Source organism: Equus przewalskii, chromosome 16 (assembly GCF_037783145.1).
Source record: "Equus przewalskii isolate Varuska chromosome 16, EquPr2, whole genome shotgun sequence".
In the NCBI taxonomy this organism is placed as follows: Eukaryota; Metazoa; Chordata; class Mammalia; order Perissodactyla; family Equidae; genus Equus; species Equus przewalskii.
Genome location: NC_091846.1, coordinates 61130286 through 61274464, shown reverse-complemented (window position 1 = coordinate 61274464; position 144179 = coordinate 61130286). Strand labels below are relative to the sequence as shown.

The 144179-nt window shown below is 36.4% G+C and overlaps 1 long non-coding RNA gene across 2 annotated transcripts; it reads left to right on the top strand.

Moving 5' to 3' along the window:
* Positions 1 to 28436: 28436 nt before the first annotated feature.
* On the top strand, positions 28437 to 139930 carry LOC139076503 (uncharacterized). 2 transcript variants are annotated; one of them, XR_011528198.1, is made up of 7 exons: positions 28437 to 28575; positions 28968 to 29122; positions 54078 to 54146; positions 90234 to 90319; positions 120446 to 120546; positions 121880 to 121935; positions 139893 to 139930. It is a non-coding gene; the product is annotated as an uncharacterized lncRNA (long non-coding RNA). The 2 variants fall into 2 exon arrangements; XR_011528199.1 differs by lacking the exon at positions 28968 to 29122.
* The last annotated feature ends 4249 nt before the right edge of the window (positions 139931 to 144179 follow it).

The window sequence follows — 144179 nt, the reverse complement described above, 5'->3', positions numbered from 1 at the left end:
TAAGCAAATTACAATGAAAAGATTGAAAGACCTAAGACCTAAATATGAATCCTACTTTCAAGAGTCTGGGCTCTCTCCACAGGATAAGTCACTTAACATCTCCGGGATAATTATATCTACCTTGAAGCAAGGTTATGAAGATTGGCGATAATAAACATAAATAGACCAAACATGCTTGACTCACATTAGATGCAATAAATGGCAGATGTTATTAGACAGTCAAAAATATTCCTATATCTATCTCCTAAGAAAATATTTTCCATCTCAAGAACAGAAATATTTGATAGAACTGTGGAAGAACAGAGAATCTTCCTGAGATAGGAAAGTAAGGTAGTAGAAAGAAAGAAAGATAATTAGTATTTAAATAGTGCCAGTCTTGTGCTGGGTACTTTACATGTTCTGTATCATAGACTTCTTACAAAAATCCCATAAAGTAGATATTTTAAACTCCAGATCTTTCAAGAGGGTACTGTGGCTCCAGGATCTTAATGTACTTTTCTTGTTGACTCCAAAATCCATGTTCACATTGCCTCAGGTTGGGCTCTGGAATCACTGTAAATAGCGGCCATGATTCAGGAAAGGCATTCACCAGGAAAAGTCTAGACCTGCCTTCTAGTGAAGGGCAGAGGACAGGTCCCAGGCAGAAGAAATCTGAATCTAAAGGGCACAGCGGAGTTTGTGTACAAGTGCTTGGGAGCAGAGGTCACTGAGACTTCCTGTACAAATCTTTAATGAAGCACAAGATGGAAGATGGTGTTCTGATAATATTCGGATTCCTGATCTGGATGGTGGCTGTTACGCATGTGGTAATTTCCAGAAAATATACTGATATATATACCTTTCTGTATTTGATATATGTACTTATACACGTATATTTTTGTATTTATATATATGCTTATATGTATTTATATATATTTACTGGAATAATGTTTTACAAAACCAAAAATCAGTGTCCAGTGTGCACTTAAAACAAAGGAATCTGGATCTAGCCTGAAGGGGGTCAGATAGAGCTCACCCAATGAAATGGCTTTTAGGCTTTGACCTGAAAGATAAAAGAATCCAGCCAGAATCCAGCCAGAGTTACATGGCAACAGGAAAACTGAAATGTGTACAAAATGGTATAGAGGTCAAGGAAATGTTCACAAGTGGACAAGGACTTTGGGAGACCAGCCAGAGGACCACTGAGTGATTTGGACAGAACAAGTTGTTACTTACAGGCACAGTTTGCGATTGTAATGAGAACATTTACTAAAAATATACAAAGTCAATAATTTTTACAAGGAAGCAAATGTTAAAATCTCACATCTTAAGTTAATATTAATCATAACGCAACTTTTTGCAGGAATACAAGGTGGTCTTTATGATTAGAATTCTTAGAGGGAGGTCTTGCTGTGAGAAAAGTTTGCTAATTGGTTGTTTTTCTACATTATGTCAAATGCACCCTGAAGAACTTGCTCCTTAGCAGTGAATTGACATTTTGCAATGTGCGCGGAGCCTCTATTATAATGAGACATAGGGACTTTTTCAGGGATAGAGCAAACCTGCCTTTTGAAGATTTACATTCAGTTTTCTAAACACATAATTAGACAAAAACAGAATTTCTCAAGTGAACTCAAGATTTTCCTGTTGCCTCTGATTAAGAACTGGTTGGGAGAGAAAACAAGGAAATGTGATTAAAGTCTGGACTATTGTGATTATTTACAAGATCTGCTTTCATTTAGAGCAGTTATTCTCAAGTTGTCATCCACCAACCAGCAGCCTCAGCATCACCCTGGAACTTATGAGAAAAATTCTCGAGCCCTACCCAAGATCTACTGAATCAGAAGCTCTTGGAACGGACCCAGTACTCTGTGTATTAAAAGCCCTTCAGTTGATTGTGACAAACACTAAATTTTGAGAACCAATACTTAAAATTCCCACATCTACCTCCCTGTTGGTTGGAAACCACACAAAAGGAGGTAGTCATATGTATCCAAGGATCCGTCAAATGCACCTAGTCACATCTTAGTGTGGTTTTCATACATACTGTCAACATTCCGCAAAAATCTATATATTACATGCTTTCTCCTAACACATAACATGCAGCAATAATCCATGGTAATAATTCTTTATCCCAATCCAGCATCACCTCTTCTTCATTTTTCAATTCATGGCCAACTGGCATATGACCCAGAGAATCTACTTCACTCAGGCAATTCCACTGAGCTCCTCACTGGTAAGAGTAAAATCACTGTCTTGAATTGCATGACTGTTTCCTTATTTGGCATTTATCTCCTACTAGGATTTAATCTCTTTTAGCAAGGTGATTTTTCTCTGTGCTGGTCACTGTTATATTAACAGCAACTGGAAAAGTATCTGGCACAGACGAGTCGCTCAATAAAATTTTTGGAATGACTGAATGAAAATAACTTGTTCTCATTCCTCATCCTATGTATCTTTGAAGCACTTTGCAAAGTTAACAAACTTTATTAAAACCAACGTTCCAAACCATCAAATTACACCTTTGATTTCAAAGGTATTTTAGTCCTCTGGCTTTCTTCATATGCTTCTCAGTCTTCTTTTTCATTCTCCTTTACTGGAGACTCTGTTTCTGTTTCTGGGCAACCTTAGCCATTCATAGAGAGGCAGAAAATGGTAGTAATTAAAGAAGACAAATTTAAAATCAGGCCCTAGGCAAGTTACACTCTATAAGCCTCACTTTTCTCATCTATAAATTGGTGCTCTGATATTATTTTGAAAACTAGATGGAATAATAATATTTGTAAATTATAGCAACTGACTTTTACTACATTTTTGGTTCTTTGTTACCGTTCCTCTGCAAGTGATTGAAATCACTAACCTCTAACTTTAAACTGTTTTTCAGATCCACATTTCCAACTTCCTGATGGACACCAACACAAAGATATCATGTGAAAACTTTCTACTCAACTTGTCTGACACTACGCTCACTAGTTTTCTCCTAATTCAGATGATGTGGCATCCTTTGGCTCAATGCTCTTTTCTCATCTTCAATGTCCAATCAATAAGCTCTTAGCAATTCTTTTTAAATTACCTAATTATCTTTTCAGATCCAAAAATGTTTTCCCATTTCCACTGCTACTTCAATGGTACAAAATCTGTAAATGTGCCTATTTCAATAGCCTGCTAATGCCACGTGCATTCTCTCCTCCCTGAGTCAGTTCTTTCACCATTCTGCAGGCCAGAGTGCTTCGTTTGAAACACAAACATGATATTAAAACTATTTATTGCCTTCTCATTTTTCTTAGCAAAAATGAGGTGTTGGTGATCACTATTCCAGTCGAGGAGTCTCAAGCTTGTTTAGCGTCATCTCAGTCCTCTAAGGTACAGGGGACTTTCCTCCCTGAAGTATGCTAGTGATACTGGGTACAAAGGCATAAGGGGTAACTAGAGATAGTCACGCAAATCCCACAGCCTGGAGGAAAATCAGATGGCCCCATATTTGGTCCTGAATACTTCAGAAGGTCTCACACAAATATATTTTGCAAGTTCAACTCACTTATTTCCTTCTGGGTCCTCTTGTTTATCTGTTGTTTTCCTATTGTGTTTTTCAGGTTTCCCAGGTCTTACAATATAACATCCCCTCCTCCAGTCAATTCTAGAGTTCCTGGGTCCACACTTTCCTTATCTTTCCAATGGGTTGGAGGGAATGGGGAGGCAGGGACAAAAACAAAAAACGTTATCCTTTCATTTTTATTTGGCATTTCATTAAAATCAGAATATGAATTTGGTTTCCTTTTCTTTTTCTTCCCTGACCTGAAGGACAGAAAGTATTTTAACTTCAAATATTCCCAGGATGTGGAGAAAAAAATTTGCCCTATATCTTTCTCATACATTCAAGAAAAGAAAGTAAAAGCAATGCAAAGGTGGTTGAAAGTCCAAATCTTATTGTGTTGAAGGAGAGAGAAATTCTTCTTAATGTGGTCTACAATATCCTTCCTTCTCCAGTCCTTATCTGTCTTTTCAGTCTCATCGCACACCATGAAGCTTCTTGCTGTCTTCTGAAGTCACTACCGGACTTGCATGAGTTTCTCAAACTTGCCAGGTTCTATCCTGTCGCTGGAATTGCACATGATGTTAACCAGTTTGAAAAACCCTTACTTTTCTTCATCTCACAGTTAACCTCTACTGTTCCTTCTCAACTATAGTCATTTCTCTCATCTCCATCACTATATAAAAAAATTTAGTATTTTACTCTGTAATAACACTATATTCTTAGGTGCAAGATTTGTAGTAAGCACTCAGTAAGAGTTAATGAAACCAGAATTACTAAATAATAAATTATTTTCATAGGGCCTATGGTTTAAGTTTGCTTGATCTTTATGTTTTTGCTTTTTTCCCCCGCTATTACTGATGTGCTGCTAAGAATGAGGCTTTCATTCCTTTCTCTGCTACATAGCCCTTGACTCAAATTTCTTCTCTTAGACTGTTTATATTTTCTGCTGAATTCAATGGTAAATTCTCAAGTCTCAAATATAGTGAAGTTATTTTTCTGCTCAAAATCCTCCATTGGCTCTTTATGTGCGTCTGGAATAAATACAAATATCTTACCTTGGTAAGGTAGCTGCTAGTCTGAACTCTGTCATATTTGCCTGCTTATAGTATCTCCACAAAGTGTCTTCAGTGTTAAGTACATCAAAATATCTGCTTTACCATAGATATGGGCTCCACCTTCCTAAAGGTCGAAGAATAAGTAAATATGTACAATAGAAACGGAAAATCCACTGGACTTAGCATTGGGCAGAATGAACAAATTGCAGGGACTGAGAAGACCAGGTTTCCTTTCATGTCTCCATGAGAATTTCCCTCCCGGATGCACATATTTGACTTCTCCATGTTTGCCTCTTTATTTATTATTTTTTTTCTCTTAACAGCTGTTCTCTATTTACTTTATTTTTAAATAATGCAAATTTATTTGAAAAAATGTTGTAAATAAATACTGTTGGTTGTATTATTGATCATTATAGCAACATATAAACCAATCAGATAGAAGATTCCAATGAGAAAAGCAATAGTCTGTTGGGAAATTACTTTGATATGATTTGTAAAGTTGGTATTCATGTCCAGTGTACCTATAGGATACCATGCCATGGCAATATGGTAGTGGGTTTTTTTTTTTCTTTTTTGGTTTGGAAGACTGGCCCTGAGCTAACAAATGTCCAGTCTTCCTCTATTTTGTATGTGGGATGCTTCCTCAGCATGGCTTGATGAGCAGTGTGTAGGTCCATCCTGGGATCCACACCTTGCAACCCCAGGCCACTGAATCAGAGTGTGCAAACTTAACTACTACACCACCAGGCTGGCCCTAATGTGGTAGTTTTAACAGGGTCAAACTGCTAGGTAAAGGTTGTGTTCTACTTGAATTCAATATGACTAATAATTAATCCTGAGCCATAAAAGGATCAAGTAATAACAAAATGATACTCTTGTTGCTCTACATAAATGCCTTACTTTCTTTCTCTTAAAGAGTCCAATTACCCAAAATTGGTGTTCAGATAGGATATAAAGTCTCAGTGCAAGGTGGATGAAATTCATGCAATCCATAAGGGGTCTTAACTACTGGGATTGTTAGTTTGCATTAACTTGGTTTATTTGGGTTCCAAGCATATTACAGCTCTGCTTGAGACAGGGAGTGTTTGCCAGTTGATTGATTACACTCTGCTGTTCTGAATAGTCCTCCATATACAAAACTGGAGGCACTGTTAACTCAGAGAAGCTTAACTAGTTATGAAAATGTGAGAAATTATGGAAGGATAATTATAATAATTTATTTTTATTTTGGTTGACATTAAAACTTATCAACTACTAATACTAATATTTTTCTTAAAAACATTTTTATCATAAAGTTCCCCCCCTTAAGAAAAATTGCCCTACTATAAAATGTGCAATATCCCATTTGTGGTTTACTGTATTCTGGAGCTATCTGTCTTATGAAGCAATAAATTTCTGTTGTATACCCCATAAGCTCCTGTGCTAACATTTTATATTGCTTGTCTGCTGCCTGAAGGAGGCGGGTGAAATATTATTTCAAGATGCATTTTCCACCCAAGGATACTAGACCTATATATCGCATAGTCCCATTTTTACTCTAGGGCAATGGTTATCAGATATAAAAGAGAGAATGAGAAGGATTTCTCTTCCTCAAGAAAAGGCAAAGAGGTGGAAGAGGGAGAAACAGGAGGGCAAGGTAAACCAGTGGAATCTTGGCAGGTGGGGACTAAGTGGGTGATTGTCTGTTGAGGCAACCTGTCCCTTGGAGGTGGTTGGCTGAAATATCTTTTAAGAATTTCAGATAAGCAATCTTCAATTTTTGTTCTTTGATGAATGTTAAAATTCTAACCGTGTCACTCTCAGATCTTCACTATTGTTTATGGGGATAATTTTTGTTTTGTTCATGCAGTCCCTGACAAGGAGGTTAGGTGTCATTTTTGGTGTTTTGGGTTGAGTTGTGCCCCCTTGAAAATTCATATGCTGAAGTCCTAACCCCTAGTACATCAAAATGTAACCTTATTTGGAAATAGAGTCATCACAGGTATAATTAGTTAAGATGAGGTCATACTGGAGTAGAGTGAGCCTCTAATCCAATATGTCTAGTGTCCTTATTAAAAGAGTGCCATGTGAAGAGAGGGACATGTACAGAAGGAAGATGATGTGAAGACACAAGGAGAACACCATCTGTAGGAAACACACAAGATTGCCAGCAAATCAACAGAAACTAGAAGAGGGCAGGGAACAGATTTTCTCCCAGAGCCCACTAAAGGAAGCAAACCTGCAGACCTAGCTTGAGCCTAGACTTTCACTCTCTGGAACTGTGGCACAATAGATTCCTGTTGTTTAAGCTACCCAGTTTTTGGTACTTTGTTATGGGAGCCACAGCAAATTATTATATTTTAACCTGGTGAAGAAGAGAAAACTATGAAGAAAATTCATTTCTCAGAGGCAGAACCATTTGATGTGTTAGTTTGGGTCTTCTGAGAAAGAGATATCAAATGGGATCAGATGTCTAAGAGATTTTATTGGGGGAAATGCCTGTGAAATATAAAAGAAGGGAACAGGAGTCTTTTGACCACAATGCAAGTCTGACACCAGGGCAAAGAGAGGGGGAAGAAAGAAGGATGGGGTAGGAAGAGTCTCAGACTGCAGCATTTTTCTGAGGAAGGTTAAGCCAGGCTAATGAGGAATCCTTTACCCTAAGTCACCCATCATAGGAGTCCCATGTCTTGCAGGAAAAGCTTTCATGGTATCCCTACCATGCACACTTGTTGACTGAAAGCAGCCTGAGGGCAGTGTAGCCTCAGCACAAATGCAGTGATGGATAAAGAGGGGTGGCAGCTGGGCTATCAGTTAACTATGTTCCCTGCAGCATGAGATCTGTGCAGTGCATTTCCATGGCTACCACACTGGGGAATCTGAAGATGCCTCAGGAGAGTAAATAATTTACTTCTTGAGGGTGAGCTGAATCATAAGTTATCTGTTCAAGGTGCTCTCCAGACATTATGGTAGTAACAGAAAAAAATCTTGGTTGATAAATCATAAGTAAGACATCTGCCTTTTGATCAGAAGTTGGCAAACTACAGCAGATGGGCCAAATCTGTGGCCTATTTTTGTATGGCCTGTAGGATAAAAGTGGTTTTTAAATTTTTAAAGAGTAAAGCAGGAGGAGAGAATGGAGGAAGAGAGATGAAAAGGTGAAGGAGATTCAAGAAAGACTGTATGAGGCCTGTAGAGCCTAAGATATGTACTATCTGGTTCTTAACATCACCACCAAAAAGTTTGCTGACCACTGCTTTAGAAGATACCTAAAGCTGTCAGTATCGGGGTTCCACCCATGATGCTGGGGTAGCCTGTTTCAGAGGATTCATGGATGAGCCAGTTATCCCTAGACTTATGCCTATAAGAAGTAAGCCAAGCTGGACATGATACAGTGAGGTGGGGTGCTAGCTTGTGCATCCTCTAAAAGGAAGGGATATGGAATCATTAGGCACAAAATGTCTGCCTTTTCCTGGTAGTCACATACGATATTAGTTCAGGCTTCACTCCTCCTGTTTTCTCCTTTCCAGATGAGTGGGATGTTCATATTCTTTTGGTAGTTGTGGCTAGTTCACAGCCACTGATCTACTGAGAAGTAGGCGATGGCGGCCAGTGATCCATTATCTAACCCAATCCGTTGCACGTAAGCCTATATTATTCAAGCTAGCTCATCATTTGAGGTCTTTCTTAGACCTCATGGAAAATTAATCCATATATGCTAATTAAAATTTAAGAGTGGGCTGACAAAATAATCCTTGAAACTAATTTCAAAAGCAATAATACATTTTGAGATGGAGATTTAGCTACAAAAATTTTAAATTTATTATAAAATGAATCATTTTAAAGATAAGTTATTGGCAAAAGAATAGATGGATAGATATACGGCTTTTACTGTGAATGAAATGTAGGAGGAGGTTTTTGAGCAAAGGAATGACATTATATTTTAAAAGAATCAGTCAACCTTCTGGGATGGGAATAGACTGGATAGGATAAGTGAACAATATAGAAAGTCCAGAAATAGACCTAAGTGCATATACACAGCCTATGTATAATAAGTTGCTGGACTTAATCACTCATCATCAGCCATCACTGTCTCCCTCCACCAGCTCTAGGCTCAGTTCATTTTGCCTTCTCCTTATACAGCTTCTTCACTTGGCTTCCAGGATGGGGAAAGAATGAATTACTTAATAGATGATATGGAAATGGCTGACCATTACAAAAGATCTTACTCAATTTTTTATTTCAAAATAACCTCGAGATAAAACTTGATTAATATATAAACTAATATCCTTAGAAATTAAGAGAGTTCTAAATAAAAATTGGTAAGAAGGGAAAAAATATTACAAAGAAAACAAAACATATAGTTTGCAGATTAAAAAATGTATAGGTGCCCATTATTAATATTCAATCATTTGTCAAATGTTTATTTCATGTCTCTTATGTTGTAAGAAGTGAATTACAGGCTTGGGCTATATCACTGAATATAACAGACCACAAAGCAGAGTGATTGAGAAATTTCTGGGGAGATATCAAATAAGTGCAATTAGAAACAAGTAAATTATTTACTGTTTTAGATGATAAGTACACAGGAATTATAAATGCTGGGGTGAGATGGGGGGCTAGTTTGCAGAATCAGGAAACATGGTCTGAGTAAACCAGATGGAAAAGGTGAAATATAAGTAAAGATTGAAGGAGAGAGATTTAGGATCTGGGGAGGGAGCATCCCAGGTAGAGGGAATAGCAGAGTAAAGGCTGTATGGTGGCAGACCACGTGTGAAGTATTGCTAGAAAAGAAGGATGGTCCATGTGGCTGGAATGTAGTAAGTGGAGAAGGAGCCCTTGGAGAAAAGGTAAGTGGGCTGGAAAATGATGGAGCATGGTGGCCTTGCGGAGAACTGTAATTTTAATATGAGTGAAATGCAGAGCAGGCTTTTGCATATAGAAAAGACATCATCCAACTTGTGTTTTAAAAGAATTGCTCTGTAACTTTGACTATTTTAGATACCTCATATAAGAAGAATCATGCAGTGTTTGTCCTACTGACTTAATTCACTTAGCAGAATGTCTTCCAGGTCGGTCCATGTTATTGCACATGGCAGGATTCCCTTCTTTAACACCAAATATCATTCCATTGTATGTATACCCACATTTTCTTTATCCATTCTTCTACAGATGGACATTTGGATTGTTTCCATATCTTGTGGCTTTTGTGAATAATGCTTCAATGAACATGAGAGTGCAGATATCTCCTTGAGATTCTAATTACAATTCTTTTAGATATATACTCAGGAGTGGGATTGCTGGATCATATAGTAGTTCTATTTTTAATTTTTGAAAAATCTCCATACTGTTTTCCAAAGCAGCTGAACAATTTTACATTCCCATCACCTTGATTATGATGGTTATATCCTGGGTGTATGTGTATATCCAGACTCATCAAATTGTATACATTAAATATACACAGGTTTTAAAATATCAATTATAACTCAAAGCTGTAAGGAAAAAAAGAATTACACTAAGGGCATGGAAATAGATGGTATAGGACAAGGGCAGAGGCAGAGATTTTTTTTGGAGATTAAAAATTTGCAGCAATTCAGATGAGAAGTGAGGACATAATTTGACCCAAGAAGGTAGCAGTAGTCATAGTAAGAAATTTTTGAATTCTAGATACATTTTGGAGGTAAAGAAAACAGGATTTGATGATTTTTTTTTTTTTTTTTGAGGAAGATTAGCCCTGAGCTAACTACTGCCAGTCCTCCTCTTTTTTTTTTGCTGAGGAAGCCTAGCCCTGAACTAATATCCGTGCCCATCTTCCTCTACTTTATATGTTGGATGCCTACCACAGCATGGCATGCCAAGCAGTGCCATGTCCGCAACCGGGGTCCCAACCAGCGAACCCCAGGCCTCCGAGAAGGGGAACATGCACACTTAACTGCTGGCCACTGGGCCGCCCCTGATGACATGTTGAACTGAGATATGAGAGAATAACAGGAGTCAAAGATGACTCCAATATTTTTGACCTATACAGCTGGAAAGGTGGATATGCCGTCAACTGAGATGGGAAAGGAGAAGGAAGGAGTGAGTGGGTGTGAAAGGAGAACTCAGGTGACCGAGATCAATTACAGATATACTGAATTTGAGATGTTTATTAGGCATGGAATGGAAATGTTGAGTAGGCAATTATGTATTTAATCTGAGTTTATAGGAAAGTTAGAGGTAAATTTCTGGGAGTCATCAGCATATGGATAGTATATGAAAGTATGAAAATGAATATGGTCTCCAAGAAAGAGTGTAAATATTATATAACAAAACAAGAAGTTAGTTTTGATGCATTGCAACATTAAGTTCTAGAAGATAAAAGATGGAACCAGTAAAGGAGACTGCAAAGAAACAACTAATAAGGCAGGGGAAAAAAAAGAAATCGTGGTGTTCCAAAAGATAAATTAAGAAAATGGAGAGAGAGAAAGAGAGGGGGGTGGGGGGAATCAACTGGATCTAATGGTCTAATTCTTATGTATTAAGATGAGGATTGCAAATTGACTTAGATTAGCAACAGATGATCATTGGCCATTGGATAAGAGTTTCTGTGGCTTCCTCACCTAATGGGGTGAGTTAAGAGATCCTGGGAGGGGAGGGAGAGAGTAAGCATCACAAACTTTTTGAACAGTTTTGCTGCAAAGGGAGTGAAGAAATGAAGAGGCAGGAGAAGTTGGGTCCTCGTAAAGCTCATTTGGGATGGATTGAATAGCCCATTTGATGAAAACCATCCAGTAGAGAGTAAAACCAAAAAAAAAAAAGATATAGAAGAGACAGGAGAGCATCAGTGAAGTGATGTTCTTAAGCAGGTGTGACATGATGAGATCTAGTACTCCTGTAGAGGAGATGGATTTAGATAGAAGTTTGGTAAAATTGTCTCTGATAACAGATGGGAAAGAGAAGATGAGGAACTGATGCTGGCAGATGGGGTCATTTTGTTGGTAGGCATCTGTGAAGTTCTCTGCTAAGGGCTTTCATCCTCTCAGTGAAGTAAGAGGGATTGAATTAGGTCATACACGTAAAGCACACAGAACAGCTCCTAGGGCTTGTTGTAGTGGTATATTGACATAGATAATATTCATAATATATCAATAATTAAAGAAAGAGCGTTACAAATGGTATGTGGGGTATAATCCCATTTTCTGGATCTAAAAATTGTTTGAGGATGAACACTAACTTTTTAACAGGAAGGAATCTTGTACTGAGTCTGAGCCCAAGAATCAAAGTTGAAGAAAGCAAAGGACACTTTGAAAATTGAAATGCAAGATTACTTTGGGTGCAAATCAAAGGTCAGAAGAGGTGCCAAACTGGAACAAACCGGGTATAAATTTGGAAGCAATGTCAGGAGGGGATATTTGGAGGAACTCAATGAACTGTGTCTATGCCTGTTGGCCTTCCTGCTGCTTTTAAGATACAAGGTTGAGGGTGGGGTATTGTAGAGTGAAGGCTTTAAAAAGCAAACATAGACTCATTCCCCATAGAGGATCTGTATTGATTATTGTATTGGTTGTTGCAGACTAGAATGTCCAACTCTCGAGTTGATGGGCGTTTATTGTATATACTGAGACACTGCTGCCATCAGATGATTACTGGCAATGGTCCTAGAGAGCTCCTACTTAATGTTCTTTAATAAACCTTTCCAAATTTCTAATTGAGTTCATGACTTGTCCAGAGCTAAAGTACAAGGGTATTTTTTAAAGTTTGAAATAATTCCATAACTTGAAAGATGTGGTTTATTAAAAAAAATTATAATTAAAGTTAATTGGAATCAAAAGAGTTTTATGAGTTAGAATACCTTTAAAATCATTTAAAAGTAGTTTAAAAGAGAATATTTTTATGATATTTTTTCTTTGTAAAATGCATTTCTCTGCAAACATTTTATCGCTATGTTCTCTTTTGGCAGGTTCTTGACCCACATCTATTTAAAAATAATTTGCTCTTTAAAGTTTCAATTCTCCTCTATGAATGCATTTGAATATTTTATTTTATATGTTCTTTCGTGTCGATTAGCTATTGAAGGTTCCTAATTTTTTTTTAATATTCTAAATATAAATCAGTGTGACTTTGAAAAGTGGTGATTAATTTAGAGAGTTTTACTTTTAAATATACCTTTCAATCTCCCTTTGCATTTATTTATTTTGGTGAGGAAGATTGGCCCTGAGCTAACGTCCTCTTTTCGCTTGAGAAAGAGTGGCCCTGAGCTAACATCTGTGCCCATCTTCCACTGTTTTGTATGTGGGTCGCTGCCACAGCATGGCTTGATGAGTGCTGCAGGTCTGCACCCAGGATTCAAACTGGTGAACCTGGGCAGGCAAAGTGGAGGATATGAACTTAACCACTACACCACTGGTCCGGCCCCCTGCATTTATTTTTCATGTGTACTTTATGACCACAAGCAAGTCACTTTTCACCCCAGAGACTTCAATTCCTCATGTGAAAAAGGAATTTATCAGACTCCCCAATAGGTACCTTCCAACCTTAAAACATAACGATTCTATGTTTATTTCTTCATAAGTATTTCTGATCTTTTCCACACTTATGAAACTTAGCAAAGACTGGATATTTTCCAGTTCATGCTAAGTTTACTTTTTGCCAGATAACGTTTAAAAAACTAGGTAAGAACTCAGGCCTGATGCTAAGTTCCCAACAGGTGCTCGAGTATTAGTTCTTCAGGACTAAATATATTAACCATGTATTTTTGTTCTTTTCTCTTGAAATAATATCATTGAAGAATGTAATTACTAATTTCTTCAGTAAGATTATTAATTTACATATTTCCATACTTTTCTGGTAGATTAATAGGAACAGATTGTAAAGAACAAATTTTAATAAAAATGTGTTGAAACATTTTCAACCAATATGGTCCTTATAAATGTAAGTGAAACCCATCTAAGGGAGTGAAATCCAACCATATTGTCTTATTATATTATGTTGTGATCATGGAAGCTTTCTGTGTAGAGTTATTGACCCTATTTGTATCCAGATAATGTAGTTCACCCTTATAGAAACAAAAGAGTGAGTTGTGAAAAATGTAGGTTTTAGTGTCAGACTTTATTTTGAACCATCTGCCACTTAGTAACCCTGGAACTTTGGAGTATCAATTAACATGTTTGAATTTTTATTTCCTTATTTTAAGAAAGGAAATAATACCTACCACATAGAGTTGTGGTAAGGATTACGTAAGATAAGAATACAAATGGTTTATGACAAATAACTATTGTTTCGGAATGACCTAGATACATTTCTCTCTCTGATGGCAAATAAACTGCTCTTAAAAGTAGGTTTTCTTCCACAAAATGCAAAACCTTTATGCTTAATGAATGGGTAGATCTACCTTTGTTTACATTCCTTCTTTTTCTCTTAACTTTGTACTCTTTTAAAAAAATATTTCTCTTCTTTTCATCTCTTTATCTCTACCTTCTCTTCTTTCGGTTTGCCTTTTCCCATTCTTCATATTTGTTGTTTTGTTTTATAAAGTGCTTGGAGATACTCTCTGTATTAGTCAGGGTTCTCCAGTGAAGCAGAACCAACAGGATGTATGTAAGTGTAGATATGTACACACACCTCTTTCTCATATATATTTGTGTGTCTATATGTGAGTGTATATATGTAAATATGTGTGTGTGTGTGTATATATATATATGTACAGAGAGAGAGAGATTTATTTTAAGGAATGGGCTCACAATTATGGAGGCTGGCAACTCCAAAATTTGCAGGGTGGGCCAGCAGGCTGGAGGCCCAGGAAGAGCAGATGTTGCAGTTCAAGCCTCAAGGTCATTTACTGGCAGAATTCCTTCTTGCCTGGGGAAGAACAGTCTTTTGTTCTATTCAGGCCTTCAACTGATTGGTTGAGCCCCACCCACATTACAGAGGGTAATCTACTTTACTCAAAGTCCACCAATTTAAATGTTAATCTCTTCCAAAAACACTATCACAGAAACATACAGAATAATGTTTGACCACGTATCTGGGCACCAATTCTCAGCCAACTTGACATATAAAATTAACTGTTCCACTCTCTAAATTGGTATTCGTTGCAGAGCACTTCTGAACAACACTGAACTCACCTTTAAGACTGTGAGACACAAAAACACATGAGAAGGAACACAAGCATTAGCTTCCAGATGGTACTGAATCATATACGTTCAAATATAAAGTAAATTTGAGGGGTCAAGCTTTTCTGAATGTACAGATTTATGGAACTATGAAGACCCAGGATAATAATTTATGACAATCTTGTATTTCAGGATAGAAGGGTGATGTTATGAAATTTATGATAGAATGGCTTTAAAGTTCTGCATATCACTGAGAACATTTGTAAGAAGTAAGAAATTGTCATCTATTTGTTCATTATAGTTCATTATAAATGATTAACCAATGTAAATGATAATATAAGTCATATGTCTTGAAAAATCCATTTATATTTAATTTCACTGCACATATCATATAATGTAGAATTACTACTTAAAAAATTAGACCTTTAAGGTAGGTAATTTGTATATTAGCCTTTGTGGCTTGAGAAGCTCTTGATAATTGAAATTCAATTAGTTGCACCTATATTTCAAAAGAAATGCCTTCACACTCTTCTAACAAATAGAAATATGATTATTTTGTTAACAGAAAAGTATTTTGAAGAAATATTATTTTAGTGTCTAGCTCCAAAAATTGTAACTTCGGTTTATTTTCCTGGTAGGGATTTCACATTAAACTTCATTGATATGCTAACTCTGTGACCTTGCATAACACCCAAGCTGTTGGGCCTGCATCGATCACCCAATAACTGTGCTAAGCACTTACTGTGAATGCAGGCGCAATACAGGACCTGCTTTGATCCAATTAAACGGGAGAGTAGATTCCAGTTCCCAGATTTAGTTTGGATGGACTCCAAACAGGAAAGAACTTTAAAATTGCTCTCATCACTTCAGGCTAAAGAAAATGCCAACGCTGATGGAGGAAATTAGCAAGTGAAGGAAAGGAATGCAAAACAACATGGCACAATTTAAAGAAAGAACTGGCTTCCTCACCATCTCTGCATCTGTTCTCTAGAAAAACAGAAGTGAACATTCCAGGGTAGTCCAGAGGATGGGAGACAAGAGAGCTGTGGGACCCAGAGAAGAGACTGGGGAGCAGAGTTTATTATCTTAGCCACAATAATTAGGGGTTACTGGTATGGGCTGAACTGTGCCCCTCCCCCAAATTTATATGTTGAAGTCCTAACCTCCAGTACCTCAGAAAGTGACTGTATTTGGAGATAAGGCTGTTAAGAGGCAATGAAGGTAAAATGAGGTCTTATAGGTGATCCCAATCCAATATGACTGGCGTCCTTATAAGAGGAGGTTAGGACCCAGATGTGCTTACAGCATGTGAAAATCAGTAAACAGAAGCCTCACTTAAAATGGAGTTGGGAGGCCAGAGCAGGGGGCTCTTATGCACTACAGTGATAGCAGACCCCCACAGGAAGAAGAAAGACTTCCTCTTCTTTCTCCATAAGAAGCTCAGCCAATGAGAGACTATCGCATCTCAGTCAATGAAAAACCACTACACGTGAGCTCCTAGTCTCCTTCAATGACTCTGTTCAGTAGCTTTCCCAACTCACTCTTCTCCTGTATAAAACAGTCTCTCCTCCCCCTTGCTACAGGGGACTTGCGTGTGGCTCGCCATGGTTGCAGACCCCAAATTGCAATTCCTTGCTGATCCTGAATAAATACAATTTTGCTGGAGAAATAATGGCTGTCTATTTGTTTAAAGGTCAACATTTTGGTGGCCCATACAGGGATCCAGAAAGACCTCCAATGATTCCAAGGCTGGTGAACAAAAAGGTGTGGTACTCACAACAGATCCCATTGAGCTTGCTACTTTTTTCTCCCACCCCGAAGTTTGAGAGTCTTTGCTCCTGGCTCTGAGCTTTCACCCTCTTTGTGTTTGAGGCTCTCCAGGCTTTGTTCAAGATTTTAAGGCTTTGTCCTTTACTAGTTAAGGCCTTGCTTGTCTGTGAGGACTCAGTTGGCACTTCAGTCTCATTCTTTTGAAATCAGACTGTTTCTACCAGAACTGTGCTAAGTCTGATTCCCTTGGAACAACACTGTTTCTACTTGGAACTGAACTGGCACTTTGGCCTCACTCCCTTGGGAGCAGGCTGTTTCATTGGAACCGCTTTGATCAATCTTTGGTTCGATTCCCATTGGAACTGTATTGATTCAGCCTTCAGTCCACTTAACTGAAATCGAACAGTTCCTATCGGACCCAGCTGGTAGTAAGCCCGCAGACTGTTGGAGCTGTTCAAGCTGTCTGAGTTGCAAGCTGTTTGAAAATCATTCTTTTACTTTAGCAAAAAATCTCTGAGAAATAGGATCTCAGTTACATAATATTTTGAGGGTGTCCCCCGATAGGGACCCCAGCTGAATTTTTGTCTGAAAACTGCAGTCATTCCTCATGCACATTTTAAACTAATTGGACTGACTTAACCAAAAGCAATTTAGAACCATGGCCTTGGTGGGGAACTTTTGAACTCCCCAAATGTACTTTTCTTAAAACTGAATAGGACAACCATGGCCCTGTAATTTCCAGAACTGAATGCAATGCCTATTTTGATTGCTATTTTGAGGCTTCCAAACATTATGAGGAGTCCAAAATTGCCTCTTTGCAAAGTAAAATTTTAAGACTAACTGGGGCAAATAAAGATAAAAGATAAAATGGCTTCTGAGGCCTCATGTTCCTCTTCCCTGGCGTCTTTGTGTCAGGCTCCACCTCTGGTGCCATCATCTTCGTCTCCCCAGCTCATCATGCTCAGGCCCCACCTTCAGTGCCATTTTCCTTCCTCCTTTCTATATGTTCTACACCTCCTCTACACCCGCAGTTCCCCCATGCTAACTCACTTGCCAAATTTCCTCTCTTCCCTGAACCTCTCCCCACTCCCTCCTCCTTTGAACCTATCAGAACCTGTCTCTTCAAATTTAAGACTTTTGAGGATCCAAAGAGTCTAAACTTGAATTTCTTATACTCCTTGGACTAATGCTGAACTGTGGGCCACAGGCAAAGATTTTTCCAAAGTAGCTGAAGATCCTTATAGATTTGCTGAAGAATTTGATATAGTCATTCAAACTTTATCAACCTATTTTCTCTGACTTATATCAGCTAGTTCACATACTTCCCAGTGAATGCCAGGCCCAGCATTGGAGGAAAATTGCTAACTGGGAAAATCCTGAAGGGTCTCTAGAATTACACCTGGGAGACCAACCCACCCATCTATTGTATGATCAGGCATCGCGCACCACTAGATAACTTCACCAGACAATTCCTGGGGCTTTCTCAAAGCCTGTTGATTGGAACAAATTCAGGATTGTGCACAAAAACTTGATAAACCTGTTTATGACTACTACAACCAACTTCGGATTGTTTTTAAAGAAAATTCGGATTTTCCTTGAGATGTTGGTTCCACTTAGGTAGCTTTTAACTCTATGTTTAATGATGGGCTGAACTGAGATCTGTACCTTCTAGAAAAAGGACCAGGATGGAATGGGAAACTGTGTTCACTTCAGATTTAATGTGGAAAACCACCTCTCTCACACCCTGGAGGTGTGACCTAAAAGGAAGACCACCAAAATTCTTCTTCTTCAACTCCAGCAAACGAAGTCCCCTAAAGGAAACAAAATTCTCCTAGGTTCTGCTATTATTGCAAAGAGCTAGTACATTGGAAAAGAGATTGTCACAAATTTAAGTGCTTCAGGCACCTTCAGCCCTCCAACCAGCCTTTCCAATGTCCTCCAAATTCCCAATGACAGGGCTCCAATGAACTACAGGGGCTTGTCCCAATCCTCCCTGTTAATTGCCTGGGAGAGACATTTCTGCAGATTGGGGATGAGTCTCTTCCTGTCCTCACTGACACTAGAGCTTACTCTCGGGGCTCTACCCCACCTTCTACAAAGCTGTCCTTGCCTCAAAGTACTAAAATAGTTCAAACAGTGGGGATTTCTAATCAACCTCAGAAGGTTCCTGTCTCTGAACCTATTCTCTTTTGTTTAGGCCCTTTGAGAGACTCATACCCTTTTCTTTTTAGTTCCTCCACCCCTATTCATTTATTATTCCAAAAGTTTTTGGAAAAGTATCATTCCAGAATTTCTTTCCCCTGAAAGGAGGAAATAATTCTAGAATTAGACAGTTAACGATCAAAACAGCCAACCAGATGAATTTCCTGACCCTTTGACATCTTTTGTTTGCTCAATCTCTGATGGTACTAGAGCTGATTCTAGAAACAGTAATTATTTTGTCCCTATTGAGTAAGCTACTACCCCTCTTATGGGCAAAATCTTTGATATTGGTAAAATTCACAGTACACCCTCCATCAAGATTCAAAAATATCCCTCAAAACCTCTCCCCAGAATTAATCAATATCCTATAAGTAAAGGAGCCCTTCAAGGCATAAAGCCCATAATAGAAGATTATAAGGCTCGAGGCCTTATTATTCCTTGTACTAGTCCCTGTAATTCTCCTATTTTACCTATGATAAAACCCAAGAGCTGAGGATGGAGGTTTGTCCACAACCTTCAAGCAACACACAAAGTTATCCCTCAACACTCTGTTGTTCCTAACCCTCATACACTATTAACAGCCATTCCCAATGGAAGCAAATTCTTTACTGTAATTGATTTATGCTGTGCATTCTTTAGCATTCCAGTCGATGAAATTAGTAATAGTTTTTTGCCTTCACTTGGGAAGGAAAGCAATTCACCTGAACAGTAAAGCCTCAAGGTTTTAATGAGAGCCCTTGTTATTTTTCACAAATACTGAAGGCTGATCTGGGTGATATAAAGCTCCATAGGGGTTCCACTGTGTTGCAATATATGCGTGATTTGCTTCTTTACTCTCCTTCCCAAGCTTCCTCACAGGAAGACAGCATTCACTTACTAAAGCTTTTAGCCTTAAAGTGACATTAAGTTGCCAAGGAAAAATTGCATTTTGCCCAAACCCACATTCAATATTTGGGGCATCTTATGTCAGAAAAAGGGTCATCGCCTAGATGCAGATAGGCTTCAGAGTGTCTCAAGCTTCCCCAAACCCAAAACTAAGCACCACCTGTGAGGTTTTCTTGGGCTAGTTGGTTATTGCCAAAATTGTATTCCAAATTTCCCTCTTATGGCCAAACTTCTGTATGTTTTATTAAAGAACAAAAACCCTGACCCAATTTTGTGGGAATAATGGGGCAACACCATTGGACACCTCAATTATCATATTCCCTTTCTCTTTTTCGTATATGAAAAAGAAGAGAATGAGCTTGGAGTACTCACCCAAAGACAGATGGACCACCATCGACCCCTAGAATATTATAGTCAGCAACTGGACCCTGTAGCATGGGTACCCTCTTTGCCTTAGAGCCAATATTGCCACTGCCCTTTTGGTTAAGGCCACTAAGAAAATTATTGTGGGATCCCCTTTAACCATTTTTGTACCTCATGCTGTGGAAGCCCTTCCAAATGCTCATCAGACTCAACATTTTCCAGTCAGCCACCTCACCTCCTATGAAATCCTTTTGTTAACTGCTCCTCAACTAACTCTTTTATGTTATAATAACTTCAGTCCTGCTACTCTCCTCCCTTCCATTATTGATAAAGTCCCTCAAGACTTCCGAATGCTGACAGACCACCTCCTGACTCCTCTTGATGATGTGCAGGAAACTCCTTTAGGTAACTCCAACTTCTCATGGTTTCCTGATGGTTCTTGTTTAAAGGTGAAAATGGCAAGTACTGTGCTGGGTATGCTATTTAAAGCCCTTTTGATATTTGTGGCAGCACCTTTATCTATGGCTACTTCAACCCAACAGGCTGAATTATATATGCTCTTACATGAGCTTGTACCTTAGCCAAGGGCAAAACTACCTATATTTATACTAAAAGTAGATATTCTTTTGGAGTAGCTCACAATTTTGGAATGTAGTAGAAGTAATGTGGCTTCCTTACTTCCAGCAGAAATGAAAGGGAACATGGCCCCATGTTCAGGAATTATTGCATGTTATAATTTTACCTGCTGCAAAAAATGCAGCCCTTAAAGGGACCAACAGCAGCTAAGCCTCCCTCACGGTCCAAAGGAACATTACTGCAAATGATAGCTTAGAAAAACTGGCTAAAGAAGCCCAAAAATTTGCTTCAGAAAAGGAAAAACAAGATTGGAAATTCAATAATTGTTGGTTTGATAAAAAGAGAAAGGTCTGGTCAACCCAGTCCTACCAGAGACTCTAAAATTCCCACTCCTAACCACTGTACATGAATTAACCCATTGGTGTACTGACAAAATGATAGCCCTCATGAACCAATATTGGTGGGGAAATTAACAAGGCTGCAAAAAGTGCCTGCCTCACTTGTCCAAAATACAACTCAAGGAAGCCTGTTTGTACTGCTCCTGGACATTTTAAACTGTCTAATGGACCATTCAAATTTGGCAAATGGGTTTCATAAAACTTATGTTTTACAGATATAAATATACTTTAGTCATGGTATTTATGTTTTCTCACTGTACTGAAGCCTTCCCTTGCAGACAAACTAATGCCTATTCTGCGGCTAAAGTCATTTTGGACAGGATTATTTCTACCTGGGGAACTCTTCTCCAGCTTCATAGTGATTGAGGAACCCATTTTACTGGTCAGGTACTTCAATAAGTTTGCACTATTTGGCCAGTTTTACAACACTTGCACTGCACTTGTCACCCTTAATCCTCAGGTTTAGTTGAAGACACTAATGGGATTATTAAGGTTCAATTGGCAAAGTTTTTAGAGACCTTCCAAAACCTTGGCCAAAAGTGTTGCCGTTGTTCCGTCTAAGTCTCAGATCCACCTCCTTTGGAACTCAAACTCTCACCCTTTGAGACAGTCACAGGACACCCAATGCACTTGGCTCCTGCCTCCTGACTCATAGTTGATAAAAAGGAGCTATATTCCAATATTGCAAAGGTTTAATTACTTCTATAAGAAATAACCATGCTTTGATAGAGCAAACTTTTCACAGTGCACTCCGGGAAGACGAAGACCTTAAGCATCACAGCTTGCAACCTAGAGATTTCACCTACTGGAAAAGAGATCTCTAGAAGCACTCTCTGCAACCTCACTGGACAGGCCCCATCAGGTACTGTTAACTAACCCTTGTGCTACAAAACTCCAAGGAATAGACTCTAGGATTCATGTGACACACCTAAAGAAAGTGCCAAACCCTACCTGGACCTGCACATGATCTGGTGATCTGAAATTAAAAATTTCCCAGAATTAAAACAGACAACATCTGATGAGACAGCTTTCCCAACATGTCCAGACCAGGGCTGTTGGAAATTTGTCTGCCAAATCTTTGATGATGACAATGTTTCTGATGATTGCCAATGCCTATGATCTTCATAACATGTGGACTTTAGAAAAGAAAAATGCCTGAGAGTTCTGTCTTCTACCCCTTCTTGTTACTCAAGTGTGGCCACAACAAATTTCCAATCTGTGCACTTTCCTTACAACATGGGACACAGCACCAAAGGTCCTACCTGGCATCAAAGGACAAAAGGCTGCTGAACCCAGAAAAATCTGACTATTGATCAGCAATACCTTCAGAGAAAGATCCAAAGGGGACAATGTTAAATTAATAAACAGAAACCTCATTAAATTAGAGTGGAGAGGCCAAAAGGGGGAGCTCACACGCCCTAGGTCAATGGTAGAGCCCAACAGGAAGAAGACTTCCTCTTCTTGCCTGGCAAGAAGCTCAGCCAATGAGAGACTGTCACAATTCAGCCCATGAAAGGCCACTACGCTTTGAATTCCTAGTCTTCTCCAATGGACTCTCTGTTTATAATAGCCCTCCCAACCTCCTCCTCTTCTCTATAAAAGAATCTCTCCTCCCCTTGCTGCAGGAGACTTGCACGTGGTCTGCCATGATTGCAGACCTCGAATTGCAATTCTTTGCTGGTCTAGTATAAACCCATTTTTGCTGGTGAAATAACTGGATATCCATTTGTTTAAGGTCAACAAGAGAAAAGACCATGTGGAGACACAGTGAGAAACAAGGTGGCCACTTGCAAGCCAAGAAGAGAGGCCTTAAATAAAACCAAACATTCCAACACCTTGATCTTGGACTTCTAGCCTCTAGAACTGTGAAAAAACATTAAATTAAATTCTGTTGCTTAAGCCACCTAGTGTGTGGCACTTTGTCATGGCTGGCATGCCCTGGCAAATTAATACGTTTATACTATAGGCTACTTGGTGACAACTTCCTGGAGATGTGGCGCAAGAATCAAGTACTTTTGACTCATTTTCTGTAAGTGAGTATAGCTCATTTGAGATAGTTCTCATTACACAATGTGGGTTCTCATATGTCCATTTTATTGTCATTAAGGGCCTAGTTAAATAACAGGAGTTTTGCATATTTATAGATACTGAATTACATGGTCAATTGTAAGTATTACATCAAGATTCTGATGTTCTGAAGGAAATAAAGCAGGTGACATGAATCCTTTGAAGGTGCCTGTTTGGGTATGTCACTCCCAGTTCTTACGCATGTAATTTTTTAAATTTAAGAAGTACCCACATCAAATAATGAAATTTCATTAGAGAATAGATTAAATAAATATTCTAGAGAATTAATTTCCTTGATAAAATGATATATTTGTGAGGAAAATGAGTTGTTACCAGCTAAAAACATGTTATAGATAAGAGCAAAATATTTATTATCATCATGTCATTATGCCATTTTAGGCCTTGAACCCAGAGCCTGACTTCGGCATACATCTATCCACTCAATTTACTTGTACCTTCTAAACATTTCATTTGTATTTGGATTGTAAATAATAGGCAAAGAGCCTAATTCCAATATGACTATTTTGGTTTTCATCACAGATAAAGCAAGTGAATATATACATAGTGAAACATGGACCTAAACATTCAATTTTTCAATTGGGAATACATTTTAGAGGATGCCATTTAAAAGTACATTTCTACAAACAGCGAACTATTACTTTATCATTCCACATTCATTGCACTAATATTTGAGCAGCAAAGTACATGTAGTCACAAAAGCTAGACTTTCTCCTTGACCATTTTACAAGTCAAGAGAAAGTTCAACAGATCTTGACTTATATGAATCATATGAATCTTACTGAGCACCTATTATGTGACAGGTCTAAGGCTAGATTCTGGGGTATGGAGTTCTTAAGCCATTTTGTACTTTCTAACTTGTACAAGCATTCCTTACTAATTCAGAAATGTGTGCTTGGCAGGAATCTTGAAAGAAAACACTCTACTACCAGCGAGAGAGAGGCAGAACTCACGTGAAGGACTTTCAGTTCAGAAACAGAAACTGGATTAACACGCCTGTGTCAATGAAGCATGTCGGATCATGAAACAAAAATATGCACCTAAAACAGCCCCACTCTTGACCCCATCCTATGTGCCTTATTTATGTAAGAAAACAATTACCATTGACTCCCAAGCAGACTTTTTCATAAGGCTTGTCTCTTATAAATATGTCTATACTTTCTATTACTTACATTTTTCAGTGTGCGTGAATTATACTTTTTTTAACTGATCATGTGTAGAACTAGCACTTTTCTTTTCAAAAGATTCTTGAGTGTGTTGAGAAATTTTTTATCTCATGTGCTTTGATGATTCTTTCAGTACCATAGTCATAGCATGTATTTTGAACATACAGGGGAGCTTTAGTTAAATAATTTGAAAGTACTGGGTCACTGGAAGTATAGAAGATATGTTATATTGAAGCTGATCTCATTGCCTAGGAAACAGAAATGTGCCAAAGGAATTATTTCAGGATAATTTACCATTCTGGAGAGAATTTCTGAGTTACTAACCTGTCTATATATAAATCAAATGTAATTTTATTTACAGGTTTATGGAAATATTTCAAGATGTGTGTAGATAGAAAAATATAAGTATTTTAGCTTTATTTCTTCATCTAAAGTATTTATAAAATATAAACATTATCAAGCTAGAAATATTATATTAGTAGAGTACACCAAGGAGAGTCATGAATACAGTATTTTTAGCTTCAAAAATAAACAACTTAAGCCACAAAGCTTTTTGTAATAGATTACTTGTATTGCCCTTTATAACATAATTGTGCTACTTCAAACACAACCATATTTAAGCAATAGCATTTCTTTTATTGCTCTCATACATCAGCTTCCAAAATTTCTGTCCTTTGTAAAAGCCATTGGTAATTTTATATTGCAGAATTATATCCTTACAAAGAGTTTGAATTTTTTTTGTGTGAATTTTGATCAATAATCTAAATTCACATAAAGTCATTACTGAATGTTTGAGTGTAGAATTATCAGCCCGTGGATTAAACTTAATTTCTTTTTTACTGAAAGATCTGGGTTAAGAAATACATCTATCCCCTTTCCCAAAAGCATTATTAAAATAAAAGTTAATTAAAGTTAATTTGGTTAATTTTACCAAACATTTAAAGAATACGTCAAAGGATTCTTAAAAACAAACAAAACATTTAAACTAATCCTTCTCAAACTGTACCAAAAAACAGCAGACAGAACTCTTCCAAACTCATTTTGTAAAGTCAGCATTAACCCAAAATCAAAACCAGACAAGGACACCACAAGAAAAGAAAATATCAGGCCAATATCCCTGATGAACATAGATGCAAAAATCATCGAAATATTAACAAAATAAATCCAACAATACATTAAAAGGATCACATACTGCAATCAAGTGGGATTTATTCAAGGGATGCAAGGATGGTCCAACATCCACAAATCAATGTGATACACTACATTAACAAAGTGAAGGATAAAAAATCATATGTCAATAGATGCAGAAAAAGCATTTGACAAAGATCAACACCCATTTATAGTGAAAACGCTCAACAAAATGGGTACAGAGAGAACGTACCTCAACATAATAAAGACCATATATGACAAGCCCACAGCTAACATCATACACAACAGTGAAAAGCTGAAAGCTTTTCCTTTGAGATCAGGAAGAGGACAAGGATGCCCACCCTTGCCACTTTTATTCAACATAGTATTGATAATCCTCCTCAGAGCAATTAAACAAGAAAAAGAAATAAAAGTCATCTAAATCAGAAAGGAAAATGTAAAATTGTCTATATTTGCAGATGACGTGATACTATAGAAAACCCTAAAGACCCCACCAAAAGACTGTTAGGAAACAGAAATGTGCCAAAGGAAGTATTTCAGGATGTAAACAATAGGTTCAGTAAAGTTGTAGAATAAAAAAATCAATACACAGAGATATGTTGCATTTTATACACTAATAATGAACTAACAGAAAGAAAAATTAAGAAAACAATTCCATTTACAATTGCATCCAAAGGAATAAAATACCTAGGAATAAATTTAACCAAGGAGGTAGAAGACCTGTGCACTGAAAACTGTAAGACATTTATGAAAGAAATTGACGACATAAATAAATATAAAGATATTTTATGCTCATCGATTAGAAAAACATTGTTAAAATGTCCATACAACCAAAGCAATCTACTGATTCAATGAAATCCCTATCAAAATTCCAATGACATTTTTCACAGAAATAGAACAACCAATCTTAAAATTTGTATGGAGCCACAAAGACTTCAAATGGCCAAAGCAATCTCGAGAAAGAAGGACAAAGCAGGAGGCATCATGCTCTCTGATTTCAAACTATATTATGAAGCTATAGCAATCAAAATGTATGGTATTGACATCAAAAAAGACACATAGGTAAATGGAACAGAATAGAGAGCCCAGAAATACCACACATAGATCATCAATTTATGACAAAGGATGCAAGAATATACAATGGGGAAATGGCAGTCTTTTCAATAAATGGTGTTGGGAAAACTGGACAGCCACATGCAAAAGAATGAAACTGGATCACTATCTTACATCATACACAAAAATCAACTCAAAATGAAGACTGAAATGTAACGCCTGAAACCACAAAACTCCTCAAAGAAAATGATGGTACTCAGCTCCCTGACGTAGATCTTGGCAGTGATTTTTTGGATCTGACATCAGAAGCAAAGGCAACAAAAGCAAAAATAAACAAGTGGGATTACATTAAAATTAAAGGTTTCTGCACACAAAGAAAACCATCAACAAAATGAAAAAATAACATACTGAATGGGAGAAAATATTTGTAAATCATATATCTGATAAGGGGTAAATATCCAAAATATATAAAAAGCTCATGCAACTCAATAACAAAAAAAGAGAAAAATCCAGTTAAAAAATGGGCAGAGGATCTGAATAGACATTTTTCCAAAGAAGATATAGAGATGGCCAACAGATACATGAAAATGTGCTTGGCAGTATTAATCATCAGAAAAATGCAAATCAAAACCACAAGGAGATACCACCTCATGTCTGCTAGAATGGCTATTATCAAAAAGACAAGAAATAACATATGTTGGAGAGGATGTGGAGAAAAGGGAACCCTTGTTCACTGTTGGTCTGAATGCAAATTTGTGCGACCACTACGGAAAACAGAATGGAGGTTCAGAAAACTAAAAATAAGACTACAATAGGATCCAGAAATTCCACTTCTCAGTATTTATTTGAAGAAAAAGAAAGCACTAATTTAAAAAGATATATGCTCTCCATGTTCATTTCAGCATTATTTACAATTGCCAAGAAATGGAAACAGCTTAAGTGTCCACCAACAGACAAATGGATAAAGAAAATATGATACACACACACACACACAATGGAATGTTATTCAGCCATTAAAAAAAGGTAATTTTGCCGTTTGAGACAACATGGGTAGACCTTGAGGGCATTATGCTAAGTGAAACAAGTCAGAGAGAGAAAGACAAATACTGCATGATTTTATTTGTGGAATCTAAAAAAAAAAGCCCCAAAAAACTGAGCTCACAGATAAAGAAAACAAATTGATGGTTGCCAGAGGCAGTGGGGTGGTTGAAATGAGTGGGGGGGGCGGGGTCAAAAGACACAAATTTAACAAATAAAATAAAACATAAGGACTAATATAAAAGGAAAAACATACACAGAGAAGTAAAAGGAGATGATCTCCAATGCAAGAAACTTTGACAGATTTCTGGAATCAATAGAGAGTTTCTAGAAGCATGCGAAGGATGAAGTTGATTGCAATGATGTGGAGCTAGTTTGGTTTTCCCAGGAAGTAGACTGAGGCCAAGATGAGGCATGTTCAAAGTTTGTTAGGGAGTACTCTTGTTACTGGCTCTTAGTTAACATCAGCCTTGATATTGGTGCCCTTACAGTGAACCCAGCACATATGGGGTTAAAACTAGAAGCACACATTCCCAGTTCCCTCCGTCTTTAGTTACACTCATATGTAAAATGTTTGTTTCTTTAACCTCTGACTCCCTGAGCTTTACAACCAAATAGATGCTATGAATTGTTAAAGCCCAGATGGCCTCAAGCTGGGCTCCCAATAAAGTCGCAGTCTGGCTAATCACAGGATCTTGAAGTTCTTTTACAGAGCAACTAATGTCCAGAGAATATCAAGAAACTGAAGCTTCCCAGGCCCAACTCCTCAGCTTCCTAACATCAGAGTCTACCTTCCACCATGGAGGTAGACAGCCAAGGACACTCATCTGAGAAATCCTTTGTCTCCTTCACTGGATGCAGCCCCAGACACAGGCCTATGGGAAAACACTGGTCAAGAAGGCCACAGCCCTGCTCCACTACCTAAAACCCTAAATAAAAACCCCTGCCCATTTCTTAACGGGGAGCTAGCAATTCTTGAGGCACTAGTCCTTGCTTTCCTCCCTCTGCCTGGCAAAGTAAAGCCTTTCCTTTTTCACTGAAGAGTCTGTTCTCCTTATTTGGACTGGCATCAGGAACAGAGACCAAACTTTTGGTAACACTTGTAGGATCAACATCTGAAGGGGAAGGGAAGAAAGCAGGTTTGGGCAGAGAAATTGGGCTTGCAACAAAATACAAAGCCCTCAGCTAACTCCAAGTGAAGCTCTGAAGCCGTTGTGGACATTCATATTTGTTCCTGAGCGGGGCAAGAGGGTGAGCTTTTATAACTCTCAAGCAGTCATTGCATGTAGGCTGCCTGGGAAACGTCCTGACCTTGGGCAATGCAGCTCTCTCCAGCCTAGGGGAATTCCTAGAGAGGGCTGATAGCTGAGGGTTAACAGCTGGCAGTACTTCCAGCCACAGCCTGGGAAATTAATCCTTCAGTCCTAAAAGGCAATGCGGCAGTGTTCACTGTAGTGACCCCTTGCACCACTCAGATTCACTTAGTATAAGTTCTGGGAATAGCCCGCGATGCTGGGGGGCTTCTTTACCAAAGGAAAATTATAAGAGGAGGGCTAATGCAATTAATTACAGTTTCTATAGCCCTGCAGGCCTCCAGGGTACAACTAACACTTAGCTTCTGTTCCCTCTATTATCTATTTTAGATCCCCTTCCGTCTCAACTTGCACCTACTCTGATCTAAATGGCTTACTTGGCACAATGAAACAGACCCTCATCCCTAAAGGATTTGAGTCTCCTCACCATAACTTTCTCAAGACATAGTTGTTGCCCTTGTCCACTTACCATTAAGATAGAGCAAGTAAGTACCAAGAAATACCTAATTGAATCATTTGGTTCCAAACATATTTCTCTCTATGACCATCTGAAACAGCAGCTCTACCTGCTCTTGCTGATCAGGGTCAATTACCCCTGACAGGATGGTGATTCCTTTTCTTGCTTCCTATTTCCTTAGCACAAAGAGCTCAAAGTACCCAGGTGGCAGTTTAAAGCTCAATGGTAACCTTCCTGGTTCTCCTGGTAGAAGTGCTTCCCTTTGAGAAAGCAAGACCTCTAAACCTGCAGAGGGCAAAGTCCTGGGGAAAGGAAACAAATTCCCCAAGAGAGTTACTGAGAGTGATGTTAAGTGGAGCCTTTCCTGCTTTCACCCGTTGGTTCTTGGACCTGTGTAGTCTATCAATTGGAGATGTAACCTCATAAGTATTGTTGATTTAGGAAGTATACTGTTTCTTGGAGGAAGGTGCTTGACTTCACAGAGTATCCTCTCCAAACTGTCACCTAAGCTGTGCCATCAATGGTTCCATCGTTCCAGCAGGCCAGCACTTCTGGTTGGTGTGGTACATGACAGGACCAGTAGACACCATGGTCATAGAGTAATTGCTGTCATATGGGTTCCTTGTCTGATTACAGGTTATATGTGATCTGCTGGTAGTGAATCAAACAATCTATAAGCCCTCTAACAGTGGCATGTGCTGAGGGTTTGCAGGCAGGAAAATTAAGATGTATAAAAAAATTGGAACTTTTCTAATCATAGTTAATTCTAGATTAAAAGCAGTCCACTGTGTTGCCTTTCCACAAAGTGACCAGTGGATATACTCAAAAGATGATGCTGTAACAAGGACCCAGTGCTGGTTTCTCTTCCTGGCAGCCTAAACATTTGGCAAAAGCAGCAGATAGATCAGATTTGGTGAGTGGGAACCACCACAGTGACTCCATTCACATTCGTGTTGCACAATGACAGAGGCTTACTGACAGATATTTAGTGCCTCTTCCATGATGAGTGTTCTCTGGTAGGCATTAGCATGAAACACAATCATCTTCACACTGTGTTTCATCTCCCAAAGCTCCATCCAGATGCCTCTACCCAAAATCTTCTTGTCCCAATTTTCTAATCTTCCTGAGCAGGCCCCGGCCAAGCCATTGGTTTCTTTCCATTAGTATGTGTAAATTCTAACTAACTAACCCATTAGTATGTGCACAAAATGAAAGAGCAAGTACGCTGCCAAAAATTCTGCCCATTGGGAGAGTTTTCCATCACTGCTGCTTTTCAAGGATACCCTTAAGTGATACTGTACTATAGCTATATTTTGTTTCAATTTATTCCTATATACTGAGCCAACTCACATTTATTTTAAAACACATTTGAACCAAGAGTGCCCATATTCTTTCTCCTCCTGTTCAGCATAAGGGACCCTTCCCCATTAAGGGAAATGGATAGTCCCTATGTCACTGCTTGGCTCAGCCATTGCCCAGGGGCTACTGAAGAACAGTGTGACTTCAGCCACTATCTTCTTGTTTAATCATTGGCCAGGGGCCACTGTAAAAAACGTGACCTAAGATTAAGCGTGGAGGCAGATCCAGAAAGAAACAATAACTTGAAGCTGTCTGTGAAATATACTTTTTGCAACTGGGCAGCAAGTCCTTTTATGAAGAGCTTTCTGACCTACTCACCTCTGTGCTTTCCACACAATGTCAGTATATAAAATTTAATTTTATCTTTACATATAACCAATAAGCAACTAAAAATAAGATTTATATGTAAAGTTTTTCTAGTTCTGTTCATGACTTCCTCTACCTTCTTGAACATATGGAATATATTTACAATAGCTACTAATTTCATCATCTGTATCATTTCTGGGTATCTTTATGTTGATCCTTTGTTTAGCTAATGACCATATTTTTCTGATTTTTACATGCCTGGTAAATTTTGATAGGATGTTGTATATTTTGATTTTTACATTGTTGGGTATTGAACTTTGTTCTGGTATTCAGTTAAGTTACTTGAAACCAGTTTGATCTTTTGAATTTTATGCACCTTCTTAGTTATGGCAGGGCTTTGGCATCCTTTAGTTGTAGGGCTAATTTAGCCTCCTACTAAAATGATAACCTTCTTAGGATTCTGCCCAATATCTATGGCTTATGAGGTCTTTCCACTCTGGCTGGTAGGACACACATTCCTTTCAGCCCTGTGTGAGATGCAGGAATCGTTTGACCTAATTCTTTCCAATAGTTCTCTCTCTAGTCTCAGGCAATTTGTTCCTGTGCATACCAAGATCAGTACTTAGCCAAATATTCAAGGGGTTCCCTTTGGAAATCTCAGGACTCTCTCTCTATACCACTCCTTACTCTCTGGTATTCTGCCCTCCAAATTCTGGCTAACCTGGCCTCCTTGAATTCTTATCTCAGTCTCCTCAACTCAGCAACACTGCAAGATGCTGGCAGGGCGCCGCGTCCCTACACTGTTTCAGTCCAGCAACTGCCTCAATAGCAAACTGAGGCAGTTTAGGGCTTACTTTAGTTATAGCCCTTCTCTAAGGGAACTCAGTCCTGCTTTGCCTGTTACCAGTGTCTGGAATTACCGTTTCAGATATTTTGTGCAATTCCTTAGTTGTCAAATTTTGGAAGGTAAATCACATCCCTATTATATCTGAAAGCTATAATCTAGAAAATAAAATTTAAATATATTTATCCTATCACCAAAAGTTATCAAATACCCAGAGGAATAAATCTAAGGAAATATTTGGAAATCCTTTACAAAAGTCATAAAACATTAAGAGCCTTAAGGAACACCTAAATCAGTGGAGGAATACACAATGTTCGAGTGTTGAAAGACTCAAAATTGTAAAGCTATCAAATTTCTCCAAATTAATTTATGGTCTTAATGCAATGTGATTTAATTCCAAGGAGTTTTTATAATGGATTTTGACAAAACCATTCTGAAATGTATGTCAAAATGCAAAGGGCAAAGATATTCAAGACATTCCTGAAGAATAACAAGGTGTAAAGATTTAGTCTTTCAGAAGCCAAGAAATATTTTAAAGCTACTTGAATGAATACAGAATGAAATTGCACAGAGGATATCAAAGAGACCAATGGAACAGAAGAGACCCACATATATGTGGATACTTGATTTATGACAAGAATATATTGCATAATATTAAAGGAAATATGTTCTTTTCAATACAAGGTTCTGGATGAATTGGATCCTCTCATGAAAGAAATGAAACTTGACCTTTATCTCATACCATACACAAAAATCCATTTCATGTTACTGTAGATTTAAATATGAAAGGCAAAATATTGAAGGTTTTAGAATAAAGTAAAAAACTATCTTTATGAATTTGGGCTAGGTATATATACAGGACACGAAAGCCCTGAGTAAAAGGGAAAATAAGATAATATTAAAATTAAAGAATTCTGTTTATGAAGTGGACCCATTAAAGGAGTGAAAAAGCAAAAAGCTCCCGAGAAGAAAATATTTGCAACAAATATAACTCAGAAATGGCCCATATCTAGAATATATTAGAAACTGCTACACGTCAGCATGAAAAAGGCAGACAACCTAAGGGAAAATTGACCAAAGATTTAAACAGACAATTACCAAAACCTGGCATCAAAATATTCAATAGACTTGAAAAGCTAATCAAACATTAACAATAGGAAAATGCAAATTAACATGACAATGAGGTAATCTAATCCCTATCAGTGTGACTAAAACAGAATAATCAAAGGAACCACCACTACATTCAACCTGGTTTAATCTCACAAAACTAATGTTGAATGAAAGAAGCCAGATATATAAGTATAAATATCGTATTATTCCATTCAAAAAAGTTAAAAAAAGAAACCAGAAAAATTTGTTTACAGTTTTAGAAATTGGAATAAAGTTTACACTGTATAGGATGAAAAGTGTAGTAATCAGGATTTTTGCTAGGGAATCTTGTTTTTTATAATCTTGTTTTTTTGAGTTGGATGGTCAAAATATCAGATATGTTCACTTTGGTATGACTCATTGACTAGTGTAGTTATTGATGTGTATACTTCTCCATGTGTCTGTTATACTTCAGTTGGTTAGAACAAATAAAAAGGAAAAAGAAAAGGAGGAGCAAGGAAAAGGAGGAACAGAAAATTTGCCAGACCTGGTAAGTGATTTAAATTGAAGGCATTCACAAATTGGCATGAATTTTAAAAGGCCTACATATAAGTTTACTTTCTGAATTTTCAGTGCACTAGGAATAAGAAGCAGCTCTCAAAAACGTCCAGACCAAAGAAGAAAAGCAAGTCAGCTCCAAAGAAGCAAGGATATAACCTGTATTTTTATGAACTTTGGATTATAGAAGATAAAGGCAGAACAACCTCAAGTTTCTAAGGAAAAATGGTATTCAGCCTGGAATTCTACACTGAAACAAACTGTCCATCAATTATAAATGCAAAATAAGTACGTTTTCATGAATGATAGCATCTTAAACAATGATGCTCGTGCACAATTTCAGAGACAGTTACTCAGTACAGAGGTAAAGCACAAGCAGGAGCAGAAGCTGTAGAATTACAGCGGCCATGACAGAAGAGCTCAAGGAAATGAAATCCTAGGACGATGGTTCTGCAGCAGACCTTGTATCTTAGACCGTTTGGTCTGCTATAGTAGAATACCATGGATTGGGTGCCTTACGAACATGAAAAATTTCCCACAGTTCCTGAGTCTGGGAAATCTAAGATCGAGGCATTTGTAGGTTCAGTGTCTGGTGAGAGCACACTTCTGATTTATTAATGGCCATCTTTTCACTGTAACCTCACTTGGCAGAAGGGGCAAGGGAGCTCTTTAGGGTCTTTTATAAGGGCACCAATCCCATTCATAATGGTGGACTTAACTCCCAAAGACTCCACTTCCAACTTTTATCATGTTGGGGGAATAAGTTTTATCGTATGAATTTAGGAGGGGACAATGCTATTCAGCATATAGCACCCCGAGAGTAGTTTTATTAAGACTTGAATGTCAGTGGCTCCAGAATGGTTATTTGAAAAACACATTGGCTAGTGAACTAAATGCAAAAAAGTGACCAAATGCAAAAAAACCCATGGAAGATACTACTGATATACAAAACAAATTATCTATTACTTCAGAAGATAAAAGAATTGAAAATTAGAAAATTCAGGAAAAATAAAACAACAAACTAAATGCAAGAAATAGAAAGTCAAGGTATACATATGAGACGAAGTAAAATGTGTCATTATTTGGAACAATTAATGGAATATAAGAAAATAGAATCTGTCCTCGATGTTAGGAGCATTCCTCTGTGAGTGTCATTCTTGTCCTGACATTGGACCTTAGAGATGCTAATAAATTAAAGGAAATGCTTTGTACCTCTGCTGTGTATTTTGCAATGAAAAATATTTCTATAGCCAGATTCACGTAAATGCTTATTTGTTTTCAACCTTCACCAATTATCTATGGACAAAGGATTAAATACATAACTATTTGTAAAGAAGAAAGTATTCACCCTGATAAGATAAAAGTTTAGGGAGCTGCAAACATTGAAAAATTAGAGTGGGGAGTGGGGAAGAGATGTGGAGTATATATATGGATGCTAATATTCATTCCCAGTTAGTAATTAAGAAAGAATGCCTAAAGGAGATTAAACAAGAAATAGAGAATATGTATCATTTACAAAATAATCAATTGAAACACTAAAAGTAATTTAAACTTTTAATCAACTGGGCATGAAGAGATAGGGGAAGTGGCAAATAATATGAGTCGCACTCTCATCTTTCATACCAAGAGTCAAAGATACTGGAAAAAGCTAACATGTTATGAAAGAGCTTTATATGAATTATGGCCTTTACCATCAGAATAACAATCACAGATATGGTTAACTGTAGTTGCCTCTGGGGACAAAGTTATAGAGGGAGTGGGAACTACTGATTTTGAATGAAAATTCTTGAATATTATTTTATATACTTAAAAATAACAAGAGTTTATAATTTTAAGTTTTTTGCCTTCCCTTTACTTTGGAACATTTACTAATATTTCTTCAAATTCTCTCATATTTTCCTGTGTTCTTTTTTTCTTGGAAATGATCAATGTGTACTCTTAGGGTATTAATAAGGTCATGCCCTTGGCTCACCATAACAAGATAAACTCCTTTAATTCCCTCTCTGAATTAACTAGTTAATCCTCTTCATACTTTAGGAAAATTTTGCTGTCCCTTGCTCTGGTAGTATTCTTAATGCTCTTTGGCTCAACTAACACTTTTATCCTCATTTATCACTGAGGAGGGGAGGGGAAGGGAGGAAAGAATTAAGCAAAGTCGAAAGCTAAGGCCTGTGAGTTTGCTAATTCTTGTTTCAACCAAATGATAATGATTATGATTTGCTTCTCTGCTTCTGGTTGCTGTGATGGCCCTTTTTGCTAAATTTAATCAGTCAGACCTATCAATTAGCACTTGTTGATGTGAAAAGAAGAGACTAAAGGAGATCATTTGGGATCCACTCAGGGTAAAATTCTATTCCTTATATGCTGCTTCCTCCCACAGTCTGAGATGGCCTTCCATAAAGCATTATATGACCTCTGTTTCTCCCTTACATTTTACCAGCCAAGTAGAAAAAATTGTTCAATAAATGTCCATTAAATGAGTTGCAATTTAGGATAAATCAGATATAATTTACAGCTGTAAAAATGAAAGAATATAAGCAGCAGTTTACCAAATGAATGCCTGGCACATCCAAAGGATCAGACAACATAATTTACCAAAACGGTTGTTTTCCTTTATGTGAGAGGAGACATTTTATTGGCATTTTGCTTCAAAGAGACATTGACATTTCCTCCATGAAAGAATAGTGTTTGCTTTAAAAAAAATCAAGCAAACATGGATTTTACTTGAAACCTTCTTTCACACGTCATTTGTCTTGCACACTGCGGAAGCAGTTCTTGGGGTCAAACACAGGGTGATATTGATCAATCAATGGCATTTTCAACTAATGTTGTAAAGTGCATTTCTGACACATTTCCAGTTGTTTCCATTTCATATAATAGCATCATGCACATTCAGCATAAGAACAGATTGCTCATTAAATTGGCTATCAATCTTTGGTTAGGTACATTTAAAAGATGTTGAGGAAATTGCGTCCATAATGATGTAATCTCCCCATTGTTGGTTTTCCTCTTTCCTGTGGTGCTGTTAGTATTGACATTAACAAGCAGACATTAAGTTGCATTGTCCAGATAGTATCCCTAAAATTGAGGAAATCATGCATAGTGCATATTTATAAATTGATGTAGGAGTCAATGAGAGATTTCAACATTTACTATTAATGTTCATTTTGTTCAAATTCCATTAAGGAGTCACAATGTGACATAAAATAGTTAAACTGGTTAAAGATTTCATAGAAAAATGACTGATATCTTAAGAAACTATGTAGTTCCAATTGCTTATTCATTGAGCTTCATTCATTCACACCATAGTGGTTAATAAAAACGACTTGTGTCAGGATGCCTGGGCTTGAATATTGGCTCTGTGATTTACTAATGTGGCATTCAGATTGTTTCATCTGTAATAAGGGAATAATCATTTCCCTACATCAAGAGGTTGTCATAAATATTAAATGATTAATATGTAAAAATATATGAACCACATAACAGCACATAATACCAATTATGAAAGTATATACTCATTCTTTTTTCATTCATACATTTTATTTATTCAACAAATAGTTACTGGGAATCTGCTATGTGCCAGTAGGTACTCAATGATTTCTAAAAAATTCAGATATTTCAAAAATCTCAGACATATTGTTTAAGAACATTAAAATTTCAGAAGTAACCAACTATTAAGTCACAATTATGTATAAAAACTGTTAGGTACTTGGGGTGTGCAAAGATTCTTAAGATGCATTACTATTAAAGAGCAAATAGTGCTACTTGTTATATTAGATAAACAAATAGAGATGTCATAGCAAATGTGGAAAGAGAGGTTAAAGGGGAAAAGCAACACAGCACACGGGTATTTGAATAAGGTAATCATTACTGACAATCTATTATTGTTTCTATTTCTCATTTCATTCTTTCTCACAATAATTTATCCACTATGTCTTTATGTAAGATTCCCATGGACAACTTAGAAGAAATGGATAAATTTCTAGAAACATAATGCCTACTAAGACTTAATCATGAATAGAAAATCTGAACAGACCACTTACTAGTAAGAAGATTGAAGCAGTAATCAAAAACCTCCCAACAAACAAACTTCAGGACCAGACAGCTTCACTGGTGAATTCTACTAAACATTCAAAGACTTAATACCAATTCTTCTCAAACTCTTCCAAAAAGTAAAAGGGGAGGGAACACTTCTAAATTCATTTTACTAGGCTAGCATTACCCTGATATCAAAACCAGACAAGGACATCACAAGGAAAAAAAATTGCAGGCCAAGATGCAAAAGTCTTCAACAAAATATTAGCAAAACAAATTTAACAGCACATTAAAAGGATCATACACCACAATCAAGTGGGATTTATTCCAGGGATGCAAGGACAGTCCAATAGCCACAGATCAATGTGATACATCACATTAACAAAATGAAGGATGGAAATCATATGATCATCTCAATAGATGTAGAAAAAGCATATGACAAAATTCGACATCCGTTTATGATTAAACTTTCAACAAAATAGGTATAGAGGGAACTTACCTCAACATAATAAAGGCCATAGGTGACAAGCCCATAGCTATCATACTCAATGGTGAAAAGCTGAAAACTTTTCCTCTAAGATCAAGAGCAAGATAAGGATGCCCACTCTTGTCACTGCTATTCCGCCTGGTATTGGAAGCCCTAGCCAGAGCAATTAGACAAGAAAAAAGATAAAATGTATTCAAATTGAAAAGGAAGAAGTAAAACTGTCACTATTTATGAATGACATGATTTTATATATTAAAAAATCCCTACAGAATCCACCAGAAACCAAATCAGTAAAGTCACAGGGTACACACGCAAATCAGTTGTGTTTCTATACTCTATCAACAAACTAGCAGAAAGAGAAATCAAGTATACAATCCCATGTACAACTGCAGCAAAAAGAATAAAATACATAGGAATAAATTTAACCAAGAAGGTGAAAGACCTGTACACTTAAAAGTATAAGACATTGTTGAAAGAAATAAAAAGACACAAAGAAATGGAAAGATATTTTGTGCTCATGGATTGGAAGACTAAACATAGTTAAAGTGTCCACATTACCTAGTGCAATCTACAGATTCAATGAAATCCCTAACAAAATTCCAATGGCATTTTTCACAGAAATAGAACAAGCAATTCTAAAATTTGTATGGAACCAAATAGCCAAAGCAATTTTAAAACAGAACAAAGCTGGAGGCATCATGCTTCCTGATTTCAAGCTATATTGCAAAGCTGTGGTAACCAAAACGTATGGTATTGACATCAAAACAGACACATAGGTCGATGAAAGAGAATAGACAGCCCAGAAATAAACCCACACAAAGATGGTCAATTAATTTAAGACAAAGAAGCTAAGAATATACAATGGGGAAAGCATAGTCTCTTCAATAAACAGTATTGGCAAAACTGGACAGGCACATGTTAAAGAATGAAACTAGACCACTATCTTACACCACACACTAAAATTAACAAAATGGGTTAAAAACATGAACATAAGACCTAAAACCATAAAACTCATAGAAGAAGACATTAACAGTAAGCTCCTTGACATTGGTCTTGGTGATATCTTGGATTTGACACCAAAAGCAAAAGCAACAAAAGCAAAAATAAACAAGTGGGATTATGTCAAACTAAAAGGCTTCTGCACAGCATAGGAAATCATCAACAAAGTGAAAAAGGCAACCTACTGAGTGTGAGAAAATATTTGCGAATCATATAACTTATAAGCAGCTAATATCCAAAATATACAGAAAACTTACACAGCTTAATAGGAAAAACAAATCAAAACAAACAAACAATCCAATTAAAAAATGGGCAGAGGATCTGAATAGACGTTTTCCGAAGAAGACATACAGATGACCAGCAGTTACATGAGAAGGTGCTCAACATCATTAATCACCAGGGAAATGCAAATCAAAACCACAATGAGATACCACGTCATACCTGTTAGATGGCTATTAGCAAAAAGACAAGAAATAATTTGTTGGAAAGGATGTGGAGAAAAGGGAACCTTTGTGAACTGTTGGTGGCATGTAAACTGGTATATCCATCATGGAAAATAGTTTGGAGTTTCCTCAAAAAATTGAAAATGTAACTAGCAAGTAGTCCAGCAATTCCACTTCTGAGTAGTTATCTGAATAAAACAAAGACATGAACTCAAAAAGATATCTGCACCATCCCCCCCGTCAAGTTCATTGCAGCATTATTTACAATTGCCAAGACATGGAAGCAACCTGATTCTCCCTTGATGGTCGAATGGATAAAAAATTGTGGTGTGTATATATATATATACATACACACAATGGAATGTTATTCAGCCACAAAACTGGGAATCTTCCCATTTGTGATAACATGGATGGACCTTGAGGGCATTATGCTAAGTAAAATAAGTTAGACAGAGAAAGACAAATACTGTATGATCTCACTTATATGTGGACTCTAAAAAAAAAACCAAGCCTGAACTCATAGATACAGAGAACAAATTGGTGGTTGCCAGTGGCAAGGGGTGGGGGAGTGGGCAAAAATGGGTGAAGGTGTCAAAAGGTACAAACTTCCTGGTGTAAAATAAATGTCATTGGGATGTAATGTACAGCATGGTGACTCTAGTTAATACAGTATTGTATATTTGAAAGTTGCTAAGAGTTTAGGAATGGTGATGGATATTAGATTTATTGTAGTGATCATTTCACAATACATACAAATACTGAATCATTATGTTGTACACTGAAACTATTATATGTCAATTTTATCTCAATAAAAAGGATTACCCCCAGGTACTATTGTTTCTCCACATGTAGGAACTACTAAAATGAATGTAGAGACCTCCAAGAAATAAATAATAACCATACTTGTTGATCTTTATGTTACGTTGCATATGAAATATCCTCCCTTATCCTTCCTTCACTTAAAATGTCCCAGTGTGTCATCAGTATATCCTTAGCCTTTCCTGAAGTACTTTCTATCTCGTCCTCCCTGCCATTGTGCGCTCATTACTTCCTCCATTTTAGGGGACTTCATCTTCTCTCTCCTCATTGCTCACCTACATCCAGGCTCATTTTTCTTAGGCAAGGTCTTATGCTTGTGGATCCTCTCCAAGTCTCACAATTATCTATTGGGGTCTCATGTCCATGACAATCTGGAAACAAACATGTTAGTGACAGTATAATGGTTAATGTATGAAGAACTTCAAGCAAATATGGGCATTTAGTCAAGAAATGCCATAGTAACTATATGGACCTAAAAACATAAATTGAAAGATGATACTCATGAGATATTCAAATAATCATACAGCCATTTGAGGCAGATACTTTTAAGTAGACAAGCTGTTGAGTGTGACCTCCACTACATGCGTCAGGTAGATATTTGCACTGGCTATGTCCAGGGCCACCATGTTCCAGCCAGTCTGCTCCTCAAGACCAAAGAGGGCATGTAGAGCAAGTCCTGCATTCTGTTCAAATACCTGGGCACACTACTTTAAATGACTACTAAGTTTTTTGCTCGTGCCGTTCCCCTCTTGATGAATACATGGCTCGTTATTCTCATCAATTCAAATTCTACCATTCTTCGAGAAGTAGTTTAATTTTCTTATTTCTCCCAAAGGCTTTCTTAAACACCTACACCTGAAATAACTTGCCGCTTCACTATGCTCTTAGAGTATGGTTACTATAGTAACTAGTATCTTTAAGATCACTAAGAAATGCCTTTATTATCTCATTTGCATTCTTGTTGTGTAACTTGCATCACTTCTGCGTCTCATTTCTCAACTAGATAATAGGATACATTTTGAGAGACTCTGTAATGTGTTGCTTTGCAAAGCACTGGATTTGGAACCACAGACATGCCATGCACTCTCTGAGTGACTTTTAGCAAGTGATTAAATCTCAGTGTCCTCTTATTTAAAAGAATGAGTAGGACATCTATCTTTACATTTAAAAGGCCTGGTACAGTCCAGATTGTAAGGGCTCAGCATTTTTCTGTCTCACTTTTGAGATCAGTGACCATATCCTACATTCCTTTTGTTTTCCGCAGTACTTACATTAGTGTCTTGCCATTTACTTTGGAACTCAATGTGTAGAATTGATTTTACCTAATGAAGAAAAAGAAAATGTGACCCACTAAAGTACGACAAAGGAACTAATAGAATATTTTGAAATGTGAAGTAGTATCCCATTGCTATAGATTGTAGGGAAGTGACAGCTAGATTGTTCTAGCACCCATTAATCAGAAATAGGCAGAATTGACTAGATCAAAAACATTAGCCAGCCAATGAGGAAAGAGGCAGACATTAAACACTTTAGGCTTTGCTAGCAGGATTTCAAGTCTCCAACTGGAGGACAAATTACAAGTATTCTTACTGGCGAAAGGACTTTAAGTCATGTAGATGTCTTTTAAGCCTCATTTATTCATACAAGCTGCACAATCAATGATAATACCATCGTAGGGAGAGAAAGGTAGATCTTCAAAAGCTGAAATATATTTAAATGCAAACTAAAGAGCAGCTTTGTCTTATGCAAAACACCTCTCTTGCTTCAGATCATGCTTCCTTCCACGCCCCCTTTAGACGATATTTTCTTGTGCTTGAGACGCTCAGCTGGAAAAAGAAAGGGGATATTTTTGATGCTGGAGATGTTGGGAACTGATATAATTAGGATGTGGAGTGAAATTATTTTGATTTGGGGTTCAGTCATTCCAAGCAGGGGGAGTTGCCCTGGATGCAAACACAAGAAATTTTCTTCTCCACTTCACCCACGTTGCCTGGGAAAATCAACTGTTTGACAATGAAAAGTGGAGCCCACTGCTGATCCGCAGCAGGTATCGACAGGCTGTGATTAGACGCCCAAGGGCAGCTGTTTTCCTCCTTCCTTTTCTAGCACTGATGGCTGTGGTATTTGATTTAGATATTTGGAAAATAGAAAATTATGTTAGTGTGGAAAATAAACGTGAACTATTTTTTAGTTTTAAGGTGATCTTTAAACACCTCCAGTCCAAGATCATAACACACATTGTAAACACCTCATATTCTTCTTAACCACTCCTGAAGCAAAGCAGTTCGAATATGTTCTTTAGGAAAGATTCTATTTTTCTAGGTAAAACTAAGTTCTTCTATGCATCATACATTTCTCAAGTATACGTTTGGCTTTAAGATCACTAGGAATAAACATTTTGATGGGGCTGCTGAAAAGGTTAATGTGATCTTGGACTGACGAATGCTGTGGCACAACTGACGGGGGATGAACCAGATGACCTCTGGGGTCCTGTGATTTCATGGCTGGAGAAGGATGAAGCTGACATCCTTGTTATTAATAGGGCAAGACTGGCTAAAAACACCAATGTTCTCTAAGCCGTACGTGAGTGAAGAATTTCTTCGTTCAGCAAAACTGCTGTGTGCAGCCAGGGGTGGTTAAAGTACATTACACTGAGATTCTGGAAACCTAGGTTCTATTCTTTGCTGGTTTTCTAACTGGGAATGCGACCTTAGCCAGCTCAGTTAACCTCTCTGTATTCCTTCCCTTGCATATAAAACAAGCAGAACAATACCTGCTGTTTCTAACTTTCAGGATTGTTTTCCAACTTGACTGAGATAAAACATGTGGAAGTGTTTTAGAATGTACTGTGCAGCATACAAATGGAAGTTAATAATCATTGCCAAGTCTGTTTATGACTTTTGCTTTCAAAGACTGTCCTTGCTCAAAATGAGTCATTCCTCTTACTGCAATTACTTCAAGCTGATCACATGTTCATTTTTTTCCCCTGGCATCCTACAGTCACGCCACATCCACTGTAGGCCCCTTGCTTGTGTCTCTAGGATTTTTCTTTTGTATACTGCTTTCTGTCTGCACAAACTTACCTGTCATTCAGTAGTTGTTTGGGGACATAGATATTGCCCCTTAAATATTTTCTCAGCTCAGCAGAATTAAGTTTTAGTAAATGAAGCGTCTACATTTGACAATGCGTTATGTTCCCAGACCTTGTTCTTAGCCATATGGTGTTATAAATTCAGTGAGTTATACATGGCTCATAGGTGATATTAATAAAATTATTTAAGAATCTGGGTACGGTTGTTGTAGGAATTCCATGTCTGAGAAACGTTAACCTTATTTTAACTGGTAAGTCAGCATTTTATGATTAGAAGCTTGATGTCCTATATATCCAGCCCTAAATGGCTACTTTATCCTTCTTGGTACCCAGAAAGCCAGGCCAAGAAACAATTTCATTGTTTATTATTCCAAACTTGGGGGGCCTCAGATCCTGTCTCCAGAAGTGTTTCCATATCCTCGACTACTACCCTTGAATCAGTTACGTTAGCTACGGAAGAGCAGTGTTGTCAGAATTTACCTATGTACCTTACAACACTAAATATTTACAGTATTCGCAGGAAATTGATGGAATCTTGCCAAGGAGACACACATCTAGCAGGCCGTTTATGCATTTTCAAGATTTGGGGTCAAGATCTTCTCCCCTTCTCAAGTCCATTTCTAAGCCTTTGGGTATTCTGTCTACCCAAAATTGTCCTGTTCCACCAAATCAAAATATCTGGCTCCAACTGGAGTGGCAGGTCACGAATGATGGCAGTAGCTGCTGAGTGAGTCTAGGGCACAACAGGCCCCATGCATGGAAATCAGGGAGGGGAAGCACATGAACCTGCTGCTGCTACTGGTCATTTACTAATTTTGTTTCTTACCCAAATGGTGAACTTCACTTCAGATTATGATTAGCCATTCCTCCTGAAAGCTGACCCACAGGTGACCCTGAGAAACCCCTAGGGACAAGAGGCAGGAGGTCCACTGTATATGAGGACTGTGATTGTGCAACTCACTTCCTGCTGGGCATTTCCTGTCTGTGAGGAAGGTAGACTTGTTTTTAGAGCAACAGGCCCATGATCTTTGGAAAGGGTTTTTCGCTTTTCAACCTCACCTGCCGTGGCCTAGGAAATATAGGAACAGAGAATTTGTTCTGTGCTAAGATTATTATGGCTCAAATCGCTGACTGTAAGGGATTTCTACTAGCTCAGGTTTCATAGCTTATTATCCCATGTAGGCTAGGGAAAAAGAGACAGATTCACAAAAAAGAGATTTCAGAAAGTCTTCAATCTCATTTGAAGACAGTAGGACTATTACTGTGACACACCTTAAGATGTAAGGTCTGACTGAGAAGTGATTGTTGGACTGTAAAATACCTGAGCTATTCAAAAACCTGGTGAGCCATGTTTTCTGTGACTGACTACCTCAACATAAAAATTCCCTCTCTAGGGGGCTGCCTGGTGGCGCAGCAGTTAAGTTCGCATGTTCCACTTTGGTGGCCCGGGGTTTGCCAGTTCAGATCCTGGGTGTGGACATGGCACCACTTGGCAAGCATCCCACATATAAAGTAGAGGAAGATGGGCACAGATGTTAACTCAGGGCAATCTTCCTCAAAAGAAAAAAAAAAAAAACCCTCTTTAGGATTGCTGTCATACATCTGCATGTTTGGATGGTGCTAGAACCAACTGCAGGAAACCTTCTTAAGCCATTACAGAATGCTACGTTTATAAGTCCAAAGGCCAACTTCCAAGCTTCTTGGAGACCAGAGTATTGATTATATTAGCAGAGATGGAACTTTTCTTAGAAGTTGCACCACTGGGCTACCATGGATGTACAAATACCTTTGATATTTCATTGCTATCCCTCATAGATTTGACACTACTTATATAGACCTTATTGATATCCTGAAGAAAGAGAGAGGGTTTGTCTGAAACTTAGATATCCGAAGTACTTTTAGGTGTGTGAGGTCCCTTCTTACTTCTCAACTGGGCAATGAGAGACTTCTCCTATTTCAAACTCACAGGGAAATCAGAAAACTTGTTTTCATAACCTCTGGCATGTGGGCAGTCTGCATTTTCTTGCTCTGTCACCTTGTCTTGTGCTGAATCCATGCTGTATATTAGACAAACTTACTCCATGTTTCAGTGTGAGTATAGAAGAAAATGGGGCAGAGCATATCCATCCTTTCTTGGCCACCTGTTTCTTGTACCCACCACCAGAGACCAATTTATTATACTGAGAACTAGATTCACAAATTTTGAAAAAAACTCAATGTAATGGTTAATTTTATGTCAATTTGGCTAGACTATGGTACCCAGATATTTGGTTAAACATTACTCCAGGTGTTTTTGTGGAAGTATTTTTAGATGAGATTAACAGTGAAATTAGTAGATTTTGAATAAAGTAGTTTACTCTCTATGATGTGGGTGGGCCTCATCCAATCAGTTGAAGGCATTAACAGAAAAAGACTGACCTCCCTGGAAGAAGAGGGAATTCTGCCAGCAGACGGCTTTTGGATTTGAACTAAAACATTGGCTCTTCCTTGAGTTTCCAGGCTGCCACCTTGCCCTGCAGATTTTCGACTAGCCAGACTCTAAATGCATGAGCCAATTCCTTAAAATAAATCTCTCTCTCTCTCTCTCTCTATATATACAAATACACGTGAGATTGATTCTGTTTCTCTGACGAACCCTAATACAATCAAGTAATTTCAAAATTATCCACCTATTATGAAGAATATTTGCAGTTTTAGTGAACTTATGTTTTCTCTTTTTGTGAATAATGGAAGTGAAGATTTAGTCCTTCATAAGTCGTGTGTTCTCCTGGAACCTTCTCCACTCTTAACCTGGCTCTGCCCCACTTCGTTTACCTTCCTCACCATGCACAGGACTTCAATAATAATTATTTTTGGCCAAGCCTAACTATCTCCTTAGCAAAGATTCCACACCTTCCATAGATGACGATTTCATTTCTTGGGGGATTCCTGGGTTTATGATTTCAAAGGTCACCTTCTCAATTCTTTTTTCAAGCTTCTAGAAGGATGTCCGTTTTCAACCAAGAGCACATCTGAAAATGGATCACTGAATTCTAATTCATTCTTCTCAGTGGTAAGAGTTCTGAACAAGCCAGTCCTTTTACTGAATGAGTTTTTCTGAAAACACATCTTTCCAAATGCATATTTTTTGGTCAATAGCAACATAGCCTAATTCTGTATCAAGAAAAGACTTTATGGAACTTACAGGCTCTGAATAGCTTTTTATATATAAATATAAATAAACATTTTTTAATTTATAAATTTTATTTTACATAGTTTTTATATTTATATAATTTTATATAAAATTTATATGTAAATTTTAAATATAATTTTTATGTATACATTTTATTTATTTATAAAAATAAATAAAATATAAATAAGAATTTATATTTTTATAATTTATAGATCCCCAAAATTCAGTTCAGGACGCACATGGCATGCACACACAGGCTAGCAGTTTTTAAGGGCCATCTTTTTGTTGTCACAAGGATGCACTGGACTTTCACCTTATTTTAATCTCCTCTGATGAAAAGTAGGATAATTCTTAGTTCTTCTCACTACAAACCTTTCCTTCCATCTCGCCTTACTCTTACCTGTTCTATTACAAGGATTCTACTAATAAGGATGACTTATTAGAAGTGATCATCTAAGTAGGAAATTATTCTTTCTTCCACAGAGATATTTCTCCTCCTTCAATATTTACACACCTCTTCCCCAGGCTTGGTTCTCCTCCTCTATTCTGTTTACACATGAATGTGAAGCACATTTACTTCAGTCCCTTAAGTGGGAAACTTGGGTGATACTTTCACTTGTTCTCCAATGTTCTTCTGTATCGAATCACCCAGCAATTCCTGTAGATTCCTCATTCTTACTAGCTCTCAAATTTGTCCACTTCTCTACATATCTACTGCATCTATGTTGTTTTTTAATTCAAAAAATTAGAGCAATTTTAAGTTCAAAGCAAAATTGAATGAAAGTACAGAGAGTTTTTGTATAACCCTTGTTCCCAGACACCTGCAACTTTCCCTTCTATTGACATTCTGCACCACAGTGGGACATTTGTTAAAATCAATGAACCTACATTAGCATATCTTTATCGCCCAAAGTCTATAGTTTCTGCTAGGGTTCACGCTTGGTGTTTTACATTCAATAGGTTTTGACAAATGTATAATGACATGTATCCACCAGTGTAGTAACATACAGAATAGTTACATTTCCCTAAAAATCCTCTGTGCTCTATTCATCCTTCTCTCCCCCTTAACCCCTGGCAACCAATAATCTTTCAACTGTCTCCATAGTTTTGCCTTTTCATGTTTGTGTTTTTGTTTCATTCAGGATATGCATGCCTGTTTTCACAGATCTCCATATCTTTTAACAAACGTCTTTCCCATTAGTTTTCCGTATAGAAGATTGATTTTTCTGATGCACAATTTGATCATACTGGTGTCATGCTTAAATGACTTCTTGTTGCCTCCAGTGTGAAGCCCCTATTACTTAGTGATCTAAAACCCTTTAGCACCTGCTGACTTCTTTTTCATTTTGTGCAACTTACCATCTTGCGTATTATGTTTCTGTCATGCTGAAGTACTTGCAGTTCACAGAATGAACTGTGTTCTGTCTTGTCTAGCTATATTTACTGATTCTTTTCCCTTTTCTAGGAATACATTTGTCTCTCCTATTCCTTGGATATATTAAAGTTGTTCCTCAGGTCTCAACGTAGCATCTCTTTCTCTCAAAGAAAGGCAGGACAACGTGAGACGGTGAACTTTGACATGGCATCCTGCATTATGTCTTCCTCACGATACAAAACACCCCATTGAAAATACTTGCTCTTTAGCTGGTCTTCCACATTAGGCATAAGACCCTTGAAGGCAGGAGTTGTACTTTGTTGTTGCTTAAGTACCTACCTGGCCTTCATATTTTCATATATGCCAATTTTTCTTTGGTCCTGGTGAAATTCAAAGCAGTACTAATAAAGAAACGCATTTCCTACAGGACTGATGTAAATAAATTGTCAAATCTCCTTCATATCTTAACATTGTTTGGTGGGCACTCAAGTAAAAATGTTCCAGATTAGAATATGATTTCGTTCTAGGTAGATTATTTCTTTACTTAGGAAATAAAGGGAGCTTTTCAGTAAATAGATAGAGATATTGAAATTTAATTATTGTACAGTGGGTCTTAGCATACAGGACCTTTCCACATGTTCTCAAGCCAGGTTGAGGGTATTCACGGTCTTTAAATCTTATGGTTACTAATCTTTGCACATTTACTTTTAGAAATAAACACAGGAATTGTAGAATAAATGGATATAGCTTATAAAAAGATGTAATAAATACATTAAACATCTAGTAAACATTTACTAAGAAAACTGCAAAGATCTAACAGGCAGGTTTCTTAATTAGTAGGGACTCTTGAAAGCCCGAGTCAGTCCTTGTCACTAAGACACTGAGAGCTACTTGGTGATATTGGAAGGCTTCCTTACAACAATTCAGTTTCAGAAATTTAGGAACACATATGGTATATCTATTATTATTATCCTTTTTTTTTACTTCAGTGTGGAAAGCTAGAGAGTTGACAGAATTAGTCTCCTTTGTCATCATTAATACATTTAAGGCCTCCCTATTCTCTCTCCTTTCCTCAGTCCTCATCTCCCTTCTCACTCAGGTTCCTTCCATAACAAGTTTAACAAATGCCATGGATATGTGCACATGTGTATTATTTTACATAAATGATATTGTGTCAGAATCCTTCCTTGTCTTAAGCTGTACTCAAAAAATTGTTCATAAGGCAAAATGTGTATCTTCTTATGTATCTAACTGTTGAAGAGTATTCCATAGAATTCTGTGTAACTTATCCACTTCCCAGAGATGGGCCATTGTCCCAGTTCCCTGTGACCATAAACAGAGCTGCCTTCGTATCCTCTCTCGGGTCTGGATTACTGGGTCATAGGGAACGGTTCTTCTCTGTTTCCTTAAGCAATGGCAGCCTGCACTCTGGAAAGGCTACTTTGGTTCATACTCCTACCAGAAGGGAATGTGGGTTCCTATTTCCACACATGCTCTCCAACATTTGATGGTATAAATACTGACTTTAATGACACATTTCAAATATTTTTTGAACAATCTGTGGCACGTGGCTACAACATGAAGACCTAACTCCTTGGATCTCTCTTTTTGGCTCCTATTCTACTGTACCTTTTTCATGCCCTTACATTTTAACACCTAATATGTCGTGTAATTGCATCTTGATTCTCCAAATGCAAACACATGACAATGATCCTTAGGATAGAAACTACATACTGTATACTCTTTTTTTTTTGTCTACTGAGCTTAATGAGGCATTCACAAGTTTTCTCTGTTTTATGATCTTTTCTTTCCCTTTGCTCATCAACTTTGAAATAACGACAAGAATTTAGCTTTATCCTAATGGTTGAATAAAGAAGCAAAATTACTTCTTTTTTCAGGTTTATACTACAGAAGGTCATCCTTAAAGCTCATCATCTTTACAACTTGTTCCTTCCTATCAATTTGCACAGTTTTAAAGTACACACATACACACACACACACAACACACAGAATATGCTTTATGTCCTTGGAGGTTATAACTCAATATTGTGTTCAAAGATTTCTGTGGCCATTTTTTTCTGTTTTTGTTTTTAATTTTCCCTTTTTGACTTTCACTTCCCACTCTTATTCTTTGTCCCTCTAATCTCGTGAAGGCCTAGGTTAGAAATAATGGAAAAGCATGTGTGGTTTCTTACCCTTTTTGGTCATTCTTAAAATAGTAGGTTTGTGTGTAGTAATATGCGTTCTTCTTTTCCATGGTAACCATAGAAACAAGATCGGTAGTGTACAATGAGCTTTAGAATTTAGATGATTTGAAACAAGAACAAATATATCTCCTGCATCGAGGAGAACACTTAGTTTAGCTTTTTCTTCCCTCCAGTGAGCCAGGGAAGTAGGCTTTATGTACGTGATGATATATAGAGAATACTATTTTTCAACTATGTAAAGATCTTTTAAACCCAATAAGGTTGGGAAAATTAATAGAGTGATTTATGATACAAATTGATATAAAGTTATCAGTAACTTCAGCTTAGTGGTTATAAAACAAGAGGTTTTAGCAAATGGGATAAATTTATTACCTAAACTAAGTGATGGATCACCTTTCCAAAAGTAGTTGCCAGACATCACTATAATTTGTAACAAGTTAATATATTTATGATCGTAGTTGACTGGTCCCAAAACAATTAAGAATGGTTATAAAGCGCAGGTCTATGCCTCAGGCTGCCTTGCCCTTGAATCTAGACCAAACATTTGATTTCCTGTATAATGATTTTTCCAGAATTTACAAAAAGAGCCTCCATTATAAACTTTTACTACTAATAATTAACTCTCTTTAACTAGGAAACATTCAGAGTACTGGCTTGTTTTTGCTAATGACCAAGGTTTATGTTTAAGTATTTGTAACCAAAGCTCAAGGCAGTTTGTGTGCTGGTGTCACAAAACCAGGCCATCTGTCACCCAGGTAATGACAGATACAGCTACACCTTGTCAGAAGGAGACGTGTTCAGGTGTGGCACAGGAGGACAGCAGAAAGGAAGGCACCATTTCTTTGTCAAGGTGACTGCGGTGTAATATGTGGCTCTATCCCATGCGTATACCTTCCTCAGCCAACATTTCACGCAATATGGCAAATTTAGGAATATAAAGGAGGAAGAGGAGATTAAGGAGGATCAAAAGAAGTAGAAGGAGGAGGACAAGCCCTGTCATTAACCACACACAGCCACTGTTAGCATTGTGGTGTCTCTGCATTCACATAAAGTAGATCAATATGTTCATTCTTACATAAGTGGATACTACTTAAACTTTAAATAAACTTGGCCCACAAGATATATATATAGTTTTTCTTTGTAGATTTTGCTTTCACTTTTAGCACATTATCAGTATTTTTATATGTAGTTTTTGTAAAAATGTCCTATTTTGCAGATTTAATCCGATGTATTTAAATAATGGCTTATTCCTGGAAATGCAATGTTTCTAATTTTTGTTATAAATAATACTGTGATGAAAAATTTGTGGCATACATTTTTGAGATACATCTAATTATTCCTTAGAAGAGAATCGCTGGAATGAGGTTACTGGGATAGGTAGTTACATTAAAAAAATATTTGATAAACATAAGCAATAAGACTTTTATTGAAATAGTCTGTTGGGTTTATCTGGTTCATATATCTCAGCAGCTGTCAGAGAAATTTTTAAAGTTGAAATACTTTGGCGACCAAAATAAGTAAATTATGATCAACTGAGAATAAGTGTACCCACAGTATAGAAGCGAGGACTGAGGCACAGAGACGTACTTCTCTCCTAAGTGAGAGAGCACGGAAGTGGCGCAGGCGAGGTGAAGACCCAGCTAATATTCTGACCGTGAACCACATGATATTCTTTCTTTTCTTGTATGTGCAAAATACTACACAAACACACACATCTACATATATGTAGCTATATATACATATTACATGCACATAGATGCATACATTAAATATACATTATATACATTATAGTATACTATATTACATTGTATATATTCCTCTTCACACACATACTACATGCACTTTCCCACAAACGATACCACCCAAAGGCGTAGTTCTAATTTTTTGGCTTAGCGATGAATTTTAGAGTGAGTTCCAGATCAACATTTGCATTAGTGTTGACAAAAGCACGTTATCCCAGTGTAGAAATTATTGTATTTTATTTCCCCATGCTCCTATGAGTGGATATTTAGTCTAATTCCAATCTTTTGCCATTACAAACAATGCTACAATAATATCCGTACTTTTTTGTGGACACGTGGCACTAAAGGTTTTAAAGCATTAATAAAAAATTTTTTGAGCATTTAGTATTGGTTAAAATACTTAGCTCTTACTAGGCAAATGTTTAAATCATTTATGTTTATAAAGAAGTAATATGGATACATAATTTTAAAAATTAAATATAAGCATAGGCAGTCTCCTACCTGACCGCCTCTTTACTCCAAATTCCCAATACCCCGAGAAACTGCTATCATCTCTTAGGGAAAGCTTTTCTCTATTTACGTCCACATTCCCAAGTAATATCCCTATATCTCTTCTACTATTATTTATTGATTTTTCTTACCATAGTACATGAATATTTAGCTTTTAACACTTCCTGTTCCCCATCCTCAACACATGTAAATACACATACTTCTGTTCCTCTTATTCTTGCAAGGGTTATGTCACAATATTTGTAATAGCTGAGAAGATATTGTTTATGTAGGGAACATTGTTTTCTTGGAGTTTTCTTGTTTATCAACTTAACTTTCAACATAATTGTCCACTAACTGTCCCAATTTCTGGAAGAACTTTTGGCTATCTTTCCCCATACCATCATCAAACCTGTTGGTTTTTACCTGATACTCCTCTCTTCCTGTTCTAATATGGACCAGGTGCTCTGTGCTTTCATCCTGCAGAGTCCCTTTGCCTCACTCTCGGTTTGGATCTCCCAGGCTCTCTCACTGGGTGCGTTCCTCCATTTTGGTGCAGCTTGGCTCAAGCAGTAACCAGAGAAAGGGTAATTGGGAAGTACCCTTGTGAATTGGTGTATCTGAAATCTTATCTACTCTAACATTTCATGAATAATTTAGTTGGGTAGATAAATTATCTTTCTTCCTCTTGAAAGCATCTTCCCAGAGTCTTCTAGCTTCCACTGTCACTCTAAAAATTCGACGCATTTCTGGTTCTCAATTCTTTGTACAGCAACTTCTTGTTCCCTATTTTGAAACTTTTAAGACTGTGTTCATTTTCCTGTTGTAAAGTTTCACAGAAAGGTGTTTGGTGTGGTCTTTCTTCATTTGTTTTGCTGGGGCCTAGTAGGCACTTTCAGTGTAGAATATAGTATCTTTCAGTTCTAAGAAAATTTATTCTATTTATATTCTAATTTTATCTCCTATAATTTCTCGTTTTCTCTAATTCTTATTAGCTTAATATAAACCTTTTATTGAACTCCATTATTGTTATTTTTCCCTCCAATTGTTGTCTTTTAATTTAATTTTCTGAGTATTGTCAGTGTCCAATTTTCTAAGCAATTCCCTCAACTTATTCTTAACATCCCTCTATTACTTTTCCTTCTAGTACATTTTCAATTTAAGAAGACTTTTTCCCCACAATATTTCATTTATTTTTATACCATTTTTTGTGTATGTAAACATTTTTTTACTTCAAGAACATTAAAATAATTTTCATCTGTTCTTGCATTGTTTCTTGTTTCTTTCAAGTTCCATTTATTTCTGATGACTGGATTTGGCCTCTGGCTTTTATGATATCAAACTCTGATGATCATTTGTTGATAGCTTACACCCAAAATGAGAAAGTCTAAGAAAGACTGAGTTTGGGGGAAAAGATTAAGAATTTGATTTTGACCGAATTTGAGAAAGCATCCAGAGACGTGCAGTACTGTACCACTTTATAAGCACGTCTGCAAGAACTGAGAGTGGAACCAGGGCATCCCACTGGACCTGCGTCAGATCACGTTGGTGCACAGCTTGAAAAGTAATTGATTACTATATAGCCTAGTGTATCAAGAGGTGGTTGAGAACACAAGATATATTCTCTCAGCAAATTTCAAGTATACATTAATTATTAACTATGGTTACCATGCTGTACGTTAGTTCTCTAGAACTTATTCGTCTTATAGCCGAAAGTTTGTAGCCTTTGACCAACATCTCCCCATTCCCCCCAGTAACTACCATTCTACTCTGTTGCTCTAAGTTCAACTTTTTTAGATTCTTCATATAAGTGATATCACTTAATATTTTCTGTGTCTGGCTTATTTCACCTAGCATAATGTCCTCCAAATTCATCCACATTATCATAAATGGTAGGATTTCCTTTCTAATTTAAGGATGAATAATATTCCATTGTGTATATTCGGCACAATTTCTTTTTCCTTTCAGCCACTGACAGACACAGATTGTTTCTGTATCTTGGAATGGGAGATGTGAAGAATGAGCATGGGAGTGCAGGTATCTCTTCTATCTCCTGTTTTCATTTCCTTTGAATATGTATCCAGAAGTGGGATTGCTGGATCATTTAGTAGTTCTATTTTTAATTTCTTGAGAAACTTGCATTCTGTTTTCCGTAATGACTGTATCAATTTATATTTCCACTGACAGTAGACAAGAGTTCCTATTTCTTCACATCTTCTCCAACTTGTGTTCTCACCACACACACACAAAAATAGTAACTATGTGAGGTGATGGATATGTTAATTAGGTTGATTGTGGTAATAATGACATAACGTATACTTCTGTCAAAACACCATGCTGTGCACCTTAAATATATACAATTTTTTCACATTTATATCTCAATGAAGCTGGAAAAAACCCTGAAATTGAAAGAAAAAGGTAGTTGAGATGCAAGTACATCAGAATTTCTCTCATAATTGCCTGTAAGCATTCAGGTTAATAACGATTCTTTGATGGTTTTCTCATTTTAAGTATTAAAATTATGTTGGTCTTTTGGAGCCATGAGTCCAGACATGGAAGTCAATAGTCGAGATGCACATTCTATTTTCTCCCACCTTGTGAATACTCTGTCAAAACAACATGAGATCGTTTGCAGCTTTTATTGATCTTTCCCTAGACTTTGACCCTGAGAGACCACCAATAGCTAAGTTGTGTGGGATCATTAGAGACCAGGCAGAAAATGATGCCTATAAAGACTTTAATATCCCCAGGGGGTTGAGGGTCAATAGCAACAATCTCCTAGCAGGCCACACAAATTGGAGAGGCCAAAAATGTTTTTTTTTAAACTTGTACTTTCATGATTTGATAATTTCAGATAATCTTGTTGTATAAATTTATATATATATGTATATGTATATATACATTTATATATGTGTATATACATATATATGTACATATACACATATATATGTTTTTCTATTTTCAAAACTGGCAAATATAGAAAAATGTATATATTTTTATGATTTGACTTTTTTTAAAAAATGGTCTCAACTAACAATTGATTCCATCCTTTAAATATTTATAGGAACAGTGGTTTATGATCCAATTGTTTAAATTAAAAATTTTAACACAGTTCTCCAAAAGTTATTTGGCCTTTAATAAAAATTATGAGGGAGGCTGGACGTTTGGCATGCTCCACTTCAGTGGTCTGGGTTCAGATCCCAGGCGCAGACCTATGCCACTTGTCAGGCATGCTGCAGCAGCGGCCCACATATAAAATAGAGGAAGACTGGCATGGATGTTAATCTTCCTCAGGGCTAATTTTCCTCATGCAAAAAAGAAGAAGATTGGCAATGGATGTTAGCTCAGGGTGAATCTTCCTCAGGAAAAAAAACAAATTATGATACATCGAGTCAACCAATTTACTTAATGTAGATGCACAGACATACACACAGATATGGATGCCCTTGTTTTGTGGAGTCTACTGAATCTCTGTTTTTCTTTTTATGGCCATATTAGGCAATTAGTATCACATGTTTTTAAACTTTTAGGGGCCCAATCTATTGTTCCCAGACTTCATAGCATAGAACAGTGGTAACTTTATGACACATGCATTTGTAAATTGACGCTCAAATGTGTTTTCTAATGAAATCCTTAACTTGAAACCATGTAGAGTTCCTCTTCAGCCAAATGTCCTTGTTAGTTTCTAAATGTTTTAAAAAATGGCCAACTCAAGCCTCTGCTCCGCTTAATTTTGAAATGTGCACATTTACTCTTAATCAGCAAAATGAGATATCTGTACTCTTGCTTACTGCAGTTGAATATGATTTCAAGGTCCCTGGTAGACTTCTATTGTCAAAAGCTGACATCTGAGAAATAAGGATACATAGTCACTTTGTTCCTACATACAGTGTTTATCAAGTGTTAACAAGAACAATTTTATTTAAAATAGATTTAGAAGCCCTAACCCACCGAATCAGAGACGGTGATCAAAGTCTTGGAATTATCACTTTTCATAATCACTTCGTGTTATTCTTAGGCATACTAAATTTCAGAAATTCCTGACTTGTGTAATTCACATTCTGTCCTTAGATCAAATTAGATGATGAGAAAACTGTGCACTGGGATTGCTCTTTAGTCTCTGTGTGTTTCTGCTTTGCTGAGTACAGGTAATTGACATGATATCATCTGCTTCTATTGAGGGGGCATAGAAACACTGCTTTATGAAACTTACTGGCATAATAATTAACCTGGGGACATAATAGATAGCATCGACTCTATGCAGCTCTTAGGAAAATATTTCTCTTAGGTCTCATAAGACTTAAGAGGTCTTGTATAATTTTTCAGCACATTTTAGATTTTGTGAATATTTAATCATTTCACAAAAACTCTTCTAAATATATATTGTAGTCAGGCACTGAGTTAAGTGAAATTTAAGTTACTTAACATTGTTACAAACTATAATTAAAATGAATAATAACTGATTTATCCTTCTTTTCTCTGTACTACCCACAGCATGCTGGGGAAAAGGAGGTTCTGATAGAGCACTACAAATTCTGGAATTTTTTCAATACTGAGGTGAAGCAAACTTTCAGAAGGTCACATTCTATTTAGCTCTACAATGAAGCGATAAGCATTATTTTGGAAATCGGAAGAGGGCATTTTATTGAAAAATTTTCACAACGCTAAAGGTTCCCTGAATTTCCAAGACAGCTACACAGATGAACGTTGAGTAAATTGGAGGGGAGGTTTGCTTTCACTTTAGCCACTACTGGGGTGGTTACTTAAGAAGCTTGATTTTCAAGGAAATAAAGATCAAACCTGGCAGAAGTTGTTCTTTCTGCTTATAGATCTCTGTATGCACCATCAGGGCATCCGCCCACTCACGCACACATGCCTCATCACACATACATGTATGCTTATTTTACAGACCTGCATAATGCACTGTTCAAACGTAAAGTGTCAATCAGATCTCATTCTGCGGAGGAAGACAAATTCTAATCATGTAGCATGATTCTAGGGCTCAATTTAAGACCAAACAGAGGAAAGCACACACACTTCAAATTTTAGCACTTGAGACCCAGGCAATCCTTCTAGGGAAAATGCTGAGTTTCCCACAGTTTATCAAATGTTACATTGTAGTCAAGAACTAACATCCATTATTTGTATAATTCCCTTCCTGTACTTAGACTTGCCATTGAGTTTCTCTTAGCATATTCCTTCTTGGAATTCTATAAATGGTAACCCCTTTTCTCTTTTTGCAAATCTGGTATTTTCTACCTTATGAGAATTTTCATTGTTTCCCCTTAGTTTTTAAAAAATTTGTGACATTTATCTATGATCTTGAAACAAAACTCAACCACGATCACTCCATCACTCCAGGGAAACTGTCAGGAAAAAATTTCTTCAGTTTCTGTATATGCTGGTCTGTCTTTCCTTCTTGTGGCCCATATATAAAAAAATGTGTATATATATATATATATATATATATATATATATATATATGCATATAAAGTTTATTTACTTAAAAGCAGACACTAATCATTGAGGAGAACTTTTACATCGTGGCGAGGGCCAAGAGCTCGTGGGTTTACCAAAGAAGAATGTCCTCAGGTAATTTGATTTATCTTTTTCTGGAGACATAACCAAAAAAATAAAGCCCCAAGACTTACATAGATCTTAGCATTATAAGTACTGCTTCTCTGTAGACCTTTTGTTAGATATTAACACCTAAGGAAAACACAGCTCTCTCACAAAATTTGTCTGGAATGTTTGCCTCGAATATGAAAATACGTCTGCTCTTATGAACTAGACTCTCTAAGGATATCATTTGCATTTCTTTCAAATTATGTACAACTTGTGCAGATAGCTGTATTTTGCATTCTAAAACTGAAATAATACACAATACAAACTTAACACTTAAGTGTCGGATACTTAGAATAAAAGTCATTTTCAGTTAATTATCTGGCCTTGCAGGCCTATCTCTTTCTCTTAAGTGCTCCCAGAGCAATTTGCTTATATCTTTCATGTGATACAATATTTTAGGCTAGATTGAGTATATATCAGTCTCGAGATTACAATAGATTTTAAAGTCCTTGTAAAAGACTTTGCTTTACCTACCTTTGTGAGCTCAGTAACAGCCACAGGCCCTTGCATGATACTTGGGCTATTTAACTTAGGACCATCCTATTTCAGACAGCAGAGGAGTAACCACTGCCAGTGTAACAGATGGCTTTATTCATTTACTCAGGGCTCCTTCTAGCAGTTACTGAGCATCTCTTACGTGCTATACATTGCGCTGTTGCCCAGTGACAAATAAAAATGGCAAGCAATAGGATATATTGGAGTATATGAGGAAGCCATTTGGTATAAACCTAATTCAGCCTGACTTTGTTTTTCCAAAAGGGCCTGACTGTGGCCATTGAGCATGCATTGTATATCTGCTTAGACATTTTGAGATAAAGGTGCAACTTCCCTCCCCCTCCCAACGTTGGCATCTCCTTAAAGATTAAGCATCTTTCTTCAGGCTGGGAACTGATTGCAGCGCTCATCTGTGACTGCCCAGCTCCAGGCAACAGACCTGCCACCCTGCAGCGTTCACTGAGACAGCAGACCTATCCGCTGTTTTTATCAATCGCTGTGCCCACAGAGCAGCCTCGTGACTATTGTAAAAGGGACATTTCAATCATATGTGAAACATCCTCTTTGAGGGTATATAACCACCCTGTATACTCCCACTTCTTTGGAGTGCTCTGTTCCTTTGTGTAAAGACTCTCCTGGGTTATAATCCTCAGATTTAAACTCAGAATAAACTGACCCAAATTTTCATTTATAGATTGGTTATGGATTCTTTTCGTCGACACCAGATAAGTCATAAAGAATCCCTGCTGTGTTAAAGAAGTCTGAAGTCTAGGATGCTGTGGCTAGGACTCCTGGGAACTTCTTAAATATTCATTATCCCTGCTTGCTTAGTAAGAGAACCCTGATTTTATTCAGGACAATGATGTTTTCAGATATAATAATGTATTTCTCATCCTTGTTTGTTGCTGGGAATGACCAATTTGAGGTAAGCAGAAGTCATAGAATCAGGATCCAGGGAAGGTCTTTAAGAAGCTGGCTCGACAGGGAGGGCATCTTTTTGCCCCTTGCTATTCCCCTTCTTCCTCTTACACGGAATGCAGGTGCTGGGGCTGAGGGCGGGCCGCCCCACGCTGTGCCACTCTGCTATGCAGACTATTTCGAGCTGAAGACAATGAAGCCTCAAAAGACTCAGGAAGGGGGCTGGCCCCGTGGCCGAGTGGTTGAGTTCGCGCGCTCCGCTGCAGGCGGCCCAGTGTTTCGTTGGTTCGAATCCTGGGCGCGGACATGGCACTGCTCATCAGACCACGCTGAGGCAGCGTCCCACATGCCACAACTAGAAGGACCCACAACGAAGAATATACAACTATGTACTGGGGGGCGTTGGGGAGAAAAAGAAAAAAAAATAAAATCTTTAAAAAAAAAAAAAAAGAAAAAAAAGACTCAGGAAGAAAATTTTACCTTCCCCCAAACTGCCTAAAAGAAATTTAAAATAAAGGCTGTCTCCAGGACAGGCCATCACCATAGATAACTCTGGGTATCTAGTACACTTGGGAGGATCCTTGCTAAGTCCACTCTTATCAAAGTCCTGTTTACCAAACAGTTGCATTCCGTCTCTATGTAGATTGTATTCCTCCCCCTTGGAGTCCCAGATCACTATGTCCTCCTTGTCTGTAGCTGAGGGGACTTAGGTGGACTCAGCCAGATGGCTGAGTTACTCAGTTTCCTCTGGGTTTCTCCCATGTATACATGCTATTAAATTTTGTTTGATTTTCTCTTGCTAACCTGCCTCTTTGATTATTTGACCAGCCATAAGAACCTTAAGGAAAAGCGGTGTGGGGAATTCTGCCACTTCCCCGACACAGGACATGGAGGCAGATTATAGCATCCACTTTGTTACCTTCAGAATGAAAGCATATTGAAGAATAACTAAACAGAAAAAAAAAAACTGCCTAATGACTTGTGGATACATTGCACAAGCACTAGACTTCTTTTACGTGAGAAAATAAACCCTTAATTTATTTAAGACACTATAGCAGCACTTTGTTAGTTTACTTCCTCACACTGATGTAGGTTCCTGTCCATCCTCCCTGCAGGCCACTGCCAGGAAACAGAGAGACTGCTTAGTCAGCAGCTTGACAAAGAAGACCCAAATCTGGGGAAGAAACAGTTAAATAACTCCTGGGTCCTGGGCAACAGGTGACCTTCAAGCCACCTTTGCTCTCTGGGGAGATGGAAAGGCTTTTTCCTGGTCTTAAAGTGCTACTGCCCTTCCTAGGAGGTCCCCACAGCTGTTTGGCTAAGAATAGGCTCCAGGGAACTTTTAAGGATGCGCAGGCCCTTTGGGCAGAGAGTCATTTTTCTTCACACCGTTTTAGGGGATTTGCTGCACATGTTTATAAAAATTAACTCCATTTGTGCCATTCACCGTTTGTACATAAAGGATTCGTTGAACATCAAAAAGAAATGCGGATGTGGAGAAAAGGGAACCCTTGTGCACTGTTGGTGGGAATGTAAATTTGCACAGCCACTATGAAAAACAGTATGGAAGTTTCCTGAAAAATTAAAAAAAGAACTACCATATGATCCAGCAATTCTTCTTCTGGACATTTACCTGAAGAAAAAGAAAACGCTAACTCAAAAGGATATATGCATCCCCATGTTCATTGCAGCATTCTCTACCATAGTCAAGTTATGGAAACAACCGAAGAGTTCACTGATGGATGAATGGATAAAGAAATTGTGGTATATATACAGAAATGCCACATATTATATATACATATATACACATATACTTACGTATACATATATATACAATGGAATAATTCAGGCATAATAAAGAATGAAAACTTGCCATTTCTGACAACATAGATGGACATCAAGGCCATTATGCTAAGTGAAATGAGTCAGAGAAAGACAGATACTGGATGATCTCACTTATTTGTAGAATCTAAGAAAAAAAGCAACTTCAAACTCATAGGTACAGAGAACAGATTGATAATTGCCAGAGGCAGAAGGTTGGGGGTGAAATAGGTGGAGGGGTCAAAAGGTACAGACTTTCAGTCATAAAATAGAAGTCCTGGAAATGTAATGTACAGCATGGTGACCATAGGTAATAATATCGTATTGTATATTTTAAAGTTACTAAGAAAGTAGATCTTAAAACTCTCATCACAAGAAAATATTTTTGTAACTATATAAGGTGACGGATGTTAACTTAGTGTGACTTGAGCAATGTATACAAATATCAAATCATGTTGTACAACTGAAACTACTATGTTACATGTCCATTATACCTCAATAAAAATCAATATAAAGTCTTATAGTACCAGGCACTTATCATAAGTAAAAAAAGAGAGAGACCACAGCAGGTCTGTGTTAGTAACACTCAAATGCAATTCCTGAGGAACATAGTGGTCAGAAACATAAACAAGCACATTACAATGGAGCGCCTATACTGCAGCCTTAAAAGTACATACAAAGTGTATCCATTGCCTGTATTACCACCATGATACATATTACATTGGATAAATTGTGATCATTTGCTTTATTAATTATTGTTTGTATCCCCCTTTTGTGCCCCTCCCCCCTAGAACATGTTTCACAAAAGAGTACAAACTTGGTTTTATTTACTAACATACCTCCAGTACCTGGAATGATGTCTGGCACATAGCCAACATTCAGTAACTATTTGTCAAATGAATGGATGCATGACTCAATGAATGGTTGGGTGAATGGATTGATAAACATATGGAGCTTGCTCTGAAAATATGGTAGTTACTTTTATCTGTCAGGGCAGTAAATGATAACAGGGAAAAGGTCTGTCTGTGCTTAGACAGGTACATTGTAGTAGGATAAGCTTTCTGGGCTTGAATAAATGTTGCCTTGATTTCCAAACTAAGAATATCACTTCATTGCGTTATTTTATAAATCAAAGAATTGAAAATAACCAAAATCCCGGCGTAGTTGCACTTTATGTGAGTCATTTAGCAGTCAGGTTTGGCAAGAAAATAGCCAAGTGATATTGTGGGAAAAGCAGGCCTACATATGTACAACTATCTTTTAATTACGTGTAAGTGTATATACTACATCCACCTGTAACCACTACAAAACACTCGTCAAATCTTTTATGTGTATCTAAGCATAGCTTTCATTAGTCATTCAGTTTTTGTAGTGTTCTTAGAAACATTTTCATTGCAAATGTTCTGACATAATTCTCTACATGTGTATACAGTCGTGCACTCCATAACAATGTTTCAGTCAACAACAGACTGCATATACCACGGTGGTCAGATAAGATTTGTACCATATAGCTTAGGTGTGTAGTAGGTTATACCATCGAGGTTTGTGTGAGTGTACTCTATGATGTTTACATAACAATGAAATACCCAAATGAGGCATTTCTTAGAATATATTGTTAAGCAATTCACGACTGTATAGAATGGTATGTTAATGACCTAAAAAAAAAAAAGAATACTACTTGCTTGGTACATGGAGAACAATGTTATATCAGTGAATGGAAGTTACACAAATTCTGCATTGCATGTAGAGAAGTGTTTTAAGACCACTTGTAATAAAGATGTTTCGAAGAACCCTACTTGCTTAGTAACTCAAGAACAATGTTACATTAGGTATTCATTCTTTATTGAAGAACCAATCTTATCTTTTAACCACAAGTGCTTAAAAGCAGTGTCAGTCATACTCCAAAACCTCTTTTATTTCATCACTTATTGAATCCCAAGCAAATCTACTGGTCAGATGTTTTCTTTTGCAGGCTGATGTCTCTTAGTGCTACCTGTAGAGATTTCTTATAACCTCTGTCCTTGTACTTGAGCCATGTTTCTAGAGTACAACCCTAATTACTGCCATAGTTGTGGTTCCCATTGTTGATGCTGGAAGAGTTCTGCCACGGTTGTTACATCTAGCCCAGTCACTTCGTATTTTCACATTTGTTCATGATATTGTTCTCCCAGTTAGGGGGAACCTGTTTCAGTTTTGTAAGAAAGTAATAACTTCTTTTTAACCTGTTAAACTTTAAACACAGGATGGCACATTAAACAAAGTATGGCGGCACATTAACGAGGGTCAGAAAAACATCAGACCATCAAGGAAAGAATCTTTTTTTCTAGAGAGTAACTCCAACTTGTGCTTCCTTCTAGAAGCTGCTGTTCATATTGACATACAATCTTAAGTAGAAAGAAATCCTCCTTAAAAAGGAACTGTGAGGACCACCAAGCTCTCTGGAAAAAAAAACATTTCTTTCCCCATGGTCTTTTGCTTCCTCTTAAATTTTTGTTTATATGTTTAAGTTTTGGTTATATGCCTACTTCCCTACTTTTTCCAGAATAGTGTAACAGAGATCATAGTAACTTACTAAGAAGTTATGGCTAGTATTTCAAAATCTTATTTTCCTGGTAGGTGGGCATGAATAGTTTTTCTGGTATATCTATTAGAGGAACTTTTACATGTTAATTTGGTTTATTGAAATTATACATAACTTCACAGTGTGGACCCATAAACACCTACTACATTCTTAGATATTTTGAAATCTAATTTTTATTAAATTTAAGTAATAGTTTTCCATTAGTAAAGTACTTACTCTTTTTTTTTTTTACCAAATATCATGTATATTTATTAATTTTCTATTATTGCTAAGAATAAGATTTAGTTGCTAACATATGGAATTTTGAAAGTTCAAAAGAGTCCAAATAAATGGAACATACTATTTGTAGCCTAAAGCTCGATTTCTTATAAAATATGTATTAGAGTAGTGGTTCTCAGCTAGGGGTTACTTGCTTACCAGGGGACATTTAGCAAGATCTGGACACATTTTTTGTGTGTGTTTGTACGTGTGTGTGTACATGCGAGCTACTGACATCTAGGCCACAGAGACCAGTGATGCTGCTAAATCTCCCAGAATGCACAGGTAAACTCCTCACAACAAAACACTGTCTGGTCCCAAATGTCAACTGTGCTGAGTTTGAGAAGTCCTGTATTCGTGTGATTGGATCCCAAATAAAATGTGATCAAGAATTATAAATATTTTGATCAAATTTTACATAAGACAAATATATTTAAGACATGATTTTGTTATGGCATGAAAAATATTTTACCAGTCAAGAATGTGCAGATACAAATTTTCTATTAATATTCATAACAGAATTCATATAAATAGAACATAAGGATAAATCACTTCTACAGGATCCTTTGTAAAGATTATCAGACTCTTTCTTAGGAACTTGGTTGGTATAAAGGAGAAAGGTATTTCCTTTCCTAGTTAATGCAGGGAGCAAAGTCCTCTCCACCAAAACAATTAAAAAATAAAAGGTGTTACATATTTCTCTTTGTGGCCCAGGCATTGTTCCATACAGCTATTATTTGTTAAAACCTATTTTAATTAAACACATCTCGACATAAAAATCTCAGGAGTTTGCAAAGCAGACACTCTAAATTCATAAGGTTTGAGGAGAAATGTTTAAAACTATCCAGTATCATTTGGAAGTAACCCTGACAATGAGAGCGAGAGGGGAAAGCATCTGTTCACTCTATTTCTTTAGACAAAGAACTTATGAATTAATTGGTCATTGCTTAACAGAAAATGTTAAATCTGGGAGAGAAAACGGGGAGATAAATTTGCAAAACTATTTTTCTATTAGTGATTTTGAATAATTTTTGTAAGTTTAGGTATTATGAAATTCAAGATCCATGTTTTGAACCACTAATATCAAATAAAAAATAATAACTTATATCTTCTGTTAAAAAAGAACAACACAAAAAAGGTTGCTATGGGAATAATGAGTTGCAACCAAGTCATCCATAAGGTAGCAAATGAGTAGCATTATCTTGAAGAACTTCTGAATATTTATTTGATCTTTATTATCCACATTTTACCAAAATTCAGTCAAGAACTATTATGGCTGTCACATTATATTGTCACTGTATTAACTATAATATTTACGTCTTCATCACAATTATATAGCCAGCTTCACAGTATTGTAAATTTTAATATTTCAGTAGGAAGAATGCATCTTATTAGTTAATATTCATGAGAATCAAAAAGTATTTTCTCAGCTGTCAATTACGTCTTTTCTCTAAGAGGAACCAAGATTCAAATGCAATGTTCTTGCCAAAGAACATAAGTGGAATTTCCTGGTACTAGTACAAAACCCCATTAAGTAATCATTTCTCTCAACTGGATTAATATGCTTCCTTCAAAGGAAGAAATGCAGTTACTACACCATAACAGATATTTTATTCTCTTCCTTGTTCTACTTTTTGTTTGGTGTAACAGAAAAAAGTAAGAGCTTTGCATTGCAATGCGATAGTCAATTTGTATATCTCTATTGCTGGACCATATTAGCAGACTAAGTTATGTTTTAATGTTATTTGTTTAAATAACATAATTGAAAAATGTAAATTTCTGTTGGGAAGCAACATGGCCACTATACGTAGGTAACAGGTGATCTGAAGGTATAGCAAAGCTAAGTTTGGAATTACATCTAATTGTAAAGAAATGCTGCTTCCTCTTGGCCTTATAATCTGCTTAAGTGGTTTTTACTTTTTATTTTGAAAGCAGGGGTACACTTTATCAAATGCAATCCTCCTGAAGTCTCAGGGTATGAGCTGGATTATCAGAGATGCTATGGATGAAATAGGGTCCCAAAGATTCACCAAATCAATCTTCCCCAACCCTTCTTCCATCCAACCAGAGCATCTGAGGCTGCTACCCAGGTATGTGAAGGATAGCTTGCAAATCACTACTCTAAACCAGTTTAGAGAACTGGTGAAAACATAATTGTCTGCATATGAGTTTGTAAGATGATAAAACAAATCACAGAGCTATATAGTATACCTAGAGTAGCTGTTTCTGGTCCATGTCTTATATTTTCCTTGTATTCCTTTAATTTCTTGAAATGATATAATTATGTTATATCAAACTGTAAAATTTTCTAGCAGAAGACAATTTAACTCTTAGGTAAAGCTGACGATATATAATATATTTGGATCACTATATTACTTCTATGTTCAATAATCTTTATTAATACTTATAATAACTTTGGTTTCTGAATTCAAGTATGTGCACTCCAGGAGGGTGTATAATGATCCATCTTAATCTTAGAATTTCTTTTTCTATGTATTTTTTTTTTTTTTTGAGGAAGATTAGCCCTGACCTAACATCCACCATCAATCCTCCTCTTTTTGCTGAGGAAGACTGGCCCTGAGCTAACATCCGTGTCAATCTTCCTCTACTTTATATGTAGGATACCTATCACAGCATGGCTTGACAAGTGGTGTGTAGGTCTGCACCTGGGATCTGAACTGGTGAACCCCAGGCCGCTGAAGCAGAACCTGTGAACTTAACTTGTGCACCACCGGGTCGGCCCCTTTTTCTACATATTTTTATATCATCCTTTAAAATTTTGGATTTGTTTTACTATAAACATACATGTTATGTAATCATATGAGCGCATGTATATAATGATTAAATATCCACATATGGGGGTATGCTTAAGATCTTGAGAATGCTGGCATAAACACTCAAATCCAAACAGTTTAGTTTACATTCAAATTATCCATGAAGTAACTCTGAGCCTCCTTTCTAGTCTCATCTCTCAGTCCTCTCCCGTGCAAATGCCCGGCATTTCTGAACACATGCCACATTTCAAAACTTTTGTCACTTTGCCAAAGATGTTCCTTCAACTTGCCTTCAATTCCATCTTTTCCTGCCGGTTTTTCCTATCCATTTTTCTAAGCTCACCTCAAACCATATTTAATTCCTTTGAGGAAGTTGAAATAACCTCAGAGAACCTTGGTAAAAATAAACATTTTAGCACAAAAATCTTGTGCAAATTACATTTCCCTGTGATTAGCCAAAGGAGTTGACTTTCAGCAGTGGGGATTAGAGGATACCTGGCAAGGGCAAGTGTAATGCATGCAGCTTCTTGAATCTCCTTAGTTCCTTGCTGGACATGCTTAGTTTGTTGGCCATGGAATTCTGCCTTGCCCAGATGAGCTCCTGCCAACTTGAATGATCTGAGTGGGCACATACCAAGACTTTTCATGCATTCCTGAGATCTGACTTATCAAGGCCCATCATCTAGGCCTAGCACTCAGTTCTGGGTTCAGTTTCTTACTCCATCACCAGTATTGATTCAGGCTGTTGCGGTCAAAGGCAAAACTAAGGATATATCATAGGTTGAAGAACACACCATTCTTTTCCTATGTTCTAGTATTAAACTGAAGCTAAATTAGCTCTCCAATGCTGCTTTTAACCTGGAAATATTGAGGAAATAAAGTATATTTTGTAAGCAATTTTTGTCTACTTTTCTTGTTGAGTCTATGTCTAAGACTATCATTATTAACATTTAATATTGCTAGGTAATGTTATTATACTATGGAAACGATTGTATAGTTTTAAACTCTGAAAAAAATAGGGAAATACAGAATGTTGAGTGTTTTAAGAGAATTCCTTTAGAATACCATCCAAGTCAGTATATCACATATGGTACAGTAGCTGAGACCAGAAATACTAATTTTGAAGATGAAGATTACCAAATTATTCTTACTAAAACAAGACTTTATTATAGATTTTGATGCTATTAAATTGTTCACATTTCAATATTTACTGGAATATTGTCTCTACATAATTACAGTCTTTTTGTTTTTGTATGACTTTCTTGTCATTCATCTCTTTAATGAATTACTGCTATTTGTTTTCTGAATAGATCTAGCTTTGAGTTTCTAGAAACAAACAAAAAAACCCATCAAACTCCAAACACTTTCCTATTCTGCAAGAGCAAAATAAAGGTAAAATTTGAAAAGAAAAACAAAGCAGTCTAACCTGGAAAAAAACAGTCTAACTTTGCAAAGGTCATATTTGATGAATAAAAAGATTTATTTATGGAATAAGTTTGAATGCTTTCAGTTTCTCTACAGTAATTCAAACTAGACTAACAAAAAGGTTGATAAGGAAAGCTGGGAGGAAAGACTAACTTAAGATAAAGATTTATAATGAGCATATTGTCTATATATAAGTAGTCCAAAGAGTTCTTAAATCAGTTTATTCTCTTGAGTAGGTGTAAGTCTATTCAATAGTAGTATTTGCACTTTATCGTATCAGCAGACTTTATCTTGAACCTCAGGTGCAGAGAATTTAGTTAATCAAAATCTTTCATCAATGTCACATTATTACCCATTACAATCATCAACCCATGAAAGGCTTCCCTTGTACCCCAACCCTACTCCCTGCTGCCTCATAGGTATCTACTCTAAGTTTTCAAATAAAATTCACATGTCTCTACGGTTTGTCTTATGTATGATTTACAGATATTTAGGCTGTAAGTCTTATTGTTTTCGTTCTCTACTATTTGTTCTCAATTTGGTTTTAAGATGTAGCCATACTTCTTTATGCACATCCAGTGTCTTCCTCCTGATTCCTCCATAATATTCTGAAATGTGCATCTATCCTGTTCAATCTCTAGTGATGGAAACTTGAATGGTTCCAGGCTGCTTCTACCACAAGAGCTGCTGTAATAATGTTCCTTGTATGCGGTCCATTACTCCTTATGAGAGACCATCTCTGCAGTTACACCAGGAGGGAGATAGCTGGGCACGTGGCCTACATATTTCTAGTTTCACTAAATGCTAACAGATTGCTCTGCGGAAAGGGCGTTACAATAAAAACTCCCACCAACAGGTCCACGTATAATATTTCTCCACATTTTTGACCATCATTTGATATTATCTGATTTTTAATTTTTGTCAAATTTTGTCAATTTGACAGGTGTAATATGGAAAGCTTGTGTTGTCTGCATTTTTCTGATTTTAGCTTTTTGGATTTCCTCATGTGCATATTGTCTATTGATAACTTTCTCCATTTTTATTCTGGATTTCCTGTCCTTTTCTTTTAGATGAACAGTAATTCTTCATGTGAATTCTAGATATTAAAGACTCATTAATGTTAAATGTTATAAATATTACTAATTTCCATAAAACTTTCAAATATGTTGAGGTGTTCTCACCACAACAGTGATTGCTAGTTTTCTGATGATATCTAACAGTTTTCCTGGCCTGGGGTGATGTGTAGCAGGAAAGAACAACCATGGCTGACTTGTCCATGTGATGCTCTCATTAGAATCTGTTTCCTCTTCAGACGTATTTCAGCATTGCTTGACGTTAGGTCCTAGGCTCCTCCTGGAATCTCAGTTATAGTGTCCTTTTTTTAATCCCACAAAGGTGACATGTTGGCCAATGATCGTCCAGGTAAATGTGCATGTGTGTGGCAGAGGGAGGGTGGTAAAACAAAAGCATCTTTGCTTTCCCTGAATATTTCTCATTTATTTTTCATCTGAAATCCACAAACCTAGACTTGCCTAGTGTCATCACCAGGGTGACCTCTAAGAAGGAAGCCAAAAATCCATCAATAGTCTGCCCTCTTCCTAAGAACCAAGACAGGTCCGTATATTTTTTTAACCTAACCATTGTCAAAGAAAGATTTTAAGTAATAAGTCCAAATGATAAAATTTTACTATATAAAACCTCTAGTAATAAAAGCTGTTGTCATTGTCTTTTTTATTCTTTCAGTTGAATGTCGTAACATGGAAAGCTTAGAGAGCTAATTAACCAATCAGTTGTCTATTGATATATGTTGAATCTGACTCATCTCAAAAATGATTTGTTAAAAATACTTATAATCTGAAATGAACTTTTTCCATAGATATTATCTATAATTTGATAATTTTATCACACTAAGATGTTCTTACTAAAAATAGGCATACATATGATTTAAAGGCATGATACAGGAAAGTATCATTTGAAATTGTAGAAATATATAAAGCTTAATTTCTATTAGATAATAAATAATTGAGATAAAATGAGTTGGAACATGTATTTGATTTTGTAGTTTTCCACTGGTACTTAAGTCAAAAACATGAATATATGTGGTTATTTGAATCACACCTAAATTTCTTTAAAGACACTCATTTTTCACAGAATTTTGCTTTTTGACTTATATCAGCTGCTTACAGATGTCCAATTTCTGCTCATTAACTGTTTAAGGCATTGTTCACTTTCTAACGTGGTACATTTCAGTGAAAGGTAAGTTTGTTAGAGAAATCACGTGGAAAATCTAAAGGACTTTTAAAAAGTACTAAGAAAGTTATAACTTGCCTTTTAAAGTAGGACAAGAAGCTATTTAAATAGGATCGGAGGCCTTAGGGTGCAGTGTACATTTTAATTGCATATTTAATTAGAAATGTGCTAGAGAGGCAGTGTTTAGTTTAGCTGAAGCTCACGGGTCTGGGCAAAAAAAATTTTTCTAACTAATTTTTTCTTTTACCTTTTCAAAAATTCGATTGCGCTGAATAGAATTTAATTTTGTTGCTGTTCATTATGAAAGGATTAGAACCTTTTATTTTCCTACGGAAAATAAGTTGAAAGGTTTATTTTAAAGGCTTTCTTTTCTCTTTTAGTTATCCTTGAAACTTTTTTAGTACCTGAACGTTTGCTTGCTTGACAGTTCAGAAAAGATTAAACTAGCATCTAAATTGTGTAAAATCTAATGTCTTTTACATGTTTTACACTTTATCCAGAGCTTCAATGTCTGGGTGGCTGTTGCCATTAAGAATTTAGAAATAAGAGAAAAGATATGAAGTCTATTTAAAAAAATGAGCTAGATTGTATTGTTTTGTGTGAGGAGCTATATTAAGATTAGCAAGGGATAAATAAAGATTCATGTGTGTATATCATAGTGTACTTGAGACAAGCTTTGTCGTATGATGATATGCTTAAGAGATAGATTGTACAAACAGTGCAGAAAAAGGAGGCTGTTGTTTTGATGGTTTTGATGATACACGTATCAAAAAGGCAGGAAACAGACTATTTAAATGGTTAACAGCAAAAACTTAAATAGAGTAAATCTCCTGACTGCAGAGATTTTATTGTCATAGCATTTTCCATTCTGGGCAGAATAAGCTGAAAGCATAAAATTACTCATGGGCTGGATATTGTACCCTTGTGTATATTCTTCATGATATCCTGAGAGAGACGTGATCATTCGCTGAGGCCTCTGTGAGAATCAGCTCTTATCATGATGGTCTTTCAGGAAGTGTTCTCTCTTCAAATGCACTTCTCATCGTCATGAGATTCTGACAGGAGGCTGAGTGGAGGAGAGGATACAGCTTGCTTCCATCATGACTGGCACTTCTCACTCTCTAGAAATGATAGATGTACTCCTGGAGGATAAAGCAAGACACATGGAACTGGGAAGCATCAGAAAAGAAATTCAAGTGATACAAGGTATAGCTATGGCTAAACTTAACGGGGGCACTTCTGGGTTGCTGATAATATGTTTTTTTTGGAGGGGCATAACTACAATAAGTGATGTACTAGCTTTCCATTGCCACAAACTTTGCAGCTTAAAACATCCATTAACTAGCTCATAATTCTGTAGGTCAGAAGTCCAGGTACGGTGTGTATCTGAGTTCTCTACCTAGGGTCTCCCAAAGCTAAAATCAAGGTATCAGCTGGACTGCTTTCTTATCTGGAGCTTAGGGTACTCTTCCAAGCCCATATGGTTATGGCAGAATTCTATTCCTCAGATACGTAGGACTAAAGTTGCATTCCTTGCCACATGGCTCCATCTTTAAAGACAGCAACAAGGATCTCCCTTGCATTCTTATGCTTAGCCCAGACCCCTCTGGTGTTTAGAATCTCTGTGTTCAGGAAGAACCAAGTCCCTTTTAAGGGCCCACCTGATTAGGTCAGGTCCAATCAAAATATTTCTTTCTTGAAGTCCACTGTGACATAACATATTCCAACCACAGGAATGAAATCCATCACATTCACAGTCCTGAAGATCATACAGGGCATGCACATCAGGGGCAGGAATCTTGAAAGCCATTTTATAGTTTTAACCGTCAAAGGAAGGTTCATTGGATGAAAAATTAGTGAGCTATACTCTTGTTTGTATACTTTCTGTATTCAGTGAAAGTTTAAAGTGCACATGTAAGTGTAAAGGAATGAAATTAGCTAAAGAACTCTGAAAGAAGACTTCGAAGTCCAAATTCAAGAAAATGTTCTGCCAAGTCCCATGAGCTTCAGCTAAACTAAAACTCTTCTAGCTTATTTCTAATTAAATATAAAATTAAAACTATTCAAAGCTTATTACAAAGTTCTAGTAATTATGAATGTGTAGTACTTAATCATAGGATATTATAGAAAACCCAAGATCAGACTCATGAAAATAAGGAATTTTAGTATATGACACAAGTGACATTATAGATCAGTAAGGAAAAAGGAACTTTAAGAGTCTTCTTACAATCAATTATATGTCTAAAGATAAAAAACTAAACAATCATGTATTGACACCCTCTGGAGTGCCTAAAACTGTGCTAATCCTATGAAGATATGAAGAGAGCCCAAGGCCTGATTTTTTTCTTAAGAAATTTAAAATTTGACTGGGATAATTGATATCACTAGAGAATTCAGAAGTCCCTAACCATGCAGCAGTACGATAACCATGGACCCTCAGAGCAGCACAAAAATAGAAAAGGGAAACAGTGAGACTTGAAATCACTTCACTCCAGAGGCTCTACAGGGAAGAAAGTGCGTGCTGTGGGCTTTGGAGGATGACCAGCATGAGAAGAAGTACAGGAGGAAAGACAGTCTGTCGTGGGTTTGAGTCTGGGCATGGAAGTGGGAGTTTCAGAAACACTGAGTGAACAAAGGGTGTATGTTGTGGGAAATGTATTTGAACAGAAGGACTGGGGATGATTTCTGGTTGCTCTGAAGATCATAAGAGGTGCTTTTCACAGAGAGAGCAGCTGGAGAGCAGCAAGATGAAAGTGGGGTCTCATCAAGATTAATCTGAGGGTAGCATGTAGGTTACAGAAGATTGTGGAAATGCCAAAGACAGGAAACTAGAAGGCAATTCCATAATGCAAGTTGAAAGGTTTCTACTCAGGTGGTAACTTTGGAACCAGAGGATAAATAGCAAGTCTTAGTGATGTTTCAAAGAAGAAATGACTGGTCAAGGACAAGCTGTCATCAGCTACAAGTAAAGTTGGGGCATATTATCAATGTTTTCCTGGTTTTCAATCTAGTTGGTCAAAAGATGGTCAACATATGTGTAATAGACCTGGTGACCTCTCACTGGGATCGAGTTTTGAAGACAAAGGGCCCAGCCATAAGCAGGTATTTTGAGCTTGAAAGGATGGTTGGATATCCAAATACAAATGTTTCGAGTTTGAAACAGAACTGGAAACAGCTGAGTTCATAAATTAGAGATTAAGATTTAAAAATAATGAGTCTAGAAGTGTTAGTAGAAGCCACAGAGGTGAAAGATTTCACAGTGAGCATAAGTGAGAGGAAAGACTGTTAAAGATTTAAGGAAAGGGCTTTGTGAGGTCATTTCTATTAGGAACGAAAAAAGGAAGCAAACAAACAGAAAGGAAAAAAAAATAGGATGAGAGCAAAGGGAACAGCCTAATGGAAGACAGGAGGAAAGACCTGTAGGAATGGAGGTAGTCACCGTTATCAGGCACTGAGAAAGGAAAGGTAGGAGAACCAAGAAGAACCACTTGTTTTACATAGGAAAAAATGGAAACTTTCGTCAATTCATTTCATTAATGTTTATTAGAGCCTTGCTACCCACTATGCGTGTTCCTGATTAGAGCTACAGATTCTCAAGGAACATACAAAATCTAAAGCTTTTTCAAGAAATCCTAGAAGTGGTGGGAATTTGAGGTAGTATCAGAAATATATGTCTACCATGGAGTCTCTTTTCAATTTACTACAACAAAACATCCCAAAGTTAGAAGCATGTGTGGATATCAGAGTGTGTATGAAGCTATGCTCATTCTAAGATCCTTGGTCCATTTTTCATCATGAAGTGACTACCATGTAGACCAATGTTAAGCTTTTAGTGACCATGAGTAACTTTAAGCAAATAGAAATTTTTATTACTCCCCTATATATTTACTTTTTCTTTATTGATGCTGTAAGCTTTAAGTGCCATAAGCTATTTTTATTGAGATATAATTGACATATAATGTTGCTTAAAGTGTACAACATGTTGATTTGAAACTTTATATTGCAATTTGACCCCGTCTGTAGTGTTAGCTAACACTTCTATCAAGTCACATAATTATATATATATGCCAAGCTATGCATTTAAGAAATGTTAAGATCATTTTTTTAAAAAACTTTTTTGAGTAAGATTAGCCCTGAGCTAACATCTGCTGCCAATCCTCCTCTTTTTGCTGAGGAAGACTGGCCCTAGGCTAACATCTGTGCCCATCTTCCTCTACCTTATATGTGGGACATCTGCCACAGCATTCCTTGATGAGCCCTGCTAGGTCTGCACTGGGGATCAGAACTGGCAAACCCTGGGCTGCCAAAGCAGAGCACACGAATTCAACTGCTGCGCCACCAGGCTGACCCCAAGATATTTTTTAAAGGAGCTGAAACCATAGATCATCTCCAAAGTCATATCAACAAGCCAAATCTTAAGGCTGTTCAAACACACATCAGTGTAAAATTTGACATAATTTTGTGTGCAAATCCCCAGGAGTTTTAACAATAATTATAATAATGATAAAATAATATTTATGGAGCAATTACAAGATGGCATTCACTGTTCAAAGTTCTTTACATGTATTTTTTACTGAATTCGTTCAGTTACTTTAGGAAGAAGCAACTATTATCATCATTTCCATTATACAGATTAAAAAATTGAACTGCAGAGACATTCAGCAAATTATTCAAGACCACACAGCAATTAAGTAGAGGAGCCAAGGTTTAAACACGTTATTCACTAAGTGCTTTTTTAGTATTTAATACTGGTTGAAAAAAGTTAGGTATCTTTGTTTTCAAAGAGACTGCCTCTTTTGACATTTACAGAATAATGCTTAGAGACTGAATTCATAAATACTACTTAGAAATCATAAAATTCTTATTTATTACAATAATTCCGTGCTTCCTTTTGCTAGCCGTAGGGGAGGGAGAGGAGTTGTGTGGTCCAGCACTGACAAGATACAGAGAGAGCTGACAACATCAATTGCTCCCATTCACTGCCATCCTCTTTTGTCCTAAAGGACAAGGCCCGCGGGATGGTGGAAGTCTGACTGAGGAAGAGCTCTCCACCAGCATCAGAGTGTAATGGCTACAGAAGTTCTGTGCAGAGTAACTTGCCTCCTGGGCTATATTAAACACACACACGGATAGTAATGTACTCATCGCCTTTTTCCCTTTCTCAAAGCAGCCGTCCAGCCTGAGGCAAACTTACACTTGCTAAAAACATGACCTCTGCCCACAAAGCCCAGCTCTAGCCAAAAGGTGAAGAAAGCTCTCAATTTAAGTTTCACTTTAAAGCAAAGGGGGGAAAAAGCATGGAAAACCATGTATACTCGTTTTAGCAGCTTATATTGCAGGTTTTGTTGTCACATGTAATGTCAAATGTCAACTGGATCATCTTTTCCAAATTGGATTTGATATAATTTTCCCTAAAAATTTAAAAGCCATATTGGTACCATTTTCCCCTGAGGTTATCATAGATCAAATAAAGAAATGAAAATCAAAATAAAAACATAATATTGCTACTATCACCTAGCATTATAAGGCGAGGATATATGAGATATGAAAAAGTGGGGGTGAAAAAAAGCCTGCAAAATTCTGAAAACAGAAAAAAAAGTGATGTCAAATGATGACTATCTGAAATACATCATTTCATAAAAGAGTATCGCAGTTCTCACTTGTACAGGTTCTGTTAACCTTGGTAAGTTTTTCCCCATTCTCCTTCAATTCTTTCTACTTTAAGGTAAAAGAGTGACATTCTATTTTCATTTCAAATTTTAAAGCTTCCAAATGTCTTGTTTCTTGTTTGAAGGCAATTCTTTTTATGCTCAAAATCTTTAATTTAGGCTCCTAAAGACTCCAGGCACTAACCATGCTATTCTTTTCTCTGACCTCTTTGCCTCAAATGTGGCTTTCGGAAACGCAGTCTGCCGGTGATGTAGTCTGCCCGTTGAACTTTGAAGCGGTACTTCATTCAGGCAGCCTTGAGCACCTAAGAGAAAATCAGACCCCTCATTCTTCTATTTACCCATTGGGTTTCCAGAAAGCGTACAGTACTTTAGGTACTGCGTCATTCTAAATCTAAACTATTGCAAATCCTTCTGGTAGACTTTCGTCCTTTGACCCACTCCAGTCAGTCACAGCCTGAAAAGCATTGGGCAGAACTATCTCAGAGTCTCCCATCTAAGAACGCAACTGCTAAGTCGTCATTCTTCTCACATGCCTTTAGGTCCCGATAAAGCCCTTGAGCCTTGCTCACTTCCAAAACTACACATGGAGTTCGCTAACTCAGATTAAGCCTAAAATAGTGATTTCTTTCAAGCAATTATTGGGGGTTTCTATATCCTAAATAAATAACGACAAAATGTAACCCTTTCCAAATTGGAATTGATTTCATTTTACAGAGATCCAGGTTAGTAATTAATGGGATGGTATTAAATGGCATTTTTTAAAAAGCCACCAGGGTGTGTCTCTTGGAAGGATAGTGGTGGTTTTATTGTTTGCATTTGTTCATTATATTCTTTCACTGTCCATCACGTTAATAGATATTTCTAAAATCACTGCTATTTTGTTATAGAAAGTAAAAATATGTTATTTATCTTATGTACTTAAAAGTATTATTTTAGAAAACTTTTATATCAAGCAGTGTGCACATATAAGCAGTTAAAGTGCGGTCTACGGTTCCTTAACTTGCTTTTCCAAATTGCAATACTGCTTTTGCAACATTCGTACAGCTACAGATGATGGTCGTGCTAACAAGTTCTCCTGCTGAGAAGTGTTACCAGTTACTAAACTAGCAGAAACAGGAGCTCTCATTTTAGATCAAACTACTCAGCTGTTATCTGTTTACAAGGTAGGACAGACAGACAGACCCCCAAACAGCAGAGTTGCCATAGTTCAGCTGGTGTGGGTGTATAAATGTTCTAACTGTGTTGACTGAAAAATTGCATGCAGGAGAGTTTCATGACAGTTCTGTGAAGAAGCATAAGAGACCCTGCGTTAAACTAATCCTGAGGTTTCGAATGTTCAACAAGAAAATATTTTCTCTATTCAGAATGTAAAGGTAGGATGTAAAGTAAATCTCAGCAATCTTTTGATCAGACTTCAGCGACAACAAAAGCAGACCTCTAAAATAACAGATATTGGATAGTAATATCACCTGTATTATATTTAAAATTTAGTTTTGAGGAGAAGGATTGCAGACGAGGAAAAAATAGAGACATGAAAGTGAAGCTCATACGTGAAGTCCATGTTGATGTTACCTGTCCATTAAAAACTATTGACTTGTCTAAAGATTGGCTTCCTCTTAAATTTAATTTCAGGACATATAAGGCACTTTATAATAATAGCCAACTAAACTTCTGACACTAGGCTTTTATCATGCTTTTTCCAGTTTTGTTAAAACTCTAAAAATGGAAGAGCTGACATTCATCACCTTTATGTTTTATATTAGAAAGGAAGTACTTGAAATTTTTGATTCCAACAGCTTTGAAACTTTTCTTGTGTTACCCTGGCAATGTTCACGTATTCATAATGATGGTAAAGAATTACCAGCCAGTTATGTACGGAGGAAGGAATTCTCTGGCTCAAAGACCTTTCCAGCAAAAGGGGTTTAGCATCACTGTTTCTGATATGACCTTCCCTAGCAGCATTTCTAATTAGACTCACAAATTAGAACTCACACTCTCTGAAGACCAGACTCATCATCGTGACTTAGACTATTCAGTTCTATGGAAAAGTGAGAATTCAGTGCAATAAAAATAGTGTTAAAGACTGTGGGATTGGAAAAAGACAGCCCTTTCAAGGTACCAATTCCCCTTGTAAGTAAATAACATTGCCAGTCATTATGGACCATATGAGGTACACACTCTCAAGCACGCTCTGAAAGAAATCCATCAGCACTTCTGGACTTGGTTTTGTTTTCCTTGTATCAAGAAAAGGAGTTTGAACAAAAGTCATCTATAGAATCAGAGCACATGTTTAATAAATTTCAAGCTACTGTTTATCCAACTAGCTCTTTCTGAAAGAAAATTGAGGGACATTATTGCTGAATTAATTATTTACATCTATTTTATTCTATAAATTGGCAATCTTTGGCAGCATACATTTGAAACAATGTTAATAACCAGAATGACATCATAAATTTGGCTTTTAGAGCTTTGGTATTTACCAACTCTCAATGTTGTCCCAAAAATTTGGGAGTCTTTTCTTATTCGTGCTTTAATTTTTTTTTTTTTTACCTTGTCTATTCTTCAAACCTCCATTAACTCCAAACATTTTTTTTGCTATGTCAGCATATTTTATTGTTTGTCAGTAATTTTTACATGTATATATCTACCTAGATAATTTACATATTGGATAAAATTTGTGTTGTAAGAACACAAAACAAAGAGACAAATCTAGAGTTTTCTTTGGAGGAGAGAAATTCTCAGTGCTTTCGTGAATTGTGTGGCTGGGCTTCATTCCAAAGGTCTCTGACTGAACAGCCATGACCTCATCAGACTGTGGCAGTGTCCAAGGCATTATTTTCATCTTGTTGCTACACAGTGCTCATTTTCCAAGGCAATAGTGGAAGACAGGCAATTTCCCTTAGAATATGTCACTCTCTTCAGGTTAATATGTAGTTGTATGTTCAGAATAAAATACTTAGCTACTGATAATGATACCAGATAACAATTAGTAATTACTTAGCACTTACTATATACTCATTTGTTCATTAAATTTTCACAAGAATTCTATGAGTTAGGTATCATTATTATTGCCACTTTTCTGATGACGAAACAGAGGCACAAGCAAGGCAAAAAATTTGCCAAAGCTCACACAGCCAATAAAAGGGTGAATATTTAAACTATTTGTACCTGTAACTTGAACCCATTCAGACTACTCAAATAACACCTTACTTGCTGCTTGACATCCTTCTGATTTCAGCCAAACTGTCTCCCTACTCTTACTTTACAAAAAATATCTATAAGCTTTTTAGTCATAATTGAAAAACCTGTTTATTCTGCATGTCATTCTTGAGTTGCTCAATGTGAGAGCCCATGTTTTCATTCAGGAGTCTCTGGTATTGTGGTAGGCACTCTACTGGACACAAGTGGTGTGGTAGTAATCTAAAAGAGATATACTCTGACAACACAAAGAAGGAAAATTGCAAGCCAATATCACTGATGGACATAGATGAAAAAACTCCTCAACAAAATATTGGCAAACCAACTACAGCAGTATGTTAAAAAGACCATACACCATGATTGAGTGGGATTTATAACAGAGACTCAGGGCTGGTTCAATATCTGCAAATCAATCAATGTGATACACCACAATAACAAAATGAGGAAAATCACATGATCATCTCCCTAGATACAGAGAAAGCATTTGACAAGACCTAACATCTATTTGTGATAAAACTCTCAATAAAATGAGTATGGAATGAAAATACTTCAACATAATAAGGGCCATATATGACAAACCCACAGCCGAGATCATACTCAATGGAGAAAAACTGAAAGCCATCCCTCTGAGAACAGGAACAAGTCAAGAGTGCCCACTCTCACCATTCCTATTCAACATAGTACTAGAGGTTTTGACCAGAGCAATTAGGCAAGAAAAGAAATAAAAGGAATCCAAATAGGCAATGAAGAAGCAAAACACTCGCTGGTTGCAGACAACGTGATTCAGGAAAACCATACATAGAAAACACTAAAGAATCCAGATAGAAAACCATTAGAAATAATCAACAACTACAGCAAAGTTGCAGGTTACAAAATTAACTTACTAAAATCAGTTGCATTTCTATATATTAACAACAAACTAGAAGAAAGAGAAATCAAGAATGCAATCTCATTTGCAATCACAACAACAAGAATAAAATACCTAGGAATAAGCTTAACTAAAGAGGTGAAAAATGTAAACACTGAAAACTATAAGACAATTGAAAGAAATAGAAGGAGACATAAAGAACTGGAAAGATAATCCACACTCATGGATTAAAGAACAAACATAGTTAAAATGTCTCGTTTACATAAGACAATCTATAGATTCAGTGCAATTTCAATCAGGATCCCAATGACATTCTTCACAGAAAGAGAACAAAGAATCCTAAAATTTATATGGAACAAGAAAAGACCCTGAATAGCCAAAGCAATCCTGACAAAGAAGAAGAAAGCTGGAGAGATCACAATCCCTGACTTTAAAATATACTACAAAGTTATAGTAATCAAAACAAAACATACTGGTACAAAAACAGACACACAGATCAATGGAACAGAATTCAAAGCCCAGAAATAAAGCCACACATCTATGGACAGCTAATCTTCAACAAAGGTACCAAGAACATACAATGAAGAAAGGAGAGTCTCTTCAATAAATTGTGCTGGGAAAACTGGACAATCACATGCAAAAGAATGAAAGTAGACCATTATCTTACACCATACACAAAAATTACCTCAAAATGGATTAAAGACTTGAATGTAAGACCTGAAACAATAAAACCCCTAGAAGAAAATATAGGCAGTACACTCTTCAACATCAGTCTTAGCAGCATCTTTTTGAATACCATGTCTATTCAGGCAAGGGAAACAAAAGAAAATAAATCAACAAATGGGTTACATCAGACTAAAAAGCTTGGCAAGGCAAAGGAAATCATGAATAAAATGAAAAGACAATCCACCAACTGGGAGAAAATATTTGCAAATCATATATCCGATAAGATGATAATCTCCAAAATATATAAAGAACTTATACAACTCAACAACAACAAAAAATCAATCTGATCAAAAAATTGGCAGAAGATATGGACATTTTTCCAAAGAAGATATACAGATAGCCAATAGAAACATGAAAAGATGTTCAACATCACTAATCATTAGGGAAATGCAAATCAAAACTACAATGAGATATCACCTTACACCTATCAAAATGGCTACAATTAACATTACAAAAATTAACAAATGTTGGAGAGGATGTGGAGAAAAGGGAACCCTCATGCACTGCTGGTGGGAATGCAAACTGGTGCAGCCACTATGGACAATAGTATGGAGATTTCTCCAAAAAATTACAAATGGAGATACCATACCACCCAGCTATCCCACTATTGGGTGTTTGTCCAAAGAGCATGACATCAACGATTCAAAGAGACTCATGCACCCCCATGTTCGTTGCAGCCCTATTCATAACAGCCAAGACATGAAAGCAACCCATGTCCTTCTATGGATGAACGGATAAAGAAGATGTGGTGTATATGTACAGTGGAATAGTACTCAGCCATGAGAAGAAGACAAAATCATCCCATTTGCAACAGCATGGATGATCTTGAGGGTATGATGTTAAGTGAAATAAGCCATACAGAGAAAGACAAACACCACATGATTTGATTCATATGTGGAAGATAAAAGCACATGAACAAAGAGAACAGATTAGTAGTTACCAGTGAGGAATTGGGTTAGGGGTGGGTGAAATGTGTACAGGGGCACATATGTATGGTGACGGGTAAAAATTAGAATATTGGTGGAGAGCATGATGCAGTCTGTAGAAAAACTGATAAATAATAATGTACACCTGAAATTACACAATGTTATAAACCATCATGTCCTCAATAACTGAAAAAAAATGATATAGTCTTTTTCATAACAGGTTCGTGTCTCAGAGACTTTACATTATAGATTATCAGCTTTATCTACCAAATCATCCGGGAAGTTCTTAAATATTTCTGAGGCCCAGACCTTGCCCCAGCGTAATTAAATCTGAATCTCTAGGAGTGGGGTCTTGGCATTAGTAATTTTTTTAAAAGGCCCTTAATGATTTCATGTGCAGCCAAGTTTGAGAACCACTAGCTTCCAGTCTATTGGTCAGACAGACAATAAAATGTAATCATAGGAAAAACATGTAGGTGTAAAATTTGAAATGAGCAAGCCATGTTGTGGCAGGCATCCCACATATAAAGTAGAGGAAGATGGGAACGGATGTTAGCTCAGGGCCAGTCTTCCTTAGCAAAAAGAGGAGGGTTGGCAGCAGATGTTATCTCAGAGCTAATCTTCCTCAAAAACAAAAGAATATCCTCAATTCAGTGCCCCTCCCCTGATACTTTTAAATAATTCTCTGCTTTCCCATGGACTCTGGTAGGTTTTGTCCTCTGTACACTAAAGGTGGCTGTGATCTCAACTGAGCTTACTCAGTTTTCCTTGTGAAACATTCCTCCTGACTGGGGCTCTTCACTGGTTCTACTCTCCAGGAAGCACAGAAGAATTATCACAGTGAATCCTAGAATGAGACAGGTTACAGCGGCTTAGGGGGGCTTTGTAAGAGGCTGTATGACTGGGATCAAATGGCTTCCATGTGGACTCCTGTCTCTGTTCTAGTTTTAGTCTTAAGAGCCATTTCTATTTATTTAAACTCCTTTTCTTCTTAATAATAGCCATTGGCTTTATGGGTTGGTTCTGATATTGTAATCATTGCCCTCTATCCTTAAAAAAATGCCCATTTCCATTAAAATACTAAGTTCTCCCTCTAGAGTTTACCCCCAACCAGCTAACTGGTTCAACCTTGCGTTATTTTTGGTCACATAGTCATGTACTAGATATTCTCAGGCTCCTCTACGTGTTGATTACCATGTGACAGAAGATAGCATTCCTCCCTTATTAACAGCAGGAACACGTTGCAGAAAATCATTGACATCTGACAATTGTTTAAATTTTAGCTCTAAAATAAGGCAGGCAATCACAAGTCTTCTTGATGTAGTATCTCCTTGAACTCATTGATGTACATAATAGCAAAGAATCATTTGAAGATCAAGTGCTATAGTTAAGATTAAAAGACCACCTCAACATTTTTTGCTCTCATAAATATGTATACATATATGTATAATACATATACATGAACTTGTATATATAAAGAGACAGAAAGTGAGGAAGAGAGAATTCAGTCATTTATGAAGAAATATTTGATGATCCAAACGTTTTGTTTTCTAGATTATTAAACAGAAGGGAATCAACTCTAGAGAACAGATGTACAATTGACACAAAGTTCTGTGAACTTCCCAGAGAATTCACAAGTCAGTTTATTCAGAAACCTGGGCTGAGGGGGCAGGGTACGTCCTCTTTTGCACTCTCACCTGCTCTGCTCCTCTCTAGCCAGAGTCTGTTAACCAGACTTTCCAGAATTTGTAGGTGAGCCTTGCTGGGCATGAAGTCTACAAACACCAGTGTGACACATAAGGACTGGCTTCTGGGCACTTGGGGATGACTTTTGAGAGGCCTGGTGAGAGGCTTTAAGAATGTGATGCCTTTTGTCCTGTAGGCTTTGGACTGCTAACTCTCTAATCCTCTCCATTCTGGAATCTGTCTCCTTTCTTGCTCCTCTAAAATGCATGCTTTTTCTGTCGGGAAGGTGCTTTGGATCACAGGCACACATCTCAAGGGTCTCAAAGGTCCCAAGGAAAAGATATAGGATTCATATAATGGAAGAGTCATCTTAATAAAATGCCATGTATTTTAGGTCGAAAAGGGTCAAACAACTCTCATCAATTTCAATCTACTAATAGAAAAGTAGGAAAATATGGAATTCTTGAAGTTTTTTTCTAGGTTTTGGGGTCCCATTTGCCAACATTAAAAACATGTAGAATTCAGAGTGGCATCTCTCAGTATCCCTCCGATCACCTCATGAGCTCTTGTCAGCTCACCCTGAGCAAAGATTAGGACCATTTGCCAAAGTCTATTTTTTATACTCCTAAATAACATTTTAAGAAAAATTAAACCTATTGAATTGTTGAGAATACCAGTTCTTTTAAAGCGGTTACCTTGTTTAGGATTAAGATTGATATATACTACTTCAATTCTCACAGTGATCATTTCAGACTGGTACCATTGTCTTTATTTTAGCAATAAGACATTAACTAAGTTAGCTAAAATTGCAGAGAAAAGCCATGTCTGATTCTGACCTGAATGATACATTTTTTTCTTGAGGAAGACTTGCCCTGAGCTAACATCTGTTGCCAATCTTCCTCTATTTTGTATGTGGCTCACTGCCACAGCATGGCTGATGTGTGGTGTAGGTCCACGCCTGGGATCCAAACCTGCAAACCTGGGCCACCAAAGTGGAGTACACCAAACTTAACCACCATGCCATGATCTATTTTTAATAGTCTAACATTTCTAGGACAGTGCCTGGAAACAAGAGCCGTTTGACATATACTTATTAGCAATGGTCTGCTTTTCAGAATTATTAAAAAAGAATTTATGCTTGAACATTACGCAAGTAATTTAGAGGTACTGGGCTTATGTCTGACAAATTTCCATGAAGTAGACTCCTCACCCCGACCGCTGCTGCCTGCACTCCTGTCTGTTGTTTCAGCAGGTATTACAAGTTTTCTAAATTTTCTCTTTGCTTTTTCTTAAAAAGTGGATGTTAGTCTATTTAAAAAATTCTTTAATTATAATCAAAGGAATGGCCTCATCTTTTCATATTTTATGGCTATTGTTTATATTCTTTTGCTTTGAATTGTTTTTTTTTTAACGATTGCCTAACGATTTAATGATTGAGCTAACATCTATTGCCAATCTTTTTTTTTTTCTTATTTTGTTTCTTATTTTTTTAAATTCTTCTTCTTCCCAAAGCCCCCCAGTACATATTTGCATATTCTAGTTGTAGGTCCTTCTGGTTGTGCTATGTGGAACACTGCCTCAGCATGGCTTGATGAGTGGTGCCATGTCTGTGCCCAGGATCAGAACCAGTGAAACCCTCGGCCACCAAAGTGGAGTGTGCAAACTTAACCACCTGACCATGGAGCAGGCCCCTGCATTGGATTTTAAACATTTTAAATCCAGAATCATCCTTTAGCCTATTTCAATAATTAGCAAACATAAATAAGTTAGTGGAAAAAATTGACCTTTTAGATAATATAAAAATTGTTTGTGATGTCCCAAGAGAACATATGAATAAATCCATCTTTTAATATAATAAGAACATGCTGTTTTAGCATTTAATATCAATCTTAACTTGGGGATACAGATATAGTTACTATATTCTCCAGAAAAAAAGTTTATCCCAATGATCAGCAATGTTATAAGTTGCAGTGATAGGAGTATGTATGCAAATCTGTTGTGAAAAAATTAAGTAAGAATATGCTTAAAATTTGATATTTCAATAGAAAATAGGTACTTGGGGGAACTAAAGAAAAATGTCCTTTATAAAATCAGAAATGACATGCATTGTTTTGATTGTGGATTTAGTGTGATGTTTATTATTTCTTCACTCTTATGCTACAATCTCATTTCCTAGTCACCTATTTGTTTTTGAGTTTATAAAAATTAAATGTAATGTCCTTGGAGATTTTGTTCCTGTTTATTTTCAGTCTTAGAAGACAAAGAATTAAAATCTCTTTTAGCCAACTTGAGTTGTCAGATAATTTTAAAACATTTCTTCCCCAATTATGTAAGTTGTTGACAGATTTTTGTTTTCTTAGCTCAGAAACAGTTTTCTTTCACACACTGATAAAATTTGTAACAGTCATGGAAGGTATGTACCTAAATACATGAGGAAAATGTTAGATGGGAGCAAAAAACTTCGTAATGCAAAGCTTTAAGAAAAAACTTGCTATTATGTTAGCAATATAAATTCATTTAATGATTGTCAGTTATATACACAAATGAACAAAAATATAAATAAGTTGGCCAAGGAAGAAAACAGATAGGAATAAAAGCGAAGAAATTATTTCACACTCTGGTTTAAAATTGCGTTTATTTTATTGATAGCAAAAAAGCATGTCAGGTTTTGAAAATTATCAAAAACTTCTATGCAAAGATAAGAGCTTTAATAGATTGTTTTTGACATTAAAAGGATAGTATGTGTATGCGTAATTCATGACACTGACATCAATGTTAATGATATGGGATAAGGATGGTGCAAACTTCAATAACATCATTGAATAGGCTGGTTATTGATGATAGCCTGGTTGATTTTACTTGAATTTAAGATTTTTCTTGAAATATTTATATTTTCAGCTGCATTTATTGCAAATAAGTGTTCTGGAATACACATTCATCCATCCATCCACACACCTGTCATAAAACCCTTGTATGCGGTATGGTATAGTGATTTCAAGCCTGACTGCTAGAAATATGGTCCATGAGCAGCAGCAGCAGCATCACCTGGGAGATTGATAGAACACAAAACCTGAGTGCCATCCCAGACCTGAATATTCCAAAATCTTTAGAAGATTCAGACACACATTAAAGCTTGAGAAGTACTGACATAATACTCAATAGTTAAATGTTGAAAGCCTTTCCTTTAAGATCAAGAACAAAACAAGGGTGCCCAGTCTCAACACTCCTATTCAACACCATACTGGAAGTCCTAGCCAAAGCAATCAGAAAAGAAAAGGAAACAAAAGTCTTTAAAATTGGAAAGAAGCAAAATTAGCTCTATTTGCAGATGACATGATTATATATAGAGAACATCCTGAAGAGATCAAAAGTTGCAAGATATAAAGTCAACATGCAAAGATCAGTAGCATTTCTATACACTAAAGATTATCTGAAAAATAAAATGACCCCATTCACAATAGCATCAAAAAAAATAAAATACTTAGGCATAAATTCAACCAAAGAGGTGAAAGATCTCTGTACTGAAAAATACAAGACATTGATGAAAGAAATCTAAGAGACAAATGAATAGAAAGGTATGCCACCTCTGTGAATTGGAAAAATTCATATTTTTTAAAATGTCCATACTACCCAAAACTATCTATAGATTCAAGGCAATCCCTATCAACATCCCAACAGCATTTTTTTACAGAAGTAGAAAAACAATCCTAAAATGTATATGGACTCAAAAAAGATCCCAAATTGCCAAATAAATCTTAAGAAGAACAAAGTGGGAAATATCATACTTCCTTATTTCAAGCTGTATTATAAAGTGGTAGTAACAAAAACAGTGTGTTACTGGCGTAAAAACAGACACAGAGACTAATGGAATAGAATAAAACTCATAAATAAACCTATACATATATGGTCAACTAATATTTGACAAGGTTAACCAAGAATACTCAATGGAGAAAAGATAGTCTCTACAATAAATGGTGCTGGGAAAAGTGGTTATTCATATGTAAGAGAATGAAACTAGACTACTTACACCACTCACAAAAGTCAACTCAAAAAGTATCAAAGACTTAAATGTAAGACTGGAAACTATAAAACTCCTAGAAGAAAACATAGGAAAACAGCTCCATGGCCTGGGTCTTCACAATGATTTTTGGATTTGACACCAAAAGGACAAGCAACAAAATCAAAAAACAAACAAGTGGGACTACATCAAACTAAAAACCTTCTGTATGGCAAAAGAATCAACAAAATGAAAAGACAATCTATAAAATGGGAAAAAAATATTTATAAACCATGTATCTGATAAGGGGTTAATGTCCAAAATATATAAAGAATTCATATAACTTAAAGGCAAAAAAAATCCCAAATCTAATTAAAAACATGGGCAATGAATCTCAATAGACATTTTTCCAAAGAAGATATACAGATGGACAATAGGTACATGAAAAGGTGCTCAACGTCATTAATCATCAGGGAAATGCAAATCAAAGCCACAATGAGATGTCATCTCACACCTGTTAGGATGGCTAGCATAAGAAAGACAAGAGATGCTGGCAGGGATGTGGAGAAAAGGGAAACATTGTGCACTGTTGGTAGGATTGTAAATTGGTACAACCACTATGGAAAACAGTATGGAGGTTCCTTAAAAAATTAAAACTGGAACTACCATAAGATCCAGGGATACCACTTCTGGTAATATATCCAAAAGAAAGGAAAACACTAACTCAAAGAGATATCTGCACGCCTATGTTCATTGCAGCCTTATTTACAATCACCAAGACATGGAAACAACCTAAGTGTCCATTGATGGACGAATGGATCAATAAATTGTGTGTGATACACACACACACACTGCGGAATATTATTCAGACATAAAAAAGGAAGTTCTGACATTTGCAACAACATGGATGAAACTTCAGAGCATTATGCTAAGTGAAAGAAGTCAGACAATGACAAATACTGTATGATATCACTTATATTGAAAATTTTTAAAAAGTAAACTCACAGTAAAAGATTAGATTTGTCGTTACCAGAGACAGGAGGACAGGGGTAGGAGTGGGAGGTGGGTATTGGATGAAGGTGGTCAAATGGTACAAACTTCCAGTTATAAAATAAGTACTAGGGATATAACATACAACATGATGACCACAATTAACACTGCTGTACAGTGTATTTGAAAGTTGTTGAGAGTAAATCCTAAAAGTTCTCACCACAATGAAAAACTTCTGTTCTGTTCTTGTGCTATATGAGATGATGGATGTTAACTGAACACATTATGGTAATTTCACAATATGCATAAGTCAAATCATTATACTTAAATTTACAGTGCTGGATGTCAATTACATCAATAAAAATGGAAGAAAAAATAAAGCTTGAGAAGCACTAGCTTAGAACCTGGGCTCTGGAGTCAGACCTGAATTTCCAAACCTTGGTTTCTCCATTTGTAAAATGAAACTAATGGTACTTCCCACTTTTTTTTCTGTTCTGTTTTGGAGATTAGATGAAATTATGGGTGCTAATTGATTAGCTTGATGCCTGGCGTGAGGACAGCATCACAGGCCTGTGAGTCAAGTGGACTTTAATTTGTTGAGGAGTCCATGGGTATTAAATAAAGACTCAGTAGGTAACATACATGTTCTAGGTATTAGTTGAGCAATGACCAGTCACAGCCGAAATAAATTGTTACCTCATTCTCTACTTCTTAAAAATGAAATCACTTGCACATTCCTCTCTAAATTTGGCCTTCAGATATTTAAGACTGTTTTATATAATCAACTCTTAGCCTTCTGTCTCTTCACTTTAATATATGCTATTAAGTATATTTTGTCTAGCATAGTTTCTATAGTTTCTATGAGGGTAAATCAATGCAGTTCTGTGTGAAATGCACTGTTTTAACCACTACAAGATAGTGCCTTACATACCCATGTTCTGAGACTCCAGAGGAGTTCATAGAACAAAAAAGCATAAACTCACAGACATTTCTTCAGACACTTTTGAGTATCTAAGATATTCCAAGCACTTGCTTAAGCAAAGCAGCTACAATATTGAATAAAAAAGATGAAAATATCCACCTATATGGTGGCTACATTCTAGTGGGTGGATTGATATGATACAGCTAAATTTAATAAATCATACAGCTACACTTATAATCTCACATGTATTCTTGTATGGGCAATTGTATATACAAACAACCAAACAGCTCCCAGATTATTCCTTCCTCAGATTTTTTATTATTCATCGTTGAATTTTATAATCATTCTTTGGTGGTGAGATCACAAGTGGACCATGCTTCTTGGCTAAAATGATAGTGAAAAGTAGAGCACAGATGTAAGTCATGCAGTCTTTTTTGCCATTTTATTCTTCTTCATTTACGCCTTCTTTTATGGACTACAACCTAATCTGATACAGGAGGCAGTATAGGATATGTAACACTCCTGGGCATGTAAAAAATCAATCAAATCCATATTTTATATTGTAATTCTTGTCTCTACTACTCTATAGCTTTTTAAACTTGAGCAATTTACTTAATATTTATGTCTTAGTTTTCTTGCCTGGAAAGTTGGGGAAATAATAGTACTTATCTGTGACTTTTGAGAGTATTAAATGATGTAATACATGTGTAGTATTTAGCAGAGTGTCCAATATTGAGACGATAAATATTGCTTACAATGATTAACCTGAATATATAATAGTAGTAATTATGATAAATCTATTGGCCTGCATTCTTCAATTTTCACCATAATTTCATCATACATTAACATACTCTGTTATCAGTTCTACAAAATGACCCTGCTTTGGATGTGGACTCAAGCTGATCAATGACACTGCTTTACATACAGATTATTCATGCTCACACATGTACATACTCAGTTGACTTCCTATCTTTTCACAACCCCTATTTCAGGCTGCCAGTTCCTAGCTGTAACGTCACGGAGGGGTTGTTTGGATTAAATAACATTAAAAGGTGGCTAGCATGGACTCGAGCAAAAGGTGAGTACCCAATAAATTTCTCCTTTCAGACACCTTGAATTTGATATATTTTTAAAGCGATGATTACAATATAGCAACATGATAGGTAGAATAAGCAAAATACTGTCAATATATCATTTTATTAGTAGCACTCTTACGTAGTCACAATCTATGTTTCCTGACCTCAAGGATGAAATTTTTTTTGCGAGGAAGATTGGCTCTGAGCTAACATCTGTGCCAATCTTCCTCTATTTTGTGTATAGGTCACCGCCACAGCATGGCTGATGAGTGGTGCAAGTCCATGCCCAGGATCTGAACCCGAGAACCCAGGTTGCCAAAACAGAGCACACCAAACTTAACCATCATGCCCCACAGGGTTGGCCCCAACAATTTGTTTAATTAAATCATGAATTAAAAAGTTGTTAGATAGTAAAATAGAAATAAACTTAAAATAATGAGACAAATATGAGAAACCATTGCTTAATTGTCAATTAAGTGGTTTCAGTAGAAAACACTATAATAGCTCACAAGTAGGAGAGATCCACCATAGGACAAAGAGGTTTTCAGAGCAGTGGGGACAGATTAGTGCTCTTAGAAATGAGGATGTAAACCATGAAAATGCTCTTACATTAAGGAATGCTTCCTGGCCTCAATTACCTGGAAGGGACCAGGAAAAGATTTTGAAGTTCTCATACACATTCTTGCCAATCACCCAAGATGTAGTAGGAATCATTTCCTTTCACAAATGAGAGCGTAGTGATGACAAAACTTAAGACACTCAGTGTAACAGAACTGGAGGATAGTTTAGCCCTGATTTACCTCAGATCAGTCAGAGCCAAAGTCTAGTCCTCTTGATTTACTACACATCACGCTAACAACAAAGACAGCTAAAGATAGTTCTGAGAAAGGTGGATGGGGTCATATCACAGCTCATCTTGAATGCCCTGTAAGAGTTTGGATTTTAACCTTGAGGTAATGTGGAATCACTGAAGGTAAATGAATTTATAAGTGACGTTATAAAACAAATTGCCTTTAGTAAGTGACAAAGGTCAAGAGAGAAATGTCTCTTGTTTTCTAAGCTTCCCATTCTTGCTTCATTCTGGGGTGAAACAAGGAATTTATTTCTCAGTGTTTCTCAGGATCTGAATATATAAGTTAATTATTAATTCTTGAGGCATTTACTATCCTCAGAGACAGAATGCCTTAGTTTGAATTCTGATTAATCCACTAACTTGCTGTATGACTTTGGGCAACTTATCTCAGTCCTCATCTTTAAAATGTGGCTAATAATAACTATTTTAGAGTGGTTTGTGAAGACTACATAAACTAGTACATGTAAAATGCTGACAACATTCCTTGACACACACTCATACACTATTTTTAATATTGTGTAGTATATAATGTTTTGCTATTTTCATCTATATTTTTACTGAAATTATCTTGTTACATTTCAAAAAATGATAAGACACCTAAAAAATGAAGTAGTGAAAGGAGGAGTTCTGGAATATAGGGTAAGGAATTCCAGTAATAGCCACTAACAAATAGATGCTATGACAGCTTACCTATAGTGGTAAGATTGCAATAACCTGGTACAGCTACTATAAAAATAATGAATTCAATTAATATTCTTAATAGGAGAGATGCATGAATAATTAAACAGTCATTTTTCAAATCACCATTTTTAGCATTGGTAAGTACTGGTATTAAATCGTTTGTTTAGATATTACATATCAACTTAAATTTTTTTACAACAAAATGTAAGATAATTTTGGTTACATTTTACAGGTTAGAGAGTTTGAGCTGTTGTGCATGTTAGACAAATCTAAAACTTCATGCATTACATTTCAAAATTAAGAAAAATACATCATAACAGTGCATGCCATTTCTGATTTTATAAAGGACATTTTGACAATGAGGAAAATATGTCCAGTGTATTTTGGAAGCATGGAGGAAGGTGACGAAATGCCAGTGAAGTCAGAGAAGGCTTGTTAGAGATGATCTGGGAGCTGCCAATGTAGCAGAAATGGAATGGAGAAAACATATATAAGCACAGTGGGATCAAGAGTTGAAGCCTGAGTTAAAAAAATATGGCTTTGACAGTAACCTAAAAGAAGTTTAGGGTTTTAAGGTTGTAAATACAACTGGGACAAAACATGAAGTCTATGATTGTCTCCTCCCTGGGTCATGAAGAGTTAGTACCTTAGATGTGCTTGTTCAAACGTGAGTAGTGATGTGTCATTAAAGACCTCTATATTTGCTTTATGCATGAAAATGTATAAAATCGGAAGAATGAAAGATGACACTGGACGTTGGAGATTTGAAGTGAAGGAATGGAAGATAAGAAATAAACCCAACAAAGGGAAACATTCTGGGGACAGATAAGCCAGTTACCAAACTTTTAGAAATATTCAGAGGATTTGGGAATCATGATTTGCATATCCAACATGAATTCCTGTTATTATTGCCAAATAATTCAACTCCAATTTTGTTCAAGTGCCAATATATTCAAGAGAGATAGGTTTCTCTTGTGCTCCAGGGAATTAATCACAATTAGTCCAAACTGATCAAAGTATTAGTATTTAAACTAATTACTACTAGTAATAGTAATTAGTTTAGTAGTGGATATGTAACCCTGTCCTGGCCAACAAAACTTAAGGGCAATTCTGAGAGGATAGGGGCTGTGGCTTCCGTGGAAGCTTTCCCCCTGGTAAGGGAGACATGCAAAGATAAATCATATCTTCTTCCTTTGGATGGTGTCATGAAAGGACATGATACCAGAGCTAAAAGAACAGATCTGGCTATGGGTGAAATGGAGTTCCAGGGCTCACCAATGCTGGGCTATCCCACTTTTACCAAGGTTCTATATTGGTTATAGTGAAAGAAAGTGAGAGGCAAGTTTATGGAAGAACTTGTATGTTATTTTAGTTTGAACTTTCTACTGTAATCAACAGGGATCATCAACTAATTTAAATATGCAAAGTGTTATAGTCAAGGTTGCATTTTAAACAGGACAAGAATGACTAGAAGGCATTTGAGGAAGATAAGATTTGTGGCAGGAAAAACAGCAAAGTTATTATTGTAGAGTATAAGGACCTGGTATGAGATGGAGTGGGAAAGGTGAAAGAAATTTTATAGAATGTTTTAATAGTTGCATTCAAAAGCTATTTGTGGGGCCAGCCCTGTGGCAGAGTGGTTAAGTTCATGCAGTCTGCTGCGGCAGCCCAGGGTTTCACTGGTTCGGATCCAGGGCACAGACATGGCACCACTCATCAGGCCACATTGAAGAGGCGTCCCACATGCCACAACTAGAAGGACCTGCAACTAAGATATACAACTATGTATGGGGGGGTTGGAGAGAGAAAGCAGGAAAAAAAAAGAAAAAGAAAAAGAAGATTGGCAACAGTTGTTAGCTCAGGTGCCAATCTTTGAAAAAAAAAAACAAAAGCTATTTGTGTTTCTCTTACAAATAGAGACTTATTTTCAGAGTTAAGAATAACATTTTTCAGAGCCAGCCCTGTGGTGGAGTGGTTAAGTTTGTGCACTCCACTTCAGCAGCCCAGGTTTGCAGGTTCAGATCCTGGGAGTGGATCTACACCACTTATCAACCATGCTGTGGCAGCAACTCACATATAAAGTGGAGGAAGATTGGCACAGATGTTAGCTCAGGGCTAATCTTCCTCAGTGCAAAAAAAAAAAAACAAAGGAATAACACTTTTTCATTCATATTTAAATACTTTGAATTATTTTCAGAAAGTACTGAAAATTACCATTTCTTAAGAAATCACTATGAATAATTTTTTTCTAAGATATATGCACATAAAAATATACATGTTGCCAAAATTCAAAAATCACTGTTTTAAGATGTATTTTTACCAAGAAATCACAGCATGCTGTATTGAATGCATAGAGACAGATCAAATTAAAATTTTTTAGAATGGATTCGTTATTTTGTTGTTATATGCAGATTTAAGAGAAAGCTGTTTTCTTGAAATTACCTGCATTGGGACAGAATTTTTAAATATTGACTTTCAGTTGGATAAAGCATCTGGATTGATGCTCTGATTACAATATTTAGAATTCATACCAGGGGAATATCATTAAGGTATTTAGTGACAACAATACTGAGATAACTGTGTTTATTTCAAAGTGTTCTCATTTTAATGTGTGAAAATTAAACTGCATTTCATCCCTTTTTTATACTTTCTTTAGCATGCAGTAAACACTTCTATTTAGATGCTGTGAGAAGAAAATAGTATTTTTCAATGCTAAGAGAAAAGGTTGGAACTTACCTAGATGCCTAATCCAGTAGTATTTTTAGGTTTTAATGTTTAAGGTTAATTAAATGCAGCTCATTTAAGAAAAGCTGCTTTAGATTATTTAAAACATAGCATCAGAAGTTTTGTAGAACACATTTGCTTAAGTACATATCAATGTAGGGGAATTTAAAGGAGGGGAGAGAACAAACCCAATGTTATGTTTACAATCAAAAGGATCTTGAGGGGCCGGCCCCATGGCCTGGGGGTGAAGTTCCTGCACTCCACTTCGGCAGCCCGGGGTTTTGCTGGTTCTGACCCTGGGCATGGACCTAGCACTGCTCATCTAGCCTTGCTGAGGTGGGTGTCCCACATAGCACAACCAGAAAGGCTTACAGCTAGAATACACAACTGTGTACTGGGGGACTTTGAAGAGGAGGAGGAGAAGAAGAAGAAAAAAGATTGGCAACACATGTTAGCTCAGGTGCTAATCTTGAAAAAAATAAAAGAAGGATCTTGAATAAAGATAGAGAAACAATTTTCAGACAAGATGTTGCAAATAGTTTGATAAATTAGAAGCAAACTTTATTAAGCTTTCTCATGTCAGTACGTGAAAATGTCTAACTAGTGATACACAATTAAGGTTTCTCCCCATTTGTTCCCAGTTGAGTATTTTTTCTAACCATCAAACCAAACTGGAAGAACCCTACAAAACCAATTTATTGGATGGTGTAAGCCCCTCTGTGTATGTTTGTGCATGCATTTGGTTTCCCGTTCATGTGTGTGTACATATTTGCATGTGTGAGAAAAAGACTTTCCTGTACCCAGTGCTGTGCTAGCAATGAAGAGTGGTGAGCAAGCCAGACATGGTCCCTGCCCACAGGGAGCTTATGGTCAAACAGGGAATACTGACACTAGACAATAACAACATTAAAGTTATTAATAATATAATGAGGGGGATACATGTAGCTAAACAATCTTATAAATCAGGAGCATACATTTTTTCGAGATCAGTCTTTTCTGAGGAAGTTTAAGTTTGAAAAATGAGGATCAGTGGGTCAAACCAGAAAAATAATGTGCATGAGAGTGCTGGAGATAGGAAGAAGGTTGCACGTAGAGGACATGGTGTTGTCATGAGAGACAGTGTGGTATCTTTGAAGACAAACTATCTGAATGTGGCTATCATTTAGATAGAAGGTGATTCTGGAGAGACGATATGGAGAAGAGGGCATAAGCCACATGTAGAATGCTAAATCCACTGTGAGCCATGTTAACAAAGTTCAGCGCTGTTTCAAGATCATTAGAAAGCCTTTGAATGACATTACATAGGAATGGACATAGTCACATTTATATTCTAAGTGATGTTTGAAATGTAGAGAGTGGACTGGAAAGGAGTAAGATTGGATAACGGGGCATTTAGTTAAGAGCTCTGTATAAATTCAGGAAGATGGCAACTTGGACTAAGTTTTTGATAGTGGGCACAGATTAAAAAGGATAATTCGAGAACTATTTAGTAGAATCAAAGGACTTTTTGAGTAACATAATGATTGGCCTCTCAGAAACAGAATCCTAGTGCTGTGTTTCTATCTGAGATTTACCATTTTCTAGCTACGAGGGAATAAGCAAATTGCTTTGTTTCTTTATCTGAATAATGAGGATAAAAATCAGTCTTGCTTGATATCAGACAGTGGCCAGGTAAGTAACAACCCATCAGATTGGCTTCTCTTCCTGTCATGTTTCATTTACTCTTTTACATGCTTGCTTTCTGCAATTGTACTAAATTAGAAGTGCATAAGACTTTTCCTCAGGTTTATGCTTTCTGGGAAATCCAGGCATGGTGGTTTTCTCCCCACTATGTGGCCTTAGTACGGGGTAATATCATTTGATGACTCATTAATCCAATAGCAATTGGGATGCCACCGTTGGTGTTAAGTGGGTGGTGATAACTACAGGGACATCGTAATCCTTAAGACTCTTACCAGTGAGGGTTCCAGTTGAAAATGGTGACATAGAAGGATCCTGAATTCACTGCCTCCAATGGACACACCAAATCTACAGCTATATGTGAAACAATTTCGTCTGAAAGAAATCCCAAAACTAGCTGAGCAACTCCTATACATCTGCCAAATGGGGGGAAAAGCCCCACATAGAAGCAGATAGAACAAGCTAAGTCAAAATCTTGCAATAAGCCCCACCCACAGTGTGGGGACCCGTAATTAGGAGGGAACTCACAACCCCAAGCTTCTCCCTGAGGAGCAAACAGTTTGAACACCCACATCTGGCACCGCAAATTTTAAGACCTGCACCTGAAAAAGAAGCCCCCAAAACATCTAGCTTTGAAAGCCAACAGAGTTTACATCCACAAGGCCCACAAGGCTATAGTGAACTGAGAAACAGGTCTTAAAAGGCTAGCATGGGCTCACCCAGGTTCGCTTACCCAAGGGCCCAACACAGAGGCAACCAACAAGTGCCCAGTCTTTTTGTGAAAGACACTTATTCGCTTATCTTAAAGCTTCAACCTGAGGGGCAGGCATCTAACTTAATACAGGTCTATGGGACTACCATAATCCTCTCCAGAGAACTCAGAGGGCGGGGTCTATCATGGTCTCCCTCTCCCTTGCTCCAGGTTGCCAGTATTTCCTGAAAACGAATGAGTGCACATATCTGGTGACCCAGTTTTTGCAGCTGCTGCCCAATAGACATCCTTTGATTGCCTAGCTCTAGTGGCCAGTGGGGCTTTTATCCACAGATCCCATAAGACTGTAACAAACAGAGAAGAAGTTCTTAAGTGACTTCCCACCCCCAGGGCACAGAACAGAGACAGTACACCAAAACACAGCCCAGTCTTTCTGTGAAAGAGGACTATTAGCTTACTATAGTTGTGGCCTGAGAAGAAGGCTTCTTATTAAACACACATCTAGGGACTCAGTAGAATCCTCTCCAGAGATTGGAGAGGCTGATGGGCCCCATCTTTGTGCTCTTCCTATGTTCCACCACAGTTTGGCATCTCTGAGAAAGGATCATGTGTAGACATCAGGCACCCTGGCTTTTGTGCCTCCAGCCTAGAGGACATATCCCTTGATAGCCTGGCTCTGGTGGCTATGACAAGCAGGGTTTCTTAACTGGCTATCACACCAGGACTAGAGCAGAAGAAGCAGACAGAAATGCTGTTTCCCAATCTTTCCCTAAAAGAGGTAGGTTTGTATACTTTAAAAGTTGCTGCCTGAGGGTCTGGCTTTCAATCAGTCTGAATCTAGGTACTGACTGAGATCCTCCCCTTTGAGACACTGACAGGTCTTGGCACACCCTCAACTACTGGGATCTGTTAAGAATAAAATAGACTGTTTGGAAAATCTTAAAGATTTGAGAGACAACCAAGAGCTAGGGCAGGGTTGGAAAACAAGATTCATCTCCTACACAATGGCACTCCAAGACTGGGAGAGGTGGCTGTATTATCAAATGCATAGAAACCAACACAGAGAGTCAAGCAAAAATGAAGAAACAGGTATGTGTTTCAAACGAAAGAATATAAAACATCAGGAAAAAAACTTAATGAAACATAAGTGACTTACCTGAAAAGAGTTCAAAATAAGAGCCTTAGAGAGGCTCACTAAGCTCAGAATAATGGATAAACAAAGTGAGAATTTCAACAAAGAGACAGAAAATATAAGTACCAAATAAAGGTCCCAGAGCTGCAGAAGCTAGTAACTGAAAAATATGATAAAGGGATTGAAGAGCAGACTAAATAAAAAAAGAATTAATGATTTTGAAGACAGCACAGTGGAACTTATCTAATCAGGGCAGCAAAAAGAAAAAAGAAAGAAAATGAGTGAAAATAGCTTACGAGATTTATGGGACAACATTGAGCAGACCAATATTTGCATTATAGGGGTCCCAGAAGAAGAGAGAAAGGGACAGGAAACTTACTGTGAAGAAATAATGTCTGAAAACTTCGCTAACCTGGGCAAGAAAATAGAGATCCAGAACCAATAAGTCCAGAAAGTTTCAAATAAGATGAATTCAAAGAGACCCACACCAAGACATGTTATAATTAAAGTGTCAAAAGTTAAAGACAAGCAGGAAATCTTAAAATCAGCAAGAGAGAAACAACTTATTATGTACAAGGAAATTTCCATAAGTCTATTAGCAGATTTTTCAGCAGAAACTTTGTAGGCCAGAAGAGAGTGGCACAAAATATTCAAATTGCTGAAAGAAAAAAAAACTGCCAAACAAGAATACTTTACCCAGCAAGTATGTCCTTCAGAATTGAAGGAAAGAGTTTCTAGACAAGCAAAAGCTAAAGGAGTTAGTCACCACTAGACTAGGCTGACAAGAAATATCAGAGAGACTTCTTTAAGCTAAAAAGAAAGGGTGTTAATTAGTAATAGAAAAACATATGAAAGTATACACCTCATTGGTAAAGGTAAATATATGAAATTCAGAATAATCTAATGTTGTAAAGGTGAGGGGTTAATCACTTGTAAAGATATTATGAAGTTTAAAGGCAAAAGAAGTAAAAGTAACTATAGCTACAATAATTTTTTAACAGATATACAAGATAAAAGGATGTAAATTGTGACATCCAAAACATAAAATGTTGGGAAGAGGGCAGTAAAAATGTAGAACTTTAGAAGGCATTCATACTTAAATTATCAACTTAATATAGACTGTTGCAAACATAGGTTGTTTTACATAAGCCACATGATAACCACAGAGCAAAACCTATAGCAGATACAAAAAGATAAAGGAATCTAAGCATAGCATTACATAAAATCACAAAATCACAAAGGAAGATGAAAGAAAAAAAAATTACAGGATAGCCAGAAAACAATTAACAAAATGCTAACCATATACTTATCAATATTTACATTCAATGTAAGTGGACAAATTCTCCAAAAGACAAAGTGGCTGAATGGATTAAAAAAGCAAAGCAGGACTCATCTTTATGCTGCCTACAAGAGACTCACTTCAAATATAAGGACACAGAAACTGAAAGTGAAGGATTGGCAAAAGACAGTCTATGCAAACGGAAACTAAAAGAAAGCTGGAGTCTATACTTAACACACAAAATAGACCTTAAGACAAAGACTACAATAAGAGATAAAGAAGGTCATTATATGAGTGTAAAAGAGTCAATCCAATAAGACAATATATTTGTAAACATTTATGCACGCAATATAGGAGCACCTAATTATATAAAGCAAATATTAACAGACCTAAATGGAAAAATAGCAATACAATAATAGTAAGGGATTTTAATACCCCATTTTCATTAATGGAGAGCATCCAGACAGAAAATCAATAAGGAATCATTGGCCTAAAATGACACATTAGACCAGATGAACTTAATAGACATGTACAGAACATTCCATCTAAAAGCAACAGAATATGCACTTTTCTAAAGCAGACATGAAATATTCTCCATGATAGATCATATATTAGGCCACAAAACAAGTCTCAATAAATTTAAGAAGGCTTAAATCATATCAAACATCTCTTTCAACCATAATAGTATGCAAGTAAAAATCAATTACAAGAAAACTGGAAAACTCAAATATATATAGACTAGACAACATCCTACTGAATCACCAATTGGCCAAAGAAGACATAACAAAATTACCCTGAGACAAATGAAAATGGAAATGCAACATACCAAAACTTATGGGATGCAGCAAAAGCAGTTCAAAACGAGAAGGTCATAGCAATAAAGCCTATATCAAGAAACAAGAAATATCTCAAAAAAATAACCTAATTTCACACCTTAAGGAACTAGAAAAAAGAACAAATGATGCCCAAAGGTAGTAGAAGGAAGAAAATAAACATGAGAGTGGAAATAGAGACTGAAAAGACAAAAGAGGAGATTGACAAAACTAAGCTGTTTCTTTGAAATGATAAACAAAATAGACCAACCCATATAGCTCAACTAACCGTGAAGGACTCAGTATCAGAAATGAAAGAGTAGACTTTCCCACTGATACCACAGAAATATAAATGATCATAAGAAACTACGAATAATTATATGCCAACCAATTTGACAACCAAGAAATGGATAGATTCCTAGACACATACAACCTACTAACCCTGAATCATGAAGAAATAGAAAATCTGATTAGCTTATTACTAGTAAAAAAATTGAATCAGTAAATAAAACCTTCCAACTAACAGAAGTCCAGGACCTGATGACTCCATTGGTGTAGTCTACCAAATAGTCAATCTTTCTCAAACTCTTCCCAAAAGAAATCAAAGAAGAAACACTTCCAAACTCATTATGAGTCCAGCATTACCCTGATACAAAAACCAGACAAAGACACCTCAAGAAAAAAATTATACACCAATATCCCTGAAGAACATACATGCAAAAATCCTCAACAAAATATTAGCAAACCCAATTCAAAATACATTAAAAGGATCATACACCATGATCAAGTGAGATTTATTCCAGGGTTGCAAGGATGGTCCAACATCTGCAAATAAATATACCATGTTAAAAAAAAAAAGAATAAAAATAAGATTATCTCAATAGATGCAGAAAAAGCATTTGACAAAATTCAACAGCCGTTTATGTTAAAAACTCTCAATAAAGTTGGTATTGGGGGAACATACCTCAACATAATAAAGGCCATATATGACAAGCCCACAGCCAACATACTCATAGTGAAAACCTCTATGATCAGGAGCAAGACAAGGATGCCCACTCTCACTACTTTTGTTCAGCATATTACTAGAAGCTCTAGCCAGAGCAATTAAAAAAAAAAAAAGAAGAAGAAGAAAGAAAGGCATCCAAATCAGAAATAAAGTAAAATTGTCATTATTTGAAGATGACATATAAAAACCCCTAAAACTCCATAAAAAAATGTTAGAACTACTCAAATTCAGTAAACTTGATGGATACAAAAAATCAATTTCAAAAAATTTTTGTGTTTTTATACAATAAGGAACTACCAGAAAGAGAAATAAATATGATTCATAATTGCATCCAAAGGAATAAAATACCTAGAAATAAATTTCTTAAGGAGGCAAAAAACCTATACACCAAAAACTATAAGATAGTGATAGAAGAAATTGAACGGTTGTGCAAATAAATGAAAAGATATTCCCTGCTCATGGATTGGAAGAATATTGTTAAAACGTCCATACTACCAAAAGCAATCTAAGATTCAATGCAATCCCTATCAAAATTCCAATGGCATTTTTCATAGAAATAGAAAAAAACCTAAGATTTGTATGAAGCCACAAAAGACCCCCAATAGCCAAAGTAATCCTGAATAAGAAGAAAGCTGGAGGAATCATGCTTCCTGATTTCAAACTACATTTCAAAGATATAGTAGTCAAAAAGTAAGGTATCGGCCCCAAAATAGACACATAGATCAATGGAACAGAGTAGAGTGCCCAGAAATAAATCCACACAAATATGGTCAACTACTTTAGGGCAAAGGAGCCAAGATTACACAATGGGAAAAAGACAGTCTCTTCAATAAATGGTGCTGGGAAAACTGGACAGCCGTATACAAAAGAATGAAACTAGACCAGGATCTCATACCATACACAAAAATTAACTCAAAGTAGAACAAATATTTGAATATAAGATCTGAAACCATAAAATTCCTAGAAGAAAACATGGGTGATAAACTCTTTGATACCAGTCTTGGTGATGACTTTTTGGATTTGACACCAAAAGCAAAGGCAATAAAAGCATAAATCAGCAAGTTGGACTACAGTAAACTAAAAAGCTTGTGCACAACAGAGGAAATCACCAAAATGAAAAGACAACCTACTGAACAGGAGAAAATATTTGCAAATCACACATCTCATAGGGGTTAATATCAAAATATATGAAGAACTCATAAAACACAATAGCAAAAAAAAACAAACGATCTGATTAAAAAGTGGGCAGAGGTTGTGAATAGACATTTTCCCAAGGAAGGCATACAGACGGCCAACAGATACACAAAAAGTTGCTCAACATCTCTAATCAGAGAAACGCAAGTCAAAACCACAATGAGATATCACCTCACACCTGCCAGAATGGCTATTATCAGAAAACAAGAAATGTGGAGTCAAGGTTATGAAGAAAAGGTTGTGCACTGTTGGTGGGAATGTAAATGGGCACAGCCACTATGGAAAACAGTATGGAATTTCCTCAAAAATATGAGAACTACTATCTAATTCGGTAATCCACTTCTGGGTACTTTTCCGAATGAAACAAAAACTTAACTCAAAAAGAGATCTGTACCCCTACCTTTACTGCAGCATTATTTACAATAGCCCAGACATGGAAGAAACATAGCGTCCATCAATGGATGAACGGATAAAGAAAACGTGGTGTATATGTACATAATGGAACATTGTTCAGCCATAAAAAAGAAAGAAATCCTACCATTTGTGACAATACGGGTGGACCTTGAGGACATTATGCTAAGTGAAATAAGACAAAGACAAATACTTCATGATCGCACTTAAAAGTAGAATCAAAGAAAAAAAAAACCCAACTCATAAATACAGACAATAGATTGGTGGTTGCCAAAGGCAGGAAGTGTGGTGTGGCTAAAATGGGTAAAGGTGGTCAAAAAGGTGCAAATCTCCAGTCATAAGATAAATAAGTTGTGGAGATGTAATGTACAGCATGGTGACTATAGTTAATAATACTGTATTGAATATTTGAAAGTTGCTGAGAGTAGACCTTAAAATTCTCATCACAAGAAAAAATATACATAATTATGAGTGGTAATGGATGTTAACGACTTATTCTGGTGATCATGTCATAATATATATGCAAATATTGACTCATGTTGTATACCTGAAACTAATGTTATGACAATTACCTCTCAATAAAAAATAATAATTGCAATACTTTCCTGTGTGTTAAAATATGCCACAGTCAGGGAAAACAAAAACAAAAAACAACACAGCTATGTTTAGGTAGTGGCAGAAAATTGTCTCAAAAGGACCAGATAGAGTCCATTTGGTTGGTCACATTCCATCCTAGACTCCTTGAGTATACTACATAAACACAAGTATAAAACTAATTGAAACCTAGCATGGAAGGCATCTTACCAAGAGCATGGGCTCTTTGTTATAATTGTTGAGATGGCTTTTAAAAATTTCTTTAGAAAATTTGATTCTGAGCATTATTTTTAGTCAAAGTTAATATAAAAGACAAAAGTGCAAACTAGGTAAAGACCCTCAACTTTGATAATTCAGTATTATTATCGATAATAGCTATATATATGGAGGAGGCAGTCACTCAAGAACTATTCCCTTTGATGCTCTTACCTGGGATTCATACTATCTGAATGTCTTAACTCCTCAAGATATTGCTTTGAACTACAGTATCAGTGCTAGCACATATTGTACAATGTGAAGAATTAGAAAGAACCCCGGGTCCCTCTGTACTTGGATGTTGGACTTGACCAAAGGATTGATAAAAATACACCAGTTATCAATTAATTCTTGCTGCTAAATCACTAGGAAGCTTATGGCTTAAAACCTCAATTTATTTTTTCCCCCGACTCTGTAGGTTGGCTGGGAAATTCCTCAGCTGGTTTACCCGGCCTTCCTCACGAGAATGCATTTAACTGGCAGATCAGCTGGGGTGGAAAGTTCAAGATGCTCTCTCTCACCTGTCTAATCATTAGTGCTGGATGTGGCCTAAGGTGCCTTGCTTCACCTTCATGTGGTCTCTCATTCTCCCACAGCCTAGACTGGTTTCTTTATATGGCCATCTTAGGGTAGTGATTCAAAAAGCTGCAAAGCCTCTTAAGGCCTAATTCTAGAACTGACAAGGTGTCACTTCTGCCACATTCTGAACTGGTCAAAGAAAGACACAAGGCCAGCCAAAATTCAAAGTTAAGGAAAATGGACTTTACTTTTTAATGAGAGGAACTGCAAAATTATCTCGCCCCATTTTGAAATTTGTAACAATGCTCCTCTAGGCTGACACAGCATCATGGGCTATTGTTTATTTTTAAGAAAAGATGCTCCTGCCCCCAAATGCCCCCAGCTGTGTAGCAAGATAACAGAATGAAAAGTAAAGTAGAGCTGAGCTTGAGTCCTGACTATCCTCTTGGCTGAACATCTTTGGTCACTGTCTAACCTGCACAGGGGTATTTGCTGGCTCAGCATATCCCTTTAGATTAATTGCTAACAGTCTTGATGGGTAGTGTTAAGGGAAGACATTTTCATGAGGAGGATACCTAGAGAGCAAGATAAACCTCTACTACAAAGCATCTGGGTACAAGGCGGATGTTAAGTTCACTTTATTTTGTGCTAATCAAATAATATTGTATGTATCTACAGGTGCCAAATTTTCTTTGCATATTCAAAGTAGAACAATGAAAAGGGCATTCAAATTATGATATGATCAACAATTGAAAGAACAGAAGGTATTAAATCTTATGAAAAACTCAACTACACAAAAATCTATCATTAGGAAAAGTCATTAGAGTAATCTGTGTAGCACACAGATCACTAGGAAATTCAAGGAGGATATACGTACAATACTCACAGCACTCAACACGTAACAGGTACTAAGTTAGTACTTGAGGAGTGAATGAATGAAGGAATGAAGGATTCCTTAGGAAGACTGATTTTGATTCAGTATTTCATTACTGGGGTAAACTTTATAAAGATCAATTATTTGGACAATGATTTGAGGAAGGCAACAGTTTCCCTGAACTGCCACATGAATGAGTCAACGAATAAAGTCATTTGTTATAAATGAGGGAGAAAAAAGACAAGTTATAGCATATAATTTTACATGCAGTAAGTTTCTCTAGAAAAATGAATAAGAATCTGTTACAGTTACTCAATTTACAGAGGAAACTGGATGTCTGGGCAACAGAGAAGAAACGGAGATACAGTTTATGTATTCCCTTTAGAAACTTAAGTTTTGTACCATAAGCATGTATTATGTAAACACATTCTGTAATAAAGTGGTGCCGAGATTCTATGGTGGAGAGAAAAGAAGAGTTGCACTGTATTTTGCAAAATATTTTAGCTCTTACATTTCCAGATTTTTACCTGTCCAACTCAAAATGTTCCCTTTACTTAGGAAAGAAAAAGACAGAATTGGTCAATATGTAAGAGGACGTGAACTCAAAATGCCCCTGCTTCAGCTAATGATGGCAGGTTTCTGCTGAGTCATTGCATTCTCTAATTCCGTCTTTGAAATCTGGGCCCAGCTAGGAATGCAGCATGTAGCCATGGGATTATATATTTCTACACATCAAACTAATTGGCATGTATGCTGCTTTACCTAGGACCCTGGCTTCATTAGAACCACTCTCTAACCACCTTATTGGGTTGGCTACTGTTTACCAAGTGGAGTTCTGTCTTTTAATGCAGAGAGGTAAGGTAAAGAAAATAATTCTTGACTTTCAGGTGGTAAAAAATGGCAATAAGAATAGGTTTTCCCAATTTAAAAATATTTCCCCATGAAAAGCTCAGATACTGAAAGAAGAAAAATCAAACTCTAAAAGGCTACCTAGGAGAAAGATAGGAAATCTGTGTCTTCTAGTGAGTCCAGTTGCAGAGGATTGAACTTCAACTCTCTTTTTTGGATACCCTCTTGATCAGGATTTACTCCCTGTTTTTAATCAACTAGCTGAATATCTTAGTGATTAAATAGCTGTTATAAATAAACTACTGCCAACAATAGGGATAAAATGTCAAGCTAACAAATTACATAATGTACTGTGAATGTTGATAACCACATATCACCCTTTCTAAATATCCAAAGTGTTTTTGCAAAGACTGAACCTGCTTGCACATGCACACCACAAATTCAGAGTATCTTAGTTGTCATATTTATCACAGCCAATATAGAAAGCTTTGTGAAGATCAGAGAATTCAGAAGGACCACTTTTTCCGTATTTGCACATCAGACTTCAGACCCACTAACTTTTTATGAAATGAGGGGTGCTATAATATAGAATATTAAAAACTAATCACAGAGATAGTATTTTGGAATATTTTAGCTACTCCTTTTCCCATCTGTCGCTATGTATATAGGCCGTAGCAGTGGGTGGTTGTGATGGGAGTGGTAGTAGCAATTCTGGTAGTGTATTATTTTGGCAAGACTCACTTATCATTCTACTCAATAGTATTAAGCATCTTATTTTGGCCACTTCCAGTGCTAAGCATGTGGGGAAATAGCTAGCAGTGGATGAGTTTGCTAAATTATTTGCAATTGTGGAGCTTACAATGCAGTCATTTACTGTAACAGGAAATCCTTAGAAGAGTTCTATGTTGACCAAATATTAAAACTCTATGCCCAGAGGAATAACATAAAGAAATCAGAAGGGCAAGCATCAGCCTTCAGTCTCACATTATGCAGTGACAATTCCTAGGGCTTGCTGTTGGGTGGGGCCATTCCCTAGGGCAGGCTCCCTGCCCCAGCTGAGCTGGATTAAATCAGTGCTCTCATGGGTGGAAGAACTCCAATGGTGTCTGCAGGCATCTGTGTCAGCACACCTGTACTAGATCACAGTAACGGCTACTGTCAGTATCTCTAACCCTGGAGAGGTCTCACCTCTCACTAAGATGCACCCAGAGCCTATCAGGTGAGTCTCTTTTCAAGAAAAGACTGTTTACCTTTCTTTCTGGTAATTTTAGCTTGCTTTCCAAAATGGGTGAATTTGCGTGTGGGCACTTTAAGAGTCAGCTTTTTTCTGCTTATGTCTGATAGTTTTTTTAGGGGCATTCCCCACTGTAGTTAATAGCCAGCAAAGCCAGGTGTTATGAGACTCATCTCAGTTGTGCTGAGTCCAAAGTATGCTTATAGTGGTGATGCTCCCCAACTCCTCTAGGAAAGGCTGTGTAAATCAGGCTTGCTCCTGGCTGGCCCTGAAGCTCTGTGGCTCGTGAAGGCAGCTTTTTATTCTCTTCAGAAAGGAATTTCTGCCTCTTGCACCTCAGTCAGGACTGTCCCTTGTGACAGGAGTTCTATCAAGTTTTCAATTCTTTCTCAGGGGCAATTGTTCCAAGAATATTTGTAAATTGGCTGTCTCCATGGGAGGAGGTGAATTCAGAGTATGCCTACACTGCCATCTTGACCTGATCCCCCCCAAGTTTGTGGTTTTAATTTCCATTTCTCTAGTTACTTGTAAAGTTGAGCATTGTTTCATTTTTTTTCTTAGCCATTTAGCTTTCTACTACTGTGAATTAACTTTTCATACCTGTTATTTTTCTATGGTTTTCCTACCTTCTTCCTAGTGGTTACAGGGTACCCTTATATGTTTTAAGTATTAAATGATTACTCTCAGATGTCAAAAATATTTTCTCATTCTCATTTTAGAGCATATCAGGTTGAAGATGAAACTAATGTAGTCAGATCCACTTTTTGTTTTTATATATGCTTTTTATGAATTGTTTTAAAAGTTATCTATCATCTCTCCATCTGTACAGCTATTATCCTTTTACTATTTGATTTGATTTAGTTGATTTGCCTTTTCTATTTGACTTAGAGTTTCAATTTTTGTTTTTAGGTCATGAATTCACTTTGCAGAGTTTTGGGTTTTTTTCGTTTGACTGTGTTAGAAATCAGACCTTTCCCTCATGGATGGAGTCAATTTTCTCACCACTATTGACTAATCCATCCTTGCCCCACACTGATTAGTGATGCCACCCCTATCATATGTCAATTCCCATGCATACATTTCTGTTCTAGGCTCTCTCTTCAGTTTAATTTTCGGTTAGTTCCTTCCTGTGTTTATATAACATTGTTTTTATTGCATAGCTATGCATCATATAATATCTGACAGGACAAGTCCCTTCCACTTGTTCTTTCCTGCCTGTTTTTGTGTATTGTTACTCTTTGATAAGATTTTAGGTTGTTTGACAAGGTTTCTAATAAAATAATTGCCAAATTTAGAATAGCATTTGATAGAATTTATAGATTAAAACAAAATTAACATCTTAAAATTAATACCATGCATTAGTGACATTTCTTTGTTTAAAATCTATTATAAGTGTTTTATGTGTTTCTCAATATAAGCTTTGTGTCTTCTTTAGTTAGTTCATAGATTCTTATCTAAATTTCTACTGTGAGTGGTATCTTATTTTAAATTTTCTAATATTAACAGTATATAAAACTGTCAATTATATAATCTTTCATCAAGCAAACTTCCTGACTTGGCTTGTTAGTTTGAAATTGTTCTGTTAAATTTATTGGATTTTCTATGTGGAGGTGACTGTATCACTTAAAAATGACACTTTGGTTTTTCTGTCTTTGTTATTTGTATCTATCCCTAGGATAATTCTAGGATCTCTTAATTATATGATTTTTAGTATACTTTGTTAATTAATATTCTATTTAGAATTTTCAAATCTGTATATAGTTAATAAGACTATAACCTTATTTTATTATAGCATCCTTATCCAGTATTAGAATTACAATCATAGTAACCAAATAAACTTAATATAACAGTGGCTAAGTTTGGGTTTGCCAAAAAGCAGAGCCTGAAATAACGTGGGTTTAGGTAGTATATTTGGAAAGTGATCCAAGATCAGGGAGAGAGAGGCAAGGAAGAAGAAAAAGCCAAAGAAGGGTTGTTTCAAAACTACTGCTGTGGGAAATGGGGACCAATTCTGTTTCAGGTCCCCGAGAGGTGTACAGAATGTCTTCCGGAAATATCGGTAGGACTGTCAGGTGGAGTGTCTATCTGCCAGATCCCTTCTCTGATGTATTGAAGCTCGACTCTAAGAACATTAAGTCCTTAACTCTTCCAGGCTGCATTTGAGTGTGGATCCAGCAGACACTGATTGCCTTGGTGAAAGTCCGAGGTCAGAAAGCAAAAATATGGTCAGCATGGGAGGTGAGGGGTGGCAGGTGGGTCTGAGCTTGAATGAAACGATCCAATATCAACTATCAGGGGTGGACGGAGGCGGTGAGACATGGGGTATGACAGGTGTTTGCTACAGCCCACTCCTTTTCTACTCAGATCCATTTGTGTTCACTCTGGTCTGTTTTGTCACTGAGTCTTTAAGCTTGAAGTCAGCCTTAATGTCTATTAAAGCCAAAATGCAAGCCAATTTGTAACAAGCTACAATCGATGCTCCTGCAACTGACTTAAGGCTATTAATTTATATTGATTATCTTTCTCTTCTACTACCTATTTTAGACTTCTCTTACCCATCACTAGCATTTCTACTGGTCTAGGTAACTTTCTAGGTTGGGGTTGTCTTGACCTTCAACCCTGAGATGTTCGAACACTTGCTCTTATCAGTTCATGGTTATTGCAACTGTCCATTCATCATTATCACCAGGTACGAAAGTACCATGAGATGCCCTAGAGATTTCCTTATGAAACAAATATAAAATAAAAATATTTACAAAGCAAAATGAAACTCTGTATTACCAGATAATCAGTGTTCCAACTATGTATACCTCGTGTTCTATTTTCCACCATGATTTCATTTAACACACCATAAGAATTTTCCTGTTATGAAATTTGTTTAGAAAACAATGTTTAGTGGCTGATTATATCACTTGTATGAATCATAACTTAGTAGCTTGAATATTTAGATATCAGTTTTTATATTTTTATTACTATAAACAATGAACTTTTTTTTTTGGAGGAAGATTAGCCGTGAGCTAACTGCTGCCAATCCTCCTCTTTTTGCTGCGGAAGACTGGCCCTGAGCTAACATCCACACGCATCTTCCTCCACTTTATATGTGGAACACCTACCACAGCATGGCATACCAAGTGGTGCATGTCCACACCCGGGATCCAAACCAGCGAACCCTGGGCCGCCAAAGCAGAACATGCAAACTTAACCGCTGTGCCACCAGGCCAGCCCCAACAATGAGCATTTTGATAAAGGTTTATTTGTATATATCTCCTTAAAATAAGTATAAATATTGTGTAATTACTAGGTCAAAGAATGGACATTTATAATTTCTAATATATATTTTCTGTTTGTTACAAATACATATCTTTCCAGGTCGTAAGAAAAATGTAAAGTTGATAAATCAGAACACCGAAAAGTGGGATACATTGTGAAAATTTTAATGAACTAATTTCCTCATGGAAACTTGATGAATATGAAAAAACCGGCTCTTTTTCTTTTGGCAGAAAGGGGTGGGCACAGAACTCGGTTCTGAAAGTTAGTAAGATCTTACTCTAGTCAGGCCTTGACTTGGCATGTACAGGATTCTGTGCTGATCAACATCACTGTTTTGACTTGGCGTAAAGGTTAGTTTTATTCCTGTCCCACTTTCCATGGATTTTTATGAATAACTTTAGTTAGAAAGACAAAAATAATTTTACAATAATTTGCCTTATTTCCAAGTCTAGAAGTTATTTCCTCTCTCAACTTCAGATCCATTTAACCGATGAAAAGATGTTACAAGTAAAACAAAATACTGATAAAGTGGCCGTTTTCTAGAATAGTCAGTGCTCCAGTTTGCATCAATTCACTCCCTAAAGTCATGTCTGTTACATATTCAAATAAGACATGAAAAAAAAAGACTCAAATGCTTCCAAATACTTCTAATTATTGATTTTTTTTTCCATTTTTATTGGAGCACTTTGGAACTTCAGAGGCAAAAAAATCCAGAATTAAACAGTTCTAACATCAATCTAAATTTTGATACTACTTTGAAGATGCTCCCTTTACACATATTTGTCAACCTACAGTAATTTAATATCAATCCCTTTTAGTTTTTTCAAAAGATCTCTAAGTGCTCCTTTCTGTCTCATTCAGTAGATCAATACATATTGTCACTTGTAAAACGTAAAGCTTTTTGAAAAGTGTTCCCAATATTTCCTAAGAATTGTTACAGCCAACAACCAGTGTTGAGTGACAGGCCTATTTTCATAAAGCTGGATAGACGTTGAAACAAGACTAAAAGTGTAATCTTCTGAGATCATATTTTCTAGGAAATCATTAAATTTCTGTTAGAATACTGCTATCCAACTATTACAAAAATGTTGAAAAAAACAGTTGATGGACAAGACACTCTAAGGGGCATAAAGAATGACTAGATTTTCTAAAATTTAAACACACTTCCTTTTTTTCAGAAAAGCTAAATTTGCTATTTCAGTTTAAAATGCAGTGGCAATTCACCCCAATTGAAAGTTAATTATTTTATAATCTTGTCTTTATGGAAGATCTGTGTAAAAAAGTCATGTCAATAATGTTTTACATATTTTCAAATCTACTTTTGAGGAGAATTATTATTATATATAATATCCATGTTTTAAGGATCAATATGACAAACTCCATGAAGAATTTAATGAAACAGCATTAACCTTCAAAATACTTTGAATGTCCTAATTAACAGATTTTCTAAAAGACCATTAGATTCTTCCTTTTTCTTAACTTCTAGGAAGTAATAAGAACTTTCTTTCTCTCCCCACTATGTATCCAAGTAGAGTGTTTCTCAACCATAGGGATTAAACTAAGCTTCTCAAGTCAAATCCAGCCTCCTCTTCCTGTTTTTATAAACAAAGTTTTATTGAAACACAGGCATGTCCTTTTATATACCGCCAACGGCTACTTAAATGATATGGCTGCAGAGTGGAGTAGTTGAGACAGAACGTCTGGCTGGAAAAGCAGAATGTGTTTATTATTTAACGTTTTACAGAAAAAGTTAAACCACTGCTTTTCTTTTTTTTTTTTAATTTGCCTGACATTTGCCAATCTTATTTTGTATTGTCACATGCTTACAAAGGTATTTTTAAACTAAAGGCTGCATAATAGATGGAGCTTTTAATGTTTTCAATTTTTGGTGAGGAAGATTGGCCCTGAGCTAACATCTGTGCCAATCGTCCTCTATTTTATATGTGGAATGCTGCCACAGCAGAGGTTGATGAGTGGTGTAAGTCCATGCCAGGGATATGAACCTTGAACACCAGGCCGTTGTAGTGGAGCACATGAACTTAACCACTATGCCACTGGGCTAGCCTCACGTGGAGCTGAATTTTAAGAAAAGATTAAATTAAAAGAACATTGATTATGCTGGATTATCTGCAGTCAACTTGGCATCAGCACCTCATCCTTTTAAGATTTTCTTTGGGTCACAGAAAACAGGAACCCTGGTATGCATATTATCCTTTCCTTTATGGTTCCAGGTTGTAATTTCCGAGTGAAAGATACACACACAGGATTTGAAAGTAGGAGGAAGACATCATTAATCTAGAGACAGGTGGGGCTAGATGTGCGGACAGACATGAGATTCACAGCAGATTGAGTGAGTTTGCGGGAACCACCTGCTTCATTGCTTCAGACTGAGAAAGCCAGTGAGAGCTCCCCAGAGACTGAGAGTCACGACACCTTCCTGACTGGAGACCATCTTCAGGGATGCTTCAGACTAAGGAATTGTCACGACCTTTGCTTTCCTAATGGCTGCTTAAGCCCCAGATCCATATATTAAAATACCTAGAACATATCAAGTGGCTTCTGTTTTCCTGAACTGACTTTTTTTTTGGTAATAGACATGTATCTAGGAAAAAAACTTAAAAATGGAAACTGCAATTTGTTCAATGATCTGATTAGATTTGAAGCTTATCACGACCTCACAGCTAGTACAAAATAGGACACTAGGGGTTCATAGCATGCAGTAGCAAACAGTAATTAGATGTTCACTCATAGTTGTCTGAACTCAAATGCATAAAGGAAGGAGATTTGAAAGGTTAAGGAGCTAGTGCAATAGAATAGTGGACATAAAGGGTACGAGACTGTGGGCTGGGCTGACTATTCCCTAATGCATAGCAGAACTTGAAGGAAGAAAACAATAGACACAATAGTGCCTTTGAAAGTAGAAGTTCCTAACATTAGAGCACACTATCAACTTTTATTAACCTTGTGTATTAGAAGTCCAAAAAGATGCAAGCCCTCCCTCTCATCTCCTCCTCTATCAATCTCAGCTGGAACTGTTCTTGGGGTTTGCACAGATTCAAGCTTGTAGCAACTACGATGTAAATGTTCTCTTGCAGTAAAGTCTTTAGCTCTAATATCAGAAGCTAAACTAACACCAGGTAGCCTCTTTTAATAGAGTCCAAATGGTTCAACAGGAAATATGATTACTACAGTGGCTCCATATTAGAAAAGAAGCCAAAATCAAGACTCTAAAGGTGACATCTCAGGCTAAATTATGTTTCCATAATACCCAGCACACTACCCCAGACACATAGAAGCATTCAGTGGGGAAAAAAGTCATCTCGCTTGAACTGCCTTGGGATACCAGTCAGTCTGTGCCCATAAGTAGAAGCAACTCAAATAGGAGAATCCTTAGCAAGGGATACTTTGGCATCATTCATTTACCGAATCTCAGGGGTGAGGAGGTTGGAATGAGATAAGCAATAGACGCACACCAACTATCTCCTCCTTCACCAAGTGCCACTTGAAATTATTTCCTTCCTAAACGTGTAGAAATTGGCAGAGGGTAGTCCCAGTCACCAGGACTTATTTGAGGTACCTCTTTCTCCACCCACCATATCCAAAACATCTTAATTTCTATTTTTTTTGTTTAAGGTTTTGCTTCTGGTTCTCAGGAAGTGATTTGTCTAGTAAAACAGACTTCGTGATATCTTGGGGTCAAACCTTACTAGTTCTGTGCCATAGAAGCCGCTGCTATCCCGTCTTGCTGCCGCGCGGCCTAGGCCAGGGATTCTCCGCCTGATTTGTACATTAAGACCACCTGAAAGTCACTTGAGGCACTTTAAGAAAACTAACCCAGGCTCTAAACCCGAGATTCCTATTTAGTCAGATGGGTTAGGGCCTGGGCAGCTTCCCAGGTGATTCTAATACACAGGCACATTTGAAAATCACAGGTTTAGTCTTTTTAAACGTGCCCCTGAATGGTGTTTGTCACTTCAAACAACTGGAAAAATTTCAACTAGAAAAAAATCTCTCTGAACAGATTCCTAAGATGATGTTGCTGCTACGTCTAAAATCTGTGTTTCTCAGACCAGCGAGGATCAATACGTTCAGCTCCTCAAAGCACACTCTCTCGGTTTTCAAGATCCACACATTTTCAGGCGTTTGCTCAAGGAAGAGGAAATGCCTCTACACCCACTTACAAAGCCTGCATTGCATTGAAACTCACAAAATTTGTCTGTTTTTCCACTCTCAGACCCAATCTCCAGCCGCGTAAATCCAAGGTTGATCATGGACCACTTTCCTCTCTGGCTCTAAATCTACAGTTGAGGGTCAGCTAATCTAGTACTTATCTTTAGATCTCAAACTAATGATTTACAGCTAGAACGCCCTGGCATTGTGTGTCAGCCATCATCTTGGCTAACAAGTAGCAAGTACTTTTCTATTCATTTTTTCTAAAAGGCCTCCAGAATGTCATTCTCTAAATCAGTAGCTTTCAGTTTAGTCTGCACATTAGTATCACCTAGAGCATTTATGTATCTCCATGCCCGGGTCCCACCCTCAACCATTTAGGTCAGAAGCCCTGAAGGAGGGGGAACAGGTACTTTTATTTATTTTTTTTAAGGAAGATTAGCCCTGAGCTAACTACTGCCAGTCCTCCTATTTTTGCTGAGGAAGCCTGGCCCTGAGCTAACATCCGTACCCATCTTCCTCTACTTTATATGTGGGATGCCTACCACAGCATGGCTTGCCAAGCGGTGCCATGTCCGCACCCAGGATCTGAACTGGCCACAGAGATGTGGAACCTGCGAACTTAACCCCCGCGCTGCTGGATCGGCCCCCAGACACTTTTAGATCTTCCTGCTCCCCACTCTGTGACTCAGCTAAGCCTCCAGACTCTCCAACCCCAGGCTGAAGCCCTCCCTCCTGCAGGTTTGCTTCTTAGACCACAAACATCCCAGGCAGCATGTTCTAAAAACAGCCCTGAGGGCAAAACCAAAATCCCATAGACAGGAGCTATCTTCAAAGTTAAACTACTGCACGTAGCAGGTTTAAGGACTTAGGGCATTTGTTTCCTACTGTTGCTATAATGAATTACAAACAAATTAATGGTTATAACAAACTTATTTGCTTATAATTCTGGAGATCAGGAATCTGAAGTGGGCTAAAATCAAGGTGTTAGCCGGGCTGTGCCGGAGTCTCTAGGCGAGAGCCCCTTTCTTAACCCTTTCTCGCTTCCAGAGGCCCCCTGCGTTCCCTGGCTGTTAGAGCCTTTCTACCTTCGAAACCAGCAACCCTAGAGCTCTGACTGCTGCTTCCGTCTTTGCCTCTTCTCTGACTTGCCTGCCGCCCTGTTCAGTTTATAGGGACGCTTGTGATTACTTACATTGGGCCCACCTGTGTAATCCAGGATACTCTTTCCATCTAAAAATCAGCTGATCAGCCACCTTAATTCTATTTGCAACCTTAATTCCTTTTTGCCATGTAATATAACATATTCTCAGGTTCTAGAAATTAGAATGTGATATCTTTGGGGGCGGGGAGCTCTGTTTGTTCTTACCACACTCAGGCTTCAGAATTATGAACAACTGCACAACTAGGAAAGCCTAAGTCTGGCTTCAGATACAAGGGCCTCTACAAAATGCTGGGTCTACAGTCCTGCCCCTCAGCATCCCCCAAAGCCTCAGTCCCTGCATACATTTTGCTCTCTTAAAGTTTACTCCTTATCTCTTAGTTCTTGATATTTCTCTGTTTATGGCACCAAATATGAATAATATACACCGAACTGCCAGTTCTGCTCTCTTCCTCCAAAATTCTTAGCAAAAATTAAAAATATTTTATAAAGTTCAATATGGTATTCAGAATGCTGGGAAGTTTTAATATTTTAATCCCTTGTCAAAAAGTTTTGAAATTAATTAAACAATATAAGAATAGCAGATTACTCCAAAACAGTAAAACCTTTCACTCTATATCAAAATTAGACTCTGTTAAGGCATTTTATTTTTCAGGAGAATCAATGCTCATTACCCTAATACATAACTGTCACAAATATTCTTGGGGTAATACCACAAAAGGTGTGTTTTTTATTCATGCTACACGTGAACGAGCCCCTTTTCAGAGGGGGCTCTGCTTCCCACAGTCATTCTAGGACCTTGGCTGATGGAGATCCTGCCATCTGTAGGCATACCATCTGGAATCTGTGGTTACTACAGAAGAGGTCAGGATCCTAAGCTTCTTAATGTCGTTAACTTAGAAGTGACGCCATCACTTCTTACCACATCCTGTTGGCCAAACCTAATCATATGGCCTCAGCGTAACTGCAAGGGAGCTCATGTAATATCTTGGTTAGCACCCTATCTGCACACATGACAATTCTAAAACATAAATCCTAAAATTATTCATTTATTCCATATGAGTAAATTCCTCAGTTATTTAAATAAAATAAATAGGAGTCATCCTTTGTTCTCCACTTTTCTCATAACTCACATTCATCAGAAGTCCTGTTAGTTCAGTATACAGGATATACCAAATTCAATCACTTTGCATCACATCCACCAACACTGACCTCTTCCCAGTGTGTTTGGGTACACAGTCAAATCCTCTTCTATGTTTATTACTTTTAAGTTAAATGTTTTAAATGGCATGTATGTCTATTCCAACGGGTGTGTGTGTTTGTGTGTGTAGTGTATGCATATATAAATAACACACAAAAAAACCACTTCCTGATTATATACCTGAAGTTATTTATTTCTTTTCTTTCTTTCTTTTGTCCTTGGTGAGGAAGATTGGCCCTGAGCTAATATCTGTTGTCAATCTTCCTCTTTTTTTTTCTCCCCACAGCCCCAGTACATAGTTGTATATACCAGTTGTAAGACATTCTAGTTCTTCTATGTGGGGTGCCACCACAGCATGGCTTGATAAGCAGTGTGTAGGTCCATGCCCAGGATCCATATAGGCGAAGCCTGGTCTGCTGAATCAGAACATGTAAACTTAACCACTCAGCCACAGGGCTGGCCCCCTGAAGTTACTTAATAGCATTTATTCATAGACAGATACATACTATACTTTGTAAAGCAAAGTATTGCTGGCATAGAAAATCCAATATTGCAATGGAAAATGCAATATTACATACTTTAAATTTAGCAACTTACTGAGGAAATATAGACAAAATTGCCAATTAAATAGATATAATAAAGTTAATTTTTGTTCAATTATATCAGTGGATAGGAAATATTGCATTTATATCTGATTGACAGATGGTGGAATCAATTTCACTATAATTTAGAACTAGAAGGAGTTTAAAAAATTGAAGCACTCTTTCTCATTGATAGTTTTATTTATAAATGAGATATATTTCTCAATAACACAATTTTCTGTTTAAAATTCTTCTTACATATCTTTTCCGGAATGAATTAAATAGAAGGTGAATATGTAAAAGACAATTACTCAGTTTTTGGAGAATTAAATTAATCATTACACATAAATGCTTTAGGAAAAAAATGTAGGCATGTAGTAAGTACTAAAATTTTTATATTATTACTATTGATCTTATAGCAGTTTTATAGAGTGGTAGTGGGAGAAAAGTTACAGAGTGTTAATGGAAAAGGGTCAAAAGAAAAATTCTTAAAACATGTAAGTCACCCACATTAAAAAGAATTTAATGATTTTCATGAGTCTTGCATGGCTAGGATACTCACTCTACCAATGTATTTCAGCTTTCTATATATGTATAAGTATGGTCCACATCTCTACAATCCCATGTTTGGAATGACGTCCCAAAGTAGAAGGCAGTGGAAAACAACAAAATTATTGTCAATTCTCAAGATTTTAAGGAATGTTGAAATTCTGTATCCCAACAATTTGGTTCTCTCAAATATCTGCCATCACAATTTTTTCAAAGAAAGAGTATATTATGGTGACCAAAATAGGAGTGATAAAATTTGAGTGGTAAAAATTCAATTATGTTGCATCTAATTCAATTTACATTAACTCAGCCCTTGTTTAACTACTGCTGTTTACTAGACGTGCAGTTATAAAGACAAAATAGGTTGCCTGCTCTTGAAGCCTGCTGTAGGAGAAAGAGATGTAGTTATTCATAAATCAGTACACAGTATTATCAGACATGCCACAGTGGTGACATGGAAGGGGATTTTGCCAGGAAATTATTAATAAGTTACCTTCGAGTTAGTCCCTAAAGAGTAAAAAAAATGTTGAAAAATCAAAAATAGAAAAAAAAATTCTAAGGAAAAAACCATAAAGAAAGACACTAAGTTCAAATAAGAGTGTAATTAAGTAACAAGACTTTCTTTTAGGTCAACTAAGATCAACAACTAGGCCTGATCTAAGAGTGAAAACAGATTTTAGGGCTCATCTCCAGCTATATTTTATCTCCTAAAACACATTTATTATTTAATTCCATAAAATAAATGGTAATGATTTGACTTGTTATGATGACTTTCCTTTTATGCATGCATTTATCAACCCTGAAAGTTCAATTCCGAGGATGCTGCCACAGCACTGATCAATCACAGGCCATTGCTCAAGTGACCTTGGCCTCTTCAACCACAATGTTACTGGTTCAATTTGTTTTTATCAGGTTGATTACAGAAAAGCTTGGCTGTTTTTGCCTCTGAACACAGAGCAGAGCCTGCCTAACTCAGAGATTTATTTAAATCTGATAAATTGCTTAAAGAAGTCTGTTGGGGTTTCATTTTTATATTTATTTGACACTCATTGGTTGAGCAGCATTTATGTTGTTTTCAATTACTCTCTAAGGTAATACCATCATTGCCATTTTATGCATGTTTTTCCTTCTATTTTAATTTTTCTTTCCTTCAAAAGTGTCCTTAGGAAAGAAGTAGAATTGAGTCAAATTGTGTGAATATTTTTAATATCCATGCTACATAGTGCCAACTTGCTTTCCAAAAAAAGCTGTGCTAATTTCCATTCCCAGTACAGAGGAAATTATTCCTCTCTGTCCCCTTGTCTTAATCAGAAGTGCTTTACATGGTCAAATAACCCTTCTCTAAACTCTAAGACTCAGACTAAAGTGTCAGAAAGTTTTTGCATAAAGCAAATAGTTTTAATCCTAATTTACGGATGACATGAACTATGTGGTTTGAAAACAACAGCGTCGCAGGATGAGTTAAGAAGAACCACCTTGCCTATTACAGACAGGACTGCTAGATAAAAATGTAACAACAAACACAAAATTAAACTCAAATTTGACCTTGAAAGAAAGAGCAGTTTCATTTTGCAGAAGCTCCTGGGCTGCTGTCACAGGAGCTTTGGGTGGAGAAAGGGAGGAGTAGGAATTTTTCTTGGAAATGGGCCTATGTTCTGGGTTCCCTAGAAACAGAGCTGGAGACAGGGATTCAGGTGCAGATTTATTCAAGAACAACGCTCTTCAGGAAAAGTCTTCAAGGAGCAAATGAAGCAGGACAGGAAAGGGGAAAGCTTTGGCATAGCCCACAGGGAAGACTCTGGCATATAAAGCATATCACAGAATACTCCCCGCCCTTGGGACTAGGGTTTATGCTTTTATAGTCTGGCTTCAGTGGGGCATTGACTATGGCCTGGGGGTGTCAGTTAGGTAACTTCTCAGGTCAGGTGACTCCCCTCAACCAAAGGCAATTTGTTGGGGGAAAGGGGCAGGAGTAAATCATCAGCATTCTACACTCATGGCAGCTGGGGGGTTTATACCCTAGCGTGGTAAAGCGGACTTGTGCAGGGCGCCGGGGTGTTTATGATAAGAATCCAGCATTGGAGCTGTCCCTTAGAGAGAATGCTGTCTCATAAAAGAAAACAGAAATATTCTACTTATTGACTCAAAGAAATCAATGAAGCCTGTGTCTCCCTGTGCATCTGGTAGGAAAACAGGAAAAAAATCTTTCATGAGAAATACAAATCTCAAGGCTCCTCCATGCATGGTTATGAACAACAAATGTAAATTACTCACATGTTAAAGTAAATGCCAAGCCCAGAGATTAATATGAAAACTGCCTCTGCTTTGGTAATATAATGGAAAGCCCAACAGAAACAAACACAGTGTTTTCCCTTGATTTTTCCAGTATCCCAAATGTGTCTCAATGATTGGCTGATGATTGGTAGGACCCTGAAAATGAGCTCCTAATAAAAGATCAAATCTACATCAAGAAACATCCCCCACGAGGTGAGTGGGTAGAGACCACACTCAGGAGGAATAGTATCCTAAGAAGGAAATAAAAAGAACAATCTGAAGTATAATGCAATATAGTCATATTTTAAATAGTTAAAGAGATCAAAGTTATTGCCTATAAGTATGGAGTGTTCTTCCCAAGCCAAAACTGGAAGAATGATCAGTGAAGTATTACCTAGAAATAGTGAACAGTACACTCCCTGTCATAAACAACTTTTGAAAGATTTACTTGCATACACCACTCATTGTTTTTTAAAACAAAACTAATTATCTGATTATTGAACTTCCCATTTATAAAATTATGTGTGTACATTGGTGTACTTATACAAGTCTATAGGAGTGTATATATGTTCATTCAGACCTTGAATTCATGGCCTATGTCAACTTTGCCTGCTTTCTCAGTGTCCTGAGCTCTACCACAAGCTTTCAGAGGTCTAGACTTGTCAAAGAGAAGACAGGTGTGTCTAGCTCTGGGGGAAGAGGGGCAATCTGTTTTCAGCTTCATCTTCCAAAGAGAAGAATCTGATGTCCTCAATTCTAGAGCCTTCCCAGAATTCTGGAATGTAAATTAGCCAATTAAGATTGGTTCCCTTCTTAGCTGGAATTCTCTCTTTCATTTTCTCTGCTGTTTCAATTACTGTGTGTTTATCTGTTACCCATGTTCAAAATTACGTTGACATCGCTTGTCTGCTCTCTTTGCTTGTTCCTTCTTTGTTTCTGTGTGTGTGTTTATTCCTTTACTGCAATTTTAGTGAAATTTCAAGAGAAATTAGATATTAAAACAGTTTAATGTGTCAAGTTTAAATGGAATTCATTCTCTTGATTTTGATCCATATTACCGGAGGTCTGTTTGTAAATCTTAAGAAATCACTGGATTTTGTTTGTTTGGACTCTCCTCTAGATCGCCTGTTTTCCAGTTCATTAACTTATGATTTTGATGTTATTATTTCCATCCTTCTTCTTGTATTGCCCTTGTTCTAGGTTTGTTTCCTAATTTCTCATATTGAAATATTAGCTCATGAACTTTTAGTCTTTCCTCTATTTATAAATATAATGATTTAAGGCTAGAATTTTCTAAGCTCTGCTTATACATATCCTACAAATTTGATATGAATATTTCAACTATTATTCAGTCCTAAATATTTTCTCATTTCCATTACAATTTCTTCTGTAACTAATAGAATATTAAAATACTTTTAAATCCATGTAGTTATATATGAATGTACCCTTTTTTTAGAATCTCTGCTTGATTTGTGTTGTGGTTAAAGTTTTCTGGAGTGTATGCTACTAATTCACATTTGTTCAAATTCACTTTCTGCCTTGTCAGGTGATCAGTTTTGAAAAACATTCCAGGTGTGCTGAAAAAAATGTATATTTTTAATGGTAAGTGCAAAATTTTTTGTACATCCATTTGGTAAAAGTGATACTTGTTAATTTTATTATTCAAATTTTCTAAATCATTACTCTTTTTAGTTGGCCTGCCTAGCAATTATCAATAGAAGCAAGTAACTTTCTCTCACTCTGAATAAGCTTTGTAAAATTGTCCTTGTAATTGTCACAATTATTATCTATTTTAAAGCTCTTTTACTAAATCATACATGATTATATTTTTTCATCATTTTTGAGAATTGTTCCTGTTAACGTTATCTTCAACAATGCTTGAGATTTTCTATATAAACAATCATGCCATTTGAAAATAGGTGCAATTTATTTCTTGGTTTCCAATATATTTGTCTGTTGCATGTTTTGTTTCCTTTTCTTGCACTATTGCACCGGCTAGATATTCCAGTCAGATGAACAATGAGTGGTAACTAAACATCTTTGCCTTGGTCATAATCTTATGGGCAAAGCATTCATTCTTTTACCATTAAGTGGAATATTAGGTGTAACTTTTCTGTACATGCTCCTAATCAGTTTGAGGAAATTCCTATCCATTGTTATTCAGAGAAGATTTTTTTTTGTTTTTTTTTTAAGATCTTATTTTTCCTTTTTCTCCTCAAATCCCGTGGTACGTAGTTGTATACTTTAGTTGTGGGTCCTTCTAGTTATGGCATGTGAGACACTGCCTCACCGTGGCCTGACGAGCAGTGCCATGTCCACGCCCAGGATCCGAACCGGCGAAACCCTGCACCACCAAAGCAGAGCACATGTACTTAACCATTCGGCCATGGGGCCACCCCTCACTGAGAGGTTTTAGCATGAGTGGATGTGCAGTTTTATTAAATGTGTTTTCCTGCATATAATGACATTGTCAAGTGTTTTTCCCCCCTCTTACAGTTAGTTGACATGTTGACGTGCTATTTTTTTGATAAACTCCACTTGGTATTGGTGTATTATCATTTTCATATATTGTTTTATCCAGTTTAACATTTTGAAGAGTTTTGCGTCTTTGTTCATGAGGGATAGTGTTTTTTCTAACATTTTGTCTATTTTTGGTATCAGTGTAATGCTGGCCTTATAGGGTGAATTGGGAAGCATTCACTACTTTTCTATATTCTCAGTTTGTGTAGAATTGGTGTTATGTCTTCCTTATATTTTTGGTATAACTTACCAGTAAAGCCCTCTGAGTTTGGAGTTTTCTTTCATTGAAGGTTTTTAACTATAATTGGAGTTTAATTATTAGGTACAGGATTATTCAAGTTATCTCTTTTGAGTAAAATTTAATCGTTTGCCTATTTCAAAGTGTTCATTCAATTCATCTAAGTTGTCAAATTTATGGGTTTAAAATAGTGGGTAATATTCCGCTATCATCTTTTAGATGTCAGAAAGGTATGATCACATCATTTTCATTTCAGATACTCGCTATCTATGTCTTCTCACTTCTTTTCTTCATCATTCTAGTTGGAAGTTAATTCTATTGAGCTATGTTTTCACTAAATCCTAAATGAAATAAGGTTTCTGTTTATTCATATTCCTCAACAATAAAGCTAAATTGACAGATGGTTGTGGAAGCCTTAGGTGGTTCTCTTGGCCTTTAATTATGAATCTGATGCTTGAAAGTGTTAATGTGCTACAGTAGATAATTACATCTTAACTCAGCACTGTTTTTCCATTTTAACGCCTGATGATTTCAATTTGTAAAATAGTGGAGTAATACTTGAAAATACTGAGGGCAGTAGAGAACCTGCATTAATTCCAATGAGATAGTTTCTATACTCCAATCATTTCTGATGAGCTAGGAGGAAACATACCATATGTACATTTATTACAAACGATTTAGCTTACTGATTATTGTGATTTGCATTCTATTTACATTTTTGCTTTTCAGAGCTAAATTGACACCAACATAAACTGTGAATGAATTTCTGCTAATTAAGTTAGAAATAATTGGTCTACTTCCTATTATCCAGTGTGTTAGCATGTATTTTCACCTTTGGGTTGGAGACAAAGGTATTTTACAGGTTTCAGTGCTGTATGCTCATCAAGACTCTCAGTGAAGCTGAGGATACGGTGGGGAAAAACATAACCATGTCCTTACTCCTTATTGGGCAGCAAAGGTATCTGGTCAGAAAATGGCTTCATATACTATGACAGTTCCTCTGTACTGCACTGTGTATTTTATAATCAAACTCATTCTATGTTTATTTAATTTGACTTACAAGTTTAATAACGTTAGACCTGTCTTTGAAAGTTTAGTAGTATATTAAAGCATAATTCTAGAGATCAGAGGACTTTTCAGGGGGCCAGGACCAGCCCAATCCAGCTACTCATCCAAGCAAAACTTGCATCCTCAGGCTTGGTCACCTCCCCAGACCCTGTTACAGAGCCTGTGCTTATTAAACGCTTTTTTTTTTTTTTAACCTAATGGAAGGGATTATCCACCTCTGAAGACTTCTTCTTATAAGATTACTGTCCTACACATTTGATTTTGAGTCTGGATATCATAAAATACAGCATTCTTTACACTGAACTGAAATTTGTCTCTTTATACCCTTGAGCCCTCTGTCCTATTTCTGCCTCATAAAGATGAGCAAAGTCACTCTAATCCCTTTCCAAATCACACACACAAAGTCTATCCAAAGACAGCTACCGAGTGACTTTTCTTTTTTAGCTCCCCGATTCCTCAGATTTTTCTCCAGATATAATGCTTTCAAGAGCTTTCATTATTTGACTTATTTTTCTTCTATACTAGGATTTGTCAGTATTCCTCGTAGGTTGTGGTATCAAAAAAAAAAATAATATATATATACAATAGAATAACCCATCCAAAAGTATAAAGGTAAGTTCCTGGAAACTCCTCTGAAAGCATTTGTGAACATACATGACTATGCTATAAAATGAAAAGGATACATGGGACTTAAGTAATAAAAATAACCTTTTATCCAACCCAGAAGAACTTTACTCCAGAGGTTGTATTCTGTGACTCATCATCCAGAATCGTTTATCTCCAAAGTCTCCAGAGAATGTTTCCCTTAAGCTGCTTTTCCAAAAATGAGGTCTGTTGTGGACTGAATCACGTCTTCCCAAAATAGATACATTGAAGTCTGAACACTGGTACTTGTCAATTTGACCTTATTTGGAAACATGGTCTTGGCAGAATAATTGAATTAATACGAGGTCATTTGAGGAGGTGGGGGGAACTAATTTAATATGACTGATTTTTTTTTTTTTGAGGAAGGTTAGCACTGAGCTAACTGCTGCCAATCCTCCTCTTTTCTCTGAGGAAGACTGGCCCTGAGCTAGCATCCATGCCCATCTTCCTCTACTTTATATGTGGGACGCCTACCACAGCATGGCGTGCCGAGCAGGATCCAAAACAGCAAACCCCAGGGCCACTGAAGTGGAATGTGCAAATTTAACTGCTGTGCCACTGAGCTGGCCCCTGATATTTTTGTAAGAAATAGGAAATTCTCAATACAAACACACAGGGAGAATATCACGTGAAGACAGATGCAGAGATTGTAGTGTTGCATCCATAAGCCAAGAAATGCCTGAGGCCACCAGAAGCTAGAAAAAGCAAGGAAGAATATTCCCCTAGAGGCTTCCGAGGAAGCATGGTCCTGATGACACCTTGATTTCAGACTTTTGAGAGAATACATTTCTGTCGTTTTAGGCCACCTGGTTTATGGCCATTTGTTATGGCAGCCCTGAGAAACTAATATAGGGTCAAAGGAATTGTTAGCAAAACAACACAATGGCCACAGTAACTTGTTTTCTTGTCTTCAAAAATTAAGTTTATGATGCTGTACTCTGACTCTGTCATCTTCTTGAGGTCGTTGGCCAGGGATATATTCTAACTGGTGCTTTCATTTCTTCTGAAGTTGGCCATAAATGGCTAGTGTCAAATAGCAGGGGCAAGACAAGCCTTCACAGAAGAAACCTGGCTGGGAAGACAGAGCTGAGACCCAAGAGGCGATGTCTTTCTAGGCTTCCATCCCTTTGGTCTGATGTCCTAGGAATATAACCATGGTTGAGGGTAACCCTCCATTGTTTGGGGTTAACAATCTCTTTCCAGTTTTCCAGGTTTTAGTTGATTGTTTACTAGTAATACTGAATAGATAAGGAAAGATGTGTCCAGTCCCTTTGCTTGTGGCTCCATGGATGATAATAGGCCAAGGTCTGGATGCCTTTCCTACCTGGGATAGAATAATGTCCTATTTCTTGAGGTCAGATTACATTCCTGGTCTATTTAGTAACATTAAATGAATACCACTCTTTCAAAGAAGAATTTATATAAGATCATAAGTTGTTACTGTAAAACAACTCAAAACTCTACAAAACCCTATTATTTAGCAATGAATTTGAGGTATTGCATATTTTTCTCTTTTTAGTCAAATTAATTTCAAAATTCTCAGTCATCTATTTATAGCTCTCTATCATCTAACCTCGATACTAATTTGTACCCTGGAGTTAATAAACCTCTTACAGACTCACATGAACACCTGTAGATTGTTAAGTTACGTTTTAGGGGCTGGCTGATGGCATAGTGGTTGGGTGTGCACGCTCTGCTTGGACAGCCCAGGGTTCACAGGTTCAGAGCCCAGGTGTGGACTCTCACACTGCTCGCCAACTCATGCTGTGGTGGCGTCCCACATGTAGAATTGGGAGAAGATTGTCACAGATGTTAGCACAAGGCCAATCTTCCTCATAAGAAAAAAAAATACATTTTAGCTTTAATCAAGGACTACTGCTGAAAGAACATAATGCCCCTCCTTGGGTTTGAATTTATATCTGAATTTCAAACAACCACAACTGTCTAATTCTTTTAAAAATAAGCTTGCATGAGTAAAAAGAAATCATCTATGTATCAACTTATTGGTAAAATTTTTGTGATGACATTATTCGTATTATTTCAGCAAGTGCTGGGATTTATTGAACATTTCAGTGTGAAATGGAAATCAGACATATACAAAGGACTACAGCATTCCTTCACACTCAGTGAGGGTTATGCTCCTGGAAAACACAAGAAAACTCATAACTGAAACATCGGGATTAACTAACTCATTCCAATGAACTATATGTATATGGACCCTTCCTGTTCAGAATTTGGAGACGTCAAAACTGTCCATGCCCTCAGCCAGCAGTGTGTCCCCTCAAGAAAATTCTCTTCTTTTCTTACATTACAACCTTTGGTCACTTAATTTTGTTCTCTTGTTCTTTTAACTTCCCTTCTCTACCTGAAATCTCTGCCTCTCTTCCATTCCCACCACCTCTTGGACCTTGGTAATCTCTAGTTACCTTGTGAGAGATAAGCTAAACCTGTTCTTTCTCCCATTGGCTTTGACCTTTGGATATACCTACACCTGGGAGGTACACAAACTTTCCCAAAGGGTATGTGGACATGGACAGTTGAGATCCTCAACTTCCACACGAACTCCTTCCCATTGGTCCATTCTCCCACCTCCGCCTTCCTAGTTGCTATCTCTCTCATTCTAAAAAAGAAGTATAAACCTCTTGGCTACCCTTAATCTTCTGATGCTGCATTTTTACGAGTGTAAAAATCCCTGAGATATCTAATAAAGTAAAAATTCCAGATGTTTTTCATTTCAATAAGACCTATTTTCCATCTTTTAAGAGAGAGCAAGTTCTTTCTCTCTCTCTTCTTGAATGAGGACTAAAGGACAGATAGTGATCATAGGAGTCTATATTAAAACAAATATTTAAACTGAAAAATGAATTCAGTCTTCATGAAAGAAAGCAACCCTGATTCAGCTGCTTGGTTAGAAGATGGGGAGTGGGTTTACTAATTAGGTTATATGATAGATATTTTATATTAACTGAGCTGAATCTGTAGCTCCAAAGTTTTCCTGAAAATATATTGAAAGCACGTGATAAAATAGATACATTTTAATAAAAAACTAGACTTGGAAATGTATATTGAATTTAAGAACAATTTGATTTCCAAAATTATCTAAATATTATTTTTATCTAAATATTTTATCAAAATATTTTTTAGTTTAAAGAAGAATTTCCTCTAAGGGGGAAATTAATAGGTATAGTACATTTCCAAGAAACTAAAAGCATGATTGACCCTAATAATTGGGGAAGAAATCTTTTTACATTTCTTTACTTCAACAGAAAAGAAAGGAGTGACAAATCGACTTATGAGACAATAAATCAATAAAAATTAACTTGTAATGATCGATCACTGTATGATTTCTAGCCTATAACTCTAAAGAAATTCAAATCATTGTGTGAAATATTATAAAACACCTTCCATTTCATTTACATGAACAAGTTTTTTCTCAGCACTGGCATCTAAAGATATATTACTATAAAATTTATTGTGTACTCCAGTCTCATGTAGCAATAAATATCATGTTTTCCCTGTCATTAAGAAAAACATTTTCAATAATTAATCATCAGCAAAATTTATAGCATTCATGTTGTTTTTATTAATCATCTGGTATTAATAATTGAAATGAAAACTCAAGCTGGATAATTTCGTTTAAAACTTGGAGACTTCTAATCACAGAAATGAAAATTTCACTTTAAGTGTGTTGTGGCATTTATGAAGGGTTGCTCATTTCGGGGATGTATGATACAGGGATTAGCAAAGGATGCTGGCATAAACTTCTGGTGGGGAAATAGTGGTAGCACAGGTTTTAAATGAAAAGGCGACATCATAAAATTACCACCTGTTAAAGTCCTTGTTCATGTACATTTTATAAATAGATGATTATTGTTAGCGAATATCGCTATGCCATTACATTTTACACATGTAAAAGCTAAATATAACTTTTAAATGTAATGTAGTATCTTGGGAATTATGTACTTTGCAGGTAGTTAAACTCATGATTAAAGCTTTTAGATGCAGCCTAAATTGTGCAACAATGTGCATAATTTTTCTAAATTCTTTCGGTCACTGACGCGTAACTGCTGCTATGCCACCCGTTTACCCTGTTGGTAGGGGTGGGGAGGAAGAGCAACAATTGTGCTGGGTGGCCCATTCTGCGCTTCTGAACCCTCATCCATTCCCCGTCTCTTTGCTCCCTCACTCCTTTCTTGTTTTTTGTTTTCTTTTCCCATATCCTACCATACCTTAGAAAAATTAAAACCAGACTCATGATATTGCAAGAGCCATTTTCTGACAAATAGTATCACATGATCTACAAGTTTCATATCCCCCACAGCTCTAGTATAATTTTTGCACCTAATTGTGATGTAGAATATCTGTCTCCTTCTTGTTCTCAGGTTGAATTACAAGACCATTTTTAATTTAGTCCTAGGAGATGTCATAAAAATTACTCCCCTATGACTTCTCTCCCTCTGACTATGTGACTGGGACTCAGAATAAATAATGCGTTTGGGGCCTACACACCTTTTTATATTTAGTTTCTTGTTACAATTCAACCCAATTTGGTTAGCCAATTATTAGTCTGGATTTGTCTAGTTATACTAAGAAAATTAAAATGTACACTGGAGCGTTATTTCCTGGGGTTCTACTTTATGATGGAAATTAGGCTTTGTGTGCATTTTGTTGGATTAAATTTAATTGTGATGCTGAATTCTGTCCTGTGGTATTTCCTAAACTCTTTAGAAGAAAAGTTTAATGTTAAAATAAAGGCTTACAGCACTAATTATTTGTCCTAAAAACAGATTTGTGTCTGTACCTTAGTACTTTATTAGAAGAGATTAGCTTAGCAAGGAGACGATTTGTATGATTATTACGTTTTGAATATGCCCTCCTAATCTCAGTTACTATGTGCAAAGGAGGTGTTGGTAATGAAGCAGTAGATAGGACCCTTCATATTTATAATTATTGCGTATTATGTAAATTTTGAGCTAATTTAAGAGCTATATTAGGATAATTCATCTTAATAGAACCACTTAATAAGTACATCTTAATTACCCATTAGCCTGGTTTATAATTAAGATTTAAAATTTAAACCCTGTATGATGGTTTTTACCTTGATTCTCTTGCCAATTATGAATAAGTAGAAGTGGAATAATGTTTTAATTTTTATCAGAAATTTTAAAAATATTTACATTTTCATTTAAAAGTCAAAGTATGTAAAAGTAAGAGTACTTAAATTTTTTGCAAATAATTATTCTCAACATGTTAAACAGAACACTGGTTTTTGGAGGCTGTTTTGTGTTTTCATGCTATCAGCTGATTTTATTCAATGGAAAAAACAAACAAAGAAATCAACAGATAGTGTGGAATACTTTAGATCTCTCCTGCCTCAAAGGAAGAAAAAACCTGTGACCTCAGGCTTTTCACTGTTACACTACACAATGGTTTCATTTTATTTTCAGAGCTTCTTGAACATATCAAAGGTGTAATTATTGGTAACAATATTTGCCAAATTCATGACTAAGCACTTTATATATGTTTTTGTCATTTAACCCAACCAACACTCCATGAGTTTAATTCTCTCATCCCAAATTTAAGTAAATTGTTTAACATTACACTACATATAAAAGGCACGTCCAAGATGTAAACAAATACCTTAATGCTCTGAAGAGTAGCTACCCTTCTCAGTTTCCACTCTGATAAACAATCTGAGTTAGTTTTTAAGGTCATTTATTTATGAATTCAACAATTTAAAGATGGGCTGTTTATAATCTTCTAATACATTTCAACAAAAAGTAATAGAAGTCAGACATTCAGTGTTGCAAAACAGACTTTTTTTTGATGTATTATGTTCTATGGGATATTTAAAAAAATATAGGAATGACTAAAATATACAGAAAATTCCTTAACAGAGTTGGTAATTGTTCCCTTATCACTTATTTTTTTTTTCATTTGGCAAATGCAAACAGCCTTGACCTTTTTTTTCAGCTCGGACAGAGTTGTCAGGTTGGGTAGTACTTTTACAGCCACTCCCCCAATCCACCCAATAATAACCTTTGCTGTAGTTAATGTATAGAAATGCATTCAATTCAAGTCACTATAATTTAATTTAACCAATAGAATAGAATAGACAGCCCAGACAATTTTTTCTTCTAATTAGAGTATGATATAATATTTAATCACCATGAGGAAAGACCAACGCAAGGTTTTACGTTCCCTTTATTTTCCTTCAGATGCACTGATAAGCAGAATTCAAATATCACCTGCACTGTGTTCACCCCAATGGCCACTAACAATGTCCCTGTACCCCAGAGCTAGAGTTGTTACTTAAGGACTGGGGGCAGATGACAAATTGTTATTGTAGTCTACTAAGGTTAACATGTCAGGGATTGTGAGAGAAAGTGCTCTAATTCTATTTAATTACATTTTCCAGGGCAAAATTTGAGCTTAAGTTGAAATCCAATTACAAGTTTCTTTGTGTTTTTGGGGAAACAAAAGACACGCTTTTTCTCCTTTTTTTAGTGGAATACCAGTGAACAAGATTCCTAAACAAAAGGAAGATTATCCAGGGGATTAATAGACATTATTAATTTTCCTTCAATACAGACTTACAGAAAATGTGCCAAAGATCTTGACCAAACCTACTTAATAAAAACAATCTTATATGATCTTTTCAAAAGGAAAACATCATAATTAGTTTGAGGAGTGATTTCATGTTCCCACTACCCAATCTACCAATTTATAATCTCTTGAAGATTTTCAAAGGCTTTATTTTTTATTTTATTTTTCTACATATTTGTTCATTTGTTTATTCATTATGAATAAGAGATCGTAATGATGAGGTTCAGGGCAAGCCGCTCCAAGATGTGCCACTTTGGAGTATGGAGTATTTTGAGCTGAAGGCAATTGAGACCCTGTGGGCTAAAGAGAAACTTTTTCTCTCCCTTGAGGAATTTAAATTAAGGGCTTTGCCTATAAGGAGAATAACTACCAGAAATAATCTTTTTATGACATATCTCTATGATATGGCCAGCATCTAAATTACCAAACATATCTGCTATTTTTATCCTCATGTCAGTTTCCCTCCTCCCCTCTGCAGCTCCAGGTCCCTATCCCATTCCTTGCCTCAAGATGGCATAAGTACCTCACTTTACCTTTCAGTCTCTGACCCTCTCCTGTATCTGGGGTTCTTGTATGTGTGAAATTAATTAAATTTAATTTTCTCCTATTAATCTGTTTCATGTCAATTTAATTCTTAGACCAGCCAGGAGAACCTAGTGGGTAGGGGAAATTTCTTCCTCCCCTACAATAAAGAATCGCAAGTACTGTTGGGAAATATCTAGTGAAGATGGAGAAAAGAAAAATGGCTGAAGATACAAGAGATAAGACCAAAGAAAGAGAAGATAATCATTTCAGGTACAAAATCTTTGAGGAGGCGAGAGTGCATGGAATACAGTCGTGCACCCAATGGGCTGGCCCTTTGGTAGACCTAGGAGGTAGAAGAAAGATTTATGTCTTGGAGTGACAATTGAGCTTGGCCTTATAAAATTGTCTCACTCATCAGATAAATTCTAATTCAATAATGGAATATTATGATTAAAAATGATTGTTCAAAAAAAGTACATACTTTTTAACGTATTATCTTGGAAGGTTTTCTGGTTAGGATTCTTCACAATATTGAAAAATAGAATCAAAGAGGAAAAGAGATCATTGCTGTTAATACAAAGGAATACATATTTTATGAGGTGAATTTCATTCACATTAAAAGCTAAATTACTTAATTTACAATCTGTATTATAGGCTTTCATACATTATTATTATTGTTATTATTATTATTTTTTGGTGAGGAAGGCTGACCCTGAACTAAGATCTGTTGTCAACCCCATTTTTGCTTGAGGAAGATTGTCCCTGAGCTAACACCTGTGCCAATCTTCTCTATTTTGTATGTGGGATGCTGACACAGCATGGCTTGATGAGTGGCATGTAGGTCTGCACCCAAGATCTGAACCCACAAACCTCTGGCCACCACAGTGGAACATGTGAATTTAACTACTATGCCACTAGGCCAGTGCCTATACATTATTTTTAAAATATTAAATTATTAGTTTTCATTAAAATATGTATTGGTTTATATATCTGAAAGTTGATTAGTATATTCAGACACCACAATCTGAAACTCTTTACTTATTCCTCAAATATATTATGTTAACCATTAGCATTTCTCTTTTTGTGCCTGTGTTATATGTATTTAAATTTACTTCTTCTATTTTGGTAGATTTGACCTCTAATAGTGCTACTAAACCCTGCGTTTCTTTCTGTGGCTTCTTGTTTTTTGTGAACATTCCTGACAGTTGTTAACCCACAAGTAGTAACATTCAATTACCATAAAAATACCCAGCCCTTCTACACTTGTCCGCAGAGCTGTTAAGGCCCTGAGCTTTTGAGTTTTCAGTCTTTCTAATCAGCTCCATTCATGTTGTTTCATTGTCCCACTGCAGAGACAAATTATACTTACTTGACTGCTAAGTTCAAATTTTAAACAATTAGCTGTTTTTCATGGTTACTAAAAGGAAGAAAATAGCTAAATAATTATAATACAAAACTTTCCATCAGAATGATTTTGTAAAAACCCTTAAAGAAGAATGGATAAACAGAACCTTGATGCCTTCGTTCATAAAATCTGTTAAATCTCCAGGGCTTTTATCTTCATAACTCTACTGAATACTAGACAATTTGCACAGGACTGGGAAGTTTCCTGGAAACTCAACCTTTACTGTTAAAACTAGACAGTCCTGGGCAAACTGAGATGGGCGGTCAATGGATGCAATAATTGTGGGTGCTAAGTGTTTTAAAGGTGTCTTTGTGGTAATAATCTCAATGATTAATATATTTGAATTTTATTGGTATAAAAAAGTGAATTCACAATATGGAAAAGTTGCACCTTTCTCTGTACTGCTGGAGGCAACATCTGATAAGGTTTTGGGGTTTTGGCTAATACACAAAAACTCCCTCTAATTGAGACCCAAATGGGGCAAAGTCCTAGAGGCCCCTATGCTTCGCACTATGCGTCTCTTCCCAATAAAACTCTCCTTTCTTACCCAAGATTCCTGGACTTTTTTAGTTATCATTTTCTTTCTTTTCTTTATAGTTTACCACATATGATTGCATCCTTTTAGTTTTGCCTGTTTTTGAACTTTATAGAAATGGAATGTAGTTATTCTTTCTTATGTTTTTGTGTATCTTGCATATTTTGTATTTTTTATTTCATTAAATTAATTTATTCATTTATTTACCATATATAGACAATTGCTTTGTTTCCAGTTTTGGGCTGTTATGAATGCTATGAACATTTTTGTACTTGTATTCTGGCACATATGCACATGATCCTCTTTAGGCTATACACCTAGGAGTGAAAATATTGAGTCATCTTGTTTGCATATGTTTAAATTTACTAGGTAATGCTTGTTTTCCAAAATCTTTTTACTATTCACACTCTGGTCATCAGTTAATGCAAAATCTCTTTGCTGTACATCTTTGCAAGCACTTGGTTCTTTCTGGTGTTTTATTTGCCAGCTGGTGGTATCTCCTTGTGGTTTAAATTTTTCCCTTCTCTGATTATTAATGAAGTTGAGCACAAGAAATTTTGTCATATCAGTTCATTATTTACCCTTTGTCACCTCTAGATCAGTGACTAGAGTCAACTTGCAAAATAGCTCTCCAGAAAAAAGTCAAATCTTGCTTATAGAGGAACTATTTTGTTCACCAGATGAATTGAGGGATCTGGCTAACGTTTATTGGCAGGAGAAAGGGAACACATGAAGGGATGGATTTTGAGAGTGTTGTACTAGAAGAGTGAGGATGTCAAAATGTAAGGCTGACATGGGAGCAATCTTCGATGTCTCTGGTTTTAATTGCTGGCAAGAAATTTGAGCTGGTCCCAATACTCTCCTGAGATGCCTCCTTGAATGAGGTCTGGATGTCAAACTCACTTGTCAGGGAGTCAGAGGCTCAGGGAGGTCGAAATGTTCTGAAACCATAAGAGGCAAGATACCCCAGATGCATACATTCCACAGGCGGCTCCAGGGAAAACTGGCTTCTCTGTGTAATAAGCAAAATATTGATGGAGTACTTTGCTATTTTTCTCTATTTACGTGGTATCTTTAGGTGATTTCAATATGGAACTTCATGGCTGTAGATACTATGCCTGTGCTGATGAGCTTATACTTTTAGCCTGGACTTAGATACTGAGCTCTGCATTCATATAACCCACTGCCTGTTTCAGATGTCTACATAGAAGTCCAGCCATCAGTCAATTAAAAATGGCCAAAACGAAGAATGTGAGTTACCTCCTACAGTCTGTTCCTATCTTGTTAGATTACCACTACGCACCAAGCTCTCCAGCCCAAATGTAGGAGATACGCTCAATTCCTTTCCCTCAAGCTCTATATTCAATTCTTCAGTATGTTCAATGAGCAAATTTCCCAAATAATATATAAAAAGAAATCAATATTTCATCACCATCTATCTCCCTATAGCCTTGATCCAAGATCACACAGCTTCTCACCTAGATCATAATAAAAGCCTTCTAAATAATCTCATTTTTTCTATTTTTTCTATTTCCTCTTATAACTCTATGTAATATTGCTAAAGTGTTGTTAGGTCACATCACACCTCTGCTTTAAGGTGCAAAGGGCTTGCCATTAATCTTAGAATAAAAAACGCATTCTGACGGTCATCTACAAGAGCCGATATTATTCACCCCTGCCTATCTCTCTGACTTACCCACTTCATGATGCCCTTTTATTCAGTATGCTCCAAATGTCTGCTCCTTTTCCTGGTCTCCCAGCACAATTAGGTTGTTTGGATCTCAGGGCTCTGTTTCTTGCTGTTCTTTCTACTTGGGACATCGTTTCTCAGATCTTTGCGTGGTTGCCTCTTTCTTAGTTAGGTGCTAAGTCTCATGTCAATTTCCTGAAGGTCTCTCCTGAAAATTTTAGCATATATAGTGTGCTTCTTAGTACCAGTAGTAGCTTTCCATTGTATTGCATTATTTTTACATTCTATATGGTTCTTTTCAATACCTTATTCATTTATTTATTTAAGCGTTCATTGCCAATAGGCTGCAAATAGAATGTAAGTTTTTTGATGACGGGAATACTGCCTGTCATATACTGCTGTCCTAGGCTCCATAGCAGTGCTTGTTACAGATCAGAGACTCAGGGTGACTGAATTCTCTAATAGGAGCTGCCCAGTGGAGTGTACAGTGGAGTTATTATTCCTGTGGTTGCGGAGACTATACTTTTCCATGTACAGTATCATCGTTATTTGTGTGCGAGTGTACACGTGTTCTGAAAAGGAGTTTACGATGCTCTGCAGGGCTCTCATTCCTCAGCCTCTTTTAATGAAATTTCCACATGAATGATCTCTTTCCAGAGAAATGCATTTGGTAATTCTGTAAACTTGCTTAGAATACAATCACCTTGGCCTCAGCTGATGGGGCGGGGTGAACATCTTCTTCAACGGAATATGATCTATAATCTGATTTGTGCCATATGATGTGCCCTGGCTCAAAAACTCAAAAAATTATGGGAAAATTCATTCTACGTGATACCTGGGAGAAACGACCCTGTCCTTTCTTTTATGGAGTTTGAAGGTGAGAAATATTAAGGAGGTGATCAGTTGCTAAGAAGATCAACTGAAAATAAATAAAAACTTTTAGTATTCAATCTACAAAATGGTGTGAACCTTCTTCTCTCAGATGTAAAATAGGAAGAGTATGGGATAATGTTTATAATCTAAAATAGGAATTTCTTTTAAATAGAAGAAAAGAAATTTGTTGGACAAAATGTAAAAGTTGATTTTTCAGAAGGAATTCACATTGTATTGTGATTCTGTATTTATGTTCACTTTAGAAAAAGTGTAAACTATCATAGAAACATGAATTGACCATTAACATATCACACCAATGCTTTATCAAATCTGGCTAGCATCTTTTTTCTTGCTTGTGTTGTATGTGTAGATCTCAAATGTAAAACGCTCTGCAAGGAATGTAGTCTTATTAAATGCTACAAGTAATCAAATTATACTTTAAAAGACAAGATTTGGTTATATATTACTGGTCAAACACATTCTCAGCTTTATACAAATAAATTTTAGTATTTATCTGGATGAATGTTTAATTCATTTAATCTCTAAGTAAATTAACTCTACCTCCCAAAGGTCCCATCTCCAGGAATGATCACATTAGGATTTCAACATATGAACTTTGCGAGGATGCATTCAATTCATAACCATTTCTTTCCTGGATGTCACCAAAAATGGCCTCTCCAAATCCATGGGGATCCCTCCTCTTCGTTCCCCAATGTGCCCACAGAGTATATCTACAGAGTACATGCTACACTCAAAACATAACATGCCACTCCCTAATATAAAATTTAATTCATGTTCTATTATTTTTATGTTAAAATTAGCCCTTAAAAGAATCAACAGATCTCTTGTGTTAGAAATTAAAAGCACAGACTTAGAATTAGTTTTATAATTCTTCTATAAAATCCTTTATCATATGCTGAAATATATCATAAAAAAGGATGACGATTCTTACAAACTAGAGCCTGGGATCACATTCCAGTTCCTTTCTGCAACGTAAATGCCCCTTCGTCTCCTTCTGATACTCAGAATAATGTAAAAGAATATTGATGAAATACCTTTGGAAACACTCACAAAGTTTGGCCAGATGGAAACTTTTTCTAACTATCAACACATATTGCTGTCTTATTACAGAGACATCAATTTCTTCTTCATTTTCTTCCCTTTGTGGTTATACCTTCCACACATTTACATACTATTTCACTAAAGTGCTTTCCAGAAGTAATTGTCATTGCAGCAACTATTGTTAAGACATTGAAAAGAATGTCCCATGACAGTGAGGAATTAGCTTAGTGTTTTCCAGTCTCTATCACAAGTCCTAAGAGGGGTTGGTGTGCATATTCATACAGTCCCTCAAGGCTTCATCTTGGTCTTCAATTTATTGTAGATTATACAGCATAATCACTTTCTTGTCTGGGCTAAAGCTTCCACAAGATGATAACTTTTGCATTCATCTTGCAAGTCTGATTTTTCTATCATTTCATATAAAATTTATGTTTAAATAAATTACGTAAGTGTATCTTTCAAATTAAAGTTACAATACTATCATTCTAAAAAGCCAAAATCTTTTATGCATTACAAGCATATAAATTAGCAAATATGCAAAGCTTTCTTCTTAACACAAAACTATTAATACTATAGATTGAATTCTCATAAACATTTCTCTGCTTCTTCCTAAATTGTCTCAGGTTTAAAAAATGCTTACCCATTAAAGAAGTTTATTACCTTCCCAATTAATTGAAGGTACTTACTACCAAAGATTTAGGCTAGATGTAGTAACTGGATGCGACACTTTAAAGCCTAGTTTTAGTGGTTATGTGAATGATTCCATTCCTTCAGGAAGTATACAATCACTTAGCATGCGTGGTTGGATTTAAGCTATACACATTAGTTAACCATCTGTCTATTTACAGAAATTTGTAGCTCCCACTCTGGTTGATAAATTAAGTTATATAAATGTCTTTCTTAGAACTGAATAGAATCCTTAGCTATATAGAGTTAAGATAGCCTTGATGAGTTCTTGCATCCTTTCATATCCTTGGGCTCATGGAACCCTTAGAGATAATTAAAATGATATTCAATTGATTTCCAGATAATTTGCATGATTTTATTTGATTTACTATTACAACAAATGTGACAATTAAGCTGATATCCTTCCCTGAGTCAGAGAAAGTCTTCCAATTTTTGTTTATAGCGCTTATTTCTATATACTCTATTGATAAAATAAATGTGTCAATAATACCACACCAGTAAAAAGGCCCAAGATAATCATGTTTTTTTCTTACATTAATCTTCTTTTAAAATATTTTATGTTAATTTTCCCTTTGGTTGATTATTATGGACTTTTTATAGATTTAATGTATTTTAATTAAATACAGCCATTATCCTCCTTTTGAGGCTCAAATTTTCACAGCGTCTGTCTTTCAGTTGGCATCTATGTGCTCTGGCATAACTGTTAATACTCGCAAGCTTTATTTCTTTCTGACTCAAAAAATACTAACGTAAAGTTTTTAAACACTAATTTTTTTCATTAATTAATGCTTTTAATTAAACATTAGAATATTAATGTTGCAGACTCTGTTTGTACACTCCTGCTCCAGACATGGAATGAACTAGTTCTCCAAAAATCCCTGGTTATCTTTAATTGAAAAATAGTATTAAAGAACAAGATCTAAGTATAGGCTGAATTGATCTGAACCCATTTCAATGGACAGATCTGAAGAGCATTTTTAGGTAATAAACAGATAGATAATTTTGATAAAATTTGTACAATTCAATCCAACTTTAAAATGCTGCTACTTTTTTTTTCATTCTATATTTTGTCTCCCTCCTCTCTGTTGACGAAAATAATCCATAACCAATCTATAAATGAAAATTTGGGTGAGTTTATTCTGAGCTTAAATCTGAGGATTATAACCCGGGAGAGTCTTTCCACAAAGGAACAGAGCACTCCAAAGAAGTGGGGGTATAAGGGTGGTTATATACCCTCAAAGAGGATGTTTCACATAGGATTGAAATGTCCCTTTTACAATAGTCGCGAGACTGCTCTGTCGGCACGATTGATGGAAATAGCAGGTAGGTCTTCTGTCTCTGTGAACACAGCAGGGTGGCAGTCTGTTGTCTCCAGCTGGGTGGTCACAAGTGAGCTGGGAGGTGAGTGCGGCAATCAGTTCCTAGCCTAAAGAAAAATGCCAATGTCGGGGGGAAGTTGCATCTTTATCTCAAGGGCCTTTGTTCTGGCCAAAGGAAATGTCTAAGCAGATATGCAATGCGTGCTCAATAGCCAGTCAGGCCCTTTTGGAGGAAAAAAAAAGAAGTCAGGCGGAATTAGGTTTATACCAAATGGCTTCCTCATATACTCCAATATATCCTATTGCTTGCCATTTTTATTTGTCATCTCTTACGCTAGATAACTTGATTCCTAATGAAATGGCATACTTACTTGTTTCCTTTACAGGAGAAGGAAATAGAAGATGGCAATTCAATATTAATGTGAGTAATGACAGTGCTGAATGAAGCTCAAGATTCTGTCTTCATTTCCTTTGGTTCTTTGGTGCACCTGGCTATGTATGCACAGTCAATTTTATTTTTCTAAGATGTCTCGTTAAGCATCATTTTGTGTGACTCTATAATTACTTATCTGATGGACCTTTTAATCAATCATTTTAGTTTTCTTTCCATTTGGCTTTGTTATTACCATGCCTGACAGTTCTAAATCTTAACTTTGTGGAGACTCTAAGACAATGCTCTTTTCTTCTTGATCATACTCAGCTACTGGAGGAGAAACTAAGGCCCAGCTACCAGTCTACTTTGAGACAATAAGGAAATTCCAGCATGTTAATTCCCAATGTTCTACATAAGAATTTCATTTTGCAACTGCGTGATTTGTCTACTCATGACATATTACAGAGTTAGAAATACTTATATATTAGTTGTAATTAGACAAAGTTATGTGTATGTTCTAAATAGACAAACTATTTCTATGTGTTACTATTTAATATTTAGTAATGTATGACATTTATATTTTCATATTTTCAAGTAAATTTTAATTTGATCAAATTCTATTCTGAATTAGAGCTTTTTAATTTATCTTGCTTCCTTTTCTGATCTTCAGGCTTTTCTTCTTTTTTGTAATATACTATATTCCTTATCAGAGTAATATACAGTGTTGTTATAGTAATATCAAGATTTGTTTTGTATTAGCACATTTGATTCTCCTAATAATATTAGCTTACCAAGTATCAACTTAAGTCTTAATTTTACTGTATAAGTAAGAGGATCAAGTAGTTTTTTCTAGTATTTTGCTACACCATCTTGTCTGAGAAAAAGAAATAAACATAGGCTGTTGTGTTTTTGTATTAAATTATTTTTTGGCTCATGGGTAAAAGTCAGACTTTATTTTATGCAATTGTTTACAGTATTTTTATTTTGTATATGCAGTCAATCTTAGTGTAGAACTCCCAATTTCTAAGAGGTGTTTGAATAATACAAATCCATTATTCAATTCTATGGTATTTCAAACTTCCAAAATCCAGTTGAGGATGTTTAAAATAACCAGAGTATATGAAAATAAAATATTGTGTTTATCAATACTTGTCAGAAAAATCAGACCTTCCACATTTATGTTATCCAAAAGTTCAAGTCAAAAACTTTTTTCATTCATGTATTTTTTCTGATTATCTAGATTTTTACAAAAACAAATTCATAAACAACTGTTTTAACAATGCTAGCATATTTCAGCTTAATAAGTTTTTAAAATCTAATGATTTATAATTCACTCACATTGAACTATAACTGGTTTAGGTGTAGAATTTCAATGTCTTTCGTGAGCTTAAATGTATGGTTGCTCAAGCTCTTAATAACATCACATAGCTCCATCTAAAACCTCAACATCATTATACCCTTTGACATTAAAGTAAAAAATTAAATTCCAAATTTTATTATATTTTTATTTACCATTGAAAATATAAAAGGTACATTATGAGAAATTGATAAGAAATTACAATAAATGCTTCAGAAAACCAGCAAAAATCATATATGAGTCTTGTAACAAGAAGATTGGAGGCTATCTGTTCAAATCCAACCACCTAGAAGGAGAAATGTAAGACTCTAACCTTAAGGACAAATCTTTTTTCTATCCCATGACAAGTGACTTCTTTTAATCTATGCATGTTTAAGTTTCTGCATGTATAGTTTAATTCACAAAGTACTTTTTTGCTTTGTAAACCTTACCTTTCCACTAAAAATCCTCCAACATAGTCAAACTGTTTTTTGAGCAAAATATTCTAACAGAATTCTTCACATTGTGCACATGTGTAATGCTCTGTTAATTTTGTTGTTAGTGGTGGTGGTGATGGAGGGTACTGACGTTTTTGCTGTTTTAAACCTCCCCCAGAGTATTTTCTTGGAGAAACTTGAGGAGATTTTACAACATCTCCTGGGTTTCTTTAAGGAAGGTAATTATAGGTTTGGTCTTTCTTTTATAAACCTCATCTTCCCACAGATGTCTTGGCTCCATCTGGAATTCTAACTTTCTATCAGATATTCCAGGATGTCATGGTCTGAGGATTCATCAAGGAAAATCATCAGTTTGGAGTCATCTCTGGTATGAAAAGATGTTCAACTTCATTTGCAATTAGAGCAAAATGAACTAGGACCATACTGAGACACCAACTTACAATTAAGTAATCAGGCAATACCGAGGATCTGAGAAGAAATGATTCAATGGGAACTCTGCTTACATACAGCTATTAGGAATTCAAATGGGTACCACTGCTTTGGGAAAGGTGTTTGTATTTTCTTGTAAATTGGGACATTTTCACACCTTATTGCACAGCAGTTCAACTCCTAGATGCATAGCTACATGGCACAATTGAAAAAATGAACAGATACAGGTGTGGCTTGAGCTTAGTGAGGAAGGAGGGGCTTGAACTCTGCCATGAGGAAATCTGGCATTAACATCAACGCATACGTTTGCTTTTGAAACAGCAGCGTGTGTGAGTTGACACTGAACATGAAGTCAGTGTTATGTATCTCCAAATTTCCCGATAAGCATAATTAATGAACTAGAACAGAGTATAATTGCGGCCAGTAAGAATTGGAGGGCCAACAAGGAAGGCAAGGACCCAGATAGTCCATCATTTAGGTTTGGAAATGGTGACACAAAGGGTCATGAATTAATTTTGATGGGAACTGGGCAATAGTATGACAGTCATCTTTATTGAAAACTTTTGAAGACATAAAATTAGATCTTCATACATGCTTGGGACACAATAAACAAGAATGGCAAAGGAAAAGTGACCTTTCACACAAACAGACACTCTATGTATGGACGGAGAGGAAAGTGAGGGAGCAAAGAGGCCGCTTTTAACAGTCCTTGGTGTATAAAGGAATTTTCCTTTGACTGAACATTATCAATTTCTTTGTTACCTACATTAAGAGGCAAACAATTGCTTGAAATCAGTATTTAAAAATTGTTTATTTACAGAGGACAAATTAAGTTGTCCAAAAGTCAGACAAGGTTGAGGATGAAGTATTCTATCAGGTAATTTATTTGACTATTAAATTGTAGTAATCTGCAACCCAGAGATGGATGCCATGTAATCAGTAATGAATGACCAAACGTTAAACTGCCTAGTATCATAAATCAGTTTTTAGGCTACAGGTCTCATTCAGGCGTGGTTTTAATCGAAATTTAGAGACTGAGTTTAATAGTGTGTGAAGAAAAACAAACCCTTTTTCATAAGGGCATATTATATTTCCTTCGTGCAATATGAAAATGATGCTTTTATTTTGTACTTCAAGAACGTGGTTTCTCTCAAAGAAATTAAAATTAATATGAAAAAGAAAATTTATTATCTTCATTCAACTAACACGACGAGAAGTAATATGCATGGGAATTTTAGGAAAAGAAAGTGACCTAAATTTCTTAATTTACCACTTACTATTTCTTTATATTCTCAGAATTGGATTAATGGTTTGAACCTTCATTCAAGATTTTTTTAAAATCACTAAAATAATAAGCTTTCAAGATATTTAGCTGTAATACTGGATTCTAGAATAAATAGAACAATATCGAAGTTTTGAGGGAGAATAAATTAGAAGTCTAGCATTCTATTCACACCTATTCAAACAAGTGGAATCAAATGTCATAAAACTTTTAGCTAAGCAAAAATCCTCGTTTTCTAAAATACACATATATAATATATATACTATTTATATAATATATATAAAAGCTTTTTTAGTATACTTGAGAAAGGACTACAACAAAAGAAAAGAGGCAGAAATTGGAAAACGTAAACTAAATGAAATGGGAGCAACTAAATATGAAACAGAAAAAGTGAAATAAACTAGAAAAATTAAAAGAGCACCGTATAGTCCAGTTGGTTTTAAACATGGCTGCTTATTAGAATCACATATGGAGTTTTGGAGAGAAAACATACCTGGACCATTTGCATTTTTTAAAAAATTCCAAGATAATTCTAATGCATGGCTGTATTTTAAAAATTTGTTATAAGTTTTTCTTATAAATGGTAGTTTTAGTGATAGAGAATTCTACTTAATTCTATGTGGAACAATCATGATTCATGGTATTAAAATGAATAATAGTTACATAATGACAATAGTAAAAGATGTTCATCTGTTTTCATGATCAATAAAGAGACAAAAACAAAAGATAATTACAGCTGCAAATCATAATGCAGAAATGGTTAATCTAACAATATAAACATAATTACATAAACTG